Genomic DNA, 144,179 nt, shown 5'->3' on the forward strand with positions numbered 1-144,179 from the left:
CCAACAACATCTGTATCAGTAGATATAATAAATAACATGCGCTGTGGACTCGGCTAAACGGGTGTAATGCTAAATTGCTGACAATTAACCAAGAATCCAGAATGACTTCACACTAAAGTAAATAAACAATACAAATGGTAGAGAAATACCGCAGCAATTGGTTTGAAGAATCTTAAATAATTAATTCACGCATAATTTATTTACACAAACAACATAGGAGTTAAAACGTAATCGAGTTACATAAAATCAAATACATGAATAAAGACAATGGGGCAACTGGCACCATCATATACGAGCGTTAGGGCTTGTGCACATGGGCATCAGTTAATTCTGTCTCTCCTACGTTCTATTTTAGACCGGTGAATGAAGGAGAGACAGAGGCCTACAGGAGAGGTGCCATGCAGTTCATGCGGCTGCTTTAACAAGGTGGATGAGGGGAAACTAGAGCATGTTTAAGTACATTTTTGTTGTCTCATTTCACGACCAGTTGATCGATTCACGATGAACTTAAATGTTTACCTTTCCTGCACCCTTTGTAGATAGATGGTGTCTTTCTTCTGTGACCTTCCATGTACAGCTATAGGGGCAAACGCAGGATTTGTAGAGGGGGGTTTCCACACCACACCTCCAGTGGGCGTGGTCAGCATGCATGTGGGCGTTGCTATAATATTAGACAGTTCTTGGCTGCTCTCCAACTCTTCCTATTCCTATCATATACATGGGGAATGCTGCGTGCACTACTGTTAGGGGGCAGGGTCCAGCCACCTCAATTATACAGTGCCCCAGGCTTGGAGGGGGGTTTCCAGGCACTAGGATCCACCCCCCTTGGTTTGCCTATGAAATGATTAAAACAGCTTATACGTGTAGCTACCTACTCTTGTGGAATGTCTAGGAGACCCGAATTAGGGCAATACCATACTTGCCAACTCCCGAGGGGGTGTGACTGGAGGGCGGGAGGGGGCGGGACGAGGCCAATTGCGTCATTTTGGTCCCCCCCCGCGAAATTGTAATTTACGTTGCGGGGGTGGGGCCAAAATGACGCAATTGGCCTCACCCCGCCCTCCAAAATGGCGTGATTCACCGAGAATCGCGCCATGAAGCGGGAGACTGACCCGAATTTCAGGATTCTTCTGGAATTTCCGGGAGAGTTGGCAAGTATGGGCAATACCCAGGGACGCCAAGAGAAATATCAGGCCTCAGTACATCAACTTATTGAGACCAAAGGTATACATCATACTTGCCAACTTTTAATTATTAAAGTTCGGGAGATCCCAGTCAGGGGGCGTAGAGGGAGGACGGGACATTGGACAATTACGTCATTTTCGCCCCTTCCCCGGCGACAAAAACCGAATTTTTTTTAGCAGGGATGGGGCCAAAATGACGCGATTGAGGCTCCCATCCTTCCCACTTCACTAAGAAGTGGGCAGGATGCGGGATAATTGCCTCCTCTCCCGGGAGTCTGGGGAGACCTACCCGGATTTCGGGAGTCTCCCTGAATGTATGGTATACATAGGTAAAAAAAACAACTAAAAAAGTATCAATTTATAGACAGAGGCGAATGGATGTGGGCCACGAATCAACGGCTTTTTGATACATTTGCACCCAGCAGAGGATTCCTTCAAAGTTCAGAAAAGGGACTGTTTACCTGCAGCACCCAAGTACTGCATATTTTCAAAAGGACCCTGTAATTCTGCCAGTTTAAACCCATTTTAACTTTATGCATATAAGAATTATTTATTTTTTTAATCAAACAAAGCAAGGTGTTATAAATGAAAACTAAGTGGCACTAAAAAGCAATTGGACTGACAGGCATTACTTAAGCTGACACAGGACCATGCTGAAACACAATGATTAGTTCCTTATCTAGATTATTTTTGCTGCTGTCACTAAAATAAGCTCCCAGATAACTGATTCCGGGGTGTATAGCTCAGAGGCAGCCATGCTTGTGGCTCTCCAGCCACTCCTGCCTGCCTGGGCATGCTGGGACTTGTAGTACCCACTGCTGGAGAGCCAGCACAGGCTAGTAGTTAAAGGCTCACCCACGTGACAGCTCCCTGCCAGCAGCACGTGACTGCTCTGTGCCTGCAGCACGTGACAGCTCCGTGCATGAAGCACGTGACAGCAGCTCGCGGGCTGTAGTTTTCCCGCCCTCTGCGGAGCCCGGCGTCACGTGACGGGGAGAGCAGCACGGCCGCCATCTTTGCCGCCCTACGAAGTAGCTGGAAGACACCTTGTTCTGTCACCCGGCCGAGGTCTAATGAGACCAGTGAGGTAATGAAGGTGGTGCTCAGTTGATTTTATGTGTCTAACACATTATTCTCACCGTCTTATTTTATGTTGTACAGTAAGCTGTGGTGATCCATGGTTTGGTCCTGCTGGGTTATAAAGACGTGTTACGTTCAAGGCACCTTTATCCATGATTACCCTGACAGCAGTCTGGCAACATCTTATATGTAATGTAACAGCATCATGGTCAGGATTTATATAGTATAGGTGGTTATGTATACAATGAAATAATGTAATAGTAAATATTATTATTATTATTGGAAGTCTAGAGTTGCACTGTCATCTAATATTTATCCCAAATGTATCCTATGTCGTTTATACATCCTATATATTTATATTTATTATATTCTATTATATATATATATTACATATATATATATTTATATATATTATATGCTATTTATATTCCCTACTGTTTATGTGAAAAAAATAATGAAGATCCCTCTACTGCAATGCTCTCCCCATACGTAACATCATCGGGAACAAGTTGTTAAAACATGAAAAATAGCAGTTCCCATAGAAACCTATGGGGACTGCTATTGCTTACGATTACAGTGGGACCGCAGCAGATATCTCCGATATCTGTTGCGATTCCCTAGTTATAAATAGAGGGCATACTTAAATTTGCAGTGGTCCAGGATTAGGGGCTTGTTAAGTAAGCCCCTATATCATTTGTGCTAACCACAGTATGTGTCTATCTAATCTCTATATTTTATTTAGGGTTTTTTTCTGATATGGTTTGAATTTCAGGTTCAGAAGACAAATTGAGAATGGCAACAGCTCAGATGCACGGAAGCGCTGTGGTATGTTACTGAAACGTTCAAAACAGTACATAAATATTCATGATGGGATAGCTCATTTTAAAAGTAATTTTCTCATAACAAAATGTGTGGATCCCCATTGTATTTCATTTTAAGCAAACCCCTTCTTATTTCCACCCTGTACATACAAAGGAGCTTATGGAAGTTACCTCTGGCAAATGAGTATGTGTGGCCATTAGAGGAATTAAGCCCTGCCTAGTTTACCCTTTGGAGCCTCATGCATGTGTTAAATTATAGGAAAAACGGGATATCAAGTATACTTTAGTTTTATGTGTTTCAGCATAAAATGCCTATGGATGGGGCAAAAGGTGCCCTATTAAAGTTTATGCCCAATTTACAGCATCTCAGATGACATATAAAAAGTGGGTTGTTTTGCTTTGGAAATAGTCTCCTTAGTTACCTGTTAAACTGCAGGGCCCTATTCCCCTGACATAAAAACACATCAATGCCTTGATGTTTAATTAATTATGTTGTGATGGCAATATGAAGCAAATTCATGCACCTTGCCTGTATTCGCTAGATGCTCCCATTAGGAGGAGAAAACTACGAATGCCCTTACAATCACCGACATCCAAAATCTTTCCATAAATACAGGTGCAGTCGTACAACAAATATCTGCATGACATCATAAAAAGCCATTTGGGCCTTGGGACGGCATTTTTGCAACTGCTTTATAAACGTTGTGTTAGTTTCCATTCTGCTAATCCTATTTATACATAATAATTTGTTCTTATTTTGTTTATGCTGAGATCCCCAAACATTAATTGCAAATTTAGTTTTAAAGCCTTCTGCAAAAATTTGCACTGCCCAAATTTTGTACCTTCTTCATTGTAGTTATTTTAATAAACATTTGTTGTCACAGTGATGGATATTAACATGCATAGTGAGAAGCTGGAGAAATAACTAATTGTGAAGCCATTCAATGTGATTTAAAGGACATCTGGGGGTAAATGTATCAATGTCCGGATTCTTCAACTCCAGCGAGATCGGCGTCTTCAGCGCTTAAATTTAAAGCGGCGCTGCCTTGTAAAGGGAAAAGCGCCGCTGATGTGAAAAATCATTAAAACACAAAAAGCTACCAAAGTATATACGTTCATATATAATGCATTTTCTACACATTGAAACACAAGCACCCTTGTGATATACTCTCCTATTTGCAGTTTACAATGTCAGCTCAAGAGATTTCTCGTGTATTGGAATTGCCTTGTCTGCATTATTACATGTGTCCATTCCTCCTCCCATCGTTGTAAGGATACCTCAAGAGGAATTCTTTCCAATGTGAACTGGGCTGAGATGACGTTTACTGATGAATTATTATTAGGGATATTAATATATTTCAAAACAATTATTTTTTTTTATTTTTTTTTTCATTTGTTTTCTGAAGTTGTCAGGTCTGTGGGGATACAATCCCTGGAGTACAGGAAATACACTTTTCTCATTCATCAGATTAGTACTGTGCACTGGAGTGGGCACTTTATCCAACTGCAAACTTGTTTGTACTGTAGCTCCTCCCCTCTGTATGCCTTTATCCATCTTTCCACAGGTTTTTAATAAGTGCCCTTGAAGTAGGGTCATTATTGACTGACCTACCAATGTATATTTATTTCATTTACTTTACTTTATTATTTTAATTGTGAATATCAGCAATGCTGCAGGCAATGCCGCACACCAGAGGGGAGTGATCCGTCCTGGGATTGGTGCCTCAGATGCCACTTCCCTTGTTCTGTTCACTGGTTGCTCCCAGAGCAGAAGACTGGATACTGGTTATTCCAGTGACTCGAAAGACTGAGCTACATGATAAGCACCAAAATCGGTGCCACTCCCCTTAAACTATCTACTTTATTCTACAGTATATATATGTATGGTACTTGCACTTCGTCCACTTAAGATTGTACTGTACGCTATCTACACTTTTCTACGGTATTGTATATGTTAAGCAATAGAATGAACTTAAAGGAACTACTGTGCAGGGCCATTCCTGGCCTCACTGGGTACGTTGCACCCTCCCCCCCATTCCTAGTTAAGAACAACATCTAACTTCAGCACCAAGGACATTACCAAAATTATTAGACTCACTCAGGGCACATAAGGGTTATTGCTATCCCATACATGTCCATCCATTTTTTGTTTAAGGCGAGGTCTGCTTCCTGCTCCTAACCCATTGCATTAACAGAAGGAACGCTGGTATTACATGCTGGGGCCAAGCTCATTCCAGCCCAGCATGTATATGTGTCTGTATAAATGTACATTTCTAGGTATATTTATGTATTTTCCCACTTGGTGATCCTTTTCTTCACCAGTTGTTGAAGAGTTCCTTTTACAGGTGGAGAAGATTCGTACCATTCAGTAACAGGTAAAATCTCTGTTTCCACTGAGATGGGTCCCCATTCTCCATTGCAGGTTGCTAATGGGGATAGGGATGTCTTGTTTCATAGCAATCTTGTTGCTCGTTTGCGCTCTTGGACCTCTAGACTGGTTTTCTAGTCGAGTGAGCAAGGACTAGCCCTCATTGACAACACAGCGTCATGGCATGTCTGAACCGCCTAAGGGTTCCAGGATCCCTTGGTGAAGTAGGAGTCCGCCAGGATTGACGCAGAGCTTAAGGCTATGTCCAGCAATCTCAGAGGTATTGTACAAGCAGTGAACGATTGGGAATGGTCCCTCCTTTTTTTACGCAAAAAGGTTTTTTCTGGTACTTAAAGAAGGCCTGGAGGTTGTTCCCAATACCATCTAGATTTAACCAATGTTTGTATTGTCACCAAGACTTAGATAGTCTGGTTGACAGCTGGACGGTTGAGTCCAAGATTCTTAGAGCTATCACAAAGGGTATCCTGTCTATAATCGGGGCTGGAAAACTGCCTTCCTCTAAAGATTTCCATGGTAGGGGAATAAGAGAGAGTTATCAGCAGAAGGTTTCCATTTCATCCGTTACCTCGGCAGGTCCCTTATCCTTCTTACGTCATAGCCTAGATTGGAAGCCTGTATTTGTCTCTCTTAAGACTTGGTTCAGCCCTATGTCTCCTTTGCAGAGAAGCTTGGCTTCTTTTCAAAGAGCTCCATTTCTCATGGAGTTCGTCACACCCAACCACCCTATGTTGCACGGGTAGACTGTGGAAGCAAAGTTGGTTCTTCCGTGCCACAGAAGCCACCATCCTAATCTCTAGCCTTGTAGGTATCCTTTCCTCACTATTGCTTCAGGATATATGGTTTGCAGCTCTGACCTGCTTGTCTCTGTTATTGTCTTTCCACCTACATGTTAGTACTCGGTCTGCAGTATCGGCTACCATCATTACCAAGTGCTCTGTTCCTGTCTGCAGTATCTGCTATCAGCATTACCAAGTGATCTGTTCCTGTCTGCAGTTTCTGCTACCAGCATTACCAGGTGCTCTGTTCCTGTCTGCAGTTTCTGCTATCAGCATTACCAGGTGCTCTGTTCCTGTTTGCAGTATCTGCTATCAGCATTACCAGGTGCTCTGTTCCTGTCTGCAGTTTCTGTTATCAGCATTACCAGGTGCTCTGTTTCTGTTTGCAGTATCTGCTACCAGCATTAACAAGTGCTTTTTTCCTGTCTGCAGTATCTGCTATCAGCATTACCAAGTACTCTGTTCCTATCTGCAGTATCTGCTACCAGCATTACTAAGTACTCTGTTCCTGTCTGCAGTATCTGCTAACAGCATTACCAAGTGCTCTGCTCCTAACTGCTCTATCTCCTGTCAGCAGTGTCAAGTGCTTACGGTCCTGTCCATGGCATCCTCCTTACACTTCAATGTGGGTTCAATACCCTGTCGATTGCTACACCGGGTGCCAGTTCTGAGTCTCCTGTGGTTTGTTCCAGCTCTGAGTTCCCAGTAACGTGTTCCAGGTCTGTGCACCTGGTTGCAGGTCTAAGTCCTGAGTGTCCCGTGACTCGTTCCAGTCCTGAGTTTGCTGCTGCAGATTCCAGTCTTGAGATCTCTGGTTCAGACTCCAGTTCTGAGTGTTGTTCCTCAAGGCCCAAGCTTCAACTACTCGTTTTTCTTTGATTATTTGCTGGACAGCAGTACTGGTAATTTACACAGCAGCAGTGAAATCGCTCCAATAAGAGGTGCTTATATGGCTATCCAAGCTTCGCTTTGGAAGATATATGTTCCTTCATAAGCTACTTATACCATTGTACCTAGCATCCAGACGTGACAAATTCCCACTCACTAGATGTGGTAAGACCTTGACGCAGAACAGATCACCTCTTTGTATCAGGCGCACAAAAGTGAATAGTCGGCAACGAAGCAGTGGCAAGATGGCTCAAAACTATATCCGACAGTCTTATATCTCATAGGGAACTTGGTGCCGGGGTTACAATACAGCCCACTGTACTTAATGGGTCAGCTCCTCCTGGATATAGGGGCATGCAGTTTTAGTTAACCAGTTGTGTTGGACAACAAACTGGTTCTCCGTCCATACCTAACCAGATTCTACAGGTTCAGAGTCCCAAGGACCCCAGTTTTAGACAATGTGTCTTACATGCAGCTGTGCCTGAGTGTACTCTCCACTAGGGAACGTCCCCATAATTGAGCAGTGTCTCCCAAATGTGATGAATGAGAAAATAGAATTTTTGTACTTGTTGTATCATCCATTTCTCTGAATCCATTTGGGGGACACTGTGATCCCTCCCTTTTCATTACTCAGTTAATATTGAGTGTTGTAGTTGTTTCTTTGGTTATTTCGGTCCTATCCTAAGGACTTTGTTAGCAAAACAAAACAAAAAACCTGAGAAAAGATATATGGATATAAAGAGGAAGAGCTACAGCACAAACAAGTTTACAGTTCAATAAAGTGCCTACTCCAGAGCACAGTGCCCTCTACCCCATGCGTGAGTAGAGTCACCAAAATGGATTCAGAGAAATGGATTTTATAGCAAAAAAAAAAAAAAATCCTCTTTTTTAATGGAATCATTAGGTTAAGGGTAGATGGACATGGAAAAGAGACACACAAATGTAAAAAATCTGGGGGTAAATGTATCAAGCTGAGAGTTTTCCGGCGGGTTTGAAAAGTGGAGATGTTGCCTATAGCAACCAATCAGATTATAGTTATCATTCTGTAGAATGTACTAAATAAATGATAGCTAGAATCTGATTGGTTTTCAAACACGCTGGAAAACTCTCAGCTTGATACATTTACCCCCTGGAGTCAGATATAAATACAAATGTGTTGGAAAGTGAATCCATTGAAGAGATAACCAGGTATCTTTGACTAGTTTATTATCCAGTAGTAATAAAATGCAACTAAATACCAGAAACCTGTGTGCTTGAATCTGTTACACACTACAGTATGTCTTGTCTTCAACAATGTTTTGCATGTACTGAGCACAGCAATAATGTTATTTCTCTCTTACACATCAGAGTACAGTGGTGATACCGAACAGCGTAGCTACAGAGCAGCAGTCCTTGGTTCTTGTGAAGCGACTGCTAGCTGTCTCTGTGTCCTGTATCACTTACCTTAGGGGCTTGTTTCCTGAGTATGCATATGGGACAAGATATCTGGAAGGTAACGTCTTACTATTTTTCAACAGTGCATGTTCAGACCTCCCATTCACAGCATTATACAACGCCGGTTATCATCTTTGGGGTGGGTGGGGTGGAAGGTAGTCTGTGCATTTTGGTAATAGGTGGTAGCACAGCTATAAGATGCATATTTTTTGAAATATGCATATTTACATATGCTAATTTAATAAAGTGGAACTATCAACCTGAATTGTGTCTTGTGGTAAAGATAAATAAAAAGTTTACAAAGACCTCATCTTAATTCAGTATTTATAAAAATACAAATGTAGATTTATTGAGAGATAACGGGTCCAATTCAGATGGGGCATATACCTGTATAATTTGTAGCTGCAATTAATAAGAGCTGCGTGGCCAATTCAGTGGCAGTATGTAGATGCACACCTGTATATGGCGAAACAAGGTTACAGTTTTTATATAATTGGACAGTGCACCTAATACAGACCAGTAATTCAGAACACATTGCAGTGCTTTTCTGCCAGTGCTAGGTTCCTTTGATAAAGCACCACCACCCAAAGCACTCAGTATATGAGAAGGAATGAAAGGACACCCGGGAGACGGGGGGAGTGGCCTTATATAACTTACGGTGGTGTTTTCTTTTCTACTCTTGACTTAGCTGGAAGGGAAGATCAACCCTTTCGTACAGGCCTGACCAACCTGTGGCTCTCCAGGTGTTGTGAAACTACCAGCCCCAGCATGCTTTGCCAGTAGATAGCAGCTGATAGCTGGCAGGTCATGCTGGGACTTGTAGTTTCACAAAACTTGGAGACTCACAGGTTGGCCAGGCCTGCTTTACTGTCTGTTGCCATGGAGGAAATCAAGGAAATATTATTAGTGGTAATACTTTGTTAGTTTTCCCTGTGTGAGATAATGTATGTATGTTTTTGGAGTGTGAGAGGAAACCGCAATACCCGGAGGAAACCCATGCAAACACAGGGAGAACATACACACTCCACACAGATAAGGCCATGGTCGGGAATTGAACTTATGACCCCAGCACTGTGAGGTAGAGGTGCTAACCACTGAGCCACCAAACTGCCTATACCTCAATGCACACATCTTAAGATACATACAACTCTGCAGCAGCAGATTTGCGTCAGGTGTACTTATATCCAACCAGGTCATAAGCATAAGAAAACGTTGTTGACATTTGTTTTGATGGGGAAAAATACATTTCTCTCCGTGCAAGTCTGCATCTGTTCACAAATACGCCCTTACTGTACAGCTTATGTTAGACTGCCCTTCTGTCCCCAGTCCTGCCTCGCTGGTCTCAAGCAGGTACAAGTGTCAGATGCAAGCAAATCTACATACACACAGTTATTTGTGGGCATGTACAGTACAAATTTGTGTTTTTTACACTATTCACAAGGGCATTCTTCCAAATCCGCATCAGGTCCATTGACTGCTTAGAGATACATTGTGATAATTTACTGTCAGAAATATCATTCTAAAAATACTTGTCTAAATATGTTATCTTAAGGGTAATTTTTCTTTAAAGAGCAGCGTGCATTCCTATTAAAACAAATATCACCGTGGTATTTTGTCAGCTCTAAGGATCTGTTTTTGCTTGTGTCACTAGATATATGTGTGAAAATTCTCAGGGAAGATAAGAGCTGCCCTGGCTCCACCCAGCTGGTGAAATGGTGAGATATGTCTACAAGGTTTTGTTCTGGGTTTCTTTCGACGGTAATACGTTTCAACCTTAAGAAATATTGGGCTGCTCTCATCTGTTGATTGTTTTAACAACTGTATGGCCTGACAAAAGGGTGGTTGTGGGTTAATTTAGGTAAACGATTATAAAAAAAGAGTAAATATAGTTAAATTTATCAACTGGGAGCAGAGGTTGGGACATATTATAAAGAGCCAAATAAAAGCTCCAACATATGTTGGCTAATGTGTCAGGGTTGTATATGAGGGAGCGGTGTTGAGATGTTATGGACTATTATATTTTGCCATGTTTTGTGTATTAGCTAATAGGAAGTCATCTTACTCCTAAACAGCTCCAACAGCATTTTTATGATGTTAGCAGCCTTATCTCAAAGTATTGTGTTAAGCTGGCCTTTTAGAATTCTTATTTTTGAATGTGGAGGCAAAATTCCACTTATGTTGTGAGAGAATTGGTGGATCAAGCTGCTGTAACAAACGGCAATGCAGTGGACCATCTACAACTTATTAAGTATTTTATTTGTGAACAAAGTAATCCAAAAGATATGTCACCTAACATGCACCAAGGGGCAAAATGGACAAGTTTGAAATATACAAACAAGTGCTACAGACTAATACATTTTTAAAACATAACATAATTTGCTTATTGGTTTGTGGTGTAAAGTAACCATCAATCTGTTCCTGACTGACTGATGAATGTACATTCGGTACAATAGTAGCCGATACTGATAGGGATTTTCTTTCATTTTTATTCAACTTGAGCTAGCAGCAAGGTTATTCCACATCTCTAGAATATCAACAAATTTGCTGACAGGCGCCAATCAAAAACATTCAATTCTATCAAATGTAGCTAAAACAATAAAATAATATCTGCTCAAGATATCAGATGAATGTACAGCAAATGGATACACAGTCACGACAAGAACAAAATAAAATGGTATAGTAAGTTCATATACCAATTCTTCAAAATCATGCGTTTCAACGGGATGTAGATAAATCCTCTGTGAACTGTACAATTACTTCATGCCATGTCCGTGGATACATATATAAAGCAAGAAGAGAAATACCAAGACATAGTGCAACCTGCCACTCAAATAGGATGATGTAAAGAGAGTCCCTTAGAAATCTGTGTGTTTATTAATAAGATATGAACCACCACGTGACCGGGGGAATGATTTTAACCCCTCAAGGGTTTAAACTCACCAAATGATGTATAAAACCAGAGCCTGTCATATAAATTACACTTATCCCATAAATAGATGTTCCAGAATGGGATCCCACTCGATCACGATTAGGATAAAAAAAAGAAGGAAAATATCCATAGTGTAACAACATATACACTTTATTCAAGATAATATAAAACTTCAACCCATAAAAAATGCATATAGTAAAGACCGCCAGAGCAAGCCAAAAAAACAGGGGATAGATGGACTCTTACCGTCCCTAAGTTTGAAAGCGAGCGTGACAAATGATGTTGTATAGCGAGCTGTGTCCTGACAAACAATCCCACAATACGCGCTCAATGAACAAGACCAGGTCCGTACAAGAAGGAATCCCCGCTGGATGCGTCTGACGTCACAAATCTCCAGACATCCCGTCAGCCGTCTCCCATCAACCAACGCATTTCGGCTCTTCCGGAGCCTTTGTCAAGGTGTAACACATCTCTAACCAGTCCTCCCCATCATGTGACTGTGAAATTCAATGTACTTCAAGGGGATCTTTAGCAGGGCATTGTGGATTACAAGATTATCATACATGGTCCAGATTAAGACATAATGCTACAAAAATAGTCAGGGTTCTGCCTCTCTGACATCGAGGCTTGAATTCTGGAGGTGGCAGTGAGAAAACATTTGATTTCAGTAAGAGCATATTACTATAAAAGGTTATTTAGCAGCACACATATAATACCAGCCTTGAGAAAGACCAGTGGTACAAGGGTTGAAACGCGTCGGTCGTTGTGAGTGGCAGAATCATAATACCGGAGAACCAGCACAAGTTACCAGCAGTGTGAGATATAGACGGCGTGGATTTGCATGCTGTTTTATCATGGGACTGGTAGGCGGCCTTGCCACTCCTATATATGTGCTGCAATTATGGATTGTGAATTTATTTTATTGCCGTTTTTAATTTAATTTTTAATTAAAGGATAAAGCACTATGCTGTTCCCCTTGTCTCCTCTATCCCTTCGTTCTCCACATAAATGGAGTATATATACATCCAGGAGTAATGGAGGAGAGGGTTTCAGAAGGAATTCTGTGAGGAATATTGGTGCTAAGTTTATCTTGAAGCCTGTCAAATATTCATTGTCTAAGTGTACTCACGTGAGGGGTTCTGAATTACAGGTGAAGGAGATCCCCTCATATTATATATATATATATATATATATATATATATATATATATATATATATATATATATATATATATATATATATATATATATATATATATCCACAAGTTAACCCGTGCATGATACTCATGCATTCTAGTCAAATCAAGCTACTTAAGGTGTTAAAAAGGTTCTTGTCGTGCATTTGGGCCATAGCCCAGGCCTCAACCACCAACCACTCCCCACTGTCACCCCCGGCAACCACCAACCACTCCCCACTGTCACCCCCGGCAACCACCAACCACTCCCCACTGTCACTTCTCCTTCAAGAAATATATATATATATTTTTTAAATCTTTATAAACACTTTTAACAATTAACAAATTAAATTAACAAATTAAAAACATCTTAGTATACCAAATTTCAGCCCTTTCTGAATTTTTTTTTTCCACACACACACTAAGAATTTAGTAGGTCAGTGTATAACTCCGCCCAGCAGGTGGCGCTGCAGCTTGGTTTTATTTTTTCCACACACACAGACAGACTAACACACGCCACTAGGCATTTATATTATAGATATGTACATTCTTTATCCTGTTGTGTTACACTTTTTGCTTTCATTGGTTTGAGGAGCTGGCTAGTATACACCGTTTCCCACACTAGCAGTGAGGAGGTGTTGACATAGGGTGTATGTACATCATTTTTTGATCACACTACACTATGATTGTTTCCTTTTTATTTTTTGAGGACATTTACATTCATTCCTGAACATCGCTTTAAGTGATCATTAAGTGACATCCTATACATCAGTGGACTTTTGAAGATTGGAAATTGTGTCCTATACTAAGAGACTGGTATACACTACCATACAGATATCAACGTTTATTGGGAGTATTTATGCTAATAGCCTTTTTGAAGAAGTGTCCAGTAGTTTTGTTCATCTCTATGTACAAGAGATTAGCACCGCATTGCTATATCTGTTTTATCTTCTAGAATGAATCTTCAGTCCTTTTACCCCCGCACTGTCATGGGAATCCCCCTTATACTGTAATTGGAGCTTGCAGCAGTGTAATTCTCATTCACGTCGGGGTGCTTGTGTAGTACACAAGCACTGTTACGTCAGCTGTTAAGTGGGGTTGTTATTTTATTCAAGCATGTTCCGGATGGATTTACAAAAAGGGGATCATTTTGACCAGAAGAAAAGAAGACATTTTCCCTGGACTATTTGGAATTACAAATTATTTGGGACTATTGTGGAATATAATTTATTTGGTCATGGTTGAAAAGGCTATTTGCATAGCACACTTCTATGAACAAAAGAAGACATCAGATTGGAGAGTATTTGGGGCGTTTTTATTATTAATAAATACATGTGGTGTGACGAGGGTGTTTGTAATTGTTGGGGTTTCATTATTTTTAATGAAGCAATGTGGTATTAATGAGGATGTTGTGGTTTATTTAACATTTTTTTTTGTGATATTACAGGTCGCAGCAATCCAGGGATGTCAGGGCTTGTTGGTACTTGTGGTTCTCCAAGTGCCAGGATGCCCTGGCTGCCATGGGTATGCTGGTGCTTGTACAAGCATCAGCATGCCCAGACTGTTAATGACAATCCCGGCTGGCTTGTTACTTGTACTTTCCACAAGCAAAATTGGTGTTTTCTTTATTTATGTTTATAGATCCTTGCGCCATTATTACCCTACATCCACCACCCCAGGGGTGTAGACAGAGCCCTCGTGCGTTCAGTACTGAGCTGGGTATTCCAAGGGGGAGGGCGGCACGATTATTGCAGGGGGATCCCCTGCCGTGTGTGTCCCTGCTATAGTGCCATCCACCCCAACTGGTTTGCCTAGTGCTGGTTGCGTGGAAATTGGGGGCACCCCATGCATTTTTCCCCCCGATTTTCCCGCAACCAACAGTATGCTGCCAACGCTAGGAGTAACAGTCTTTAGACGGGGACAGCACACATTTTTATTTATTTTATTTTTTAATTTAAAAAAATAAATAAAAATCATTTGATTTTTACATTCTACACCCGCCGGCTGGTGTGGCTGTATAGCCCATCAGGATAACAGTGATATGTTTGCTAATTTCGCCTCTAGAAAGCAGCCTGTTGTATCTGACGATTTTGAATTCAAACTCGGGCGAGTTTGGAAAATCGCAGCTTCATACATTGACTTGTATAGCTACATTGGGATAAAGTCGGGACCGCAATTTGTAGCGTTTTTCATAATGGCAATTTTGAAAGAAACACATCTCTGGCGATTTTACATCAAATTGACGTTTAATACATCAGCGAGTTTAAACTCCCCCAAGAAAATCGCTGGGAATTCGAAAACGAAGCTTAATATATTTACCCCCAGGTTTGTTCTGAAACAGTCATGTTATGTATTGTTACTGTAACAATGCCAGGCATACGCTAAGAGCAAACATGGTGCCCACAGTGCCAGGTATTTACAAATAATAAGTGTGATTACAATTGAAATTATTAAGGGATATTATAAATTCAGTATACGCTCTTCCTGTCCAATTGTAAATGTATTTGGTGCCTGAAATGCCATCTTTGTGGGGAATATTCATATACAGTGACAAGTGAGAAAACAAGTGTCCTTAAGTTTGTTACCTAGGTTAAGAAAAGTAGGTTGTATCTTGAATATGTGATATGTAATGTTGATACAGTTGTTACTTAGTTGGTCATGTAAATCAGAAGGAAAATATAACTATTTACATAACAATAAATCACATCTCTGTTGCAGGATGTTAGGGAGTTATGATGCATTACAGAAAAAATATGTAAGTAAGCATATTGAAATGTGTGCTTTCATTAAGATAGAATAGGACTCATGTACGATTATTGCACTAAGATGCAATATTTGCAATCAACTGTTAGCCTTTATCTGTCTAGTGCATCATCATCATTTATTTATATAGCGCCACTAATTCCGCAGCTCTGTACAGAGAACTCACTGACATCAGTCCCTGCCCCATTGGAGCTTACAGTCTAAATTCCCTAACATGCACAGAGACCGAAACACAGACTAGGGTCAATTTGATAGCAGCCAATTAACCTACTAGTATGTTTTTGGAGTGTGGGAGGAAACCGGAGCACCTGGAGGAAACCCACACAATCACGGGGAGAACATACAAACTGCACACAGATAAGGCCATGGTCGGGAATTGAACTCAGGACCCCAGTGCTGTGAGGCAGAAGTGCTAACCACTAAGCCACCATGCTGTCCATAGTGCAAGTTTGACATTAAAAATAGAGGATTGATTGGGTGCTCTGCTTTAGCACAAATATTGTACCTAAATGGTATTAGTAGATGAGCTTTCATTTGTACTCCACAGATTGTCTATCAACACAATAGAATTTAGGGCACACACTGAGAATGCATTCACACTTATATTTGCATGGGCGACTTTTTTGGCAGTAATTTCCCATTTGTTTTGTCAGATAACTTTTTCTCACTGGGACATTTTTATTTTAATCTAGTTTGGGTCAACAACAAAGGTCTTGAGGGATCCAGCTCTTATTTTCATCCATTAAATTGTCATTGCATTTAACATGCTAGCAACTTCTTACTGACACATCCTATAAAAGGCTTGATCGCTAATAAACTCTTAATTGTTGTTACTTATATAAAAAATATAAACTTTGCTACCACATATAAATGTCTTTTTATCAATATCTGGATCAAATTGACTAGGTGCTACACTAACACTAAATCTGCTGCTATCTAATGACCTCATTGTCTTCAAGCCATACACGCTGCAATATTGTGTCTGTTGCCCGATCTGTGATATTGTAAATATTCATAAAGCAACTGCTTGTTTTTAATTTCTTTTTGTTTAAAATGTTTGTGTTAATTTCTTCTAACTTTTTTTGTTGGCGGTGTGTGTTGTTTTTTGTTTATAAACTTGTGTGGTGAGACTGAGATGTCAGTAACTGTCAGGAGTTTTCTGAATACCCCACTCCACTGGATGCTGAGGAGATATGTAATAGGTATTCTACTTATACTTGCCTCTCTTTCCTTTGATTAGGCTTCCAGATACGCTGCAGTCTCCAGGGCACAAAGGAGAAATCTGCCCAAACCAAATTTAGTATTGGGTAGACTTTAGTATTTTAAGCTTTTATGCATTATTAATATAATAAATCAATATAAGTAATTGTATTTCCAGTGATACAACGTTCCAGTGGTCCCCTGATGCCGCTTAGTTTTATATTTTGGGTGGAGTTCTTCTTTAAACCCAAGGAGTGAGGCACAGCCCCAGAACAATTGAAAGAAAGCTAGGAACTAATCTATGCTTACCAATCCAGGCTAGACTATACTAGGCTAGTCCAGTACAAAACATAGCAGACAGAGATAGTAATTAGTAAAGAGGCAGAGGTCTCTGGCAGGCAGAATTCAGATCAGGAAAGCGAACAAGGGGGTTGATACACAAACAGATACTAGGGACCCAGGTATTGAGAGGAAATCTATAATGGGCGATACAGAAGTCCAAGAAGGACTTGTGGACAATGTTGAAATTAACACAGAGTGAATGCTTGTTGGAAAGTGTGTGTGTCCGATCCAATCATTAATATTATGTGTTTCGACTAGCAGTATTACAGCACCTTTATCAGAGCTGTAGAACACATGTTGAATGTGTAATTAGCCCGTAGGCCTGTTCTTAGAAGCTGGTAAGTACAACATATTTTATTCTTCAGGTGTCAGTTATATATTAACACAACCTTTTCCTTGTGTCTTACACAGCTCAGAATGGTGGTGCTAGCAGTAAGTTCCTTCATTGCCTTCTACTTTTTTTTCAAGTTTTCAGTTTATTAGTATATATTTGTATTTTCTTTTTCATAAATGTCATTGTAGACTAGAAAATGTAACCTGTTTGTTGAATTTTATTAGTATGGTACCAAAAAGAAAAAAAGAGAATAATTTTGAAGGAAAGAGTTTGCGAGAAGCATCTGTTAGAGAGATGACATGATAGAGGAACGCAAGCTTCATTTTGTTATAATTGTAGTTGAGGAAAACTTAAAGGAAGCATTTCCCAAATCCTATCAGTGCATGTTTTCCAGGTCACAAGTGAAGTAATAAATATCGCCTGCGGCAAATCACCATAATGGCTTCATTTTGAAAAAACAACTATTTCATTTTTCCAGACTAATTCTACATCCAGATTAGAGGGACAGCTATGGGGACCACTTGTGCCCCCACATATGTGAAAATTACCTGGGATTGTGGGAAAATGAATGGGTCTTTAGTGACGTTAATGGAAAATTTACGAAATATATCCTGCTATCGAGTAGGTTCATAGTTGAAATTTTATTTTTATGGGATGAATTTATTTCCCTTCTAAAACGCCTTTAATCTCAGATTAACCTATGAATTCAGCAATAAACAAGTCAACCTTTTGGATCTGACAATAAAATTTTTAGCTGATAACAAGATCATTGCAGATTTATATTGTAAAGAAACCACCACAAACAGTTTACTGCGCAGTACCAGCTTTCACTTAACATCAACAATAAAGGTGTTACTAAGGGGGAATTTCCAAGAAATTATTCAAGTGGTGCAGTCTTTGCAATGAGAGCTGCATAACTATATGAATGTCTGAAAGAGAGGTTATAGTAATTGCAATATGAAGAAAGCTTATAAAACAGCAAAATTTAGGGACAGAACTACTTTTTTGTATATATCAAACAGAGAAGGGTGATAAACAAATTAGGCTTATAGGTACTTACTGTAGACAATGGGATGAAATTCCTACAACGCAATCTACAGATCTTACAAACTGAGATGGATTTAAAGGAAGTATTTGGCAAAAACATCTAATGAGTTGCCAGAGGTCAAGGAATTTTGAGACATTGCAAATGCAAACTGAAATCTTTGATAGATATGAGCGAAAAAAGGAAATAACTGATATCACGTGCGACACCAATGGCAGTATATATTGTCTCATATGCCCCTCCCACAAGGTATATAAAGGAATGACAACCAGACCTCTCAAAAAAAGAATTCTAGAACATGTAGGCAACATTAGAAATGCCAAAATAGACCGGGAGAAGCTTAAACGCTTCTCCTTTTCCAGTGATATTCTGTTATATGTTTTTGTGGAGATCGTACATTATTACTTAATATCAGAGTCCACTTCACACATCACATGAATAATTCAATTTGTTATTTATGGCATTGATTGTATTATTTCCTAATTATATACACAATAAACTTTGGCAAGATCACATATTAACATTTAGCGTTAAGGTTCACTTTGGGAAGATCATCTACTATCACAGTTCACCACAAGAAGCACATTAGCAATTCACTTTATTACATTTTAATTATTTTTTATTGTTAACACAGCTACATACTAAATAGGTTTACATAAATTACAGCCCAACAAGAAAAACATTTTTTTAGAGTTGCTTTAGATGTTTAAAAACAATTTAGTGTATTTTGTGGTTGCTGATTTCAAAAATAAAATATTATTTCAAAAATAAAAGATTTTTTCTCTCGTTTTGCCTGTAGTTCTTTAGATTATGGATACCATCAATTATTAGGGAACTAAATAATGCGTGCATATGGGAATCTACCAGAACATTCTAGAAGATGACCTGTGAATATTCTAAGTGTGCACTCCGCGATCATTCTAGAATGTTCCCCCTCCGTATATAGGTGATCACCCCCCCCAACCAGCAGCCAGTTGGCAGTTAAGCGGTTCGTGTTGTCTTTTGTTTTCTTGTTTCTTGTCCATGTATACATGTAGTTAGTGTAAATAAGTCAAGTTGTATACGGAATGGCCTTCAAGAGTTAACATGACTAGGTGCAGCAAACATCATTAACGAGCCATTGGTTAACCGGGAAAAAAAAATTCTCCCACCGCTCCATATCAAACTGGGTCTAATGAAATAGTTTGTTAAGGTCTTGGACAAAGATGGTGATTGTGTCAAATGCATTTGTAGATCGTTCCCTGGACTTTTGGAAAAAGCTAAAAGCTGGAGTCTGATGGTCCTCAGATTCTTAAACTTATCAAGGATTCTAATGTCACAAAATGTGTGAATGGTGTTGAATCTGCTGCCTGGTGTCTCAGTTGTCAAGAACTTCTAAGGTAACCACAAAGCAGATAATTATGAAGAACTGGTGCAAAACATGTTCACAGACTTAAAAGTGTGGGTGCTAATATGAGCCATAGTCACTTGCACAGATTTCCGGATAATCTTTGTGATTTAAGTGAACAAGGGGAGAGGTTTCATCTAGATATAAAGGAGGAAAGGTATCAAGGCTCATAGGATAGACACATGATAGCAGACTGTTGCTGGAGCCTCTAACGTGATTGTCTAGATAACCCACATAAAAGAAAATCATACAAGCAGTGTTTTACTGTGCATTATTTTTAATTATCCGAAATTATCCAGATATCCTATGTTTATCTGTTATGATACCAAATAAAATGTCGTCATGTATGTCATGTGTTTACTTTTGTATGATTTTAAATAATTTCAATGCGATTTGTAAGTAGCCTCTGCCAGACTATTAATTTGTCTGCATTTTTAATGGGGTACCAATTATCTCAAAAATTAGAGCCAGTCTAGCAAAACCGATGTCTTATTCAGAATCATCACTACATATTTACTCCAAAATCACTTTATTGTGATTGGCCAGTAAAATGAATGTTGACCAGTGTTATAGTCACAATTTACTTATAGATGTATTCACAATTAACACACTAAGTTTTAGGTTTTATTGTTTTGTTTCACCATGTTATTTTAAGTATAATTTATGTAATATTTATTAATAGATAAGCAAAAATAAACAAAAACTACAATAATAAAAAAAAATACAATACAAAATATAAAAAATAAGAATATAAATAACAAAAATAAAATAATATAAATGAGTAATAATTAAATATAAGTAGTAACTTAACTAGCTCTTACCTTCAGGTAGGGCCGTAACTAGGGCTGTGCGACAGGGGCGACCGCCCAGGGAGCAACGCTGAAAGTGGGCGCAATTTAGGAATATTTTAGGTTAATTTGGTAAAAATTGAGGGCTAGGGGGTGTCAAATGTCTTTCTCGCCCCAGGAGCTAGAATTCTAAATTACGGCTCAGTGGATCGGGGACAGACCCATACAAGTAAGGGACATTGTATGTAATATACATTATCAGTACAAATGTGGTCAGGGTGCTAGCGCTGACATGCCCTGAAGCAGGGGGAACGTATCTATCTATATATAGATTTCAGTAACTATTAGACAGAATACACTCCGGACCTATGCAGAACACAGCGATTGCCTCAAGCACTATTCTAATCACTATGGCTGTGCAAGGCATGTGAGAACACTGGAAATCTGTACCCCAATCATGGATCCAACAAGTATATTCTCTAAAACTTGATCCATTGTAATTTGGGGTATTTTGACATAAAAGTGGTATTATCTAGTGCGGATGGTTTCCTTATCAATTTTAATTTTTAAAACGTGTCAGTCGGTAGTGAATACACCTGTGCTCCAGCAAAGAGATATGGAAAACCTGCACTGTTGGGGCTTCCTGAGGACTGGATTTGCCTTAAGGACAGTCATACCAGCAGCACCTGGTGCTCTAAACATAAAGGTTTCATAGAGTTTTAGAAAATACACAATTTTCTATACAATTATAAAGCGTGGTATTTTTAACCATATTGTCCTCCAGTTATTTCAAGCAAAGACAATACTTAATATTAAGACGCAAAGCTGTTTAACAACCCTCTATTTTGATGTCACTAGGTAAGCTCTGGTGTAAGCATCGCGAATTAGGAAAATACAATCAAACATAATTTATATTCAGGAGAGTTTTAAAAAAGGCTCTTTGTATGATTTCTGCACTTTTTTTTTTTTTACCAGCTCCCGTTTCTCTAAATGTCCCCAATAATGGTAGTCATTGTTATTGTGTTAGCAGTATGTATTTTCATTTTCTATGATTTATTTTTTTTATTTTGCAAGTATCTAGTTTTAACACATAAATGCATTTTTTTAAATTTCATTGTAGATATATACAAACATGGAAGAGCCACAGGTATGTATTTAAACATATAAAGTGATGCTACATTGCCCTCTAGTGTATAGTCTGTCTTTCATTTTTTTGTTAGGTGAATTGCATTGACCAGTTACTATAGTGACATAAATTAGGTATCTCAACATACCATATTTCTAATTATTTGTTAATGTCATGTTCATTTTATGTATTAACTATTTATTTCTTTTTTTATGCTATTTTTTTATTGAAACAATTTGTGCCAAAATCAGTGAAATAAAAATTGAGGCATTGTACAATGGCTTTTGGTGTTATAACTATGTATTTCTATCTTTTTAGACTGTTACGGAATGCTATCAGTTTAAATTTAAGTATACTCCTAATGGACCCATTATGGATTTCACTAGGTGAGTATTTCCTTTATCTGCTGCTTTATCATTGAACAGCAACATTTAGTGGATTAGTCCACATTTAACAAATATTAGCATTAAATATATACACAGAAATCCAAAGGATTATATATGTAAATGACTTTTGCCTTCTTTGCCTATCTTTTACCATTGGTTATATAAACTCTGCTTGGGAGAGTATCTTACATTACCTGCACAGTAAAGGTGTTCTCTCTTACGGGGCAGGCTTTATACATGTTATCTGTTGGGCCTCAGCGGGTTTGAATTGCACAATGCTTTTCTTGTTGTAAATATCATCTCTTGGGTCTACATTTTATCAGCGACTCTACAGCACTACGGCCTCTTACACTACGGTGAGAACATATATGTGTTTACTAGCGTTCTTAATACTAGTACAACACAAGTAAATGAGTCTGTAAAATGGGATCAATTGTTTCTAGTGTCCGCATACCCACTTGCGCTTTTAGTGGCGTTCAGGTGAATCGCATTGTGGGTTTCTGACTGGTTCTTGCTCCATGACCTCCCAACGTGTGTCACTATAGGAGCTTCAAAATAATCTTCTTTTTTCTGACTTGGCCTAATCTCAAGAACAGCATGGTCCAGACATTGGGGCCCCGTGGTTCTGCTAGTCAGAGAGAGTTAGACATATATTGCAAGGTATCATTTTTTAATACATAATCATTTTTAAGTACCGGATTTCCCCAAGTATAAGGCGCTCCCATGTATAAGACGCACCTTAATTTTGACCCCGAAATTTGAAAAAAACAATATTACGGTAGCTGTCAAAAAAGACAGGGAGAGTGTAATGATCAGAGCAGCCGGGCAGCACAATCTCCCTGCAATCGCCCGCCCCCGCTGCCACTGTGCCTCTGTCCCCCTCCTCCTGGATCCCCGCTACCACTCTGCCTGTCCCCCGCCTGCTGGATCCCCGCTACCACTCTGCCTGTCCCCCGCCTGCTGGATCCCCGCTGCCACTCTCTGCATGTCCCCGCCTGCTGGATCCCGGCTGCCACTCTGCCTGTCCCCGCCTGCTGGATCCCCGCTGCCTCTCTGCCTGTCCCCAGCCTGCTGGATCCCCGCTGCCACTCTCTGCCTGTCCCCGCCTGCTGGATCCCCGCTGCCACTCTCTGCCTGTCCCCGCCTGCTGGATCCCCGCTGCCACTCTCTGCCTGTCCCCGCCTGCTAGATCCCCGCTGCCACTCTCTGCCTGTCCCCGCCTGCTGGATCCCCGCTGCCACTCTCTGCCTGTCCCCGCCTGCTGGATCCCCGCTGCCACTCTGCCTGTCCCCCGCCTGCTGGATCTCCGCTGCCACTCTCTAACTGTCCCCGCCTGCTGGATCCCCCCCGCTCTCCCTGTAACGCTGCCCCCCCACTGCATCCCCGCTACCCCTGTATAAGACGCACCCAGGTTTTAGATCCCAAATTTTGGGGAAAAAGGTGCGTCTTATACATGGGGAAATACGGTAAATTAAATAAATTATCTTAATTGATTTTCCTTTTTATTTTATGATAATTGGATTTATATTAAAATATCCGCTATCAATATTTAGGGGTGTATGATGTTTGACACCCACCTTTAAATATATTGGTACAAAGCAGAATAGCTTGGAGGTGGGGGTAATAGCTAAAGCAAACACAAATATTTACTTTTAAAACACATACTTTACTTTTAATTTAACCATACCTCAACAACCACATCGGACTCCAAATAAAATAACAGAGTACAAAATGACATGAGCAAGGTAAAAGGTACACTGTATAAAATGTCCTCCTGTGAGTAAAATCCAGTGTAAATTAAAATCAGACAGTACCTCCTCCTGCCACACACCTACTGCAACACATGCCTTTGGCACGGGTGAAGCGGGTGCCAGGGGCTGGGGTCAGATGGCTGTTGCTTGTCGTGGTACAGGATAGGGGTGCTGGGTCTGGTCAAGGTTTCATGTTGCTTGGAAAGGATCATGGAAATGGAAAACACTTCTACACCCCAGAACTGTCAGAGTCTGCCAGTCCTTCTGTCCTGGAATGGATGAGGCTCTGAAAATTCTACCCAGGAGGAAGGAGAGGTGGCTGAAGACTCTGGCTCTGTGGCCTACTTGTGCTTTGATAATGATTGCAACAGGAAACAGGGAGTAAAGGATTTAGAGCGAGTCATCTGGCAGGCACTAAATATTCAAGACAAAGATGAGTCAGAGGTTCCTGACATAGAAGAAACAGACTGTTTTCTTCCTCTCGTTGATTGGGGGGGGTAATTGAGGGTAGAATTTCAGCCTCAGCAGTCTCTACAATCCATGCTCTCTGGCTTCTGTCCTGGGAGTCGAGTGTAGAGTTAGGAGTCCCTGCCTTTCTCTGGAGATGTATTATTCGGTTGTGAACTGGATAAGACTATTGGTGCACACACTATGTGAGGAAATCAACATTTGTAACATGTCACTGAGGAAATTGTATGGTTGCAATGAAACGTATAAGTATGTCTGAAGTCTTTTCACTATTGTTCGAGTTCGGTTTTTACTGTTATTATACAACAATTTGAGTACTGCTCAGTGTGTCTGCAGTTGAATCAATTCTCATAGTGAATTTACAATTGCCGATCCCACTAACAATGGTGCAGAGCCTTACATATAGCTCCACAGGGAACACGAGGAGAAGGTGCCTCATACAGCTTCCAATACCTGCTAACCCCTGAGCGGATAGGACAGAGCTGAGCCTGCACACGTGACGATCGATCTGGTGGAAGATTGGGGGGTTTTTCATTTGAGGAGCTACATTTCTCCCTATACATTTCAGTCAGTTTTTGGAATCCGATTAATTTCTCCATCATACCGGACACGGAGATGTTATTGTTTAATTACAGTGTGGTTTGATGTGGGATTCACCAGACAGCAAAAACAACTGGATCACACCAGATATTACTTCCAATTACGATTAGACTATTAGTGAGTACACCGCATATTATTTCTAATGAAGATACCCTAATACATTTATTAATTGTAACCTGGCGATACCATATAACATTTATTTGGTAACTGAACAGTGCATACAAGAGATGTTTAGACATAAGACCGTAGGTGGGGTGATATTGACTACACTTATGACATTACACTTGTTTTGAAATTCACAATCATTTGGAAATCAGATATATCTTACTGATTTCCAGAGAAATTTATACATAGCACGAATTGATCTGTGAGAACAGTTTGAATTTGATATTGCTGTTTTTATGGTGATTTACATGCATATGGACATTTATATTTATCCTCAATGATTATATATTAGTGATTTATATTTGTTTGTTTAGAATTTTTAATAGTTCTGAACTCTAGTATGACAGTTATTTTAGTATTGTTTAGACTTTTGGGGGTAAATGTATCAAGCTGAGAGTTTGCCGGCGGTTTTGAAAAGTGGAAATGTTGCCTATAGCAACCAATCAGATTCTAGCTATCATTTTGTAGAATGTACTGAATTAATGATAGCTAGAATCTGATTGGTTTTTCAAACCCGCCAGAAAACTCTCAGCTTGATACATTTACCCCTTGGTATAATTGTATATTACATTATCCACGGATCTTTTTTTTGTTTTTGTACTACACTATTTGGAGTAACTCCTGAGCGTCGTTGCATATATTTTTCTCTGGGAATGTATTATTCGGTTGTGAACTGGACAAGATTATTTCCTGGGCCACAGGGAGAAAGAGTTCCGTCATAACTTTTAATGCCTTGGGACCTATGGACAAACCTCGGCTCCTCATGGAAGTCAGCAGAGAGGAAAACAGTTAAGCTTCCAACTCCCAAGACTTCCAGCGAACATAACGTGCAGGCTGCCCACCATTGGTTTGCAAGCTCGAGAGTTCCAGAACTAATTTCCAAATTGAGTAAGTCTCACCATCATCTGACCAGCAAATTCATCAGTGGCCAAGAGGAGACAGCCTCAACAGTGGTCACCACTTCACAGTTTGGGATCGGATACTGGTGACACCAGACGACAGGCTTCGCTGCTGGGGGCCTGTCATTCTTCAGTGCTGCCTTTTCTGGACTTCACAGGAGTGAAAGCCCCTAATAAATGTGCTTGAACTCAAAGCGGATTTCCACTCTCCAATCCGAGGCACCAAGAGCACCCATGCAATAAGAGAAACCAGCAGGATTATGCGATATGGGAGCAGAATGTTCCGCCATTGCTATGGCATTCATCCCTGGGGTGAAAAACAGATTTTCGCAATAGGCTTCCTTCTTAAGTCTTCAAGCAGATTGTGGACAGATGGGGTCAGCTAGATGTCAACATGATGGCACCTCGGTTGAACCACAGGATGGAGCACTACTGCTCCACAAAAAGGGAACTGAAGGCGTTGATAAACTCCTTGTCAGTACCTTGGAAATTTTGTCTGATTTACCTGTTCCCGCTGGTAACAATGATTCCATGGGTGTTCCAGCAGGTGAAAAGACAGTATTCAGGTGATTGTGAACTAACCAAGTAGGTTATGGTACAATGACATTCTCAACACGGCAGTGGGCCCATTGTGGAGTATGCCTCCAAAACAAGACCTGTTAAGTCAAGGACCTTTTCATCACAAAGTTTAGCTTGGTTGTCTTTAACTGCGTGGCTGTTGAAGGCATAATCCATAAAGCTAAGGGCTTCTTTTACAGTGCAATTCAGACCAGGCGTTAGTCTAGGAAGCTGGTTTCAGCCAGAAATTGCCACAGGGTGTGGAAGACTTATATCTCCTGGTGTGAAAGAAAGGCGTTTCATACCTTCTCTTTTCAATTACTTTTACTGCAGGAGGGTCTAATGGGGGACTGAGACTTGGCTCCTTTAAGGGTCAAGTTTCAGCTCTGTCTGTTTTTCCTTTGAGAGAAAACCTGCACTTTTACAGAAGTGCAGACTTGTTTACAGGAGGTGATGCAAGTGCAGCCTACATACATGTCCCTCTATTGCTCTTTATAACCTTAACCTGGAAATGACAGCTTTACACAAACCTCCCTTCGAACTCTTGAATTCAGTGAAATTTTAAATTACTTACCTGTAAGACTACCCTTTCTCAACAGTTACGATAGTTTGAAAGCTGGGGGTTCTGTCTTGTAGGACTCCATATCTCATCTTTCATGAAAACAGGTCTTCTTTTCCTTTCAGCCCAAAGTGGTCTGCAAGTTACACCTTAAGCAGGACATTTTGATTCCGACCTTAGACTGTGGTAGGTCTCCAGAAGGAGAGGGCTCCCTTCACTCTCTCTGGACATTGTCAGGGCCTTGGGGACCTATGTCCATAGGACACGTGAAGTCACACGACAAATGAGTTTTTGGTTCTCTATAACTCCCACAACAGAGGTTGGCCCACTGACCATTGTTAGATGGATTACTGCGGTAATTCATCAGACTTATATTAGTACAAGAAAATCTGTTTCTAAAAATGGGACAGCAAATTCTGTCAGATCATGAGTGCCTCCTGAACAGAGCAGCACAGGGCCTAGGCTGACCAGCTATGTCGGGCAGCCACCTGGTCTTCAACGGTTTTGTGTCCAAAGATATTAGTTTTGGACATAAGGTGCTACACAAGCATATCCTCCTGTAGGGACAGCTTTGAGATGATCCAAGTGTTGCCCATATGGATGAAAGTCAAAACAGGATTTTTTATAGTTCATCATCGTCATTTATTTATATAGCGCCACTTATTCCGCAGCGCTGTACAGAGAACTCATTCACATCAGTCCCTACCCCATTGGAGCTTACAGTCTAAATTCCCTAATAATAGTTGCCTTAAATCCCTTTCTCTGTCTGTTAGGGGCCCCTGGATGCCCACCCTTAATGATCTTTTGTCATTTGTTCTTTCCTGTTAACCTTGTTAAGGTTCTGTTTTGTTGTTGTTGGAGAACCTTGTTCTACCCTCTCATTCAATTCTCCTGGTTTTGTTCTTGGGGCATTTTTCAAAAATGACTTAAAGCATTGACAGGTAGAGGGGGAGGAACTTGAACCTTCGGACCAAAGCTCAAGCTCTAGTATAGGCTCTATACCCCAGTGTTTCCAGTGTCCCCCAATGGACTTGGAGAACAGTTTTTCAGTACACCAATTGAGGTTTAAATGTACCATATACAGCGTAGCAGAATTAAAATACATTGACTTTGCAGACAATATGTTAAGCGCATTTTACATAAAGGGAACCATTTTCCTAATGGGATTGTGCTGGGTGTGGCTGCAAGCCTGCAGTATACCTTACAATTTATTGTAATTTATAGTGCTTTTTATTTGCAGCAATAAAGACAACAATACCTCTGCCTGCTTAGATGTGAAGAAAGCCAGCGTCATGCTTGTCCGCAAGTTGTATGTTCTTATGCAAAACCTGGGCCCTCTCCCAAATGATGTCTGTTTAACCATGAAGCTGTTTTATTATGATGAAGGTACATGCTAATGATCCTAATAAAAGTAAATGAATCTGTTAGTAATATTTATTGTTATGCAAAAATAACAAAGAGACATATTATAGTAGAATGTTGACACCACAGGTCATGATGCCATTTCACTGGACATGGCTATAGGACGTTATTCGGTCTCCCATGCCAATCTGTCAATGACCTATTCCCATTTTTTTCATATGCGTTAAACTGCCTTGAACTCGGTTATGTTTTTAGAACTCACTATTTTATAGTTTTCCAATGCAGAAATGATCAGTCACACATTACAGGTATAGTGCAATGCAACCCATAGCCGATTTCCATCCTTGTATTGAAAGAACTGATTTTTTTTTTCCTCTGCATAAAGCTGTATTAAGGAGTTAGTAAATAAACAACTGTTCAGCTATAGCAGAAATGAATGAAAAACTCCAATAAAACAATCTCAAACTACCCAACAGCCACAGTATTAATGATAAAGCATAGTTCTACATAGTAGAGGTTACACTTATATGTTACTGGGAGGAAAAAAAAACATTTCCTATAATCATCTGCTCCAAATTCTAAGAACAAGGCATTCAGAAATAAGTGTCACTTTGTATCGTTTGGTTTACTACCTTTCTCCAATGTGTCAGTGTTGCAAGTTATGAAAAAATAATTTCAGTCAATATATAGCTCTAAATTGGCTTGTGCTCGTGGTCAGGAAATATTCAGGAAGCTGTGTAATCTCCAGCTTCTCCCACTAGCCCAGTACACTTACCAGAGTTCAGCGTCGGACTGGCCCACCGGGATACTGGAAAAATCACCGGTAGGCCCCGCTACCCTACAGCCACACCCCCTTCTAGAATTGGGCGGAGCCCATCCAGCTCACCTGGGGGTCGATGTCCTCTTCGGCGTCCCAGCTGTCCTCCTCGGCGTCCCCGCTGTCCTCTGCGTTCCTGCTGCTGCAGATGACTGGCTGTCAGTGACAGCCAGTCATCTTTCACATAAGATCGCAGTTGCGATCATGTGACCTGCCCCCTCTTCCTGTCAGCTGACTGTCTGCTCCCTGAAGAACTAAGCACCAGAGAGGCTGCAGCAATGGGTAAGTAGATTTTTTTTTACAGGACTTGCAGCATGAGACAAAATTCTCATATATATATTTATATATATATATATATATATATATATATATATATATATATACATACACATACATATATACACACATATATATATATATATATATATATATATATATATATATATATATAATAATGTGTGTGTGTATATATATATATGTATATATATATATATATATATATATATATATATATATATATATATATAAATATATATATATACATATATCTTTCATCTGTGCTCTAGTTACTGGGAGAGCAGAGGCTGACTGCAGAGAGTATGTGTGTGTGTGTGTGTGTGTGTGTATATATATATATATATATATATATATATATTATATTTATATATTAGTGTGTGTGTGAATTGAGAGCTCTATTCCATTGCATATGTAAATTGGACGGCACTATTGTGGGTATAATGTGAATTGGGGAAACTATTGTGGGCATAATATGAATTGGGGACACTATTGCGTAGTATATGTGAATTTCGGGTACTACTGTGGCATAACATTGGGGGCACTACTGTGTGGTTGTTTGAGGCACTACTGTGTGACATAATATTGTTTTGGGGCACTATTATGTGGTATAGGGGGGCTGCCTATCTATACTAAACTATAGTGAGGGGGGGGGGCTGCCTATGCTAAACTATAGGGAGGGGGGCTGTACAGAGAACACTATAGGGAGGGGGTGATGGGACCTTTAATTTAATGCTGGGGCTGTTTGGAGGGAGGGTAATAGGTTTATTTATTAAATGGGAATACTATTAATTTGATGTTGGGGCCGGTTGGAGGGAAATAGATCTATTTATCAAATGCGAGCACTATTACTTTAATGTTGAGGCTGGAGAGAGGCCTAATTATTAATTGTGGGTGCTGTTGATTTAATGGCAGGGAAGGTTGTCGTTTCTAAATGTACCCATTATTTTTTTCAAATAGGGCCCTCAACATTCCAGGATCCAGACAATCAGCAACTAAAGAAACCAGCAGCCACAGGTGATAAAAGTGACAACAACAGGTAGGACAGTTTGTAAAATATTCTGAATCTAGTGCAGGCTTGGCTAACCTGTGGTACTCCAGGTGTTGTGAAACTACAAGTCCCAGCATACCCTTCCAGCAATAAGCTGCTATATATTGGCAAAGCATGCTGGGGCTTGTAGTTTCACAACACCTGGAGTGTCACAGGTTAGCCAAGCCTAATTTTTGGTGACTGTTCTGCCCAATCTAAGGGGCAGGTCAAGACTTTATATTCTTTTTACACACACTGCATTCTTTATATACTACAGTAAGGTGCTAGCTGTCTTTAGTGGACTGACCACTCCCCCTCTAGTGTCTGGTCCCGCCTATATGATGTCTGACCACACCCCCTCTGGTGGGCCCCTAGTGTTGCAGTCCCCCGGTGGGCCCTTCATGCCCCAGTCCGACACTGCCAGAGTTATATTTGGTAACCCACAAATATCAGTTTTCAATATTCCCCAATATCCTTTTAATTTAACACTTCCCCAGACATAAGCAGCATTTCATCCGTTTCTATAGACCAGTTCACACATGGCTGAGTTATAAGTTGCATTGAATCCTTTTTCTTTTCAGTGATTGGAAATGGTAGCAGACCACTGTCGTGTTGAGATGGGTCATTTTGGAAGTAACATTTGTCCTGTTTAAAGCTGCACTTCCAGATAGCCGTGGGAGTTATTTCTGCTTACTGCTGGTAACTGGCTGCAGGGGGTTATGTGAGCAGGGAGGTACAATCAGAAGCCGATAAGCCAGAGATTGCGGCTTCTGATTGGTTCCCCATCTCACACCTTCCTCTGCAGTCAGTTGATCCAATAATTGTTTTATTTCCATTTTTTATGGAATATTTTTTAACTACTACTTGAATGCACATTAGCTTGTTGGCAGAGGTCTCATTTGGGCCGTTTTCTATGAAACTGGTTATGGAAGAGAGGAGGAAGTTTCTGGACCATTCACTATACAAGTGCACAAATCACAAAAATTAAAAACACACTTCCAAATATTGTGTATTCTTTTTTTCCAAAATATGTTTATTGGGGCATTGAAAGCTTCAAAAGAAGGTAACAGCATGCAGTTAAATGAAGTGCAGAAACAGAAACGGATGCAGCAATAAACTAAAGGATGTTCGAGTATCGGGGGTTCACTAAGCATGGCGTATGTTAAGATAAGTACATGGACAATGATAAAAAAATGCAAGGTCTAAGCATATAACTTGGGCAGCACGGTGGCTTAATGGTTAGCACTTCTGCCTCACAGCACTGAGTTCAATTCCCGATCGTGGCCTTAACTGTGGAGTTTGTATAACCTCCCCGTGTTTGTGTAGGTTTTTTCTGAGTTTTCCGGTTTCCTCCCACACTCCAAAAACATTCTAGTAGGTTAATTGGCTGCTGTTAAATTGACCCGTCTCTCTCGGTCTGTGTATTAGGGAATTTAGACTGTAAGCTCCAATGGGACAGGGACTGATGTGAGTGAGTTCTCTGTACAGCGCTGCGGAAGTAGTGGTGCTATATAAATAGATGATGATGATGAAGCATAGATATATTGGGCCTGAGTCATTAAGGGACGCATACTGAGTGCATCGTGCAGTTGTTCGCAACGGCTCGTAAATCATCTCTGCATTCTCCCGGAGTCAGCAAGGTGCGGATCTCAAGATACGTGTGGTGATGACTATGGGCGTAGGGTCACTCTGCTGTACTAGACCAGACACTGCAGGATGCGTACAATACATATGTGGAATATGAAATCTCAAAAGAACGCACAGAAAAAAAAATATTAATCAATTAATGTTACCTGTCAATAATATAGTCATTTATGATTAGAAATGGAAACGATAAAAAAAAAATCACATTTTCTTTTTCTGTTGAAAAACATTTATTAGGCTGTCCTTAATGTCTACTGTACATAAAATACATTTTTACAGTTGCTGCTGATTGCAGACACATGTTATAGCTGCACACGCTACTGACCCAGGACTTAGACTAGACCCTTAGCTGGTGCAAGAGATACGGCAGAAAAACAAGACACTTTCACACACACAGAGCTTCGTTTTGACGTGGCTGCATTAGCTTCAGTTTGGCACACCCACATTGTGCATGCTCATTTCCAGCCCCGTTCACTCCCCGAAATCGTAAGCCGTCGTAACTGTCATTTGCATTGGCATATGCAACAGACTTGCTTTCGTTGACGGCCGAGTGTCCTCGTTCTGGGCAGGCGCAGAAGGGAATTGCGTACGATACGCACAAAAAAGGACATCCGTCCCTTAATTACTTAGGCCCATTGTGTATTCTTCAGATATCTAAAATGTGCACAGATTGTGGATGGTGCGTTACACAATAATTGAATATGATACAAAAAAAGAAAATACATTCTGTTTATGGGCACTCTGGGGTTATGTAAATTAAATAAAAACCAACATTTTACTATAGATTAAAATGTGTGTGTGTGTGCATGTATATAGATAGATATAAAAGAACCAATTAAATTATATGTATATCATGAAACAATGGGTGAAAAATAAATGGATACGTATAGGTAGATCAGGTAAACCTAATTGGTGACCTTTAATTTAGTCACACTGTAAGTATGACTGTTTGTTTCAGGAAATTAGATACTATGCTGGACTCTGTGGGTCATTTGTTATAATTTAAACGACGAGTTGGTGTGGTGTATCTCCAGTGCTGTCTACCAGGTTTTGTTAGAGTTTCTTCAACCTGTCTTAACTTAACCAAAAATGATGTTCTCGACTCCTGGGTGATTTTTGCCTTATGTGTTCCTTGCAGTTACTCCAGTGGACTATCAGCCTCCTGGCTTCAAAGAAGGGAGCTGTGACCAAATGATGTTTGAGGGGGACCCAATCTACCTGAATGTGGGGGAAGTGACTACTCCTTTTCATGTCTTGAAAGTGAGGGTCACTACAGAGAAAGAACGAATGGAGAACATTGGAAAGACCGTACTGAAGAGTGCAGAAAAAAAAAGTCCCACAAAAGCTATCTGTCTGAATGTGGAAGAAGCCCAATATCCCGACAGTTCTGTAAGTGCAAAATTAGGCAAGCCCTGCAAACCAAATGGTCACTAATTTTAAGAATATTTTTTATATCAGTCACCTTGCCATTTCTTCATTGGCAGACAGGAACCTACACTAAGGTTAAGAATTCTCTACACGGGAAAGGGCTTTTTACATCAAGTAACCTATTTTAACAACTTAAAGTGAACCTGTTACCTGGGGAACATACTTTATTGTTTTATTTATAATAAATGAAGTATTCTTGGAAGCATCCACCAGTTCGCCCAGTACAGTAAATAGTTTAGCTATCTCCCCATCACTGGCCCCTATTTGTCAGTGCTCCACATCAGTAAGGAGGCTAGCACTACAGAAACATAGCTATCGCTTATGGTGACATCCTGCCATGATCCATCTGTCTGATTACAGATGAAGTTGAAGTACAAGTAGGGTAAAAAAAAATTCCCAATTCTTCTAAAGTTTGGACACCTTGGTCATAGTGGTTCATTTTTTGAAGCCAGCATACTTATAGACCTATTTTTACAGGAAATTGCATGCATGTCCCATTGAGAGATTGGCTCGGAAAGGAAAATGTGATCATTATCACAGAAGGTTATGACCGGCAGACCCAGTGTTGTGACCGTCATCGGGCACATCACACGGCCACCTAGTTCACTGAGAACTTCCCAGTCAGTCACTTTCTGCAGGGAGAGGGGAGGCTTTCATTAGGTCACAAAGGAGCAGGGCAGGACCTCCAGTGATCAAGGCAGGTCCGATGTAGGCAGCTGCAACAGCAGTCACACACTAAGGACAGATTGATGCAGGGAGATCTTTCTTCAAAGAGAGCGGCCATGGGGAGAGACTGCTTATCCTCAGTAGCCGACAGCACCTACTTGGCTGGCTTTACCTCACAGATGAAAGCCCAACAGACAACCCTTCAGCTCACTCTGTGTCAGGCTCCTCTTCTGTATCACCTGTCGGGAAGTTCTCTGTGAAGATTTTATCATATAGCTAAAATTTTAGGGCTACAAGCTTGTGTTACTGGGGCTACATTTTGTTCCATATTATATTGTGCACTACAGTTGTTTTTACAAGTTGTCACTCCTGCATTTTCTTTCTTCAGATTGTGCATTACAGTAATCTTTTATAAGACCTCTCAGCCTCTCAGATACTCTCTCTATTTGATTGCGGTCTACATCTGTACACCTGTCCCTATGTCTTGTCACCTTTCTGTCATGTCAAATAAGAGTAGCAGTTCCAAAGCCAAGTCTGGTGGCTAAAAATCAGTAATGTATTTTACTTGTTCCAAGCAGAATGAGGTTGGGTTCCTACTCTAAGATTTTTCTTGGTACAAAAACCAGATTAGATCTTTCATCACATTTTGAACCTGAATTCCTAAACACCTAACTTCGGGGGCACAGGGTCAAAATGGAGTCTTTGAAATCAGTTGTAAATAGCACAGAGCTGGTAAAGACATCAATGTCTTCCCAGATTTGCAGTGGAATATTTCCATTTTTCAGTTTTGGGCTATAAAGTTCGCCTAGCAATATCCCCAATGGGAGTTTACGAAGGCTAAGATCCAGGGGAGCGACAGTGGATAATATACTACCAGAAGTTGATCCTGAAATATATTCTTGGGGCTACTATTTGATGCCAGAATGCAGAGAGTATATTTGCCGGAGGACAAGAACATCGCTGGTCAGGGATAAGTAAAGTTCCTCTTGGCTCTCAAGGGAGCGCCAAATCTGTTATGCATGAACCTCCTGGGGATAGTGGTGTCCACCTTTGAGGTGGTACAAATTGCATGCTTTCACTCGAGGGTATTCCAGATAGAGATGGATAGCCAGTTCCTCAGGCTGTCCCCACAGGCAAGTAAGTTTTTTTTTGTGGATAAAGATCAACAATCTCAACAAGGGTTGTCTTTGTGTTTTGGTACTGGACCATAGTTACCACAGATGGAGAATAGGGATGGGGAGCTGTAACTGTGCAGCTTCATCTGCAGGAATCTTTTGTCCCGGGAGTATTCCCATCAACATGTTAGAACTAAGAGCGGTAATAATAATAATAATAAAAAGACTCCGGCTCATCTGCAGGGGAAGGCCAAAAGAATTCAATCAAACAATGCCACAGCTATTGTGTACATAAATCATCAGGGAGGCATGAAGAGCTCCCTGACAATGAAAGAGACCTCCAAGATAATGCACTGAACAGAACAATATGTTTCATAAATACCAACAGAATTCATTCCAGGGGTGGAATATTGTGAAGTAGACTTCCTTAGCAGGCATGCCATACATCCAGGGGAATGGTCTCTTCACCCAGGGGCCTCCATAGGTTGTGGAAAAGGTGAAAAGAAGGGGTGCTCTAGTAATTTCTCATTCATCCACTCTGGGGGACACTGCTACAATGAGGCCTCAGGAGTTGGCACTTACAACGTTAAATAAACTTGCTGCTGACTCCTCCCCTCTGCAACCCCTACCAGCCTCAATGTATTTTAAGTGCCCAAGGAGGTTAGGCTAGTTCAGGATCTCTATAGATGTATTCCTGAAAGGTTGACCCAGCTCTTGTCATTTTTCCAAGAAGATCTTGGCAGTGGTGTAAGACTTACAATGTCAGATCTCTACTCCATTAGTCTACTTTCGAAGGAGGTTACCTCTCATGCCTGAGGGGGGAGGAGCTTAAGTGTCTTACAACTGGAACAGCCTCAATATCCCAAGTTAGCAGTGTCCTCCAATGGAATCAGAGAAATGGATGTAACACAAGTTTAGAAATCCTGTTTTTCATCTACCTATTACCCCTAGTCCAACAGGTAAACTGATATAGTAAATCAGATCGTGGAACAATATCTTAGAAATTTCATTTTTTTTTTTACCTAAACAGCAAATCTTTTCCGTAAACAGAATTTGCTTTTAATATTTATTTTTCGCTGTTCATGGATTTTATCATAAAAATGCCTCCGCTATCTTGTCTTCCTTAAGTCTCCCAGAATCTAAAGTTGGAGATTTTGTAGATCTATTGTGAAAGACCCAAACCTCCCTTTCCAAACCTGTGTTTTTTTTTATTGTTTTGGTTCCAAAAGTATTTAATTGACTGGGTATAGCTATCTTTAAAACATATGGAGATTTACTAATTGTTTCATTGGACCTTGAAAGTTTTCAGACAAACTCTGCAGTATTCCAGCCAGGAACTTAACTCATTTTCTTGGAGGGGGACACCCTTCCTTTAATACCCCCTTCCCGTCTCTGCACTCCTAGCAGGGGCAGGTTGCTTGTGTAGTACATGCGCCTACCGGCCGTGAGGCCTGGCCGCTCTGATGGTATTTAAAACGCAATTGGAGCAACTAGTCATGATATTGCTAACAGGATCGCTTCTTGGGGTAAATGTATCAAGCTGAGAGTTTTCTGGCGAGTTTGAAAAACCAATCAGATTCTAGCTATCATTTATTTAGTACATTCTACAAAACGGATAGCTAGACTCTGATTGGTTGCTATAGGCAACATCTCCAGTTTTCAAACCCACGTGAAAACTCTCAGCTTGATACATTTACAATCACTTTTAGCAGCCCGCAGGAGCTAGTTTGAGCCACTGTTTCTCTAAACAGTGGCCATACTCCCACCATATCTTCTGTAACTACAATATAAGTCTGTGCCCCCCCCTGCCTAAGAGAAAAATGGATTCATTTGCTTGAAATTAAATCATTTTCTCTAAAGTCTAGGACTTTCTAAGTGAGAATTGATAATGTTGCATTAGAGTAGGTGACATCTGCCACCTTATGTATTGCAATGAAATGTCATAACCCCCTGCCCCCTACATTTCATCATGCACATATATACTCTGCACACTGACTTAAATCACAGTGTTTATATAATAAAATACTAAGTTTGACAGCAAACAATGCAATTAATAGTATTCTCACCCTGTAACAACATGAAGAGCACTATTATTTTGCTGTCTATTATGCCTTCTTTGTAGTTTATAGTGTGCAGAAATCCGTTGGATGTTTAACAATGGACTACATTTACCAATTGTATTTTAATTGAGCTACACATTTATTGAAAGCCGCATTTCTGTGATTTAAATACTGAAACCTAGTTATTCTCTTCCTGGTGCTGTTTTGAAATTAGATTTGTAAAGCTCATTTTGTTCTACTAAGCAAAGAAAAATCAATAAACAGGAATGAAATCTGTTAAGGAAGACTAAAGTGCTGTATCTTTTTACATTCATGAAGGTTGAGTCACTCTGTGGCGAAGCTGATGTGGAGAAAAATGATGTTGAGTCTTTGAATGTTGATGGTAAGAAACTCGGTTGATTTTCATTAAATTACTCACACGGGTGCAATGCTATAAGCAAATAAAGTTGTATTTAGTCTGTTCCTTCACATAAGCATGAACTGTTTTTGTGATCAAAAACTTCAGACCTGTCGCCAGTTTAGGACACAGTGGGGGGAATTCACTTGGCCGCGTTACTGTAAAAAGTAATGCGGCCTGCACACTATTACTGTTATTACAGTAATAGTGCGCTTAAATATTATTATTATTATTAATTTTTATTTATAAGGCACCACAAGGTGTCCGTAGCGCCGTACAGGGACAAACAAATTACAATACAATGGGAGACAGCACAGTAAACAGTAAGCACAGTAACTTAATAAGCTCAATGCACAGCTAGAGAGGGCGGGAAAGGGGGAGGGAGGATCCGCAAACGACGGGGCCCAAGAAGGAGGGCGTGGAAGACAGGGAGACCCCCAGGGGGGAGGAGGGAGCGAGAGTGGACGTGGGGTGGAGAACCCTCGAGGAGGAGGGCTAAGTAGCTGGAGAGCAAAGTTAGAAGTGGTGGAAACGGGAGGAGAGATGGCCCTGCTCAGAGGAGCGTACAATTTAAGGGGAGGGGTGGACAGACAGAGAGACGCAGGGGAGAGAGGGAGAGTAGGGGGACGGAGGCAGAAGATAAGGTAGTAAGTTAAGTGGGAGACAGAAAGGCTTTAAGAAAAAGGTGAGTTTTTAGGGCCCGTTTGAAACTGGACAGATTAGGGGAAGTTCTGATGGAGGGAGGGAGCTTGTTTCAGTGGAGGGGGGCAGCGCAGGCGAAGTCTTGGATACGCGCATGGGAGGAGGTTATAAGGGGGGAAGAGAGGCGACGGTTAGAAATACCGTTATTACGGTAGTTTCAACACCAGCTTTTTGCTCGCAGCTCCCTAAGCTGCGAGCAAATAAAATACTAGAAGCTTCCTTTTGACTAGGCAATCTCATGTACCCTTACCCCCAATTGTATCAGTATTATGAATGCATGTTTCTTTAAATAAATTATTTAGTTCAAAGCCAATTTCAAATGTATCTTCCCTGTTGGGGTTTCATCCTCGGTTAACATTGCCAATATCATTTTCAGAGCTCAGTCTGAATTGTCAGGAGAATGAGAGTATGACGTCTGATGACCCTAATAAGGAGCAGTCACAGGTACAATCAAGTCTGATTTAGGACCCTGCAAATCTAGGCACAGATCGCTGTATGAGGTGGTTTCCAATGACCCATGAAATGCGCTAGCTTAACAAGTAGGCGCACATAAAGATACATTGCGGGTCTGCACAATTTGTAGTTCACAAACAATCCTTTTTGTGTGCCGTGTCTTTTACAAATGGTAGTAAATTGAAAACAGGTGCAATTATTAGAGCATCTAATGATTGAATTGTAACAAGCGCACTCACATTAATCTACTAGCATGTTTTTGAAAACCAGAGCACCTAAAGGAAATCCACACAAACATGGTGAGAACATAAAAACTTCACCCAGACAGTGCCCTGGTCAGAATAGGACTGATGAGCCCAGCACTTTAAGACAACAATACTGTGCTATTATGATACCTGTAGGCAGATATGCCAAATTATGGGTTAAATATGTGCTACCTACTTTGTCTTAGTACTTGCTAAATATTTCGAATTTATTATAAATGTGACTCATAATGTAAAATAAAAATGAATATTTGGTTAGGTTGATCATTTTGTGTTATGAATCAGTTCAGTTTCACTGTTTAATTTACAATAAACCTTTGTATTCTTGTTTTTCACTAACTAGACACTGCTGGCAAATACCAGCTCAGCTACCGCTGTACGTAAAACCAGGAGTGGACAGATCATTAAAGACAAGGTTTGTGCAGCCACCTGATTAATGTGACATGATAAAATATTAAAGGAGAAAGTCACTTAGGAAGCGCACCTTGGTATTTCTTGTGGGTGTGGATGGTCCCCTGTACTTTAAGGCCCATGTCTACTCTTCCCTCTCAGGAGAGGCTTCCACTAACTAGAAGAACAGATGTGTGCAGAGAGGCTAAAAATTATCTACACGTTCACTCTGCCAAAATATATAGATATATCAAAGTCTAACCTCCTACCACTATAGTATAGACCCTTTCATTAAAATACGTTTCTCTTTCATCCAGTCTGGGGGACACTGCTTACCATGGGTTGTGGAGGGAGCTGGTGGAGTTGGCACCTAACTAGTTAAGTTTTAGTACTGCCGACAGACCCCTCCCCTCTACAATCCCCCTGCCCTCTCTTGTTCAGTTTTTTTTAGGTGCCCTGGAGTTGGGCAGTGTTTTTTAGTACTTAGAGTAATTTTAATACATTTTATTTCTTTTATTTGACTTTTATTTTTTATACAGGTGGCAGCGCTGGAGTGTGTTCTACTATAGAGAACACGCTCACAGCTTGGCAGCGCAGGCATTTCTCTGTCAGATGAGAGCCAACGGCTCTCACTGACAGGGACAGGAGAAGATAGGTGCCTGATTGAGGAGTGGCAAGCGGTCTCAGGGACCGCTGCACTCCTTCAGCCTCCCCGATAACCGGCGCTGCCATTACAGGCATAGAGTGCCGGTTATCGGACACTGAAGACGCCGGCAGCCATTTTGATTTTTGCCACTCTGCGCTGAGGAGAGAGGAGGAAGGGGGCTATGCCACGATTCCCCCCTCATACATAGGAGGGGGGCGTTGGGTATCTTCCGCTGCGGAGACATCTGTCCTAGAGGTCTCCACTACTCTGCCACGTATCAGAATTTTTTTTTTTTGGAACCTGAATAGCTGCAGAGACAGCAATTACTGAAGGGGGGGGAGCTAAAGCATAGAGCTCCCCCCTCCTTCCAGAGAGAGATGGTCTGTCCCAGTCTTCTGGCGCCAAGAGAAGCCCGGGAAGAGAGAGCAGAGCTGAGGGAGCAGGCACAGGACAACTGCTGTGGACTTCTCCCCTTTGTGGCCCCTGGGCTAAGTATCAGTTTCTTTAAACACATATATCTTTTTTCTGTGTAAAAAAAGTGGGTGTCACTCACCGGACTGTGAGTGCTTCTTCCCGGACATTTAGGAACCGTGGCCGTCCTCCACCCTGAGGGACTGCGCATGCGCAGCCCTTTCTAAACCTTCAGTGTATGTTCCTTTAACTTAATTGGCAGATCAGGCAACACTCCCTATATTAAGCACCTGTGGTCAACACCACGTTGCCTGATCTTGGAGTCTCATTCCCCATGAGTCTCTGAAGGTGTTCCTGTGTTTCCTCGTTTATTCAGCCCAGCTGATTCCTGTGGTTTCCAAACCACTTCTACCTCTGTGGTTTCCAAACCACTTCTACTACTGTGGTTCCCATACCACAGCTACCCCTCCGTGTATCATCGTGACTGTGAGCTGATTCCTATCCGCTGCCTCCGTGCACTACAGTCTTCTAACCACTTCAACTCTACCATGTATTATTGGGACTGTTAGCTGATGCCTATCCGCTGCCTCCGTGCACTACAGTCTTCCATCCACCTCCACTCACCCGTTCATCATCGTGACTGTTAGCTGATTCCTATCCGCTGCCTCCGTGCACTGCAGTCTTCAACCTGCAACTCGTCTGTGTTTCATCATCGTGACTGTTAGCTGATTCCTATCCGCTGCCTCCGTGCACTACAGTCTTCAACCTGCAACTCGTCTGTGTTTCATCATCGTGACTGTTAGCTGATTCCTATCCGCTGCCACCGTGCACTACAGTCTTCAACTTGCAACTCGTCTGTGTTTCATCATCGTGACTGTTAGCTGATTCCTATCCGCTGCCTCCGTGCACTACAGTCTTCAACCTGCAACCCGTCTGTGTTTCATCGTGACTGTTTGGCTGATTCCTATCCGCTGCCTCTGTGCGCTTCAGTCTTCAGTTCTTGTCAACTCTCCCGTGTTTCCTTGAGACTGCTGCCACTATTGCTACCCGCTACTCTCCGTGATCAACAGTTCCAGTTCAACTCTGCTCTCCCGTGTCCCATCGTTACTGCACCTGCTGGTTGCTATTGGCTACCTCCGTGTTTCCGCAGAGACCCGCTGCTGCTACTCCTCAGCGCTACTCATCCATCTACTGCTGATCCACTCTCCACGCTTTACTGTGTTCCCTGCTGGTCTACCTACCTGTGCGCTGCACCTACTAGACCACCGCTTCACCCATCCAGGGACTTTGCATCCTGCCGGCCTCCTGCCGTTCAGGTATCTCTGCACTCCTGTCTGACTGCCTGCTTCTGAACCACGGTATGCATACTTCTCATTGACTGTGCTGTGTATTGCATACCTTGCTGGACTGTGTTGGTTCTCCTCTGGAGTTTGCTATCCGCTGAGTCTATTGCCATCATTGACTGTGTTATCTCGTGCTGGATTACTTCAAGAGACTTTCTATATTGGCAGTGCTGTTCAGTCATATATACATATATATTGTGCATATTACTGTGGATCAAAGTTAAGGTGCCCGTGTATATCTTGTGTTGCAGTCTCTCCCCGTGCACCTCCTCACATATATATTCAGTGGTACAACTTGCTAGTGGCAGACCACTGACCCCTGTTTCCAGTTTCACCTGTTCCAGTATCCTCTCACATAGCAGTGGTACAACTTGCTAATGCAGACCACTGACTCCCCGGATACCTCCACTTGGATTCCATTCCTTCACTCTGACAGCGGTACAACTTGCTATCCGCAGACCGCTGACTCTCATCACCTCCTCGTTTCTGTTGGACATTCCTCCTCACTATAGCAGTGGTACAACTTGCTACCGCAGACCACTGACTACCTTCACGTGTCCTTTGTCCATACAGTTCCTCGTGTATTATTACCATCATATTGCCAGTGCTGCTAGTCATAGACTTTCCTGAGCATCTCATCATCTGCTATTTCCTGTTCCGTGATCACCCTGCTACCAGAGTACCATATTACCACCTATACTGCTCTGGTAGGCCTATCACCTGGTGATCCCTGGGTAAAGACTCCTAGTGCCCGTGACAGTGGGCTAGTAAGGTTTACATTATAGTCTCCTACTTGCCTACAAAAATATTGTGTTTAACCATTACAAGTTCAACTTTTATTATATAGATTAGTTGATTACTTGTTATTTAACTCTGTTTTCTCTGCATACATTACTCTCTCTCTCTCTCTCTCTCTCTCTCTCTCTCTCTCTCTCTCTCTGTTTACCCAGCTAGATTAACAATTTAGTCTGTGTGTTTGGTGTGCCTTACTTTATAAGAATGACAGATAAGGTAAAGGGCCCTATAGCAAAATATTTCACTTGTTCAAGATGTCAAGTAAAATTACCTTGTGGGCAAAAGGACCCTTTGGCGCTCTGTTCTGCGCAAACCCAGCAGTCCTCAGCCCCACTGACGGAGGAGCCGGGCAGGGTGGCCTCCCGGACACAGTCGGTTTCCTCGCTAGCTCAGATGGTTTTACAATTTAACCAATTGCTATCTAATATGGCTACTTCGGTGGCTAATAATACTAATGTAGCACTCAGCTGGGCCTCCCTGTTACCACAGGGTCCATTGGAACGTCTTTACCAGGACCTTCCTCTTCTCTTTCAGACCTAACCCCTATTCCCACAGAAGCGGCATGGTCTACAGCTTTCCTTAAGGGATTGAATAAGCTTAACTTGTTGCTTGAGTCCCCAAACATCCCGTCTACTAAAAGAAAGATACCTAGATCTGATAATCCCATTAGGGTCCTTTCAGATTCTGAGGAATCTTCTGAGGATGAGGGGGCAGATTATTCAGATTCTGCCCACGTTCAATCTTCGGAACAGGAGGATAATTCAAAAAGCCAATTTATTAATGACTTGGTCTTGGCGGTTAGACAGGCGTTGGACCTCCCAGAACCGGAGGATCCTTCCCCTAGAGACAGAAGTCTCTTTAAGAAGGCCAAAAGGAAGGCTAACCGTTTCCCCCCTTCTGTAGAACTTAAAGACATTGCAGAAGGAGCTTGGAAACAACCTGAAAAAAAGGTTCTCTGCTCCCAGAAGGTTCTCCTCCCTGTATCCCTTACAGGAGGAAGATGTTGTTCGCTGGGAGAGTATTCCCAAAGTGGATGTTCCCATAGCCCGATTGGCAAAACACACCTTACTTCCAGCTCCTGGTTCGGCGTCCCTTCCGGGTGCCAATGACCGAAAGGTTGAATCCCAGATGAAGTCTATCTTTGCGGCTGCGGGTTCTTCTTTTAGACCCACTTTTGCTTCAGCTTGGGTTGCTAGAGCCATGGAAGTATGGGCAGACCAGCTAGCAGAGGCCTTACAGGACTCTGATTTACGCCACCTGGCTTTGCACTTGAAGGAAGCATCGGGGTACATTTATGAGGCGGCCCAAAATTCAGCGGCCGTCTCCTCTTCTATTCAGGCGACTTCTATTTCAGCTAGAAGGACGCTATGGCTGAAATCCTGGGAAGGTGATGCGGAATCAAATAAGTCCGTCAAAACTATTCCTTTTTCAGCAGCAGGCTTGTTCGGTCCGGAATTAGATACTTTGATCTCCCAGGCAACAGGGGGCAAAAGTACTTCCTTGCCGGTTTTCCCTGGTAGGAGCCGGAACCCCCGGGTCAGCTCCTTTCGTCAGCCCTTTCGGGGGTCCTCCTTGTCCAGAGGACAGTCATTTAGGGGTAAACAGCCTAATGCTCGAGGCTCCTCTTCTAGAGGGAGATCCTCGTTTACGGCCAGGCGCCAGGCCTCCAAGACCCAGGAGAAGCCTGCGTCCTGACGACCACTCGATTCTCCTGGAGGGGACGCCAGTGGGAGGTCGTCTGTCTTTGTTTCTAAAACAGTGGGCAGCGTCCTCCCAGGACTCTTGGATTCGGGGCATTATATCAAGGGGGTACAGGATAGACCTGCTGGGCCCCATGCCTCATTGTTTCTTCGTAACCCCTCTACCCCGAGATCCAACAAGAAGACAGGCAATACAGGATTGTGTTGCCTCTCTTCTTTCTCAGAAAGTTATCTGCAGGGTCCCAGACCACCAAAAGGGACAAGGGTTTTATTCAAACCTGTTCCTTGTCAAGAAGCCGGACTGCTCCTTCCGACCCATCTTAAACCTAAAGGGCCTCAATGTACACTTAAAAGTCGACAGATTTCGGATGGAATCTCTGAGGTCGGTAATAAACGGTTTGGAGAAAGATCAATTTATGGCTTCCATAGACATAAAAGATGCATACCTCCACGTTCCCATTTGAAGGGACCATCAGTCCCTCCTCAGATTCACTGTGGGACCCTCCCATTATCAGTTTCGCGCCCTCCCCTTCGGCCTCTCCACGGCGCAGAGGGTTTTCACGAAAATCATTTCGGTGATGGCAGCACGTCTTCACCTTCTGGGAATTCAAGTCGCGCCTTATCTGGACGACCTGCTCTTCAAATCCTCCTCAGAGAATTGTTTGCGTTATCACTTGTTCCTTGCCTTGGCGGTTCTCAAGGGCCACGGATGGCTGATCAACTTGAAGAAATCTCAGATGGTTCCGTGTCAACGCATGGTTTTCCTAGGCCTTATCATGGACACCAGCCAGCAGAAGGTGTTCCTGCCTGTCGAAAAGGCCGCTTCAATTCAGAGCATAACATCCCAGGTCTTGTCTTCTCCCAGCCCCTCAATCCACTTGTGCATGCGGCTGCTGGGAAAGATGGTGGCCTCCTTCGAGACCATTCCCTTTGGTCGAGCTCACTCTCGTTGTTTTCAGTGGGATCTTCGCCTGGACCTCCAGAAAATCTCTCTATCCCCGAGGTCGAGAGAATCACTCCAGTGGTGGCTGATTCAGGATCACATGACAGTGGGCAGATCCTTCTCTCCATGGTCATGGGTCATAACCACGACAGACGCCAGCCTGAAAGGTTGGGGGGCGGTAATCCTACACCTCCGTCTTCAGGGCCTTTGGTCGGTTCAGGAATCGACCCTATCCATAAATGTGTTGGAACTGAAGGCTATTCTTTTGGCCCTCGGAGGACAATCCCTCCTACAGGGCCACCCTGTCAGGGTTCAGTCCGACAATGCCACGGCTGTGGCATATATCAACAGACAGGGAGGAACCAAGAGTACAGCGGCAATGAAAATTGCAGCCCAGATTTTGTCTTGGGCAGAATTCATTCCAGGAATACACAATTGGGAAGCCGATTATCTAAGTCGCAACCAGATGATGCCGGGGGAATGGTCGCTCCATCCGGAAGTCTTGAAGTCCCTAGTACAGAGGTGGGGTCTTCCGAACATAGATCTCATGGCCTCCAGACACAACAGGAAGGTCCTCAGGTTTTGTGCAAGGACAAGAGACCCCTTAGCGGTGGCAGTGGACGTCATGACTATGCCATGGGAGTTCAGGATGGGATACCTGTTTCCTCCAATCCCCATGCTTCCTCGCGTTCTCAGACGAGTAAGGCAGGGAGGTCTGCCAGTAATTTTAGTAGCTCCCTCATGGCCGCGCCGAGTCTGGTACGCAGACATAATCTCCATGGCGGAAGGACCCGGGGTCAGTCTCCCATCTCGAGACGACCTTCTTCTGCAGGGTCCCTTCCGTCACCTGAATTTACCTCAGCTCAGTTTAACGGCATGGCTGTTGAAGCCAGCCTCTGGAGGGCTAGAGGTTTTTCCCCCAGCGTGGTGAATACCATGATGCGAGCTAGGAAGCCAGTTTCAGCTCGCATCTATCACCGGATTTGGAGAGCTTACATTAGATGGTGCGAAGGTAGGACTTGCCACTCGTCCTCCTTTCGCCTCACTCGCTTGTTAGCTTTCCTTCAGGATGGCCTGGAGGCAGTTCTCAGGTTAGGTTCCCTAAAGGTCCAGGTATCGGCACTTTCAGTATTTTTTCATATGAAATTAGCCGATTTGCCAGATATCAGGACTTTTCTCCAGGGAGTATTGCATATTCAGGCTCCCTATGTTCCGCCTACAGCACCATGGGATCTCAACCTGGTACTGGAAATGCTTAAAGGGCCCCCCTTTGAGCCCTTGCGTGTGGCAGAATTAAAGTGGTTGACCTGTAAGGTCCTTTTTCTTTTGGCTATCGCATCTGCTCGAAGAGTTTTGCAATTAGGAGCCTTGTCCTGTCGGGAACCATATTTGGTTTTCCGCGAGGACAGAGCGGTGTTAAGAACCCTTCCTTCTTTCGTTCCTAAGGTAGTTTCGGCTTTCCACCTTAACCAGGAAATTGTAGTTCCGTTTTTTTCACCTACCTCCCAGTCGGATCACCAGTCTATGGAAAAGTTAGATGTGGTTAGGGCTCTCCGCATCTATGTCAAAAGAACTTCTCAAATTAAACGGACGGATTCCTTGTTTGTTCTTTATGACGCTAATAAGAGAGGCTGGCCAGCCTCAAAACAGTCCATCGCAAGATGGATTACGGCAACCATTAGGCAAGCTTATATAAAGGCTAACTGTCCTGTGCCGGAGAGACTTACGGCCCATTCCACCAGATCGGTAGGGGCGTCGTGGGCAGTGAGAAATGGGGCTTCTGCGGACCAGCTTTGCAGAGCAGCCACCTGGTCCTCTGTCCACACATTTACAAAGTTCTACCAATTTAATGTATTTGCATCTGCGGATGCAAATTTCGCTCGTAATGCTTTGCGAGCGGGATTTTCAGAGTAGTCCCACCCTTAGGGGGCTGCTTTAGAACGTCCCCATGGTAAGCAGTGTCCCCCAGACTGGATGAAAGAGAAAAGAGGATTTATGTACTTACGTTAAATCCGTTTCTCTGATTCCATCTGGGGGACACTGCGATCCCTCCCTTCTGCTGTTCTTCTGTGTGCTCTTGTTTGACTGGCCTTTCTCCTAGGGCTTTTTTAATAAACTGAACAAGAGAGGGCAGGGGGATTGTAGAGGGGAGGGGCCTGTCGGCAGTACTAAAACTTAACTAGTTGGGTGCCAACTCCACCAGCTCCCTCCACAACCCCCCATGGTAAGCAGTGTCCCCCAGACGGAATCAGAGAAACAGATTTAACGTAAGTACATAAATCCTCTTTTTTCCTTTTTTCTCCTAAAATACTGCACATTTTAGCCTCGTCTATGTTATTATTTCATATTGAGAGTGAGGGTACATTGGTATTGTTTTTATTGTATGTGTCATGTTTTCCCCCCTACACTTGGACTAAGCCTAGAAATCAAAGACCACCGAGCTTGAGATGGTGTTTGATTAAAGTCCATTTTTGGCGTTAAAATGGCCACATGCAGCACCCACATCTGTGTCCAGATCTACCTCGTTCTCAGTTGTCCAAACACATTTTGCCTAAACCTTCCCTTCTCCATTTCACCTTTCCAGTCATAAGGAGTCATGTGTGTAAAATGTGCGGACTTATGCATATGCATTTTTTGCGTGCATGCATAGTAAGGAAATAGATATTTCTCTTTCTTACAGTTAGGGGACTGTGCAATCATGCTGGTCAAGGAGTTAGGCACTTAGTTTGATTTGTGCACAAATTCTAAAGGCTCCTCCCCTCTAAATCCCCTCCAATCAAGTAAACTCAGCATGGGCGCTCTTCTGCTCATTGCTGCCTCTGACAGTATTATTTTATTTTGGTGCAATGTTTTTTTTTTTAGCTATTTTATTTTAAATAGCCTTTTGACTGCTGCGGCAGTAGCACATATCACCATTATCTTTATCATTTATTAATATAGCACCGCCAATTCTGCAGTACTATACAAAGAATATTGGTTACTCACATTAGACCCTACCCCATTGGAGCTTACAGTCTAAATTCCCTAACACACACAGACTAGGGTTAATTTCTTTGTCAGCAGTCAGTTAACCTAGTTTTTTGGAGTGTGGGCGGAAACTGGAGGAAACCCATATAAACACGGGGATAACCTAAAAATTCTACACAGACAAGGCCAGGTACATAGTGGAGAGATCAGCGCACCACGCTCAGTAACTTTATTAGGAAGTGCCGATTTGGAACTTATCATGACCGCATCCTCGACACTATCAGGGGATATCCTCTAAGAAGAATCCCAGTCATTTCTGTCGTAGGTCATGACTGGGAGTTATTGCTGTACCATATCAGCGAACACCTAGCTGTGGCAGGATCTCTTACACCCTTATTGTGGTACTCAGGCTTTCTAAGGATGTCAATAGTTTCATCGTGAAGACTTCAGCTTAGACAAGACTTTTAACTCAAGAACAGTTCCTCCATCAAGATTTAGCTCATTTGGCTTTAAAAGCATGGCTATTGAGGCAATGATTCTTAAAGCTAATGGGATCTCGGATAGTATTTTTGAAACCATTCTTAAGGCTAGGAAGTTGGTTTCAACCAAGAATTCATACTTCTACCGTCAATTTGGTCCTTGTCTTTGTTTTTGCAGGACAGCCTAGACCAGGGTTTCCCAAACCCAGTCCTCAGGGCTCCCTAACAGTGCAGATTTTCCATATCTCCTTGCTGGAGCACAGGTGTATTCATTACTGACTGACACACTGTAACAGATCCACAGGTGGTCCTAATTATGTCACATGTGATCCAGAAAACCTGCACTGTTAGGGAGCCCTGAGGACTGGGTTTGGGAAACCCTGGCCTAGACAGTGGTTTGTGCCTCTATTTGAAGCTCAGTTCCTTAAATGTACAGACCTTGGCTCTGTTCCTTTATTTTTAAAGGAAGCTAGCTTCCTTACTGGAGGTGCAGATTTTTTGACAGAGTGTATTGCATGTTCATCCAACATTCGTCCCTTCAATAGCACCATGGAACCTTAACTTGGTCCGTACAACCTTACAGCATCCTCTATTAGATGACCTCTACTAGAAAAGTTTTGGAATTGGGAGCTCTTTTGTGTAAGTCTCCATATATAATTTTCCATGAAGACAGGGCTGTATTGTGAACTAAGCCTTGCTTTAAGCCAAAGGTATTTCACTTTAATCAAGGCCTTGTCGTATCAGCATTAATAAACATGTTTTTACTTGTGTTAAATCCATTTCTCTGATTCTATTGAAGGACACTGCGCTCCCACCTTTTTATGTTCTCCTCTTGTTATTAATACTAATTCTAAGTTTTTTCTTGATCCTTATTCCCTATTCTTAGGAGCTGTTAGTTATACTGAGTTTCCTGATAGGAGGGTATATATTAAAGAGAAGCCTTTACAATTTGTTTATTAATAAGAGAGTACTTAAACATGTGAAAAAAAGATTTTTATTTCCGCACTGTACATCTGTAGCACTGGAGCATGCTAACAATCCCAGCATTGGTAACTTGGGCTAATGACATTGAATCATGCGTTATGAAAGTCCGCTGCATTTAACATTTTGTCATTACAAAAACGTCTGTATTTGTCCTACAGCCTTAATGTCATTGCATTGGGTTAATATTCTCTGCTACTGGGGGGTGGGACATACTTGAGATCTTCTCCTCCTTTTTTTAAGAATTGTATTTATATTTTTGAATATAATACAAAAGCATACAAAATTACCGAAGACCAGAATAGTACTTGTTGGAACAGAGTAGACAAGCAGAATGATAAAACCATTACCAGGGGTATCAATTTTTAACTTTGTTGTTTTTCTGGTTTGTTTGTTTTTTCCAATAACTGGGAGGCATATAACAGAGTGTAAAATATATAGAAATGTACTATTAGAATGTAAACTTTAGATGTCCGGTTAATGGCCTCTACAGTGCACATTGTATACTTAGAGTACTACTGCCATCTACTACCCAAAGTTAGTATTGAATCACATAATTATTATTTCTACGAGACTTGAAAAGACTATAAAAGAGCTGTAAAGTGAGACTCTCATTGGTGGATGAACAACAATTTGCGAATGATGTGCGATTCAACTTTAGGATTGCACAGTTGATTGGGGTACCCATGCTGATTCAGGAAATAACATTGTATGCTAACATTTATCGAAGCTAAGTAAATAATTTATCACGTTTTTCATTTTACCTTTTATGTTGGATGTCTTTCTTTGTTCTAATATTTATAGACTGTAATCTCTGTAACCTGTTGCAGTTTTTTTTAGTAGTTATAGCAACAGCCAATTCCTTGGAAAATCATATTGACTTTCTCATTCTTTTTGATTTATTAATATATCTGGCACAGAGCTGTATTGCATTATATAATATTTTTAATAATTATTTTAGTTTATTTCACTGTCTCTGCATTACACTTAACAATTCATATCCTGACTGAGAGTCACATAATTGATTTATTTTTTTTATTAAAATCAGCTTTTCTAAAATCTAAAAACTTTGTTTTAGAGCAGTTTGCTCTACTGCTGCTCATATATATCAAACCACACTGACCGGTGGTCACTAGACCCCAGGTTCTCTCCTACAGACACATTTGACAATATGTCTCCATTTGTGGTAACTAAATGTAGGATTGCTTCCTTGTGTGTTGGTTCCCTAAATTATAGCTTGAGAGTTGCCCCACACAAGTCATACAGAATATGAGGTTATGTAAGTTGATGTGTACTGAGCCTGTTCACATGCCTTTCTGAATGCATCCAAAATACAGGCAGTATGGATTTTTTTCCATTTGTTTCAATAGCCCGTTCATTTCAATGGAGTATCCCACATGTGTGCATGTAGAAACCACATTGAGATAAATGGAAAATCTCCAGTAATAACTGATAAACAAAACACTCAGCCTGCCCTCCACAAATTAAATAAAGCTGCCTTCCATTCCTAAATAAAATGCAAACGTCTTAGTTACACACATTTGCAAATATTTTATAAGCTACTTCACGGCGCTTCTGCTATTGGGTAATCCTAACTCTGAACTCTTATCGTCTCTATATTGAGTCATTATATTTATATTATGGTTATATTTCTGCATGTTTTTAAATTGATTAGAAACCTGCACCAGAATAGTCAGAGCAAGGCTGGACATAACATAATAGATCATCGCCAGACCCCTGATACAACTTCAGCATCTTTCCTACGGCAGCCCCCTTTCTAAAGGGATTATTTTAACCCAGCTGGCAAATTCAAAACAGTCCTCCTCCCAAAAACACAAAACCAACTGGCAAAAAGATATGGGCAGGCCTCCAAATGAGGACACGTGGCCAAAGATTAGGGAAAGGGTATCAAAGTCTTCCATTTCGACTCATTAAAGAAAACTCTTATAAAATGTAATATAGGTGGTACCTAGTACTAACTTTATTCAAGAGAATGTTTAGCCAACGTAGCCATTCTTATTTACAAAATCTCTTAGGACCCCTGGTCCTTTCTCTTGGGCCTACCAATTGTGGGCCTACATACATTGTCTGACAAACTTTAGATTCATAAAGCAGCCAGATGCCTAATAGTAAGCCATTGATAGATCCTGGAACCCCATACTTAATAAAATATAGCACCTTGCAACAATAGAGAAAATTCTGCATACTTGAACAATAAAACCCGTAGATTTGACCAGATCTGGTCCCTACAACAAATCCCCCCCCTCCCTTTAAATGTATTATTTACCATCACTCACCTGATGACACTTCACATTCTCCCTTAATGATATGTTCATCCACCCAGGCCCCTCCACCCCATCCTCCATCTCCCTCCCCTTTTTCTTCTTTTCACCCACTCTACTTCTCCAGGTACCTTTTGAACACAACTGCATTATAAAATTATTTGGTGTATCCAATATGTCTTCTTCCCTGTGGTGAATTGTTTCCTTTATTGTTTTTGTCATGTTCCAATCCTTGCCTGTTTTTTTTATTGCATTGTTGTATGGAAAAATCAAAATAAAGTCCTTAAAAGTGGTTGCTCATTCGCCATTTGGGATTGGATAATAGCGTCAACGGATTCCAGCCTTCACAGGTGGGGTACTGTTTCTCTACATAGACTTCTGCAGGGCCTTTGTTCCCCATCAGTATACTAGAACTGAGTGCAGTGTTAAACACTTAAGTCAAAGGGAAGACTTTTCTACGAGGCAAGGCCATGAAAATTACACCCTGGAGAATTTTCTTTTCACCCGGAGGTGTTGCTGTAAATTTTGGGTAAATGTTGTCAGCCGGATGTTGATATGATGGCATCTCGGCTGAACCACAAAGTGGAGAGTTACTGCTCAGTTACAAAGGATCCGAAAGTGTTTTTGGTAGATGTCATGTCGGTCCCATAGAACTATACCTGTTCCGTCCAATAGCAATGCTTCCACAGCTTCTAAAGGAGAGAGGATGTTCAGGTCATTCTGGTGCATTTAACCAGGAAGGCAGACTCTATTTGTAGGGAGTAATGCATATGCATTCTCCATATATTGCTCCAATCACACCATGGGATTTGGAGTCAGTCCTGACAGAAACATTCTCTCTTCTAGCCCTTGGACTTTTTGTTTCTTATGTAGAAAAACATTTTTCTTTTGGTGATTTCTACAGCTCGAAAGGGTTTCCGAGCTGGTGGCTATATCTTGTAGATACCTATTTTTCATTTTCCATGTATATAGGGCTGTTCTTACGACAAATCCTTCCTTTCAGCTAAAGGTTTCAAGTAAATCAAAGCATTGTGATGCCAGCATGGAGCTAAACCCAATCTTCCGACGCAGATGATTCCCTTCACTCATTAGACTTTGTCAGGGGCATTAAGACCTATTTTTTAATAAAGTATTTTTATTGAATTTTGGGTTACAATACACAAATACAAAATCGAACATCCTATCTATCCCCTTTTTCTAGCCTATGTCGCTATAAACACTGTGCAGTGATATCATCCGAACTGTTAGGATGAAGAGATCATCAAGACATTTTCAGTCAGTAATGCATATACAAGGTACATAACATAACTCCCATGAGTTGTCTCTAACCTTATAGAATGAGTAAAATTACACTTCAGATCAGACCTAATTGAAGCTAATGAGGCTACGCAGGGCAGATGTCTAGCTACTGCCCCGGTAACTCCCCAAGCCAACCACATCATCTTGATGAGGGTGAATAACAAATCCTGATTCATACCAATGGTGCCATAACTTATGGTATTTATGCATGGCCTTACTGCTTTCATACATGAACCGCTCATGCCTTCAAACCTCCATAACCACAGTGGTCCAATGCAGCACATTAGGTAGCTCAGTCGCCGTAGAACCCTTCGCGAGAATGACCTTAGTCAGGAAGGCCAGGGCAAATATGTATTTGATAAGTGAGTTGTCCAGGTCCTCTTCTAGTGTAATACCAAACAGACAAATCTTGGGACACAACGGCGGGGCCACAGGGATCATGGAGGAGATGCGGTCCCATATACCACCCCAAAAGGACTGAACAACTGGGCATGTCCACACTGGATGTCAAAAGTGTCCTCAGGGTCACCGCACTTGGGGCACTCCAAAGAAGTGTGCTGTTCACCCTGTACAGCCTGGATGGGGTTAAGTACACTATGTAGCATGTAAAAGTGGACCTGCTGGAACCTAAGACAAGAGGTGGCATGTCTAGTACCTCCCACCGCCAGACTCAAAACCTCATCGGAAAGAACACCCAGATCGGCTTCCCATTTTATTCTAAGTGAATCCAATGCTCCTGTAGACACCTGAGGCAGCAATAAGGCATATAACACAGATATAGACTTCTAAGGCCCCACAGACTTAATACATCATTAAGACCTTTTTTAATAGGACTGTCTGTTTTTCAAAACTCAATAATCTGTTGGTACTTTATGATGCCTACAAGAGGGGCTTGCTAGAGTCAAAGCAAACTAAAATAATAAATAGTATAGTATATAAAAATATATGAAATGTTTTAACTTTCTATAATAATCTCTGGTCCTAAGTGTTAAAAAGGGCACTATTCATTGTAGGCTTTATTATTTTAACATGTTTTCAGGAGTATTATCTATGAAATTTATTTATAAATGTCACACTCTAATGTTACACCAAAGACTAACAAAAGTCATTAGATGAATATTACATTAACCTTCAACTTCTGTTTATGTATCTCACCAGACGTGAGTACAATCAGAATCTCCTCTCCTTGAACTTTTGTATTATAAGTAATATGTGGGAAATATTTCTTTTACTTCCTCCTTTTCATAACAATGTCTTCACACAGCCACATACAGTGAAAAAAATGACCTATTCTCATACGTAATAAGTGCTTGTTGTGTAACTTGACTCCTTCTGATTGACCTTGGAACTGTAAAATAAAACCGTGAAGCTCTTGCAGAGTGTTGAAAAGAACAGCAACACTTGTCAGGCATTTACCTTGTGCTGCAGGTCTGTTTTTTTGCCTACCTTTTAATGGAGTTTAATGCATGCAAATCACCTTATAAGAATTTACTATTGTCCCGAACACCCAGCCTGTCCCAGATACAGCAATCTGAACAGCTGGCCGTGACTGGTGTTGTCCTTACGTTCACTAGAATCACTTATTAATGTTTCACACTTAAATCACATTCACATGTGGCATGAGCCTCCCTGGACGTCGTAAGTTCACAAAGCATCATGGAGACATACGCTAGATTAAATATGTTTAATCTGAAAAATATTTCCAAGGCTTATTTAGAAAAAGATAATAAACAGACATACGATAGGTTTCATATAAGTTTCAGAAAATAAAATCAGAGTTCTACTTACGAGGTATTCTTGCTGTGTGTGAGGGAACACAAAAGGATGGGACATTTCAGTCTTGATAGACCCCTCATGAAATAGACAAAATTATTGTCTAAGGCAGAAGATTTTAAACTTTTCTTACAGGCTCTTCACCTCCACCTTAGGAAGTTCAATTTTCACCTAAGTTAGATCGATGCCCAAAATGACACCGGAGGTAGTCAGTTTCACAATACCCCGACACAGAACAGGACAACATGAGGATTCCGGTAAGTAGGTTTTTTCACAGGTCGGTGTAGTCTTCATTCGGAATCCTCATGTTGTTCTGTTCTGTGTCGGGGTAGTCAGTACCGATAATTGGTTCTACACCCAATGACACAGGGCTTTGAAATAAATCATGGATGTCCTGAGACCTAGCATTTTCACAGGACCTTGAATTCTCACCTCTGCTCTTCTGCTTAAGTAGTTTACAACTTTGGGCTTCAAACTCCCCCAAGATCCTATTTCTCCCTGGTCTGGTTATTTCCACAAGACCATTGACACTTCCTTAGGTCAGATTCAGGTCAGTTAACAAAATAAACTTGGAGAGGTTATATAAAAAAATACAGTCACAACGTTTGCCTTCCCATTTTGGGGAAACACACGTTGCAATATCAGACCAATTGGCTGATCTAGCCAGCGATGTTGCAACCTCAAGTGCTAGGTTAATGCAATTGTGACGCCATGGATGTGATATTGCTGTACAGATAAGATTCATGGGGGTCCTTTGTGAAATCTGGTGTAAAGGAAGAATCTGATTGATCAATAGCTTTTTCCTTTGCACCATTTATCATTAACACACTCTGGATGCTAGTTTGGGAAGGTGCCTACAGAGATGCGAATTTAAAATATTTTAATGTTGGGATAGATAAATACCACAGGAATAATGTTTGGATCAAGCTTCTTGCAATCATTTATATGGAAACCATAGAATTTGACAGCAAGAAAAGAATCTACAAATCCGTGTAATCTGCCCTGTTTGTGTTTTTTATTTCTTGTTTTTATGTGGGTGGGGGTTGTTTATTTTTTTGATCCTCAAGTCTTAATAATAATCACATATGTCCCATGCACTCTTGATTATTTTACTGTATGAGTCTACACCACAACTGCTGAGTGCTCTTTCCTTGGCTCTATCGTACTTTGTTATGTTAGATATTCTAGAAATCTTACTTTTAAAAATACTGTTTTCTGAACTCTATTAATATCTTTGATATATTTGAATGTTTATATCCTATCACCTCTGTTCCTTCTCTAATCTGAACATGTTCATCTCATGAAGTCTTGATACATTTTGTAATGCACCCCATGCACCATTTTGGTAGTCCTTCTGTGATTTTCTATTACATTAATTTCTTTTTGGACACAGGGCCTCCAGGACTGTACTTGGTACTGAAGGTGAGGTCCCACCAATGACCTATAAAGTATTTAATCTCTCTTGCACTGCAACTTCTTTGATACAAGCAGATAGAGCAGGTAGTGGGCAGGAAAATGTTTTGTTTTGTGTTTTTTTAAACTTCCGATAGTGATTTTACAATGTTTCTCCACTCCAGTCCTTGAGTGCCACCAACAGCTCATGTTTTCTATCTGTGATACCAGGTGGGATGATAACTCACCCAGCCAAATAGAACTCACCTGTGTATGATGAAGGGAATGCTCAGAACTGCTAGGGGGACTTGGGGACAGGCTTTGAGGAACTATATTCTAGAGGCTAACCCACACTAGCGAACTCCAATGATATATATTCTCCAACTGATATTGGTCACTTTGTTAATTGTGCTCATGGAAAACTACGTGGTACTTGTTGTAAATAGAGAGGTTTATGTTTGTAGCAAATATTTACTTTTTAAAACTGTATACATGTAGTGGAAGACGTTGGTTCGTTATATTAGTTTATATAAAGCATAAACTTCACCCAGGTACAAACCATCTCGTCCTCCGGCATGTGTGTGTTTTGAAATGATGGCAGTTTTGCAGAGTTTTCAAGACATTGCTGATAATCATAAGGATGTAGTTACGTTGTACACATTGTTCAGCTGCAGTGCAGTTCAGATTCGTGTATCATGTCTGGATTTGTTACTATATGGAAATGCAGGGACTGAACCATTAAGGAAAGTAAGGCAAAAAAAATAGTAAAACTTCTCTGGGACAAACCATGTTACAATGCAAGGGGTGCAAATAAGTTTATTACTTTGCACATAAGATAAATACTGGCTGTTTTTTTCATATAACACACAAATACTTGATACTTTTATGTTTACATTGAAATGTAAAGTTGATCTAGGACACGCCCTACCCCAACTATAAATCTGTCCCAACATTTTATATATACCTCCCCCTCCAATGCAACATGGTTTTGCCAAGGTGCAAAGTTACTCCTTTTTTATAATCTGCTCTTCTTAATGACTCAGGTCCGCAGTGTATATCTCAACTAATTGCATGTATAGTTCATATGTGCACAGCTTCAAATGGAAAGCCTAGTAGTTATATACTTTTTATTTTCAGGCCTTGGGAAAACCGTTTTCTCTTGTGAGACACCATCTTGTGTCACACAAAGTTGATTTTAGGTTTATGAATTTAACGTTTACCTGTCACTGTTCATTTTTCTTCCTCAAGAATCTACCTGTGACAGCTGACATCTTGCTGCACCATTGTAAAATTGACCAGTGTAACTGTTACATCAGAAACTTTTGCAAATCAAGTAATATTTTTCTATTGCAGATTATATCGGTTGCCTTAGTTTCCCTACACTTGGTACACTGAGGTTTTTGTTATTGGATCCAATCAGAAAGTTACTTGGTTTTAGCTAAATAAATAATGAAAAGATTACCACACATGCAAAGATTTTTATGTTTACATTGGCAGAACCTGTGTACTGCAGTGAGGACGTACAGTTGTAGCACACACAGCAATTCACACACACATTACAATACGATCTTTCAATCCCATTGTTTTTTTAAAAATTGTTAAAGAACCAATGCGTGTAAAGGACAATATATCCAATCAAATGTAGCTGGCCAAATCGATTGTTGATCTGATTGTACTAAGTGGAACATTTTGATCCACAAAGATTGGATTCATACTGCTTGAATAGTGTGTATTGTAATCGTACCTTTAGAGGCTAACAATCTGTAGCAACTGTCCTACTTTGCATACACACAAATAGATTAAAATGGTATATATTTGACTTGGACTTGATTGTGTATCTTCTGTCACGTTGAGACTTCTCTAACACTCAACAAACATCAAATTGTATGACAAAATTCAAATGTGCGTGTACCGTAACCTCTCATAGAGCACGTCAGCAGTGCTGATTTCCACACGCCAGCAATAAGTCACTGCAGAACAGATACACTTTAAGCAACCGCTAAGTTGCAGTTAGAGTAAAATGATTTAAATTATGTTGACAAATTGTCAGAGGAAAAGGAATAAGCTTTAGTTGTGCATTTAATGTCTGATTACCATGTCATTGTTAAAATGTGATTTGTTATTTTGTTAGCTTTAAATGTAAAGTGGAAGATTAAATGGGGAACAGTGTTTACATCAATGGCTATGATCAAAAATAAAATTAACTCTTCAGTCAGGTATTCATTAGGCATTTTCAATATTATTTTCTTTTAGAATCCTGCACCATTCCCTGACAAAATTCAGACCAGGACATCCAAAAGACGCAAGAAACCAAACACTGACACACAGGTAAATGTAGACGGTATATTAATCTGAGATGCTTTATCAAATGCTCAGAACAGATCTCAGTTGTTGAATGTAGAGTACATGTTTGTACTGTATGTAACAAATTACCTTGGCTCTTACTTTCCCCTTCCCTGACTCTCATCCTTTAGCTGTAATTAAGTGAATAGTTATGCTGAAATTCAACCTGATAAGTGTAGGGCAGCTCTGTCCTTTACTGATAAATATTTGTCTCCATGTAACTCTGCTTCATGTTGCACTTTTTTCTTCCTTCAACTTGAAGTTATTATTTGGCCCCGGAACTCACTTCTACTTTAGCTGTGTTACAAACATATTTTATGGTTATCAGAATGAATTTATCAATTCACAGAACAATGTTTTGTCACAGTCAAAGAGGAGTTGTCTTGCTGGTATTTCTTTAAAGTGCTATAGGAATTAATGTGGCCTAAAGGGAATGTCCTCCCAAGTCATTTTAATTGGTAACTTACCGTTTCACATATTGCCTTCTTTTGACAATACTGGATTTCACATGTCATCTCTGTTTTCCTCCAATGTTTTGATTTTTCTATCTGCCCACAATCCGCTCAACCATTCCACCTAACGTGGATTTTTTTACATTAACTAAGAGTAACACAGTACCTATATGTTCTTTTACATACATGCTTCCTCAATTATAGTGCAGATCCATTTTTAGTAAACATTTAGCTACAAAAAGTTAACATATAGCAATAACCTATGTCAGCGGTTCCCAAAATGTGCGCCGTGGCTCCGAGGGGTGCCGTGGCAGTGTCACAGGGGTGCCACAGCCAGGAAGAAAACAAAATCTTACCAATCTGGCGGCGTCCGGGACCCAGCATCCTCTCTCCTAGCTTCTCACTGAATGTCGGGCATGACGTCATCACGCTCGACATTCAGTGACAAGCGGCAGGAGAGAGGAGGATGCTGGGTTCCGGGTGCTGCCGGATTGGTAAGGTTTTTTTTTTGTCTTTTTTTTCTCTTCCTGGCCCCCGGGATACAGAGGGGGCAGAGTGAGGAAATGCAGAGGGGGCAGAGTGAAGAGAGGCAGAGGGGCAGAGTGTGTGGATGCAGGGGCACATCGTGTGTGGATGCAGAGGCACAGCGTGTGTGGATGCAGGGGCACAGCGTGTGTGGATGCAGGGGCACAGAGTGTGTGGAGATGAAGGAGGGCACAGAGTGTGTGGAGATGAAGGAGGGCACAGAGTGTGTGGAGATGAAGGAGGGCACAGAGTGTGTGGAGATGAAGGAGGGCACAGAGTGTGTGGAGATGAAGGAGGGCACAGAGTGTGTGGAGATGAAGGAGGGCACAGAGTGTGTGGAGATGAAGGAGGGCACAGAGTGTGTGGAGATGAAGGAGGGCACAGAGTGTGTGGAGATTAAGGAGGGCACAGAGTGTGTGGAGATGGAGGGAGCACAGTGTGTGGAGATGGAGGGAGCACAGTGTGTGGAGATGAACGAGGGCACAGTGAGTTAGCTGTAAATTATTCTTGGACAGAAATATAATTGAAAAAAATATATAAAAATATTCTTTTCCCTTGGATTTATGTGTAATATTTTTGCATACAACTAAATAAGTATTTCTGTCCTGACCTGAATACTCATTATGTTTTTTTGACCCAACTACTTATAAAACGGGACTGCTCGGCAATTATTTTAAAGGGGTGCCTTGAAAAAAATTATGGAGACTCTAAGGGTGCCGCGAACTGCAAAAGTTTGGGAACCACTGACCTATGTGCTCACAGTTGTCAAGTGAGTAATGGGATAACAATGTAAATACACGGTGATTAGAGCCCCACTACAGTTCAGTAATGAAATCTTGACCAATTCTAATAAAACAAATACACAGTGTGATAAGTAATAAAAGGCTCTTTCTTATTTAATAATCATGATAGGCTTTTCAAATGAAGTTATGTAAAAGTTGGATATTATGTGTAATGTAACCACAAATAAACACAAATATTGTAATAATGTAACAATAAATAAACAGCCATATTCATTAATGTCATAGAAATCTGATGATAAATAGATAAGCATTTACTATGGGACAGATTACCTAGGAAGTCTAAAGCTGGGTACACACTACAGAAATTTCGACCAACTTTTTATGCCGAGCGATTTTACATGCGACCGATGGTCCGATCGCTCGGTCCATGGACTGCATACACACTAGCCTTGTTTAGGACGATAAAGGGAAGAGCGGACGTCCCTTTAGCGACTTTTTACTACAGCCATGTTGTCGTGAGCAATGACTGTAATTTCGTACTCACTGTTGTGGATCGGTCAGAAGTTTATACACACTACACAGCGGAAACGAGATTGGAACGAAAATATTAAACGGTACGACCAACCAAATGAGGCGACAATAGTCCATTTGGGCAGACTTTCAACCATCGTGTCACTGCACACACTGACCCGACTTTTGAACGAGCGGTCGTATGTCGGCTGTTTGAGCCGATTATTGGACGAAAACAGTGTAGTGTGTACCCAGCTTTACTGTGATCGGAAGTATGGGTTGTTAAGATGTATATATTGTGTCAATACCAGTTTAATCTGCTTCTAGCGTTGGCAGTAGGGTGATTATCAGTAGATCACAGCTGCACAAGGAATGCCTTGCTATCTTGGATCTCAAATGACTACTGACTTAAATCTGTTTTCAGAGTATGTGTTCCCTTGCTCAAGTTTTACTAGTAACATTGTAATGTTTTTTTTATTGTCATTGTTGAATTGTTGGGAAGTACTAAGTGTGGTGTATGTGTGTTTTTCAAACTTAATATGACTAACAAATATGTCTCAAAACTGCCATTGGTCATGCAGATAGGAAATACAGCAGTGATGAAGCAGATTGGTTGTCCCCCACTGTACATTTGTTGGCATATGTCCAGTCTTCATCCACTGTCTGATAATACCATTAAAAATCAGCTGGGGGGGGTTAATTCTTTTTAGAAACCTTAAAATACCCTAAAGTGATGGGGTGGCCAGGGGCACTGCCCAAGGCTTTATGTAGGCAAGTGATACAATACGGGACTCTTGGTACGTCATCTAATATATAATCATATTGAGAATTATTAATTTTAACTTGATGTAAAAGATTTTCAATTCCCCTTTGGGCTTTTATTTAATTGTCATTCAAACATATTGTCAGACAGTAGTCTCAGTGTTTCCTGGCATGATTTGTTTCTGTCTTATATCAAGACAGAAAGAAATATGCTCTTGTCTGCCTCCTTTATCACTATGTTGTTGACTCTTAATTATTTGAGTGCAGATAATTCTTCTCTAGTAAGATTAATATAGAGTTTATTTGTAGCGAACATTGGGGCACACTTTCACTGGTGCTGGCTGCCAGGTACAGTGCAGTTTGAGGTTGAACAGAGTGTGCTGGACGGGCACCAGTATTTGCTGAATGGCAGTATTGACTAATTATGTTCAATTTCAGCATCTTTAGATAAAGGATTATATAAAAATGGTTACCCTTAACTATTTATATTGCATCTTGTTGCAGTGTCCTGGGCTGCATAAGGCAATGTGAATAAGTCTACAGTTTAAAATAATTCTCCTATTGCTGGCATTACTGTAGGGATTAATAAATAAATAAGAATTACAGACCAATACATAGCATGAATTAAAATTCCACCCCCCCCCCCCCCCACTCTGTATACATTAGCATTGGAGCATGGTCTCTCCCATATGTAACACTTTACACATCTGTTTCACAGAGCCAGCTTTTGGATCTGTCTGGTAGTCAAGATGAACCCACTGCATCAAAGAGAAGGAAGTTCAGTGAGCCCAAAGATCCATTATAAGCAACTCATTATCACCTCATATCTTCATTGTTCTGAAACGTTCTTACCAGGCTATTTTTATCCATCATATACTTGTTAAATGAATTCTCCAAAAGGTTAATTACAACTTGTATTCATTTGTTGCATAAAATGGTTTTATGTCCCAATAAACAAACTGACTATTATATTGTTGGCTGGTTGTCATGAACATACATGGAAAATGTTACAAGAGCATGTTTATGTGAAATAACAGGGTTAGCTATGGCATATACATTAAATTCTGGTTTAGTGGTTTAATTACTACCCTGCTTCAGAACCAGTTATAAACTCTGTGTAAGCAAGTAGCCCAAAAGGAACCATTAAGATGCTGGAAATGGTTTAGATGATCTGTTTTAAAGAGTAAAAAACAAAGTTCCCATCTCCAAGTGATGAGTTTGTCTTCCTGCCAGACAAAGTTATTCCTGGTACTATGGCGCGGTCCTTGTCCAACAGTCCAGACATATCGTCTACTGCTTGCTTAGTAAATACTTCACATACCGCATGTATCTAGGGCCATTATTTTTCATTGCATTATTCTTACTCAAACTATTTAAGAAAACATGTCACTCGTCTATATTACAATATGTCTCATCTCTCTGATTAATACTCATTTACTAACATTGCATCAACAAATCGGCAATCCGCTTTTATCTGTCTACTGTAAGTTAGTCTATGAAAACATGTGTCCGATTGTTGAGGTTCAATACAAATTTTGCACCTAGATGCAACGTTAGAAAATTAACCGTTCTGTCTGTTTCTATCATGTGGGTTTAACTTGCTTCATGTACTCAGCTTCTCCATTATTCCCCTCCCCCATCACCATCTCTGTGCATTATTTCCACATCCTCCTACACCCCAGTTCCCCTGTGTCACATGATAAGACTGAAGGAGCAAGCAGCACTTCATATATCCTACAGCGGTATCTCTGCTCCTTCTTCTTCATATAGTCTGCCTACCCCTGCTTAGTTATTCTACACGTGGTAAGGAAACCAATGGAGAGAGAGCGGGATGTGGCTATTGTAAAGGATGGAAGCAGCGTAGCTTCTATAATAACTGGTGCCCAATTTTGGATCTTAAATGGGAATCTTGTGGTGTCGGGTTTTAAGCATTTATAAGAATAGGAACAATAGCGTAAACTGAGAACAGTAATCAGATACAATCCAAACGAAAGGAGGATAACACGATCATAGGAGTCACACACCAGGGCTTGGCGAGCAGCAGACAAGGATAAACGGTAAAAAGCAGAAGTCAGTACAGATAGACAAGATAACCGGTAGAAAGCAGAGTCAATAACAAGCAGATAACAATATAATATAGAGCATGAACACCTAAGCAAGCTAATGGTACCACAGAGGAGGGACTGGTACCGATAGCCTAATAAACCAACCAATCCCAACAGCAGATCAAGTCAGCCCTCACAGCGTTGATAAGCAATGTCTAACATGTGAGTCTGAGAATGTCAAAGCAACTGGTTTACGCAGACTACATTCCACTGCAGAAATGGGGCAAATATTAGAGAAAACAAGTACTAGGAAATGGACGAGGCAGTCGGTGGGGAAGGATGCCCATTGAGAGAGGCCAAAGAGGTTTGGAGGCCGCTACAACAGTGAGGTTGTCAATGGGGATGCTGAAGCCGTCTAGGATGAGAAAGGGAAGTTCAGAGAACAGGAAGTGGGGGAGCCAGGCCGCATTGTTGTTGAGGAAGCGACAAGTGGGGGACAAAGGGTGTTGGATACATGTGTGTCAAAGGTGTATAGGGAAAAAGAAATGAATGGCGTGGACCTCAGATAAAGAGAATGAGGGCAGGGGGAGAAAAGATATCAGAAGGTGGGGAGGGAGCCATGTTTCAGTGATGCCAAGAAGCTTAATGGAAAAAGTAATGGATGGAGAACAGCTTGTTACTGAAGGCACAGGAGAAAGGGAGGGGAGAGAGGAGATGTGGATAAGGTTGGAAGACTAAATATGGGATGGGTGAGGGCAAAGAGTGGGGCCAAGGGTTAGGGGAGATGTCATCAGCAGACAGGAGGAGGAGAGAGGTGGGGAGGGGTGGTGATTGTGAGCAGCTGGATGAGGAGGGGTGCAGGGTTGAGGTGAGGTAGGGAGCATGATGCATCGTGAGAGAAGTAGTGAGGAGGTGGAAGGCCATGAGGAAAGGGTTGGTGGTAATGGGTGAGGAGATAGATGAAGAGAAATGGCAGGTCAGGGTAAGGGAGAGGAAGAGCAAGGAAGAGGAGAAGCGATGAAGTGAGAGTGATAAATTAAGTAAACACTAATTGATGGTAAATTGAGAGTGAAGGCTATACCTGACCCTTGGCTTGTTTATTTGGCCGTGATTTATTGCTGGTGACCCTGACCTCTGCCTGTGACTCGGATATCCTATCTTTCTGCCGGACCTGACCCTTTGCCTGGACCTCACCTCGCTGCCTGCTTGTGTCCTATGACCTCGACCTGTCTCTGACTTCGCGTATCTCCTGCCGTCATCCCATTGGCTGTGCTATGGTTGTATCCATAAGCTTGTACTACGCAGAGCACAAGTATCTGGGAGCGCAACAAGCTCTAAGGGAAACGCAGCTGCTAAAGATGAAGACCTCTACCACCTGTTCTACAAGCTTATGTCAATAGCCGTTAGCCGTGACACTAGCCAGACTGGTTTTGCAACTACTGCTCCTTTATTAACTTTTAGAAGACTCCAGCCTACAGCTAGAAAATGCTGGTTATCACAGACTCGTGTTGCCTGAATGGATATTGACCTCTTATCATATTCCGGCATCTTGTTTCTGACTGATCAAGCAGCTGACACAGACTGTTTGCTCAAATTTGTCCATATCACCTATTTTTGAGACCCATAGTGCCAAACTTACCTCTCTGATGCCCCTGTTCACCAGTTCGTTCGCTGGCTTACAGCAGATAACACAGAAAGGGGCGTATTCAATTGTTGCTCCGGCCGCCGGGAAAACGAGCGCGTTAAAACTTACCGTTTTATACGGTAATATTGCGCATAAAAACCGTTAATACGGTAGTTTACTCGCTGAATTTCATTTCGCAGCTCAGGGCCCTAGATCTCGTAAGAACCCTTGTTACCCCAAGAAATATAGAATACTAAACCTACCCAAGACATTAGTACAATTTTTAATTGAAAAAGTATCTTTATTTTGTACAAAAAACATACAATACGTTGCATTCAAGTGTACTGCGTCTCAGGTCAGTTGTAAGCACAATACACTGTAAATAATAATCAGACGTACTTTTTAGTACAATACAAGATATAAGGTACAAGATACTATATCCTACACTATACCTCAGATACTGCACTAACCATACATCACTTAAACAACATAACAGTTTCAAATAAACAATACGTGTGTTTAATACTAAATGTGGGTTACGCTCAGAATGACTGCATGATGAATGAGGCCCCAAATGTATAACTCTTAACCTCTGCACACAAGTGTCCATAACTGTCAACTAAACAAAGCCGGCCTATCGCAGCCAAGCGGGAAGGGGTAAGGGTGATCCAGATGTAATTAAAAATCTTCCTTGGGTCAATTTGCCAATAATTTAGTAAATTCCTTTATGCCCCCACAATCAACGGAGGCAGGCAATTTGCACCCTGGAAGCACAACATTTTTTAATAATTTTTAATGCAACTCATAAAACTACTGGAAAGATTCCTCCACCAATCCCTCCATGCCAACCTGATAATCTGCCAGACATGAGATGGACATTTTAACCAACTGCAGACATCTCATGTGCCACTTCCTTGAATGCCTTCCAACAACTACAATTCCCTACTAGATGCTGGTGGAGTGGGCTAAAAACTTTCACAAAATGACTATCTCTATGTCCTCGTTCATCTCCTTACACAATCTTATATAATGTATAACACTTTCTAATTTTCTACAAAAAAAATTTGTCCACTGGGATCACTCTACAAGAATATTCAACAGTCCTAGCAATGATTGCAACTGTTTCAGATTTACCTTGTCTGCCTCGCCCCACCTATTGAGCTCCTCTTCAAGCCTCTTCACTCTTTCCTTTGGTAACCTACACAGCTCCTCCTCAGTATCTGTTTTAATCTCTAGATATGACAATTTCGTAGTTGGCCCCTCTGTTTTTTCCTTGGCCACCGGTACGCCAAAATCCTGAAATGCCTGCACTGAAAAACAGTAACCCCTGACTCTTCAAAGTCCCTGCAGGTCCCACCACCAAGAAATTGTCCACATAGTGTGCTAATGACCTACCAACCTGCCCCATCTTAATACACTGATGTAGAAATGTACTGTATTTTTCAAAGAGAGCACCTGAAACAGCCCGTAGGCAAACACCTATCCACGATATGACGATTGTCCAACTTAAAACCGATAAACCTAAATCTCTCTGGGTGCATTGACAGAAACCTGAATGCTGATTCAATATCTATCTTGCCCATCAATGCTAACATATATCTTGTTGTTACATACCCATCCAACCAAAATTGTATCCTTTGCCAGAGTAGCCTGCTTCGGCTACCATTGCTTCATACCTTGAAGCCCAGATCTTGGTATGAGTGTGTCAGTGTTTCAGAGATGAGGTTCTAGCTGTATGATGCAGACTTGTGTACGTTCTTGCCTGTAGAAGTGTAGAACCGGTATCAGACATTTATAACAACCAAGTCAAAATAAATTAATTAGTGCATGACTTTTGGTGGCTAAAATAATGGGATATGGCAGCACGGTGGCTAGCACTTCTGTCTTACAGCACTGGGGTCATGAGTTCAATACCCGACCATGGCCTTATCTGTGTGGAGTTTGTTTGTTCTCCCCATGTTTGCGTGGGTTTCCTCCGGGTGCTCCAAAAACATACTGGTAGGTTAATTGGCTGCTACCAAATTGACCCTAGCCTCTCTGTGTGTAGGTTAGGGAATTTCAATTGTAAGCTCCAATGGGGCAGGGACTGATGTGGTTGAGTTCTCTGTACAGCGCTGCGGAATTAGTGGTGCTATATAAATAAATGATGATGATGATATGTACATCATGTTAAGCTTAAGATAAGGCATTTAATAATCACACAAGGGCATAGATGTGCAAAGCTCTGACTATTGTAGGTGTAAATCTCCTTAATCTTATCATGTTTCCTATGTCAAAATTAGTCCAGTTTATAAGGCTAGGTACACACTACTGCGTATTCAGTTGATAATCGGGCCAATCAGATGATAAACGTTGATATCACAGTAGTGTGTACCCAATGAATGATCATTGTTCCAAAGCACATAAAATCGTTGATCAAGATTTCCAAACTGACTTGAAAATCTCATTCAACGATGTAACAGTGTCGTTTGAATTCTGCAGTGTGTATGCACTCTGCAGAACTGGATCGACCGATCTGGAGGGGAGGGCAGACACACATACCTTGGAATGCAGGCTGAAAGCACGGGGTCGGATCCCTGCTGAGTGACGGTCTGGCAGCCATGCAATGGTTATGACAGATGAAGAGCACAGATCTGAAGGCATTCATGTACAGTGTGTACACATGAATCAGCATGTTGATGGGGATTTTTTTTTTCTCCCGTTTGTAAATCGCTAAATGCTTATTTTTCCTATAGTGTGTACCTAACCTAAGTGATGACATATTGCTGCTAGTGGTATGTGTATAAAACTTTTGTAAACAATAAAAAAGTAACCGATGTAACATTAATATATCACACTGAATCTCAAAATAAGGATACTTGTTTGAGGAAGTTTGTGCTGACACTTTACAGTTGTGCTGTGTAATACCAACCCATTTTAATCTAAGTATTGTGTACACTTCTGTCAATATTATATGTAACAATGGTGGCTTCCGAAGTGATTGCCTATAATATCTATAGCAAACACAGTTGGGCATTAGAACAAAAAAACGCTTTCTATTGAAAACTGGGTATAGAAAATCAGCTCCCCTAAGAAACTATAAAAAGGGTATTGCTAAAATATGATTAGAATATAATAAGGAGCACTAGATCTTTAGCACAGTATAACAAAATGTATTAAAACGTATAAAATAAAACATTCCCATATCACCCTAATCCCTATATTTGGTCAGCTGAAATATATTTGTTATAACATGCTATTTAAAGTATAATATTCTTATTCAATCAGAAATGTGGTTCATATAACTTAAGCTGGGTACACACTACAGAAATTTCAACCAACTTTTTATGCCGAGCGATTTTACATGCGATCGATGTTCCGATCGCTCGGTCCATGGACTGCATACACACTAGCCTTGTTTAGGACGATAAAGGGAAGAGCGGACGTCCCTTTAGCGACTTTTTACAGCCATGTTGTCGTGAGCAATGACTGTAATTTCGTACTCACTGTTGTGGATCGGTCAGAAGTTTATACACACTACACAGCGGAAACGAGATTGGAACGAAAATATTAAACGGTACGAACAACCAAATGAGGCGACAATCGTCCATTTGGGCAGACTTTCCACCATCGTGTCACTGCACACACTGACCCGACTTTTGAACCAGCGGTCGTATGTCGCCTAATTTAGCTGATTATTAGATGAAAACTGTGTAGTGTGTACCCAGCTTAACAATGAAAGTTAATAAAAGTTAATAAGTCTGTAGGAAAAGAAGGATAAACACAATAGGCAATAGCTATAATACTTTGGAACAATATATCCGTTCTGTTTACTTTTAGCTGTGATAAACTCTACAATCAGCCAGACTTCTAAAAAAGATATATATTTTGCAGTTATCAGATAACTTTAATCTGATAACAGGGTCCTGGTATAATAATATCTTATTAGAGATATGCAGTCTTTTAGAAGAGAATGTGTATAATCAGGAATAATAGCACTTGTAATTATGTAGGATGTAATGAAACCCCATCCCAGTACTATGGCCTTGTCCCTATGTGCTTGTATGGCCGTAGAGCTCCCATCATCAGCAGCAGCTATTTATATAGCTCCATTAATTCCGCAGCGCTGTACAGAGAACTCATCGTCATCATCACCATTTATTTATATAGCACCACTAATTCCGCAGCGCTGTACAGAGAACTCACTCACATCAGTCCCTTATGTGGCGCTATATAAATAAATGGTAATAATTATATATATACAGGGGCGCACGCAGGATTGTCTGGATTGCCTGACCCGAAAAAAAAACACGCTAGAGAGCTGCGCGGGCGCATGCGCAGCAGCTCAGTTTCGGCAGCGCTGTCCTATACAGCAGCCACATAAGGGGCAGTGCTGTATACAATACAGCACCGCCGCGGCTGCTGTATAGGACAGTGCCACTATGGTAGGCACTTAGTTAGCGTGCGCCACTGATATATATATATATCCTCAGACCAGCATCAGCAAGCCAGCGTACAGAGATGCAAAACAATGTTATTAGACAAATGCAAAAAGTCCCAAAAAAAATCAAAGAAAAAAAATATATTACAAAACATTTCCTGCCCAACGATCGCTTCAGTTCCTTCACTTTCATCTCACAGACAAGTAGTAATTTAAGGTAGTGTATCTATAATATGACATCAGCACAGGACAGACATGTGACCAGGAAGGGGTAGGGATAGATAGAGAAAAAGCAGGAAACAGCATGGATATATTTCTGCTAAGAAATAAATATGTATAATCAACATACATGATGATTCCTTATTGTAGTTGTAACCACAGCCTGGATATAACACCTTGTCCCCTCTGATAATCAGCCCCATCAACCTGTGACTTCACTCCGTCTCCTAAAATAATCATGTCCAACAAAAGAATGTCTGGGAAAGGAGGAGACTAATTGTTTGTGCCATCCCAGCATGTAGTATATTCATGAAGTATATCTCAATGATAACATTGTCTCATATAAAACAAAGTGCAAATTACATGATTGAATTAAACCAATTGTGCCTCTGCATTGTCCTACCTTAGACTGTATTATTTTGTGCTAAATACATTAACTTACAAGTGTCCTTTTTGCTTAAGGATTGCTATCTAGACACGTCTGAGTGCAGTACCAATCCACTGATATTTATACATTGGGTCACACTTTATAGTTTTCTCATTTTGCTTATTTTAATGCATTTACTTTGTAGATTTAAAAAGACACACATGGCCTGATTCATTAAGGATCTTAACTTAAGAAACTTCTTATTTAAGTCTCCTGGACAAAACCATGTTACAATGCAAGGGGTGCAAATTAGTATTCTGTTTTGCACATAAGTTAAATACTGACTGTTTTTTCATGTAGCACACAAATACTTGATAGCTTATTTATACACTGACATTTATAGGTGATATTTGTGTGCTACAGTCAGTATTTAACTTATGTGCAAAACAGAATACTAATTTGCACCTCTTGCATTGTAACATGGTTTTCTCCAGGAGACTTAAAAAAGATACTTCTCAATATAAGATCCTTAATGAATCAGGCCCACAATGTTTAATAAATCTGATAAAATTTGTGCTTTTAGTCTAAGATCATATATTATTTTTCCTTTGAATTACTAAATTCATACTTACCAGCCCCAGGGCTAATGCCCTAGAGCATCCTGGTCTTCCTCTGTTAATTTAATATTTTCATGGTGGTCCAGTGGTTTGTTCAGAGGCCTTACGATAAGGCTAAGTACACACTGTAGAATTTTCCGACTGACCTGTTATCTCAAACGATTGTACCTACGACTGTCAGTCTGACGATTCATACATACATGCTGACACGATTTACCTTCAGATCTGTGCTCTTCATCTGGTCCTCTAGTCTTCAAAGAATGACAGCACAATATTCATTCGTTTATTATTGTCACACTGATTAAACCGCCTTGTTATAGCTATACACAAGTACTAATGAATTTCATTAGCTATTGTTGCTCTGAAATGAAACATTCTGTATCAGAATGAACAAATGAATTATTCTTTCTACAGCGTTCTCTACATTTATTCACTGGGACACTCATCGCCAGCATTGGCTGAAAAGAACACAACTCTTTAAACTCTATGGAGATTGTGAGCATGAGGGCATACACACTACATGATCAGTGATTGGCTGGAAAATATTAAACACTACAACCAACCAAATGAAACGATGATCGGAACTTTGGGACGACTTTAGATCATCTTGTCGCTATACACACTCAAACGATATCTGACCAAACGGTCAGATGTTAGCTGATTGGCGATTTTTCGTGCAATCATCAGGCCAGTGTGTACCTAGCATTACAGTATTAACACAAAAACAGAGGCAGCACTTTTGCAATTTATACAATATACAGAGCGGTTATTGAGATCTTTCCACACCTTTTTGACATTTTGAGCTCCAAAAAACTGCAAGGTGAGCAAACGTCAGTCATCTCTACTGGCTTGTGTCCTCGTGTGTCAATGGACTGCCAAGGTCAAGAAGGACAATTTTTTAAAGTGTTTGTAAGTGAAGTAGTGCAGGCCTTCATTTCACAGATATTCACAATGCCCAGGGCATTGCTATGACTGCAACACCTCAGAACCTTTATTATGACCACAGCTCAGAACCTTTATTACAATTGGATAAGTGCAGCCAGCAGAGAGAGAGTATACATTTACTGAAATGTCATGACACTATGGGGGTATTCAATTGTTCGTCCGGACTGCCGAAAAACTCGTGCTCTAAAACTATTACCGTTAATTCGGTAATATTGCGCGTAAAAACCGTTCATACGGTAATTTACTCACTGAATTTCAGCTCGCAGCTCAGGGAGTAATTACCGTATTAACGGTAATAGTTTTAGAGCGCGAGTTTTTCGGCGGTCCGGACGAACAATTGAATACCCCCCTATGTGACTTACCTTTCACTGGGCTGAATCTGCATATCACTGTCCTTATGGCTTGCATATATAAGGCACGTAATGGGCCATTTTGTCGACTGCAGATTATAAGTGTACAGTAATAAAAATATTATAGGAAATGTTAGCACTTGTATCCAATATTATTTATTGCAGTGTTATAATATTATATGTAATATTATTTATTCATTAGTGTGTATTGTAATTATAACATCAGTGTTGCCAAAGAATAGAGGAATACAAGGGGTGTAACTATAAATATGTGTGGTATCCCTACCAAATTTACGATGGGGCCCCTACATGTCCCACCATAACCTGTCAATCTCCTAATAGGTCAGACTTTTAAGTTATATTAAGTTTGTACTATACTGTAAGACATGTTGTTAATAATTGTGAACATACAGTAGAGCTTCTATTCAAGTACAGTACAGCAGATTGAATTTGGATTTTCTGTGACCTACCTACCAGTAATGTACACTTACAGTATTGTCCATACTTCCATAATGTAGTTGTTGTTCTTTCACACAGACACCTCCATAGGCCATCATAAAGTACTATCCGTGAGCCAGTAAGTACCAGAGTACTATATAGTATACTGTATATAATAATTTCTATACATTATACAAATTGTTACTATATGTATGAAAATTAAAATAAAGTTTCTAATATTTACCATTGTTTGGGTGATGCTTTGGAGAATATTGTTGGGTGTAGGTCAGGACAACATGAGGTAAATTTATCAAGCTGTGGGTTTGAGAAAAGTGGAGATGTTGCCTATAGCAACTAATCAGATTCTAGCATTTTTGTAGAATGTACTAAATAAATGATAACTACAATCTGATTGGTTGCTATAGGCAAAACCAGTGACCTGTATATCAGGACTATGCCTCATTGGGTGTGCCCATGCCACAAAACACCACCAATTTAAGGGTTAGGTGTGGAGGTTTATAGGGGTTTAGCGTGGAATAAATCAAGTTTGTTTTTTTTAAAACAGACTCCTGCTTATTTTTTATTTAAATTTTGCACATGCAAGACATATTTTATACAGTACAGGTGACACAGTATTACAAAATAGTATTATAAAACCATCAATTATAATGACAGAATGCTCTGCAAAGTACAATTACAGCAGTGGTGTACATACATTGATTTTGTTGAAGGTACTGATAAATATAAGCTTCATTTTATTGATAATTTATATTTTTATTCCCGTGAGTGGTTGTGTAGGTAGGGCCCCAGTGCACTGCTTTGCCCGGGGGCCTATAATTCTGATAAGACAGCCCCATGCTGTAGGAATGTTGCAACGCTATTTAATAAAGATGACTATTAGCAGCACTATTTAGACACTTCTGATTGGTTGATTGTGTATTGACCCCTCCAGCTGATTGGTGCATGGCGACTACATTATATCAAGTCATGGCTCTCTATTTGCAAGAAGATTTTGAAGGAAAAGCAATGATTAGCCCATCCAGATCAGGATCAGCCTATTGGGGAAAGAATGGCCGCTGCTACCTCTGTGTCTTAGTTTAAAATTAAGGAGTACTCTCTGTCATTGTAACCAATTGATGTACACCTCTCGTGTACTGAAAGTTATATATTCACTTTCCATCCTAACTAGCTTATTTTCTATTTTTTAGCCTTTTGTACTGTGAAATGAAGTACACGTGCACGATGAACGTGTCTCATTGAATTTCTTGTGAGGTTTCCACTGTATTTAATGTGAATCAATAACGTTACCTCGTCGCCCATATTTCCTTAATGTCTGTGTTGTCTATCCAACATGTACTTCATAAGGAAAGAGGCTAAAATGAAATGATCTGAGATACCTTTTGGCAAACACTCTCCTATCACCAGTCCTGGTAGCATTTTCCGGGATAAAAAATAATTTCTGGAAAGAGCCCATACTTGCCAACTTTTCCTTGTTGGCTTCAGGGAGATCCCGGGGGAGGTGGGCGTGCGGGGGCGGGGCTTGATGAATCACATCATTTTGGGGGGCTATGATGACGTATATTTGCGTCATTAAGCCCTGCCCCCGCCATTTATCTATTCCGGGAGCGAGAGCCAGGAGGTTGCCCTGCTCTCCCGGTAGCCCGGGAGGTTTCCTAGAAATGCGGGAGTCTCCCGGACATAGGCAACTATGCATTAAAGAAAAGCAGCTAATAATTCTCTACAGACTGAAGTGTCTTTTACATTTCTGTCTCCATTACTGAAGTCATGTTGTCTTACCTGTCAGTCTTTTATTAAATCTTGGTCTCCATGAAAATGGCCACCTCATAGACATCAATACATGGACATAGGACACAATTTCTGAACTGTGTCATCATGCCACAGATGGCGAAGCCAACAACGTCTTGTACTGGCTCAGCATCAGGGAGAATGCCAGACACTTCAGGGAGTGAGGGAGATCACCCCTATTTCAGGGAGTCTCCCTGACATTCAGGGAGAGTTGGCAAGTATGAAAGAGCCTTATGTGGCAGAAAAAAACCCAATCTGTTTTATGTGTCAGCATACATCTACAGCAAGGGAGGAACGATGTGTTGTATCCTGTTAGTATTCTCTGCATCTAACAAGCTTAGGTTCTAAAATGGAATTAAAAACTCTCTGCATAAAATTAGGTCCGGCCATTAGACTATAATTGATATTATCTGATGAAGCAGATTAAAGGTAAGAGATGGGGGCGCATTTAAATTACAAACATTATATAATTCACATTTATCCTTATAAGAATCTTATCTCCCTGGTGAGTTATATGCATACCCCTCCCATGGCTTTCACATTTGTGTTTCTTGAGGCACCAGAATACTTGGGGCATATTTCTAATATAAACAAACACTAGAAACCATTTGAATGTGTGGTTAGGATCTCGTGCAGTCAAGAACATCAAACACCGTATAAATAATATGCAAAATGATTAAGGCAAAAGAGCAAATCTTTAAAATAAGATATGTGCTGATCCATATTATAATAATACATGGTATGGAGTGTGGAGTATATTGCATTAGTGGATACAATTGTAAAAAACAATTACATATATTAAAAGAAAAAAAACAACATTCTGCATAACCTGACACTTTCTCAACCCCTCTACTTTATCTAAACTATAACCAGCCTGCAACCCAAACACTGAACAGGACCAAAGAAACGGCCTTGGTGGAACAGGTAAGCTTTGAGTGTGTTAGTCCACTCTGGTTGAGACTATAATGATTACAAAGTAATCTGTGCTGAAGATCAATGAAGCTTGAACAGTAACTTGTTCATCAGGAACCTCCTTCTTGGTTGGCCTGAATTTCCAGCCGTTCAGTGACACATCCTGGTATCATAAAAAACACTGTGTATTGTTGGTCGATCATTAGGTTTCATTGGGCAGCACGGTGGCTCAGTGGTTAGCACTTCTGCCTCACAGTACTGGGGTCATGAGTTTGATTCCTAACCATGACGTTATCTGTGTGGAGTTTGTATGTTCTCACCGTTTGCGTGGCTTTCTTCTGGGTGCTCCGGTTTCCTCCCACAATCCAAAAACATACTAGTAGGTTAATCGGCTGCTAATTGACCTTAGTGTCTGTCTGTCTATGTTAGGGAATTTAGACTGTAAGCTCTTTTGGGGCAGGGACTGATGGGAGTGCATTCTCTGTACAGTGTCGTGGAATTAGTGGTGCTATATATATATAAATGATGTTGCTTCAGCTGTAGCCCAGTGGATGCTTCTTAGGGTGATCCAAAGCAGGCCCTGGCACAAGCCAGGAAGCTCTTAAATGTACAGTTTTTCAAGCATACTGTGCTAGGCTATGCAGGATGTCCTGACCATGCATTGATGGAGCTATAAGTGTTTTGCAATGCATCCCCAGATATTCAAATGTATTTTTGATGAGTAGTAACCACTCGCAATTTGCCACACCAAACCAAGTGTTGACACAGGGGTATGTAGCTTTTGGGTTCTTCGGAGCATGATATAGTTTGATCTTTGGGTGAATTTGCTGGGACACACTCCTGGGGAAGATTGGTAACTGTCTCTGATGTTAACCATTTGTAAATAAACTACATATAATGATTTTCAAAATAGCCTTAGAACTCTTTCCAGGCTGATGAGCAGAAACAATTGCTTTTCTGAGATGATCACAAGTGTATTTTCTCCTTGGCATAATTTTAACACAAACCTGAATGCTTCAGTTTGCACTGCCAAAGGTTTTTAGCTTTCACATAGATGTGCAATTGATCAGCAGAGCCTGACCCAGATTACCTCTGTGAATATATAAGCAGTTAGGGTGTGAATGACTGCACTTCTCTGTAATTACTGGAATTTGTCTGAATTATAAAAATGACTTTATAATAATAACTAATTAGTTATATTTGTGCCAATAGTCTTTATAAATTAAGCAAAGCAGTTTAAGAGACAGTAATGTTACAGCAGATAACAAGCACTTTTATGTATTGTGACTCTCTGGTTATTGTAGAACTGCAAATCTCTGGTAGAAAGGGGAATGCTGGGACTTGTAGTTGCACAGATGAACCATAGATTATGTACATCTGGTGTGGCAAAATATCCCTATGGAGACACAAATACGTTTCCTCTCTGCAGCATTAAACCCAGGGAAACAATAAAAAAAATCTTAATGCATCACTCCCGCCCTAAAAAACAAAAACTCAAGAAAAGATTCCGGTTCCCTAAACCAAGATGGCCGCTATAAAGCGAAGACGTCACGTCTCCGAGCAGTCCCCGCCTCCTCTCGCGTTCCCATTGGCCAAGACATTCTGTCGCCGTTCAGGTCACCTTTAAGCAAGCTTGTCAGACGCGTAGCGGAGGCGGGCCCGTGATTACGGACTGGACGTTGCACGCCCAGAGGCGTCTGTGATTGGTGGGTTCCCCCTGTCCGTCAGCGCGGACGGTGAGGGAGGTTAAGGTGCGCTGGCGTCTGAGAGCTGATGTGTCCGAGACCAGGAAGTGAAGTTTTTAAGCAGCTCAACTGAGAGCCGAGCAGGTGAGATGGAGGTGGGGGGGACTGGGCGCTATGTCCCTGTAACGGGGGCTGCTCATATGTAACAGGTCATGTAGGGTTATGAGGAATTGTGCATGTAAATAATAATCACATCCGGGACTCTTCCTGGAAATATCCCGCTGACAGATTGCACACTGTAGTTCTGTGTGCTGGGTGTAAGCCTAGTGGTGATCTGTGCAAGCCAAGGGGGTTGCTTAGAATGCAATAGAAATATATATATATATATATATATATATATATATATATATATATTTTGCACTATGTCTTATATGTTGTGTTCCTGTAGCTTTGCACATACACATAAACACCTCATGCCAACATGCCATAATCCTACTATATTTAGCTATCTATACAGTATATGTGTATATATATATATATATACACACACACACACACACATACTACCATATACACCCTCGATTTGACTGCAAGGCCTCTCTATCACAATGTATCCTGTATTGGTAGTTCTATTTAGTATTATTATTGCCATTTATTTATAAAACTCACATCAGTCCCTGCCCCATTGGGCTTAGTCTTAATTCCCTAACATACACACAGACTAGGGTCAATTTTGATAGCAGCCAATTAACCTACCAGTATGTTTTTGGCGTGTGGGAGGAAACCGGAGCACCAGGAGGAAGCCCATGCAAGCACGGGGAGAACATACAAACTCCACACAGGCCGTGGTCGGGAAATTAACTTATGACCCCAGTGCTGTGAGGCAGAAGTGTGAACCACTGAGCCACCGTGCTGTGGTGGAACCACTTCTCTAGGTGTTCCTGCTGGAGTTTTGTATCCAGGCCACTTACACCTTCCAGCATCATAGCCCAATCCTCTGCTGATATGCGTGTGCTTATAAAATGTATCCACACTACCCTCCAGTCTGTTTCCTTCCTGTTTTGTCGCCCTAGCTACTATGTCAGCAATAGGTGTTTGTTTTATTGTAGTGGTAATGTTTGTTTTCCTATTTTTAAATTGGGTCAATGGGGATAGGGCAGTGTAAAGTTAGTACCAAATCTCCTGCTTCCACGTTTCTAAAGAAGTATTCATGCAATTATACCATATGCAGCTCTGTGATGTAGGTGGCCAGCCTAAATGTCACTACAATGAGATCGGTTAGTTTGACACCGCTGCCTGAGTGTCCGCGGCCATTTGTACATCTGCAATTGATCCTATTTAGTGGCACAATATTTCCCCATTGGTCAATTTCCACCCATACAGGCCCTGGTGCTCATTGGATACCAATGTTACTCTTATTTATAAAGCCCTAACATAATCACAGCAGATATTTGGATTTACTGTCTGGCCTGTGTGTATCTCCTATACTAGTATTTAAAATATATATGGATTAGCCTCAAGCTGCTATTGGGTTTAAGAGGAAGTTCTTGCAATAACAGGCGTTTTGGGTTAAATTATTAAATCTACATCAGTTCTGATGTCCATGTACTTAGCCATAAATGGTTCTTCAGCCTTTGTGTACTAATTTAATCTTCCCACCCTCCCGCTCCCTTGCAAGGATGACCACTTTAATACGGCGCGGGCGGCGCGCAGATGACGGCCAGGACAAGAGAGTAGATTCGGAGGACTCCAGCAAAGACCAAGACGATGAGAGCTCAGGGGATTGCAAAGACATGAGATTAACCTTGATGGAGGAAGTGCTTCTTTTGGGACTAAAAGATAAAGAGGTACTGCATTTAAAAATATATATTTACATACATAGAAGCTAATGCAGGAGAGATCTAAAAATCTGTTGTTGGGGAATTTCCTATGCCTGATCATTTTGCTTTGTTGGTCACGAGTGTTGCTAGGCAGCAGAAAATGATTTATTTATTATTGTGTTTCCCATGCACTTGTACTACATCTGCCCTGTCAGTTTGACCTGATCTGGCAGCAGGGGCGGATCCAGAACTTAATTGTACCGGGGGCGATTTAGCCCCGCCCCCTTTTTGACACTGAAGGCTGCCGATGGCTGCACGCTATGTGCAGGTCGGTTCGGCAGAGAGAGTTAGGGAGAGAGTCCTGCCGGCTGCTCTGATTGTGTCAATCAGAGCAGTTGGGCAATCGCCCCCCCTACCCCCTGGATCCGCCACTGTCTGGCAGGGTGACATGATCTACGACCAACACAAATGTTTGAAATTCAGACTGGAGCAGGATTGTCCAATGGGCGGAATACATTGTTACAGGTTATTCATGTTCCTTTTATTTAGTTCAAGTGACAAATGTTCTGGTACGCAACAGTAATAGTTTTGGCTTTTAACCGTTTCTGGGCTACAGTGGCCAATTTTACAGTCTCTCGATATTATGTGATTAATCACATAACTAGTCAATCCAAAACTGCATTTAACCATATGGTTTTCTTTAATTATTAAATGCATGAGATGTCATCACTACAAATCTCTCTGTAGCTCCTGCCTTAATCACCTAGCTTGTGCTTCCAGTTATTAATCGCATCCATAGAGCTTAGTGGGATAAGTGACTAATTGCCGATCTCCAGAGATTTTGGGCACTTCTGGGCTGTCCATGCTGATTTAAAATAGAGATTATAGCAAGATTTTGCTGTTTAAGCAAAAGGCAAGCTGTGTGTTCCTAAAAGGCCACCAAACTCAAAACATAACTTTCCTTCCATAAAGTAACTATTAATAAATGTTATTTGTAGTCGTGCCCCTTGACGGAACTTGTGATAGTTCACACTGTGGTGCAAGGCAGTTAATATTTCATAAGTGTACAACGAAGGCACGTTCCTACAATGATTAAAACTTGCAAAAAATATTTATATATAAACACACAATTATAAAGAGAATTCATTGAATGTTCATTACGTTTTGGCTACAGGATTGACTTCCCTTTAACACATGATATTGGTGATGACAAAAAAGTGTCTTGTCCAGTTTGTGTCAATTAAGAAAGTAATTGAGCAAGAAATCTTTGTGCTCTAGTCCATCCTTATGGCACTCGCAGATTTTAGTATTTACATTAACCAGTGTCTGGTACGTGTCTCCATGCTATGATGTCATGAAGAAGAGCCGGATCAAGCTACTTTTATTGACTCTGCTTTGCTCCACCTGTACCAGCGGTTGGGTGTACAGCCGATGGTCTGCCCTAGTTTGTATCTTCCCATAGATCAGTGCTGGCAAACCTGTGACTCCAGGGGGTAAATGTATCAAGCTGAGAGTTTTTTGGCGGGTTTGAAAAGAGGAGATGTTGCCTATAGTAACCAATCAGATTCTAGCTATTATTTTGTAGAATGTACTAAATAAATGATAGCTAGAATCTGATTGGTTTTTCAAACCCGCCGGAAAACTCTCAGCTTGATACATTTACCCCCAGGTGTTGTGAAACTACAAGTCCCAGCATGCTTTGCCAATATATAGCAGCTTTATTGCTGGAATGGTATGCTGGGACTTGTAGTTTCACAACACCTGGAGTGTCACAGGTAAGCCAACACTGCCATAGATCTATCATTTCTTTGCATTAGCGATCACCTGTCATGTCCTAATTTAGCATCATCATTCTAAGAACTCCATAGCATTTATACCCATTTGTGAACGTATTTAACTGTGTTTATTGACAAATATAAATTGGAGGTTGCTTTCATAAATGTGTTTGCACCAGCATTTTCTCATGCGATTTAACATCCAGGCTCATTATACATAGGTAGAGCCCCGATTGATTGATATCTTCTTGCATTTCATCAATAGGATCATCGGTTGATGTATGTACTAAGATCTGAGTGGTGTTAGGATGGACAATATGGCAATTACATGCAAGTAAAAATAAGTAGGCGTAGCGCCAAATAGCATTTACATTTTGGCATTGCAGAACTCCTGTTAAATTAAATAATTGTTACTGCAAACATAATAAGTTTATCACTTCTGTTTCTGATGTACGCAATCAATTATTTTTATTTTTGGGCATTTGGGAGCATTTTGTGGATGTTCTCGGCTATTTCAGACTGACTAGCTGGAGGGCGGCAGGAAGGTCCTCCTCTTGGTATGTCGCGTGACCTCCCTGCTCTGTGCAGAGTGACGCGGAAGCCGGCTGCTCCAGTTCTAATATTGGGTGCAGGTGTTTGGTGGGCCGCCAGAGAACAACCTGCAACCTGCTCTCTGCATGTTTCCCACCGTTGGACTAGAGGGCACCCTTGGTCTTCTCTTGTGAACGTTATGGTGGATTAACGGTAGTAGTTGCTAGAACCTAACACTGGTTACCTGCCGGCAATGTGTGTGTGGTTGTAGCAGAGGTCTTGGTAATAGGCTTTGTTTCACTGCAAGAAGTTGTTGGTCTTGCAAGGCTGCAGGTCTATAAACAGTTGACATTAGACTTAAGTGCTGAAAATTGGTATAGTTTAGAAACGAATATATTCAAGATAATATTAAAGTGGACCTGTCTGCGGATACAGACTTCTGCAAAACTAGTCTCTGCCTAACCTCCTGCGTTGTCACATGGGCGTACTTTCACTTTGCTGGTGTAAATTGTCCCTAAAAATAAAATGCATTAAAGTGCAGCTACAATGATTGGCGGCTCACCCCAGTTCCATGTAAGAGTCGCTGCAATATGGAGGTTTAGGGAAACTTCCTAATAACATCCTATTCCTGGCTATAGCACCAGGACAAAGGGCACACCACTATTTTCCTTGTTAGACAGGCATTTTGTCGCCACAGTTCTAAAACACCGCTACAAACTTTGGAGAAGCCAACAATTAACTGATTGCATTGTAGGTATCCTGGGGCCAGCTACATAAGTTCATGGAGCAAGAGATAGCTTATGTGCCCATGTATCTAGCCCCTGAATTTAGTCATTAACATTTTCTTTAATAATGTAGTAATGGAGCAGAGATTTCCCTTGCGTGCCTCTCAGATTATAGAGCAGGTGGCTCTTTTGACCAGCTCCTTATAATAAAAGCGGTCATTAGATGCAGCCATCCTGTGTTCCCCTGTCTGGTAACTAATCCTCTCCCTATGCTATATCCTGATGGCCATGTGCCAACCTACCTGATCGTAAAATGTGTTGTGTTTTGCTAGGACTTTTTAGAAGTCTATAAGTTATTGCTAGTTTGTATGGAGTATGCTTTTGTTCATATATCCTCAACATATTCTGCAATAGGAGAACCTTATTTCGACACATCGTTCGCTGCCCCCAATACCTAGACAAACTATGGATGACGTTTTGCAGGTGATGTTACGGTTTGTTGGTGCTGCAGTGAATTTATACAGTTGATTCTCTCCCTCAGTCCAAATAGCTTGTTGCTTATTACTATGCTGCACACTGATGGTAATATCTATTGCAGGCCTAGCAATCGGCTAGCCATCTACTGTCAAAGCACGCTGGGTCTTGTAGTTGTATAACCCCTGCAAGAGCCACAAGTTGGTGGCCTAAGCCCAGCTACAGGAGTGAGATTATATCCTAAAGGGAGACTGAATTGCTGTTGTAGGCACGCAGTGAGGGGGAGATATGAAAATGTATCATAGCAGTTAAAACTATACTATCATCATCATTTATATAGCGCCACTAATTCCTCAGTGCTGTACAGAGAACTCGCTCACATCAGTCCTTGCACCAATAGAGCTTAGTCTAAATTCCCTAACACACACACACACACACACACACACACACAAACTAGGGTCAATTTAATAGCAGCCAATTAACCTACCAGTATGTTCTTGGATTGTGGGAGGAAACCAGAGCACCCGGAGGAAACCCACGCAAACACAGGGAGATCATACAAACTCAACACAGATAAAGCCATGGTCGGGAATTGAGCTCATGACCCCAGTGCTGTGAGGCAGAAGAGCTAACCACTGAGCCACCGTGCTACTATATTTGTGGAAGCCTAAAATGATTGTGAGAGTGTACGTTTTAAATGTCAGTGTTTTCGTACCTTGTTCAGGAATCCTTTGTAAACCCCAGGCTGTTTAGGTATACTGCTAGGCCTACAATATGAATGAGGAAGTGTTTGCATAATTGGTGTGTTAACGAACAGGATCTGTGGAAAAGGACAATATCAGAGTGTCTGGCTGCACTTCAGCTTTGCTAGTTAATATTTAACCAGATGATCGCAACTGTGTGGTTTTATATCCTCGGACACCAGGAACTGGAGACTTGTGGAGATCTTTATTTCCTGATTTTATTTCGTGTGCAGTGTGTGTTTCTTAAAGATAGATATAACCTAAGAACAGATGTGAGGGTTTGATTGCACACTTTTGGCTGACGATTAAAGTTTGCCCCTCGTCCAGTTTTGGCATCTGAAAACCTAATCTGCTCCGAACTTATTTGACTTAGCAGGGTCGAGGGTGACGTTGGCAGATGATCACATTTAAAATGTCGTTCAGCCCTGGCACTGTGCGTTTTGCTGAGTCTGCCACTTGTATGGCTAAATAGCTCTCAAATTAGGATTATTAGGCCCAGCTACCATATCGTCATGACTGTAGCCAAGTTTGTGCTGTGGGAACACACAGGCATCCTCAGGAGGGCATATGACCTGCCTTCTCAGTCCAAGTGTTGGTCAAAGAGCTTACAGTCAAAAGGGCTAGAGAGAAGACGAGGGAAGATGGTTAATTGACATTATATTGTGGATCCGAAGTACCAATTGTGTGAGTGGAGCAAGCTATGGGTTAATTGGAGGCCTCTGGTTAATTACTTGTAATGTTGGCAGACTGGATTCTGTTAACGATGTTTCAATGATCTAGAATTAGATTGTTATGGCTTTATGATTATTATTATTATTTATTATTATTATTATTGTGGGTTTTTTCTGTATCTCTTTATTTTGTCATTGCCCAATCTCCAGACACTTTTCCCATTAAAACAGATCACTGCAAAATATGTGCATAGTCTTTATTTTTAACATTTATTTCCCTTTTGCTGAAACTTAATGATGATCACGCGCTCGGAATCTAATTATCGTCCAGTGACGAGTAAGGTTTATATTTTTAGATGAGACCTGTGGAAAATGTTCCTATTACAACTGATGAATTAAATGGGCACTGTGCTAAAAAATAATTCCCTTTATCCAACCTTCTTACATTAGACTATTCTTGCAAAGCAACTGTCGTTCTCCCAGTTATTGGATCATTTAATCTAGTGCGCTCGTCATTTTATCTTTCTGACGTGCGTCCTTAATCTTTTGGCCAGTCGATGAGAGCGGTTTGCTATCTCTCCTCGCTGTGATTGAGAGATTGGCGATAGTTAGTGTTTATGTACTATGTTCATATATTGTACAACTCTGCCATCTTATGCTATTCATGTAGCGCAGTGATTAGTAATCTATGACTGGTGCGCACCTCTGGTGTAAACTAGATGGAGAGTCGGAGGTCATAGCGCGATGAATGTCAAGTAGACAGGTCATAAAATACAAGGATATTATTGCTTTTATGGCAGTTGGACAAAAGCCTGTCTTGTTTGCTTTTCTTTTTCCTTTAAACGGTTAATAGAGCGTGTACTTTTCAAGTTTCCTTTTATGTGTTCGATTTCAACTAAACACAATTGAATCATTATTTAAAAGTAACTTGTGTTGGAGCCCTCCCCCCCATCTTTATTTTGCCAAGAGCATTAGACCCTTGTCATAGATGCTACCACTGAGATCTGACGTTTACACTGCAAAATAATAGACTAGTAAGTGGGGGGGGAGGAAATAATAATTTTCTGTCCCTTTTGTGAGTATAGATAAAATGTGTGGTCACTGATCCTTCGGGCTGAAAGGAGAGCTGCATTTTTCAGCTACAAAACAGGAAAGTAACCCTCACGCTGCTCCGTCCTCTGTTGCGACTTCCTCCCTACGTCCTGTAGCTTGATAGAGGTATGTGTGTAATGGGCTGAGTCCTTATCACACGGAATCCTCCCAAGTTTCCAACCTGCAGCACCAGTACAACCGGTAGAGCGGGCTCCAGCTGCATCCACAAGTGTATGCGGACCGTGGTCGGATGCCTGTACCGCTGGCTGCTGCATGCAGCCTGTTTCAGGAGCCCACAAAAGGTTTATCTGTAACAGTGATAAAGCTTCATGTGCGTGCAAATCTGCATAGTCCTGTTTATCCCCTGTAATGTCTGCGGAGCAATATATATGTTTGTCTTTTGTTTGGAGGGGGGGTTGTATAATTCTATAAATAGTGAAGTTTTTTTTAAGAGAATGCTGCTGATTATTTTCAAGCAGTTTGTCTGCCCCTATAAGCATCCTGTCGGCTACACTTAGGGGTGAAACAAGCAGTTTATTTTTCTTTTTACACTGAGAGCTAATCCGAGTGTTCTCCAACCCATGCAGAGGAGGATCACCAGGGAGATGCAGGACACGGAAGTTCTACATCCTGTATGCACTGCACAGGATTATATGGAATGATCAAGCAGTTGCTGGAGTAAAACCCTGGCTAGGCTAGAACCCGGGAAGTATTCAGGCGTGGGGTAACCACTGTCATAATGTCAGCCAGCCCTGGCCTGCTCAGCATGGGGCTGGATCCCCTAGAGGAGTTGGACTCGCCCTTAGTTGGACTCGAAGATAACAGTGCTGAAAGCATTGGGACTCTTCCCGAACACCCCTGGGATGGTGGTTGTGGGTTAATTAACTGCAAATAGTTTAAATCACAGTTTTTTTGTTGTTTTTTTTTTTTGTTGTTTTGTTGGTGCACTACAGGTACCAGTAGGTTCTAGCGTGCCTAAAATGCTTGAGTATGCTGCAGCTTGTAGAACTAAAAGTGCCAGCATGCCCTGGACTGCTGAGACCTGTAGTGCACAAATATTTTAAAAAAATAAATAAACATACAGCATCCCATGTAAAAAGTCCCCCCCCCCACATCTTTTATACCCACTTTATTTCTCACATAAATCCATGGGGGTGGGGAAGAGGATTTTATTGCAACTTACTGTCTGGTAATCACTTTGGGGAAAGAAATTGTAAACCTCATGGAATGTCGGTGACCGGCTCCGTGGAGCTGTAATGTAATGACAGGTCTGTGTGTTTTTCTTGAACTGATCTTTCTCTCGAGAGCCTTTAGTCACTGGCTGAAACGACCACTGCAGGTTCTAAAAACATTATAATAAATTGCTACCTGTATTTTTGCTTAGAAAATGTATTGTGCAATTGTTTAACTTTTTTTTTTTTAATACATATTTAAAAAAATAAATAAAAATGTTTCCCTAACACTGTGTTGCACTGTGGCAGACACACCTGCTTGCACTGAACCTTTTTTATTTTTATTGTCGGAGCTCAGAGTTCATGATGTCAGTGCTGTCTACAGATTGAGCCGCACCCAAGAGAAATGTTCTGGGCAGTCATTGTGTATGTACAACATGACGGAGGCTGGGAAGACCTGTTGTTCCATAAGGCGGGTTGTGCTCCATGTAACGGCTGATCCCTGCTTGCTGTGTCACCGTTCAGGCATCCCAGACATATAGACGGACTTTTATAATAAGTGATGTTTCTCCAACAAAGGGAAATTGAAATACGTCAACAATAGCACTTCTAGATTTTAAAGAATATCGTCTGATCAGAAAAATGTAATAGATATGGATCAGAATCGATTGGATAAACCGGGTTGTGGGATCATTGGCTGTGTGGACTGATTGCCATGCAACCATGTCCAATCTTGTTGGCACCAGAGTTAGGTCGAGTTCAACATTTGTGAGTTAGATGTCTGGTAGAGGATGGGTCAAAGTGCTGCTTTTCACAGCTGCTCATATATCCGGCTGTTCTGAGGTTGGCACCCAGCATCTAGTAACACTCTGCCCGCTACCCAGCAGCTCTGGCCAGTGTGATAGGCCAAGGGGAACCATCCACAGCAACCCTGAGCTAAAGGAAGAGGTCAGGGGTACCAGCCCAGGTGCCCAGCAAAGGGGTACACTAGCAGCGAGGGTTGCCCAGAAGGAAGTGGCTCTAGGTGCCGGTGAAGGAACCCAGTGGTGGCAGCAGGCCCCTCCTACTGCGGTTAGAGCTGCTCAATTGGGCTAAAGAAAGCGGACGGTGGCAAGGCAAGCCCAGCCAGTCCCCAGCAGCACCACAGGGTGGCATAGGAGGTCCATCCTGTTGCTTGGGATTGGCAATCTTTTTGGTCCCGTACACATTGAAATTTGTGGACATTTAGCTGTAAAACCACCTATCAAAAATGTAGCATGTGTAGATATGTCATGTCAGTGACTGGCCGCAGAGCACAGCAAAACTTATAACCGATGTACTTATCTCCACCACATGAGAACAGGTGTCCTATATCTCTTGCATGATTTTATTGAGCGAGCAGTGTTTTCCACCTACAGAGCATGCAGTGTTAAAACTTTAATCCAGGCAGCGTGGGACTCCTCACTATAGTCCTTCTCCATCTATTTTTTTTCCAAATTGGCAAAGCTTTGAGTTCGCTTATATTTGGAACTAATAGCATATATAAAAGTTTTAATTTTTGCAAGATGTCTGTCTGTTCATTATAAAGTTGCTCACTACTACCCCCGAGCACAGTCCTGCATTTAATTCCCTAGGATAAACTCTGTTGCTCTCTTGGCCTATGTAAAGCAGGTGCAGGAGTACTAGGTCACGCAGTCCCTAGGATGACGCAAGCAAGTGTTCTGTTTGCAGAGTGTGGGTGACTGACACATCCGGGACAAGCTGGGAGAAGTCTGGTTGGCTTTGTACATATGAATATCAGAGTTACACAATTAGCACTTGAATATTTGCTTAGTAAAAAAAAAGTGTGATTACTGTTGAATGTTCATTTAACTCTTCTTAGCTACGTAGGTAAGTTATGGTCCATAGTTTACTACTGCCTTCAGGGGTTCAGTCTCGTGAAGAATAGTTTGGCTCATAAAATGGACAATACCTGCACCTTGTGGTCAAAAGTCTGAGTGAAACAAGACAAAAGCGACACTAAATTCGCTCTTCTATCTTTTTTTTTCTTTATATCTAGCGCCTTGCTATAAATATGTATCAAGTGCATTCTTTATTGTATCTAGAACAAGAGTGGTGGCCAAACGCCCTTGGCGTGACCTCTGGTTAGGTGACTTGTACGATAACCAGAGTACGGTCTTAATATGGGCATATCTCCGGAGTCCATGACTTGCTCATCGCAAGCCACGTTCATCCGTGCAATATGTTTTTAATGCTTTATTGTATTACTGTTACACTTTATCCATTTACTAGACCTACATTAAAACCTCTAAGACCATGTTACTGTCACTTTTTTGCATTTTAATACTTTGTCTTCACGCAGGGCTATACATCCTTCTGGAACGACTGCATATCGTCTGGGTTACGCGGAGGCATCTTAATCGAGCTAGCCCTCAGGGGCCGCGTCAGTCTGGAACCAGCCACCTTGCGGAAGAAACGCCTCTTGGATAGGAGGGTAAGAGGCTCTAACTATGTTTTTCCAATTCAAGGATGAACAAAAGGATGGAGAGTCTTGTTGACCATGTGGCATGTACCACCTGATCCTCATCATAAGACTTTCTTCCCGTTGCTTTGAATGAGTGTACCCCCAGCCCCCCCACCTGTACCCTACTGGCTCTTGCGTCTGGCATACACTGATCTTGGTGACTCCTCGCAGCACTGGTGCTCTTTAATCACAGCCCGTGTCCTTTATGCGGCGTGCAGGGAAATCCTTATTGGATCCAACTAACAGGAAGCGACAGACTTTGGTTTTCCTCGTACCGACAAACTCTGTTAATCTGAACTTTCACTAGATAATAACTCTTTCACAATACATGACGAAAGTTTGGATTAAATGCAGTGTTGGATTATATAAATAGATTTATCCCACGTGCTATTATATGGTACTTTAATGCCAACTGGTATTGTAATCTGGATTGAAACCATATATAGGATGGCAACTGGGTCAGTAAAACTTTGGCTAAGTAAGAATCCGGAAAGTTTTCTTTTTGGTTCCTCTGTATTGAAGCAGCGATTCAAGTAGCACTTGCACCGCAGCGTAGTCCAGGTGCAAATTTGCAGCCTTCAGCTTGATTTTTTCCAATGGTTCCACTTGGAACTCTATCCCAGTGAAGTGTGAAGATATTTTGAGCCAAGAGAACATTGGGTGATTTCCATCCATGGGAGATATGTAGAGGCCAGTCTTAGAAAAAAGGGTGTTATTTGCTTTAGAAGATCTCATTGTGTTTCAGAAGTCTTTCAGCATAGTGAAGCAATCCACATTGCTGACTGGTGCAATAATCTATAAAAATAAAATAAAACTGGTTTGGTAAACAGTCTTATCCGGATTGTAAATACAAGGGAAGGTTCCACATCTTTGATCGTATTGTTCGCGTGTGTTCACTTCCGGTTGCCTTTGTTTAACCAAACCTTGATATTGTTCCAAAAAGGATCAATATTGAATTATAGATTAAAACAAAACGTGTTTATATTTGCAAGTGGCTGTTTCTGGGTTTTGCATCGTAGCACTATTTTAACCGTCCTCCCTCGCTGAGACTTGGCGACACGATTGACCCCAGACACATCAGACTGAAGAGTATTGTTTTACAGGAACGCTAACCTCAGTCTGTGCTGTGTTTGTACCTAATACAAGGTGGGTACAGGCATATGTTCACATGCAGAATTGCGCGATTGTGCCACTTATGCCACCCTGTGCCCGGAGAGGCGGGATGGGAGAGAGAAGCGGAGATCTAACCTAGGCAGAGTACACTAAAGACATGTTGGAGCAATTGTGAACAGATGTAGACCAGGAAAAAGACTAAAACATATTATTTGTAGATGGGGAGGTGCAAATAGCGGAGGATGGTGATTGACAGTCTTTGGTACTAGCAGATCACTTGTGATTGGTTGGTTATGATTGCACCGCTAACACTAATTGGTGCTTTCTTCATCGCTCACCATACATTATGGTGTGTGTTTTTGTTGTTTCGGTTGATGCCCAACAGCAATGCGTTGTTGGTAAATTCTTCATCAGGCCCATTATTTATGTATGCGGGCTAGGAGAAGTCTTTAGTGTGCATCTGTCTCCCCTTTGCCTGGTCCGACAATTCTCCAATGAGATCAGCCGCCTGCTCCATACTAGTCCACACCCCAGTCATTTAGATGAATAGAGAGAGAGGATTTTCACACAGTGGAACATTGACATGGGGAGGATTATGGGACATGGACAAGAATATTGGCACTTTAGAACACCGTAAAATCGATAACCTCTTTATATGGGCTAGGAAAAATACTTTATTACTACATCTCTGATGGTTTTAAAATACACAAGTGCAAAGAAACAAAAGTGGTTAATATAGATTTCATCCATCTGTACCAAGGGGGTAGATGTATCAAGCTGAGCGTTTTCCAATCAGATTCTAGTTATCATTTATTTAGTACATTCTACAAAATGACAGCTAGAATCTGATTGGTTGCTAAAGGCAACATCTCCACTTTTCAAACTCGCCGGAAAACTCGTCTTAATACATTTACCTCAAGGTGGTGTTGCCCCTTTCCGAACAGGACACTGTACACCCAGGTGGTGTTGCCCCCATTCCGAACAGGACACTGTGCACCCAGGTGGTGTTGCCCCCATTCCGAACAGGACACTGTGCACCCAGGTGGTGTTGCCCCCATTCCGAACAGGACACTGTGCACCCAGGTGGTGTTGCCCCCATTCCGAACAGGACACTGTGCACCCTGGTGGTGTTGCTCCATTCCGAACAGGACACTGTGCACCCTGGTGGTGTTGCCCCATTCCGAACAGGACACTGTGCACCCAGGTGGTGTTGCCCCATTCCGAACAGGACACTGTGCACCCAGGTGGTGTTGCCCCATTCCGAACAGGACACTGTGCACCCAGGTGGTGTTGCCCCATTCCGAACAGGACACTGTGCACCCAGGTGGTGTTGCCCCATTCCGAACAGGACACTGTGCACCCAGGTGGTGTTGCCCCTTTCCGAACAGGACACTGTGCGCCCAGGTGGTGTTGCCCCATTCCGAACAGGACACTGTGCACCCTGGTGGTGTTGCCCCCATTCCGAACAGGACACTGTGCACCCTGGTGGTGTTGCCCCATTCCGAACAGGACACTGTGCACCCTGGTGGTGTTGCCCCATTCCGAACAGGACACTGTGCACCCAGGTGGTGTTGCCCCATTCCGAACAGGACACTGTGCACCCAAGTGGTGTTGCCCCATTCCGAACAGGACACTGTGCACCCAGGTGGTGTTGCCCCATTCCGAACAGGACACTGTGCACCCAGGTGGTGTTGCCCCATTCCGAACAGGACACTGTGCGCCCAGGTGGTGTTGCCCCATTCCGAACAGGACACTGTGCGCCCAGGTGGTGTTGCCCCATTCCGAACAGGACACTGTGCGCCCAGGTGGTGTTGCCCCATTCCGAACAGGACACTGTGCGCCCAGGTGGTGTTGCCCCATTCCGAACAGGACACTGTGCGCCCAGGTGGTGTTGCCCCATTCCGAACAGGACACTGTGCACCCAGGTGGTGTTGCCCCATTCCGAACAGGACACTGTGCACCCAGGTGGTGTTGCCCCATTCCGAACGGGCCACTGTGCACCCAGGTGGTGTTCCCCCGTGTCCTTCCTAGAAACACAAAGCTTAATGCAAAACACTTTGTCTATGTTGCCGGCTCACATAACAAAACTCTAAAACCTTGACAGAAAATAAATAAATAACAATCCTCTATTCTATTCCCCCATCAGACTCAGACGGGTTGAAGGGGAAAATTGAAATCTTGCCTGGAGGGTGCATCACCCAATTCTTGACAGCTCTGTAAATGCACAAGACCAACTAACTACTGTATTTTCTTCTCGTCACCAGTAACAACTATAGACAAAGGGGGGCTTTAAAAACTCTCCTGTGACTTTGCTTCCCTTACATCATCATAACACTGATCATCATGACTGTTCCTTTACATCATTCTAACATCTGCTATTGCAATTGTCCAACCATCATCGCCATTTATTTATATATCGCCACTGATTCCGCAGGGCTGTACAGAGAACTCACTCACATCAGTCCCTGCCCCATTGGAGCTTGCAGTCTAAATTCCCTAACACACACACAGACAGAGAGAGAGACTAGGGTAAATTTTGATATCGGCCAATTAACCTACTAGTATGTTTTTGGAGTATGGGAGGAAACCGGAGCACCCAGAGGTAACCCACACAAACTCCTCACAGATAAGGCCATGGTCGGGAATTGAACTCATGACCCCAGTGCTGTGAGGCAGTTGTGCTAACCACTGAGCCACCGTGCTGCCCTAAATGAGCACCATCACTCTGCAAGGGGAGTGTGACTCTAAATACAAGCTGCCCACTGTTCCCTTTACATGGGAAGAGGAGGCATTGGTGAGGGGGACTCGTCGCCTAAAGATCGGCACAGATTTGTGCTTAATAATTTGGGCTTTTCATATTTAAAAACGTAATATTTCAGCTAAGTCTCAGAGAGGTATGTATCGTTGTTAAACGAAGCAGATGGCCACAAAGACACTAAAGTTAATTATTTAAATATGTTTTTTTGCCATTTTAAGAGTGGAAGCCAATTAACTTCCCAATCGCTATTTACAGTCACTACCCAGTTTTCAGGTCTTTAGCCGACAGCAGTGTGCCCCTCTATTTACATACCAGGGAGAGGTGTGTGTTGCGCTTTAATATTTTTCATACCATACGCTTTAAAGAACTCTTCTCTTTTCCCTTCATTATTTTATTGGTAGACTACTTGAGCCACACAGTACTTGCCATGACATTCTTGTAGAGCACCTAATTCTTCCATTTAAAGCAGCAATCCTATGAAAAAAACGAGCTGTGTTTTATTAACCTAAATCACTGTGCCAGGCTTTAAGAAGAATGTAGGTGTTTATAATTCTTCAAACCAGGAACAAACTGTAAATTAATAGCAGCAGGGGGAAAAATGTCATACATTTCCATGGCAACCACAGTCACATGGCACATGATGTAGTGTTGGTGGAATGCCACTCTGAGATTATAAAATATACCCCTCTCTGCCTTCACATGACATTCTGTGAGCCTGTTCCAGTGTAGCAGCGCCATATTTTACCACATTTAGAAGGCTTTTGAAAAGTAAATGATGATTTGTAGAAGGACTAGTAAGAAAAATCAGATTCATGCCCAAAAGGGGCCCATCTCATCTAATCTGATTATTGCTTAAAATCCTCCTGCCACCAGTCTACTGTGAAACACTGTGACTAAATTGGATTTCTGCGCGTTTGGTCGGTGGTAGGAATTGAGACCCTTCACCATGAGATCTAGGGTATGTAAATGTTTTCTAGGCCCATACAAGAATCCCTGTTAGGCGCTGAATTTGTCTGTTCAGATCCGATCAAAACTGAGAAAATGTGCTGTTTGCACTCTCTATAGAGCCCACAACTTCCAATTGTCTTAAATGAAATGTCACTATCACTTCATTGTCTTTTGAGAATGTCAACAACTTTATTTTTAGCACTTATAATCTATTTACTGGCATGACATGAATGTGGTACAACTCATCACGCCAGAGTTTATGCTATCGACCGCTGACTTAATCTTGTTTTATGTGCGGTGGCGTGTGCCATTATTTTTTTATATAAGGGATCAATTTTCAGAATTTTTGTAAACTGCAAATAGAATCTTGTATTTTTGTTAATACATAGGTTGGAATTTTGGTGTCGTATGTAACTGTTATTGAAGTCTCTATATTGTATGCAGATGCCGAGAACACATACGATGTCTTTCAAAGTCATGGCTGGTGGCAAATGGTGAACAGCCATATAATGGTGTCTCTGTTCTGGCCTTCACTACCGTATCATAATGTAATATACAAGGCTGTGTTATGATGCAAGTCCTGATATCTACCTACATGTACATTGCTACGTAAAGGCCATTGATACTTGACATTGCTGTACAACGGTAGCCTCCCCGGCTGCCTATCGTAATAACTACAACAGGAACATTAGTCGTTCCCACCCTCCGTTACGGGAACCACCTCTGCACCATCTACACATTATCCCAATGTAACCTTAAAGTGTACATCATAAACTAATTTTAATTTGTGTTTATGTAATATATACTAAACAAAAATGGAGGGTGGGAGTCTATTTAAAAGGATACATTTTAATAAAGGTCAGAAAAAAATACATTGAAATAGATGTACTGATATTCTGTAAGACTCATGGATCTAATCCGTACGTACTATGCCCCTACGGTGTAATGGTAGATTCCTGATTTTAATGTTTTTGTTGTTACATTTCTTCACAGGTGCTGCTGAAGTCCGAGGCTCCAACAGGAGACGTTCTATTGGATGAGACCCTGAAACACATGAAAGCAACCGAACCTGCGGAGACTGTACAGAGCTGGATAGAATTACTAACCGGTAAGACTTGGCCGCCGTGGGTTTCACAGCTAGACTTCATCATAGGTGACCGGTAGAGCACCGTTTCCCGTTCAAGCATCATTGACCATGATAAGACTTCGACTTGTTGCACAGAATCATTTGAAAGGACAGATGGAGCTCACAATTTTTATCTAATTTTCTTTCTTTCTTTGTTTTACCAGGTGAAACTTGGAACCCGTTCAAGCTCCAATACCAGCTGCGCAACGTCCGAGAGCGCATTGCAAAGAGCTTGGTGGAGAAAGGCATCCTGACCACGGAGAAGCAGAACTTCCTGCTCTTTGACATGACCACCCACCCTGTCACCAACACCACAGAGAAGCAACGGCTGGTGAAGAAGCTGCAGGAAGCTGTACTAGAAAAATGGGTTAATGACCCGCACCGCATGGACAAACGGACACTGGCACTGCTGGTACTGGCCCACTCCTCTGACGTATTGGAGAATGCCTTCTCCTCCCTGCCGGACGACAAGTACGACATGGGCATGAACAGATCCAAAGACCTCCTAGATTTGGATCCCGACGTAGAAGCATGCAAGCCCAACGCCACAGAAATGATCTGGGCTGTACTCTCTGCTTTCAACAAATCTTAAGATTTTACCCATTTGGGTTTTCCAGGACTTTCTGTGGGGTTGGAGGAGGAACAGAGGTGGAGAACTGTGTTTAAACATAGACTCTGAACGTCCAACCTCCAACTTTCCGATACCCCACCATCTGCTCCCCCACATCTTCAGCTCCCACACTGCTCAGAAAGACCCAGTGTGTTTGCAAAGCACATTTTATGGCAGACAGTCAGTGGACTTTGAGGCACCGGTGTTAATAATACAACTGTTTTTTTGTTTTTTTTTAGTTTCCCCCCTATCCACCCCTTATACTCCAGTCTCTACATCGACAAGGATGGTCTTGATTCTTATTGGATTTTTCCAAGTAGCTCACTTCAGTGTGTTCCTAAATCTAGTAGTGATCAGCTTACAGTAGGTTGTTCAAACATTTACCCAATAAACAATGGAGCTCCCTGAGTAATTTTGGAATTGTCACGAATAAAATACAGACAGTGCTCTTGGGATTATCGGGACTGCTGGGAATGTGGATATAATAGAAGTTTGTGTTATTAGACTGTGTTCCTATAATACCCTTGTTCTGTCCGTTTCTAATGTGCATCATTAGTGTCCTAGGCTCTCTGTCTTTAATGGTCTTTCAAAACAATATTCCTTTTTTTTTTTTTGTTATTTAATCTTTGTTATTAGGCTTAAAGGCCATCTCTGTTTTGATACAGTCTAGTAGCCATCTACTACTTGCTGGTCCTGAACGCTGGCCATCTCGGCCGTATCCTCTTGCCAACATTATTGGATATAAACAGAGTAGTGCGAAAATCTATTTGGGTTGTGATGTGTTGAAGGGGCAGGCTGTAGCCAGGGGGCTTATTGTAGCGGGCTGTCTGAAAGTGGCAGGTGCTTGAGGACAGGTAAGTTCTATAGAAAAAGAAAGGATAGGACCCTGGAGGCCTATTTAAAATAGAGAGACATCCCAAAAAGGGGTTGGCTATAAGAAGGGAGAGTGTCTCTTTTTCAAGGGTCAGTTGGGAGGTCTCATTTATTTACGATCTTCATAAAATCAGTTTGGTTAAAGGAGTCGTAATCCATTTTTCTTTTTTGTGTTTTTTTAAGATTGACATTTTGTATGTACATTGATATTACGTAATAGGAGAGCACATTCTGCACACAAGCACCGGTGCTGATGCCCTTTCAGCTGTTTACGGTGTGTCGCAAGCATGGCTTACAATCAGAATTGTTGTCATTGCTATCAGTAGTCACTTTATTAGCATTTCTTTGTTTTGCCAGCTTCCGTTTATCTGTTTTGTAACCTTACATTATCAACTTTGGCCTTTTAGAAGTTATTATTTACAAGGAGGGTGCAAGGCAAGAATGCTCCCTTGTTGCTCGCTTTGACCTTTCCCTTATGAACCCTGCATGTGTCTGAGATCTGTGCACATATAATACATTCCTGCGTTACATTGTGTAGCTGCAAGCGCATGTGGGTGCCTGTGCGATCAAAACCCACCTACTATACTCGTTAAAGACCATTTCAAAGCCATATCCGTTGTTTAGATCCTCGGCAGGGACCATTCCTAATCTACTGCTGCTAACGTTAGCTGCATGTGCACAGAAGTCAGCCCGCATTGTGTCCCTCTGTCTCTGGTGCTTCCTGTTCAATTAGCATTAAGTTATGTAAAATGAAGGCCGGGATTCTGTAACCGGAACATTGATGATCGTAAAGGCCACATGGGCATTCATGGCAAGATTGGGAGGTTGGAGCACAGATTTGAGGGGGGTGGAGAATAGTACAAAATGTATCTGTGATCAATCCTACATTGCCCGGAATGTAGGGTAATGCATATATTGCACCGATCAGCCGCAACATGAAAACTACCTGCCTGATGATGTGTAGGTGCCCCCAAAACAGCGCTGACCCTTCCAGTCATGGACTCCACAAGATCTCAGAAAGTGCCCTGTGGTAGCTGGCGCCAAGACGTTGGCAGCAGATGCTTTAAGCTCTGGAAGTTGTGAGATGGGGTCTCCGTGGCTCATACTTTTATTTCCACCACATCCCACAGATGCTCGATCAGATTCAGGTCTTGGGATTTTTGGAGGCCAAGTCAACAACTTGAACTCTTTGTCATGGTCCACAAACCATTCCTGAACAAGTTTTGCAGCGCGGCATGGCCTATTATACTGCAGGGAATACTGTTGACATGAAGGGGGTGTATTTGGTCTGTAACAATGTTTATGTAGGTTGTATGTGTCGGTCACATCCACAAGAACGCCAGGACTCAAGGTATCCCAGCAGAACGTTACCCAGAGCATCTCACTGTCGGCTCATAGTGCATCCTGGTGCCATCGCACCCGCTCCCGGTTGTCCATATGTTGTAAAACAAAACGTGATTTATCAGACCAGGCCTCCTCCTTCCATTGCTCCAGGGTCCAGTTCTGGGGCTCACGTGCCCATTGTAGGAGCTTTAGGTAGTGGTCAGGGGTCAGCATGGGCACTCTGTCCTGTGTACGGCTACGCAGCCCCATACACAGCAAACTGCGATGCACTGTGTGTTCTGACGTCTTTCTATCATAGCCAGCATCAACTTGTTCAGCAATTTGTGCCACGGTAGCTCGTCTGTGGGTTTGGCCCAGACGGGTTAGCCTTTGCTCCCCACGCACGGCATTGAGCCTTGGGTGGCCATGACCCTGTTGCCAGTTTACTGGTTGCCCTTCCGTGGACCAATTTGGCACTCTTGGTAGCCCCACAAGACCTGCCATTTTGGAGATGCTCTGACCCAGTTGTTTAGACATCACAATTATGCTTGTTTGTTTTTTCTTGCTTCCGACACATCACCTTGAAGAACGGACTGTTCACTTTATGCTTAATACACCCCATCCCTGGACAGCTGCCATTGTAAAATGATAACCAATGTTACTCACTTGTCGGGGGTTTTAATGTTGTGGCTGATCGGTATATGTGTGTGGAAAGCACAGCCTGGTGTTCATTATGTTTAACTCCGCAGTTCAGTTCAGTGGTAATGTGGACTGTGTCTACCCTCGTGCGTGAGAAATACTGTTCCTCCACAGGGGTGAGAGATTCCCTGTGCCTCAAATACTACCTATTGCTACACAAGTCGATACTGTGATCTCTGACTGAAAAAAGGGGATCATGTTCTTGTTATTAAATAAGAAGGCTGGTTTTTGGTAATTGTAAGCCCTGTTTTCACACTATTATATCATTTGTAATTCTTTTTTTCATTCACTATTCTATATTTTCCATGTATTTTTTAAAAAAATATTGCTGTATGATTTAAACACTTTGCGAAATATATCGTTTTGCTTTTTTTTTTTTTTATATTATTATTTTAAATCTTCATTGCAGTGGATCTAGCGATCAATATATAGGGGTTATTTATAGAGTACCTGTCTATCCGCTGGTGGTGGCCATTTTGTGGGTTTACCTCAGCGATGTCGGTAGTTCCTGGTGAATTGACAGGCTGCATTTCCACGAAGATTGGTTCGGCCCATAAAATGGCTGCCTCGGCTGTGAGTAGGCGACGGGTACACTTTAAAAAAATAAAATAAAAAATATATATATATAAATAAAATGTGTCCTTTTTAAAGGACTATGGTCCTGCATATACGATATATCTTTCTACTTCGTCATCCAAGGTGATGAGATGTACTTGTTGAGGCTGAATGAAGTTTCTTTCAAATAAAACTCTGTATAGTATTTTAAATTTCAGTTTTTGTTTTCTGAGTTCTTTAGAACTTTATCAGTAGATCAGACAAAATGCGGGTTGTTGGTGTGTGTTTAATAGTTCTTAGGCCAGTGACCCTTCCCTGGCTTACCACACATATTAAGGTGTGTGTGTGTGTGTAGCCCAGTGTTGGCTAACCTGTGACACTCCAGGTGTTGTGAAACTACAAGTCCCAGCATGCTTTGCCAAAATATAACAGCTTATTGCTGGAAGGGTATGCTGGGACTTGTAGTTTCACAACACCTGGAGTGCCACAGGTTAGCCAACACTGGTGTAGCCTATCCTTGTGATGTAGATCTCTTCTGTGTGGTCCAATAACATTTATAATAGCTGGCACTACAGGCTAAGGTTAGGTACACACTGAAGAAGTTTCCGACCGACTTGTTATCTACAACGATTGTACCTACGACTGAAGGTCCATTTGGCTGGGCGATTCTTGCGTACACACTGATACGATTTACCTTCAGATCTGTGCTCTTCATCTGGTCCTCTAGTCGTTTAGAGAACAACAGTACAATATTCATTCCTGTCACATTGATTAACTGCCTTGTTATAACTATCCACATATGGGCAGCAGAGTGGCTCAGTGGTTAGCACTTCTGCCTCACAGCATGAGTTCAATTCCCGACCATGTCCTTATCTGTGTGGAGTTTGTATGTTCTCCTCGTGTTTGTGTGGGTTTCCTCCGGGTGCTCCGGTTTCCTCCCACACTCCAAAAACATACTGGTAGGTTAATTGGCTGCTATCAAATTGACCCTAGTCTGTGTCTGTCTGTGTGTGTGTGTTAGGGAATTTAGACTGTAAGCTCTATTGGGGGCAGGGACTGATGTGAGTGAGTTCTCTGTAGAGCGCTGCGGAATTAGTGGTGTTCTATAAATAGACGATGATGATATCCTTACGAATTTCGTTAGCTTCTGTGACTCAGAAATAAAATTTTCACTCTTAGATCGCAAGTGCATACACACTACATGATCGGAAGTGATTGTAACGGGATTGATAAACAGTACGACCAACCAAATGAAACGACAATCGGCACTTTGGAACGACTGTCGTTTAGCGCGTGAGTATACACGCTAACGCGATATGTGGCTGAGCTGTCGTTTATCAGCTGATTGGTTTGATTATCGGCTGAGAAACCTCCTAGCCTTACCCTTTATACTGATACGTGTTATCGGAGAGCTAGATTGCCTTGCATGGTTTTTCCTTGTTTGTAGCACATATTCAGTGCTCCATTATTACATTCATAAAGTGCTAACCAGCTCTTTTAATACCAGTTTAATTAAAATTGGCACGTAGTCATGAATTAATGCAGAATGGAAGTTAACCGATTAATTGTAGGCAAAACAAAAAAAAAAAAATCCTGCAGTGGTTGGGTTTGTGAAGTTTTTCATCCCTTGACAGGACTTGAGATAGTAGGCACCACCTATTTGAAATACGTGTTAATCTGGTCTGGGCTTGCCCTGTAGTGTGCCTCTGTAATCACCTCAGCTATGTGCAGAATGTGGTATTACAGATTTAACTGGTTGCCAAATGAGTCTCCCAAATAGCCCGCTGAATGTTAATGATCCACAGTCCTGTGTTTTATAATTAGAGACTATTAGATCTTCATAAATGGGCTACATCCCCTGGACTTGGTTTTATAAATGCATTAGTGATATCAACGGGGCATTTTAGAATAAATCTCTAGCTGTATATTTGTTCAGAAGGATGAACAGCTACCAGTACTGAAGTGTCTTACATAGATTGTCTATCAATCTACCAATGTAAAATGTGTGTGAAAAATGAGTCCTAAGTGAAGACATTGTAGTCCAAAACATCATAAGAATGCATGTAGTGCACAACCAATTGTCTCAGCAAATATGGTGGAGGTTAATGTTGGTGCTCTAGTGACTAAAACCATGCTTGTGTGGTTTAAGTATTTGAAAATGAGTATTATGTATCCACCAATCATGGTTGCATTAAACCTATTTTGAAACCATATCAAAAGTACAAAAATACATCCAAAACTAGTGGGAAGAACCACTAGCGTTTACAAAATGCAAAGTGATTACTGGTTCAAAGAAATCCAGTTCACACGAGGGCAATGTGTAATGGAGGGCGTCATGCCGGAGGAAATGACACGATAGCCAAATAGCACTATAAAAGAAATACAATGCCATGAGTTCCGGTTATAAAATGACCGGGTGACACATGCACCATGTACTTCCAAGCGAAGACAGCGAGTCTACGGGACAAACGCTAAGGAGTAGATTTACTAAACCGTCTAAAAAATGAAAAGAGGCGTCGTTGCCCATAGCAACCAATCAGATTATCACTATAATTTTCTGCTGTATGCTAGAATCTGATTGGTTGCTATAGGCAACACCTCCTCATTTCCTTATTAGAAGGTTTAGTAAATCTACCCCTAAGGGTCTGCTAGGCCCATATGCTGAGTCACCAGCCAGTCTTGTGCCAAGTTTATGGGGGCATACTTGCACCCACATAGGCATACAGGGAACCAGCTCGTAAGCCCAATTAAGACATCATCATCCGCGTGTATTTTCACCAGCCAAGAGATTGGTACCAATAATATGTCTTTAAAAAACATGTCTGTGTTGGCTTGTAATGCTGCATACGCGCTGTGTTCGGCCTACGCTAAAACGCCTCTTCCCTCTTCCGTCACAACCATGCGTGCAACTCTGCATGGGTGTAGGTACACTCTAATACAGTGTTGGCTAACCTGTGACACTCCAGGTGTTGTGAAACTACAAGTCCCAGCATACCCTTCCAGCAATAAGCTGCCATATATTGGCAAAGCATGCTGGGACTTGTAGTTTCACAAACACCTGGAGTGTCACAGGTTAGCCAACATTTCTCTAATATGTCCCTTATGTTTTTGAGGTTAACTATGTTAACCTATGTGAGACCTTTCTCCTTTTGGGGAATGAAAAATTATGGAAGCTCTCCAGTATTTCTTGGTGGCAACAGTGGGTTATATCGGCAGACGTACTCAGCGAAGTCTCTTCCTCATTGTGCTGTTTGGCAAATGATTATCAGGTGCCTTACGTGGTATGTGGTTTGGCTGTTTTTCATTATAATTCACCATAGTGCTTCGCCTGTCTCTTTCCTTCATCACCACTATGTACCAATACCTGTGTATTGTCATGCTACATAATATACTTTAAGTGTGACTAACAAAGAAAATGCTACTGAACAATGTTAATCAGAAAATGCGCACACTATATCACAAACTATTTGTTGCTTTTTTTTACAGTTAATTTGATTTATCATTTTATACATGAGGATTGTGGTAAGAATCTGTTCCTCAATTTACCTGCTCACTCCAGTGATCAACATTCTAATCCAAAAACGTAATGACCAATAGGAGGCATCACTACATGATCGAAAGGTGATTGTAACGAAATTATTAAACAGTACGATCAACCAAATGAAACAACAATCGGCACTTTGGAACGATTGTCGTTCGTTGCGTGATTATGTTTGCCCAAATTCACCATATAATGCACCTCAAATAAAATATATCTTTCCCAACATACCTCCCAATTCTAGAGTCTTAACAGAACATTTGTCTGGACTGCTAAGACTCCTGGCAGGTACGTCCTGTTCACCTCCACTTTGTGGATTGCTATGTTTCTCCCCATTCTGAAGAGACAAAGTTTGGGCGGTATGGTTGGAATATGCAACCAAAAGAAAGTACCATCTGTTGCAAACATTCCGTCTGTGGTTTCCCACTTGATTCCGTTCCATTCCTCCTATCATGAGATTGTCACATGCAGCCCTGTCCTCAATAAACGCAGTCTCACAAGTGGACAGGCCACTGCCTCCCACAATATCCGCACACTTAACGCCTGCTACTGTGACCATTCAGATGATCTGATTGGCGAAATGTTGTTTTATCCCCGTCCACTTCAAATCTTCTGACACGTAGGTGAGCAGGAGTAAGAACAAGACGCTCAGACCCTAATCAAACACACCATAGAAAATAGGTGACCGGTCCTCTTTAAATTTCTCATCCGTCATTAAATTATGGATTTGTACACAGTTCCGGTAAGAACCACAGAGCTTCACGAAGCTTTTGAAGGCCAAATGGTCAGAAATTGCCTCAGGTGCATCTCAATCAATACAGAGCGTGAATCATCATGCCAGGCATCTGACAGGTGGACTCTCCGCATAACACTTCCATTGTCTGCTCCGCAGGAGGCCAACATTGCTGTGCAAGAGGAAAACCTTCGAAATATTGGATGCTTGTGTAGGAAAATCTGCAAACAGAGATAAAAATCTTAGCACTGAAGCAAGATATCGTTTGAAAGATCTACACATTTTATAAATATAATTGCATTGTAGTTGGTGCAGAGTACTTTTTATATTTATGTTTTTCATGATTCATTTTGGAAGTTATCCGTAATTGTACTTTTTTTTAAGGGGTGTCACAAAGAGAAGAGACTGTTTTGTGCAGTTTGAGTTGGTGTTCACTTGTGGTTATTGTGTGGTAGTTGCAAAGGGAAGGACCTGCTCAAAGAGATCATTGATCTCTATGGTAAAAACACTGCCTGTACCTGCTGACATTTTTCAGGTGGACCTCAATGCTGCTTGTAATATTTGTTTGTTGAGACTGAACCTGCGGCAAAAGGTCATTGGGTGCAGACAGTTTGTTTCTCATAGAGATACATGTCAACTGTAGATGCACAAACCAGTAATCTATGCATTGGAATTGTCGGTCCTATATATGACCTCTTCATTACGGAATCTACGTATCAATGTCCTGACTCTGCAGATTCAAAGGTTGTAGTCATTATTTGGATCAAAGTTGATAGACATTTAGGGCTAGATTTACTAAGCTGCGGGTTTGAAAAAGTGGGGATGTTGCCTATAGCAACCAATCAGATTCTAGCTGTCATTTATTTAGTTCTTTCTACAAAATGACAGCTAGAATCTGATTGGCTGCTATAGGCAACATCCCCACTTTTTCAAACCTGCAGTTTAGTAAATCTAGCCCTTAGAGTGCTTGGTGGTCAGCTTATCTAATGTCTGAAACATTGAATTCCTTCTAGTCTGACTAAGATCAAGGTATAGAGAGAGAGAGAGAGAGAGAGAGCTATCCAGCTGTAATGTAATGTAGTAAATCTGCGGGATTAGGACTCTAACAAGTAATGCTTAGAACTGTGGACTCAACCAAACATCTTACTTTCTAAAACCCCAAATTATTTTTATGACTGAAAAACAGGAAGTTTGCCGTTTATAATTTAGTTTTTCAGTCCCTGCCTGGGGCTTAAAGTCTAAATTCCCCCAAAAACACACACTAGCAGCCAATTAACCTACCAGTATGTTTTTGCAGTGTGGGAGGAAACCCACGCAAACACGGGGAGAACATACAAACTCCACATAGATAAGGTCATGGTCGGGATTTGAACTCATTACCCCACTGCTGTGAGGGAGAAGTGCTAACCACTAGGCCACCGTGCTATATGCATACACAGTGTATATATACACTATATGGACAAAAGTATTTGGCCACACCTGTTAATTATTGAGTTGAAGTGTTTCAATCAGACCCGTTGCCAGAGGTGTATACAATCAAGCACCTAGCCATGCAGTCTCCATTTACAAACATTTGTGATACAAAATGGATCATTCTGAAGAGCTCAGTGACTAGAAGTGTGATAAGATGCCACCTTTGCAATAAGACGGTTCGTGCAATTTCATCCCTGCTGGATATTCCACGGTCAACTGTAAGTGATATTATTAGAAAGTGGAAGCGTTTAGGAACAGCAGTAACTCAGCATGAAGCAGAAGACCACAGAAAATAACAGAGCGGGGTCAACGACTGCTAAGGCGCATGGTCGCCAACACTCTGCTGATTCCATAGCTGAAGAACTTCCTCTGACAATATTGTAAGCACAAAACTGTGTAGCGGGAGCTTAATGGACTGGGTTTCCATGGCCCAGCAACTGCATACAAGCCTCTCATCACCTAGATCGATGCCAAGCGTCAGATGGAGTGGTGTAAAGCACACTGACACTGGACTGTGGAGCAGTGGAAATCACGCTTCTCTGACATGGTTTGATGAGTTCAGTGTGGAAAAACTTGACTGGCCCCCACAGAGCCCTGACCTCAATCCCATCAAACACCTTTGGGATGAACTGGAATGTAGATGGCGAGCCAGGTCTTCTCGTCTAACATCAGTGTCTGACCTCATAAATGCTCTACAGAATGAATGGGCACAGATTCCCACAGAAACACTCCAACATCTTGTGGAAAGCCTTCTAAGATGGGTGAAAGCTGTTATTGCTGGAAAACTCCATACTAAAGTATATGTATTAGAATACAATGTCAATACAGTGCCTGATGGTGTAATGGTTAAGTGTCCGAATACTTTTGTCCATATAGTGTGTATGTTTGTATATATATATATATATATATATATATATATATGTTGTGAGTAGTGCTTGAGCCTATAATTTAATTTTCGTAGTAATTTTTTTTGCTAGGGGTCTGATGCTGAGTGCATGTTGGGCATAATTTACTGTGGAAAAATCCATCTGTAAAAATAATGTATTTATGCCCATATGCAGCGATGTGTCCGCTCTGCAGATGTAGCATATGCTCTAGGTTTCCACCCACATACGCGTACACACAACCAGCTCATAAACACAAGAAACGTTTATTAACAGTGTGTGCTCTCCTAGTGGACACGTGCAGTGCAATTTTTTGTAATTTACACTATGCAAACTGGAGTCAGTTCAACTCAGTATCAGGCACTATGTATTTCCAAACACTGCATCGGTACACGTTACCAAGATCCATGTGTTACAAGACTTAAGGGTGGTTATATAGCAAATGTCAGCCAGTGGAACCAGCTCCTGGAAAGCTGTGTGCTGTGAGTGTTATTTGTTCTACTCTTATGGTATTGTATACCTTACTCTACATCTCCTACCAGGGGGATAATAGATGATTCTAAAGCAGGTGAATGTCACATCATCACCATTTATTTATATAGCACCACTAATTCCGCAGCGCTGTACAGAGAACTCACTCACATCAGTCCCTGCCCCATTGGAGCTTATAATCTAAATTACCTAACATACACACAGACCGAGAGAGACTAGGGTCAATTTTGTCAGCAGCGAATTAACCTACCAGTATGTTTTTGGAGTGTGGGAGGAAACCAGAGCACCCGGAGGAAACCCATGCAAACACGGGGAGAACATCACTTCCCAGGAGCAGTGGATAATATTTAGGGTACAATAGTGGTTGTATGGTAACTCTCGAACAGGATTTTGTAGCCAGGTTCCAGAGTTGTTATTAGAAATTGAAGCATTCTGGGTAGGAAAAATAAAATTCCACTGTTTTTGATAGTCCCTTTCCAATCCAGTTGTATACGTAGGTAGTTTTGCAAAAGTCTCAACTATTAACATGTAGAATATTTACATACAGTTTACTTGCACCGAGCCATTACAAAGTGTATCGAATGGTGTGAGCTGGATTTAGATTTGTTGCTTATCTGCCGAGGAGCCAGAATATGTCTGATTTGACCCAAGTTATTGAGGCTAGTTCTCATTTCCTCCAGAGAGACCCATCTACCCTCCCTCATCAAATGCAATGTCTGTAATTGGCTCTGGACTGCACAGCCCCTAAGAAGGAGCCTGGAAAGGAAAGGGAGAAGGGGAAGTTGCGACACGTCTGGGTGAGTGGGGAGGGAATTGAAGAGAGGCAGTGATTTTGGCATAACTTGTAGAAATTGCGTCTCTAAGAGCCTGTGTAATAAACTGCAGCATCGATAGTGCTGAGATAGAGATATAGACCCCAGTGACTGGTGGCCTCTGCTACAGTATATAGGGCTTATAAAAGGATGCATCTACTGGCGGTAGTGATACAATATCACTAAAGCAAATAGTTAAAGCAGACCTGTAATCAAGGAGTAATTCTACAGTCAGCAGCAACAGAGATCTTGCAGTGGTGCCACCTGTTGAGCAATATTAGACTGTAGACTGAGCCTAATATACATAGTCAATGGTCAAAATCCTGGCAAACATCTGATCCCCAAATGCATCCAGCCAAGGTTCAAAGTCTGTTATTTCAGGAAACAAATAAGTAATCAAGTTCACAGTTTTAGCAAAAAGCAGTCAGTGGTTATAATCACAGCTAAGGTTCGAATTACAGATAATGGCAAGCAGTGGTCAAGGCTACAAAACAGAGTCTGGCATACAAGAGGCAAAATAGCAACACTCGATTTCACAGCCGAGGACTACACATGGTACAGAAATGAAGAATAACTGGAAATACTAGACTCTGTTCCAAGGGACGCAATGATCTGACAACTTGTGATTGCAGTTGCCAGATACTTACAGACACAGGTGACCGTCCAGCACTTTAGTTGACATCACTCCTTGTTAGAAAACATAGGCAAACCGAGGGGGAAGGGGGGGGGTTTCTACTGCCTGGAAATCCCCCTCCAAGCCTGGGGCACTGTGTAATTGAGGTGGCTGGACCCTGCCCCCGCTTCACACGGCTCTGCTTGAAAAGGGAGAGCTGTGTGCACCTAACAGTAGTGTACGCAGCATTGCCCATGTATATTATGGGGATAGGAAGAGTTGGAGAGCAGCCAAGCACTGTCTAATATTATAGCTACGCCCCCCCATGCATACTGGTCATGCCCACTGGTGGCGTGGTGTGGAAACCCCCCTCTACAAATCCTGCGTTTGCCTCTGGGAAACTCTCTGTTAACCTGTCACAACCTGGAAACTAGTGTGTAAAGGTAAATGACACGCCTCCTGGACATCATACAAACAATCAAATACATCAAAAATAATAATACAGTTCAAGAAAGCACAAATTTTTAAAAGCAGATGGTTTGTAGAATAACGGGGCACAGTGTGAAGTTGGAGGGAGGAATAAAGGTGACATAAGAACTGTTTTACACAAAGGGAAATAGATCAACTAAATATTGTCCCAGCAGTTGTGTTGGGGATTCATACAGGATATATTGTATTCACAAATGGGGCCAGGTTTAGTCTCAGTGGCACCCCTACACTTACAGAAATATGCAAAGGTATCAAAAGCTGAAATATGTTTTTATTTTGAATTCTCAAACGTGCCGTATATTACCTTGGTATGGCTATAGTGCACTTTATTCTTCTGTTGGAACATTGTAAATATGCATGAGAGAAGTTTGAGTCACTGAGATAAAATTACAGTCAGTGCTTTATTGCAAACCTCAGTATAGATAAACTCTGTTGTATCTACATGGATACGGTTACCAGGACATCATTCCTCTTGTATCTACGTGGAGATGGTTACCAGGACATCATTCCTCTTGTATCTACATGGAGATGGTTACCAGGACATCATTCCTCTTGTATCTACATGGAGATGGTTACCAGGACATCATTCCTCTTATATCTACGTGGAGATGGTTACCAGGACATCATTCCTCTTGTATCTACATGGAGATGGTTACCAGGATATCATTCCTCTTGTATCTACATGGATATGGTTACCAGGACATCATTCCTCTTGTATCTACGTGGAGATGGTTACCAGGACATCATTCCTCTTGTATCTACATGTAAACGGTTACCAGGACATCTTTCCTCTTGTATCTACGTGGATATGGTTACCAGGACATCATTCCTCTTATATCTACATGGAGATGGTTACCAGGACATCATTCCTCTTATATCTACATGGAGATGGTTACCAGGACATCATTCCTCTTGTATCTACGTGGAGATGGTTACCAGGACATCATTCCTCTTGTATCTACATGGAGATGGTTACCAGGATATCATTCCTCTTGTATCTACATGGATACGGTTACCAGGACATCATTCCTCTTGTATCTACATGGATATGGTAACCAGAACATCATTCCTCTTGTATCTACATGGATATGGTTACCAGGACATCATTCCTCTTGTATCTACATGGAGATAGTTACCAGAACATCATTCCTCTTGTATCTACATGGAAACGGTTACCAGGACATCATTCCTCCTTGTATCTACATGGAGATAGTTACCAGAACATCATTCCTCTTGTATCTACATGGAAACGGTTACTAGGACATCATTTCTCTTATATCTACATGGATATGGTTACCAGGATATCATTCCTCTTGTATCTACATGGATATGGTTACCAGGACATCATTCCTCTTGTATCTACATGGAGATGGTTACCAGGACATCATTCCTCTTGTATCTACATGTAAACGGTTACCAGGACATCATTCCTCTTATATCTACATGGATATGGTAACCAGAACATCATTCATCTTGTATCTACATGGATACGGTTACCAGGACATTATTCCTCTTGTAACTACGTGGATATGGTTACCAGGACATCATTCCTCTTGTATCTACATGGAGATGGTTACCAGGACATCATTCCTCTTGTATCTACATGGAGATGGTTACCAGGACATCATTCCTCTTGTATCTATATGGAGATGGTTACCAGGACATCATTCCTCTTGTATCTACATGGATACGGTTACCAGGACATCATTCCTCTTGTATCTATATGGAGATGGTTACCAGGACATCATTCCTCTTGTATCTACATGGATATGGTTACCAGGACATCATTCCTCTTGTATCTACATGGAGATGGTTACCAGGACATCATTCCTCTTGTATCTATATGGAGATGGTTACCAGGACATCATTCCTCTTGTATCTATATGGAGATGGTTACCAGGACATCATTCCTCTTGTATCTACATGGATACGGTTACCAGGACATCATTCCTCTTATATCTACATGGAAACGGTTACCAGGACATCATTCCTCTTATATCTACATGGAGATGGTTACCAGGACATCATTCCTCTTGTATCTACATGGAGATGGTTACCAGGACATCATTCCTCTTGTATCTACATGGATATGGTTACCAGGACATCATTCCTCTTATATCTACATGGAGATAGTTACCAGGACATCATTCCTCTTGTATCTACATGGATATGGTTACCAGGACATCATTCCTCTTATATCTACATGGAGATGGTTACCAGGACATCATTCCTCTTATATCTACATGGAGATGGTTACCAGGACATCATTCCTCTTATATCTACATGGAGATGGTTACCAGGACATCATTCCTCTTGTATCTACGTGGAGATGGTTACCAGGACATCATTCCTCTTGTATCTACATGGAGATGGTTACCAGGATATCATTCCTCTTGTATCTACATGGATACGGTTACCAGGACATCATTCCTCTTGTATCTACATGGATATGGTAACCAGAACATCATTCCTCTTGTATCTACATGGAAACGGTTACTAGGACATCATTTCTCTTATATCTACATGGATATGGTTACCAGGATATCATTCCTCTTGTATCTACATGGATATGGTTACCAGGACATCATTCCTCTTGTATCTACATGGAGATGGTTACCAGGACATCATTCCTCTTGTATCTACATGTAAACGGTTACCAGGACATCATTCCTCTTATATCTACATGGATATGGTAACCAGAACATCATTCCTCTTGTATCTACATGGATACGGTTACCAGGACATTATTCCTCTTGTAACTACGTGGATATGGTTACCAGGACATCATTCCTCTTGTATCTACATGGAGATGGTTACCAGGACATCATTCCTCTTGTATCTACATGGAGATGGTTACCAGGACATCATTCCTCTTGTATCTACATGGAGATGGTTACCAGGACATCATTCCTCTTGTATCTACATGGAGATGGTTACCAGGACATCATTCCTCTTGTATCTACATGGATATGGTTACCAGGACATCATTCCTCTTATATCTACATGGAGATAGTTACCAGGACATCATTCCTCTTGTATCTACATGGATATGGTTACCAGGACATCATTCCTCTTATATCTACATGGAGATGGTTACCAGGACATCATTCCTTTTATAGTGGGGACTATTGATTTAAGATGGGGTGGTTTGGCGGCTATTAATTGAATGTGGGGCTGAGTTTGAGGAGCATGAGGTATATTTATTAAATGTGAATATGAATTAATTTAATGGCAATGATGATTGTGGGAAATAGGTATATTTATTATACGTAAATGCAATTAATTTATTGCTGGGGCTGTCTGGAGGGAGGAAAATAGGTTTATTAAATAGGAATACTACTAAATAGGAATACTAATACTATGGGTCCTATTGATTTAATGCTGGGGCTGGTTGGAATTTTCTAAATGTACCCATTTTTTTTTCTAATAGGGCCCCCAACATTCCAGGATCCAGACAAGCCACAACTAAAGAAACCAGCCGCCACAGGTGGTAAAAGTGACAAGAACAGGTAGGACAGTCTGTCAAATGTTCTGAGTCTAGTGCAGGCTTGGCTATCCTGTAGCACTCCAGGTGTTGTGAAACTACAAGTCCCAGCATACCCTTCCAGCAATAAGCTGCTATATATTGGCAAAGCATGCTGGGGCTTGTAGTTTCACAACACCTGGAGTGCCACAGGTCTCCTGTTTCTCATTTTCCTTTGTCTCCTCTCTGCTCCTTCCCTGCCCACCACTCTGATACTCCCTTTGCCTTTCATATACACCTCCCCTTCCCTTTGGTCCCTCCCCTTCCCACCTCTCTGCTCACAATGCTGCTCGATGATGTGGAAAGTCTGTACAGAGTGGCAGTGATGCTATCAACTGGACATCTAATCAGCAATTAGCTTAGTACAACTTAGACAATGAAAGAAAATATCTGATTGGTGGATATGTTTTGTATGCAGATTTTTGCCTCTAAGCAATGTTATTAGATATCTTCAACAGGCTCCTGTCGTCCTGTGTGAATAGACTACTAATGTCCATGTATGTAGACATTAGCGATAGCCATGTGGTTACAAGTGGAATACTGTTAAAAAGAATGCTGTGCTCTATTCCGTGGTAGAACTACCATTGGTGCAGCAGGAACAGTGCATCGGGGCCCATGGAGATTGTAGGGCCCAGTGCATGGGGAACTAGCAATCTGTGGGCCCCGTTCACTCCTCCCCACTTTCCTGAACCGAGGCCCACAGATCCTTAGCTCCGCCTCTGGCTCTATTGAAGTGTTACGGTAAAATGGGACCACCATATTGCCTTGGAGAGGACCTCTTCATAGGTAAACCAAGAGGGGGTTTGCTAGTGCCTGGAAAACCCCCCTCCAAGCCTGGGGCACTGTATAATTGAGGTGGCTGGACCCTGCTCCCGCTTCACACTGCTCTGCTTGAAAAGGGAGAGCTGCGTGCACCTAACAGTAGTCCACGCAGCATTGTCCATGTATATTATGGGGATAGGAAGAGTTGGAGAGCAGCCAAGCACTGTCTAAAATTATAGCCACGCCCCCATGCATGCTGGTCACGCCCACTGGCGGCGTGGTGTGGAAACCCCCCTCTACAAATCCTGCGTTTGCCCCTGCTCTTAGATCATAAAATTATCTTCAATAGCTTTAATACTAGCAAATTTCTTAGACGTCTGTAATTATAGTTGCCAACGTTAGCAGTAGCTATTTCAGTATCTTGTATTCTACACCTTTTCATTAAATTATATTCTTTTTAATAGAATATTCTGAAGTGGATGCTAATTGCTACCGTAAGACAAAGTCTGATCTATTGTATTATTCTTGTACATCGCTGTTTCTCACCCTTTTACATATCACAAACCAATGTTAAATTATGGTAGTAAATAAAATGGGAGCCATGATTAAGTAGGAGTGCATTTAAAAATCAATGTAAACTTTAACAAAAACCCTTTTAGTTTCAGATAAAATAATAGTTTTCAATATAATTCCTCAACTTTTTAAAAGACATTTCCCAAATCGCCTTTTAGGTTCTTGTGACACAGTATTGACACACGCATATGTCCTAACACACTGGTTGGGAATTCAAAGGGTAATTAAATGGTAACCACCCAGAAATGATTTTTTTTCTAATCAAAATCATTATCTTGGGTGCTACAACTTACTGGAAAAACCTCCTGGTACTTGATATAAGACTGCTGCCTGAAATTGTCTGTTGAAAAAGTACCATTTTCCTGCCATTTAACGTGAATAACCTTCCCTAGCAACCTCTGTAACCATGGAAACAAACTATGGACTGCGCTGTTTGTTAGCATTACATAAAGTTGAACTTGATGGACCTTTTTTCAGCTCAGATCACGGGCAACAACGCCAATAGAGCCAATAAGCAAAATATGCAATAAAAAGTACAACTAATTATCAAGTACAACCTAATGCCTACATCAAAGAATTGATCAAAGAAAAGAGATATAATTAAACAGAGGAATATAGATAAGTATTATTTAAAAACTGATTAACAGAGTTCATCAGCCGGTCATGTTTTCCCTGTGGTTGTGAATTAAGCTAAATGTTTGCTTTAACTGGTAATAATTGCCAAGATCTGACTACAATGCTATATCATACACATGCTCCTGTATATAAGGCTTGGTACACACTGGAGAATTTTCCGACCAATCTGTTATCTACACCGATTGTACCTACGACTGATGGTCCTATTGGTTGGGCGATTCATGCGTACACACTGCACACGATTTACCTTCAAATCTGTGCTCTTCATCATTTAGAGAATGACAGCACAATATTCATTCATTCCTGTGACACTGATTATTAACCGCCTTGTTATAACGATCCACATGTCATAAGGAATTTCTGTGACTCTGAAACAAAATATTCAGTCTCAGAACGAACAAACGAATTATTCCATCTACAGCACTCTCTACATTTTGTCACTAGGACATGATCATTGCCGGAATTGGCTGAAAAGACCATGACCCTGTAAACTCTATGGAGATCGTGATCGTGAGTTTATACACACTGCAGGATCCTAAGGTGATTGGAACGAGATTATTAAACAGTACGACCAACCAAAATGAAACGACTATCGGCACTTTGGTATGACAGTCGTTCATTGTGAGTATACACACTAATGTGATAGGGCGGCATGGTGGCTCAGTGGTTAGCACTTCTGCCTCACAGCACTGGGGTCATGAGTTCAATTCCCGACCATGGCCTTATCTGTGTGGAGTTTGTATGTTCTCCCCGTGTTTGCGTGGGTTTCTTCCGGGTGCTCCGATTTCCTCCCACACTCCAAAAACATACTGGTAGGCTAATTGGCTGCTATCAAAATTGACCCTAGTCTGTCTGTCTCCCTCTCTCTCTCTCTCTGTGTGTGTGTGTGTTAGTGAATTTAGACTGTAAGCCCCAATGGGGCAGGGACTGATGTGAGTTCTCTGTACAGCGCTGTGGAATTAGTGGCGCTATATAAATAAATGATGATGATGAGATAATGAGAAACACAATCAACACACAAAACAACAAGTTGGTTCTGTGTAGTTGTCCCTAAATAAAACAAGACTAAAAGGAGATACTGATGTTTACATTACTAAACAAGAGATCACTTGCTGCATATTTTTTGCATATATACATAATAACAGGCATTATAAAGGCATTAAAAACAACTTCAGCGTGCAAAAAAAAAAATGCCACTGTTAAGTTTGTAGGGATTAAAGAACAAGGTCAATGATAAAACATGCCAGAGACACAACTTTAAAAACGGGGATGTTACCTGGAAAATTGGGACTCATTGCTAATTTCAAAGCAGACATTTAAGCCCAGATTTCCCCTAACAGTCCGTTTCTGTCCCTGCATAGGCAAACCAAGGGGGGGGGGTTCCTAGTGCCTGGAAACCCCTCTACAAGCCTGGGGCACTATATAATTGAGGTGGCTGGACCCAGCCCCTGCTTCACACGGCTCTGCTCGAAAATAGAGAGCTGTGTGCACCTAACAGTAGTGCAGGCAGCATTGCCCATGTATGTTATGGGGATATGGAGAGTTGGAGAGCAGCTAAGCACTGTCTCATATTATAGCCACGCCCCCATGCAAGCTGGTCACGCCCACTGGTGATGTGGTGTGGAAACCCCTCTCTGCAAATCCTGCGTTTGCCCCTGCTCTGGATATCTTTTTATAATTTACAACACTTGTTCATCTACAACTACTATTAGGTTAATGACATTTCATATATTGTTAAAATAGTATCATTTCAAGAACAAGAGAAAATCTTGTCTGGCACTCTAAAGCAAACAATATAAAAATCACTATGGGGAATATTTATTAAACTGCGGGTTTGAAAAAGTGGAGATGTTGCCAATAGCAACCAATCATTATGTAGACTGCACTATATAAATGACAGCTAGAATCTGATTGGTTGCTATAGGCAACATCTCCACTTTTTCAAACCCGCAGTTTAGTAACTATGGGCCTGATTCATTAATGATCTTAACTTAAGAAACTTCTTATTTCAGTCTCCTGGACAAAACCATGTTACAATGCAAGGGGTGCAAATTAGTTTTCTGTTTTGCACATAAGTTAAATACTGACTGTTTTTTCATGTAGCACACAAATACTTGATAGCTTATTTGTACACTGAAATTTAAAGTTGATAATTGTGTGCTACATGAAAAAACAGTCAGTATTTAACTTATGTGCAAAACAGAATACTAATTTGCACTCCTTGCATTGTAACATGGTTTTGTCCAGGAGACTGAAATAAGAAGTTTCTTAGGTTAGGATCCTTAATGAATCAGGCCCTATAGTCCTATGTGTCAGCATATAAATAAATAGGAGAATTTTGTGCACCATATAGCTATATTGGGATACGTCTACCTGTCAACGTGAAGGCATCGCCTACAGGTGAGAAATTATTTATTAGAGTAATAATTCAATTAGCATCCAGAGGAACCCATAATCAAGCACAGGTTAAATTCAAGACCTATAATACCAGCAAAATCCAAAACATACCACAGTGTACCATGCTGATTCTACCACAAGATGGCAGCAACACCATCTGCTGGAACTGTCCATGCCTCTATTCACCCCTAACTACACCATCAAACATATTATTAATAAAGATTAGGACAAATCACTGCTACCAGCCTCCTCCAGCTTATTACGCTATTCATTATTTAGGACTGTGCAGTCTTCCTTTAATTTTTTTTTTTATAAAACACAATTAGAACTGCGGATTTACTTTGTAATGTAACTGCAGTGTTTTTATTTATTTATAGTACTTAAGGGACTCACGGGTGACTTATTGGTTTTGATGCTGGAACGCACTGTAGGAAAAATGGCAGCAGAATATTTCTTACAGATCTATAGTGAGCTTCTCTGTCGCTTGTGGACGGTTCTCGTTTTTGAAAAATTCATCATTCATCCTTCAACAGCACATAGTGAAGACAGGCATTTGTTAATATATGAGTCAATAGTCAGCCTAATGGTCCACTAGCAAATAGTTCTCAGAGTTGGCGATGGTTATTGAATATACTGAGGGCTAAAATATCCCATGCACACTCATAGGCAGTAGCGGCGTACAAAAAAAAACCCCTTCTAGTGAGTAAATTCCCATGATACATTGCACCCACCCATACCACGCCCGTTTCCCACTATACCACCCCTCTTTTGACATCTGAAAAATGGTGCTGCCTCATAAAAGTCAGGACTGAGGTATGGCCAGGGAGTATCTCAAAGTCACTTTAATTAAGTGATTTCCAAAATCTTCACCGTTCTCAAAATCCACTTTATTCATGATGTTCACCAAGGCGACCAGGCACCTTCATGTGTACAATGTCACCCCATCTTTATATTACTAGAATTTAGAGATGTTCACTGACTCTCGTATTTTGGCTTCTTTGGATCTGCATTAACTTTGTGTTTTGGTTTTGGCACAATCGCCCTTGTGTGTTTTGGTTATGGTTTTGGATCCCTATTTTTTTTTCTAAAACCCCAATTTTTTTTGCTAAAATCAAATAATTTGTCTCTTTGTCGTTCCTACATTATTATTCACCTCAATAACATTAATTTCCAGTCATTTTCAGTCAAGTGATAAGAACACTGCTACCCCTCCTGTTTCTGTGTGAGCAATGGCACTGAGCAATGTCACTGGAGAGTGACAAGAACACTGCTACCCCTGTTTCTGTGTGAGCAATGGTACTGAGCAATGTCACTGGAGACTGGAGAGTGACAAGAACACTGCTACCCATGTTTCTGTGTGAGCAATGGCACTGAGCAATGTCACTGGAGAATGGAGAGTGACAAGAACACCGCTACCCCTGTTTCTGTGTGACCAATGGCACACTGAGCAATGTCACTGGAGACTGGAGAGTGACAAGAACACTGCTACCCCTGTTTCTGTATGAGCAATGGCACTGAGCAATGTCACTGGAGACTGGAGAGTGACAAGAACACTGCTACCCCTGTTTCTGTGTGAGCAATGGCACTGAGCAATGTCACTGGAGACTGGAGAGTGACAAGGACACTGCTACCCCTGTTTCTGTGTGAGCAATGGCACTGAGCAATGTCACTGGAGAATGGAGAGTGACAAGAACACCGCTACCCCTGTTTCTGTGTGACCAATGGTACTGAGCAATGTCACTGGAGACTGGAGAGTGACAAGAACACCGCTACCCCTGTTTCTGTGTGAGTAATGGCGCTGGATCTCCTGGGGAGGGAGGTACTTATGGAATCCAAAACCCGCAAGATCCGACTACGCAAAAATGACGTTTTGCCTGGATTCAGATCTGAGGACACACGAAAGTACCGAGCCGGCTCGTGAGCCTACTCGGATCCCCTAAGTTCGGGTGGGCTCGGTTTTCAGAAAACCGAGCCTGAGCATCTCTACTAGAATTATTAATCCTTATATGTTATCAATATATAACGCAACACTGTACAGAGGATGTTTATTCATTTACATCAGTCCCTGGCCTGGGCCAGCAAGCTGGCAATCCAGCGGGGCCTGAGAGTGTTGGTGGGCTGACCTGTGTTGTTTCTAAACATTTGTTAAAATACTCAACCTTAATCAACTTTGAGCATCTGACAAAGGATGCAGTGTAGCTCCTGAAACGTTACTCTATGGGGTACTTATCACTGTGTATCGCAGTCCCTTTAATAAATAGATCCCTATGTATTTTTCTAAGCTCACTGGATATAATTATATTCATCTGAATTACAATAGTGGGCACTGTCCCCTCTAAGATGAATGATCTAGAGATTATCGTGTTAGAGACTGAACTCGTTAATGTATTACAGCGATAGATAAAATGTTAGTCTTCAGTGGTGGTATGGTGCGGCCCGCCAACCCTCAAAAGGGCCGTACACTACCCTTAATCTCTGTAATAAGTTGATAATTGCATTTAATCAAAGAAAGAGACACCAATCTATAATAACATCAGCATTTTAAATAAGTGTTACAAGCTATAACAAACACATCTGACAATAAAGCAGGAAGCATCTGGGGGAGGCTCGGCCATCCGCATGCGGCTCTAGGACCATCTGTTGCCCATCACTGGTCTAACGAGATCCTTGTCTCCTGGTGTAGATGGGCACACAGCAGCAAACAACAGTTTTGTTCTCAGATTTACTCACAAGTTGCAGTTTTACACAAGAAATGAAACTTAAACACAAGGAAACACACTCATCAATTACCGATCCAGCATTACAGCTCTTAAAACAAACTAAAGCAAAAAAAACGAACCCCAATTACCGTCACACAATAACAATTCCAGGTGGCTTTTAGTATAGGAAAAAAAAAAGTAAGACAAAAATTGGGGTGCATTATACACAGCATTGCTGTCAACTTATGCAACCTCCATTGTGCAGTGTCAATGCAGACCTTATGCTGTACATCTAATAGGATGCAACGTTCAATTCTGTAGTCTCTAAAGAGCGCGGCTTAGAGTAAACAGTAACAGCAGCTACTAAATGGTTCAGATGAAATAGTCCACATGCTTTATTTACTCTCAGGTCGAAATTGCTATATACGAAAACCTTCTTTGTGATTACTGCACAGTTTAATTTTGGCAACAGGCGGAGAAAAACAATTTCCCAACACTTTAAAAGACATGTACTTATCATCTTTAATGCAGATGCCTGTGTTTATTAGCTGGGGAATTACCTGCATGAATACTTACAAATTGAAATGAATTAGCTATGCGGTTTTATCTTAAAGAGCTGCAATGTTGCTGAACTAATTAATCTTTGTGAAGTCTAAACCACTTATTAATATGTAATACTGTCAGCTTCAGAATCCTGCCGCAAAGGCCTTTGCACAGAATTGTCTTGTTATTCAAAATGGCCGAACCATCGCTCAAAATGTTTCTGGTGTTTAACCTCTTCTTCAAACATAAGGTAAATAATCTTTTTTTTTTTTTTTTATCCAGATAGAACATGAATTTGATGTATGGTTTACATCTTGTAGAAACTCTTAACCCACATAGTCTTTGTGATGCAAATTAGATGGAGCTTCAAATGGCTATCAAAGGTTTTCAAATGCTATTTACAAGGAACTAGGCCTGTCTTTGGAATTTGGTCAATAAAAATCAAACCAACTGATTGTACAATTTGTGGACTTGCCGTACTCGGTCCAATTGGATTAGGCGTGACAGAAAACTGGCTTTTACGATTAACAAAGAAACAATCGCCAATGCTGGCCCATTGGCTTCAATGAATGAAGGATTTTCACAATGCAAGTTTAGTGAAAATCAGAGACGACGATCACACAATTTCTCTACACTAATAATGGAGCTTAGGGAGTATATAGACTGTGCGTTGCTCCCTCAGCCAGGTTGGGAGAAAGTGGGTGAGGATTGTAGACAGGGTTGCAAGTGTTCCATAAAAAATATCTAAAAATGTAAAAAGCAACAGTAATATACTAGAATATACTAGTAGCAACTCTTTATTTTCTAGTGTTTCCAATAGTCAACACTAAGTAACCTACATTTTTTACCCATGACGGTTTTTATATTGCTTTACATATAAAAATAGCCTTGTTTCAGCAATTTATCTACTTTCTAGAATGGTGCTAGAAAGTGAGCTTGTAGAGCTTAACATTCAGTATAGGTGCCATTGTTTCCCTTCTGTTTCACACAATCCCTCTATCAATTCACAGAGTTCTCCTGTCTATCTTATTTAGATGTGAGCATTCTCTCACAATACAATAACTTTTTGTGGGCGTGAGGAGGGATATGTGTGATATCTCTGGGAGTGGGGGGGTATGATGTCATAGGGGGGAGTGGCCATGTCCAGAAAGGACCGACACGTGGCATATCAGGCAATGAGGTGCCAGACACCACCCCTTGAGTTTGTTTCTAGCCTGCACAGAGAGATAATATAGAACTATGTCTAGCATATACCTTCCCCACTATGAAATAAGGAACATTTTTGAGCACACAAAGCCTCTTTAACGCTGGCATTGAGCAACACGTTATGTAACAGAAAAAGAAACACACCACAAATAGACAATTGGACACGGTGGAGAACTTTCTCTACGCTGCTAAATTCTCTCCTCTGGACCCTGCTCCGAGTCTCCAGACATCAATGTATATTACAACAAAATGGGCCTTTTCTGTCAATAAAGCCACCCAGTCTAAAAACAAAGAATCCAATCATTTTCCGCCCAAAAAAAAAAATAGGAACAATCGCAGAGAGGGAGACATATCTAGAATTACACAGGCAGGAGAGAAAGGAAGAGAGAACAGGGACTGGGAGGCCAGGGAGTTATTGATTGGTGTCTGTCAGGTATTGTGGAACAATGGAGCAGATTCATGTCTGGGCACTGCACCAAAGCACAGATCAATGGGGACATCGATGCTGGAAGGAGGATAGGCTCTGCCTCCATAGCAACGGTATAAGGAGAGGCGATGGCACAGAGAGACCTTGTCCAAACTTAGCTGTATATATCCAGTGACCCAAATTTCTGTCAACTGGGTGCCCCCTCGTGACAGATTTAAAGCGCCCCTGTCTCCTAGGTAGCTGTTGTGTCGGCAGAACCGAACGAGAGGTCGCAGCCTGTCATTATCGGCAGCGCTGGGAACTTGTGTTATCGGTGGAGCGGTATTAAGAGATTCGGATGATTTTATGCAGTCTCAGGCCTCGGCGCCACCTCCCTAATCACGTCACTTCTTGCAAAGCATGAGAGAAAATGTCAGTGGTCATTTTAACGTTACCAAGACAGAGTCATTGCCAAAATTAGGGATGAGCGCGCTCGGATTTCTGAAATCCGAGCCCACCCGAACGTTGCGGATCCGAGTCGGATCCGAGACAGATCCGGGTATTGGCGCCAAATTCAAAAGTGAAACTGAGGCTCTGACTCATAATCCCGTTGTCGGATCTCGCGATACTCGGATCCTATAAATTCCCCGCTAGTCGCCGCCATCTTCACTCGGGCATTGATCAGGGTAGAGGGAGGGTGTGTTAGGTGGTCCTCTGTGCTGTTTAGTTCTGTGCTGTTTAGTTCTGTGCTGTTTAGTTCTGTGCTGTTTAGTGCTGTGCTGTTTAGTGCTGTGCTGTGCTGTGCTGTGCTGTGTTCTGCAGTATCAGTCCAGTGGTGCTGTGTGCTGTGCTCTGTCCTTCTGAGGTCAGTGGTGCTGCTGGGTCCTGTGCTGTGTCCTGTTCAGTCCAGTGGTGCTGTGTCCTGTGCTCTGTGCTTCTAAGGGCATAGTTATTTCCCCAATATTCCCCTGTGTTTAAAAAAATAAAAAAAAGTTTTTTTTATAAAATACCAAAAACTACTTTAATATTTTTTAATTACCACAAAATTTTCACAACCAATCCTGCAGTATAAGCCCATTGGTACTGCAATATTACCAAGTTCACACATTCAGCAGTAAAAGTCCAGTGGTACTGCAATATTACAAAGTTTACACATTCTGCAGTATCAGTCCAGTGGTGCTGTGTCCTGTGCTCTGTCCTGCTGAGTTCCGTAGTGCTGCTGGGTCCTGTGCCGTGTCCTGTTCAGTCCAGTGGTGCTGTGTCCTGTGCTCTGTGCTTCTAAGGGCATAGTTATTTCCCCATTATTCCCAAGTTTGTAAAAAATAAAAAAAAAGTAAAAAAAAATAAAAAAATTAAAAAAAAAAAAAAATATATAATAATTATAACCAAATTTGCAAAACCAATCCAGCATTATAAGTCCATTGGTACTGCAATATTACCAAGTTCACACATTCAGCAGTAAAAGTCCAGTGGTACTGCAATATTACAAAGTTTACACATTCTGCAGTATCAGTCCAGTGGTGCTGTGTCCTGTGCTCTGTCCTGCTGAGTTCCGTAGTGCTGCTGGGTCCTGTGCCGTGTCCTGTTCAGTCCAGTGGTGCTGTGTCCTGTGCTCTGTGCTTCTAAGGGCATAGTTATTTCCCCATTATTCCCAAGTTTGTAAAAAATAAAAAAAAAGTAAAAAAAAATAAAAAATTAAAAAAAAAAAAATATATATAATAATTATAACCAAATTTGCAAAACCAATCCAGCATTATAAGTCCATTGGTACTGCAATATTACCAAGTTCACACATTCAGCAGTAAAAGTCCAGTGGTACTGCAATATTACAAAGTTTACACATTCTGCAGTATCAGTCCAGTGGTGCTGTGTCCTGTGCTCTGTCCTGCTGAGTTCCGTAGTGCTGCTGGGTCCTGTGCCGTGTCCTGTTCAGTCCAGTGGTGCTGTGTCCTGTGCTCTGTGCTTCTAAGGGCATAGTTATTTCCCCATTATTCCCAAGTTTGTAAAAAATAAAAAAAAAGTAAAAAAAAATAAAAAATTTAAAAAAAAAAAAATATATATAATAATTATAACCAAATTTGCAAAACCAATCCAGCATTATAAGTCCATTGGTACTGCAATATTACCAAGTTCACACATTCTGCAGTATCTTGTGCTACATATAATGGAGACCAAAAATTTGGAGGATAAAGTAGGGAAAGATCAAGACCCACTTCCTCCTAATGCTGAAGCTGCTGCCACTAGTCATGACATAGACGATGAAATGCCATCAACGTCGTCTTCCAAGCCCGATGCCCAATCTCGTAGTACCGGGCATGTAAAATCCAAAAAGCCCAAGTTAAGAAAAAGTAGCAAAAAGAGAAACTTAAAATCATCTGAGGAGAAACGTAAAGTTGCCAATATGCCATTTACGACACGGAGTGGCAAGGAACGGCTTAGGCCCTGGCCCGTGTTCATGACTAGTGGTTCAGCTTCACCCACGGATCTTAGCCCTCCTCCTCCTCCCCCCCCTACAAAAAATTGAAGAGAGTTATGCTGTCAGCAACAAAACAGCAAACAACTCTGCCTTCTAAAGAGAAATTATCACAAATCCCCAAGGCGAGTCCAAGGGTGTTGGTGGTTGTCAAGCCTGACCTTCCCATCACTGTACGGGAAGAGGTGGCTCGGGAGGAGGCTATTGATGATGTAGCTGGCGCTGTGGAGGAACTTGATGATGAGGATGGTGATGTGGTTATTGTAAATGAGGCACCAGGGGGGGAAACAGCTGATGTCCATGGGATGAAAAAGCCCATCGTCATGCCTGGTCAGAAGACCAAAAAATGCACCTCTTCGGTCTGGAGTTATTTTTATCCAAATCCAGACAACCAATGTATGGCAATATGTAGCTTATGTAAAGCTCAAATAAGCAGGGGTAAGGATCTTGCCCACCTAGGAACATCCTCCCTTATACGTCACCTGAATAACCTTCATAGTTCAGTGGTTAGTTCAGGAACTGGGGCTAGGACCCTCATCGGTACAGGGACACCTAAATCCCGTGGTCCAGTTGGATACACACCAGCAACACCCTCCTCGTCAACTTCCTCCACAATCTCCATCAGATTCAGTCCTGCAGCCCAAGTCAGCAGCCAGACTGAGTCCTCCTCAATACGGGATTCATCCGAGGAATCCTGCAGCGGTACGCCTACTACTGCCACTGCTGCTGTTGCTGCTGTTAGTCGGTCATCTTCCCAGAGGGGAAGTCGTAAGACCGCTAAGTCTTTCACCAAACAATTGACCGTCCAACAGTCGTTTGCCATGACCACCAAATACGATAGTAGTCACCCTATTGCAAAGCGTATAACTGCGGCTGTAACTGCAATGTTGGTGTTAGACGTGCGCCCGGTGTCCGCCATCAGTGGAGTGGGATTTAGAGGGTTGATGGAGGTATTGTGTCCCCGGTACCAAATTGGGTACCGGGGCCACCCCACTATGCAGTCCAGATACTTGTTTGGTGGAATTCCGACACGTGGAGGGTTTTTAAATTATATTGTGGCCTCGGTACCAAATTGTGTACCGGGGCCACCACACTACGCAGTCAAGATACTTGTTTGGTGGAATTCAGACCAGTTGAGGGTTTTATTATTATATTGTGTGGACCACTCTATCTATACCACACTACAACTCTATACCACTCTATTTCCTACTTTAATTCTATTTAATTCTATTTCCTACTTTAATTCTATTACTAATTAATTACCATAAAGAGGAACAAAAAAAACCAATTTTACCAAAAGTATAATATGACTTAGACTTACAAACACTACACTTTAAAGATCGTGCCTTTAAATGAAAAAGTCAGTCTTCATTGCACGACTATGTGCAACAGGGACATTTTTTTGGGTTTACAAAGTCAAACAATAACACTACGACCCTGTCTGTCTGGGGTCTGTCAATGACGAATTGTCTGGAGCATGTTTGGAGGAGGTATTGTGGCCCCGGTATCAAATTGGGTACCGGGGCCACCCCACTATGCAGTCCAGATACTTGTTTGGTGCAATTCCGACACGTGGAGGGTTTTTAAATTATATTGTGGCCTCGGTACCAAATTGTGTACCGGGGCCACCACACTACGCAGTCAAGATAGATAGATGCGTATTGCGTATCATAGATAAAGTACATTCAGTGGTGTGGGGCAAATTGAAAAATATTCCAAATGCACTGACATTATCAAAAACAAGAGGTTGTCACACGCTAAAACTCCAACATGTATATGATGGAGAGGATGGAGGAGCAGCCGTATGTGTAGTGTAATGCAGATCTGTTGAAGGTTTTTTATATATTTTATTGTGGTGCCCAGTGCCCACTCCTCTACGCAGTCCAGATACATTTATTGGTGCGAATCATAAAAGTTCAGGGTTTTTAATATATATTGTGGTGACCCACTCCTCTACGCAGTCCAGGTACATTTATTGGTGCGAATCATAAAAGTTCAGGGTTTTTAATATATATTGTGGTGACCCACTCCTCTACGCAGTCCAGGTACATTTATTGGTGCGAATCATAAAAGTTCAGGGTTTTTAATATATATTGTGGTGACCCACTCCTCTACGCAGTCCAGGTACATTTATTGGTGCGAATCATAAAAGTTCAGGGTTTTTAATAGATATTGTGGTGACCCACTCCTCTACGCAGTCCAGGTACATTTATTGGTGCGAATCATAAAAGTTCAGGGTTTTTAATATATATTGTGGTGACCCACTCCTCTACGCAGTCCAGGTACATTTATTGGTGCGAATCATAAAAGTTCAGGGTTTTTAATATATATTGTGGTGACCCACTCCTCTACGCAGTCCAGGTACATTTATTGGTGCGAATCATAAAAGTTCAGGGTTTTTAATAGATATTGTGGTGACCCACTCCTCTACGCAGTCCAGGTACATTTATTGGTGCGAATCATAAAAGTTCAGGGTTTTTAATATATATTGTGGTGACCCACTCCTCTACGCAGTCCAGGTACATTTATTGGTGCGAATCATAAAAGTTCAGGGTTTTTAAGATATTGTGGTGACCCACTCCTCTACGCAGTCCAGGTACAATTATTGGTGCGAATCATAAAAGTTCAGGGTTTTTAATATATATTGTGGTGACCCACTCCTCTACGCAGTCCAGAAAGATACCTTGTTGCAACGTTTTGGACTAATAACTATATTGTGAGGTGTTCAGAATACACTGTAAATTAGTGGAAATGCTTGTTATTGAATGTTATTGAGGTTAATAATAGCCTAGGAGTGAAAATAAGCCCAAAAACTTGATTTTTAAACTTTTTATGTTTTTTTCAAAAAAAATCCGAATCCAATACCTTAAATCCGAACCGAGACCTTTCGTCAAGTGTTTTGCGAGACAAATCCGAACCTCAAAAATAACGAAAATCCGGATCCAAAACACAAAACACGAGACCTCAAAAGTCGCCGGTGCACATCCCTAGCCAAAATTAGCACCTCACTTGCCAAAACTCGATGGTATAAACACTATAATAAAACTATTCAGTGGGTGACATCAGAATTTACCATTCAAAATCAATCAGATCAAAATTTACCTTTTTTGCACATATTACGTATTATTTAGAGAAGACTTTACACGTTTTTTCATACCATCACTTGTATATTATATAATTCATACTGTATATTATACAGTTTTGCAGTGTATATTATCATAGGCAAACCGAGGGGGGGGGGGGGGTTCCTAGTGCCTGGAAATCCCCCTCCACGCCTGTAGCACTGTGTAATTGAGGCGTCTGGACCCTGCCCCCGCTTCACACGGCTCTGCTTAAAAAGGGAGAGCTGCGTGCACCTAACAGTAGTGCACGCAGCATTGCCCATGTATATTATTGGAATAGGAAGAGTTGGAGAGCAGCCAAGCACTGTCTAATATTATAGCCACGCCCCCATGCATGCTGGTCACGCCCACTGGCGGCGTGGTGTGGAAACCCCACTCTACAAATCCTGAATTTGCCCCTGATTATATAGTTTTACTTATAGCGCAAAACCTGCCTGATACTTTCAATGATAAAACGTATAGCAGTGCAGGTTTTATTTTGTAAGACGGATCTTCTTTTCCTGTCAGATAATTGCGGTTTGATCATTTCAGGCCATTTGACTGCTGAGGAGAGATCACATGATCACGATATTCCAGACAGACCTAGGCCGCAAAATAACATTGCAGCACTCGAGAGGTTAACAGGCGCAGGTCATCCGGAGTGAACTAAATAAGTGGGACCTGTGGTTTTTAGGGTAGAAATAAAGTAAAATATTAATGGCAATGTACAGATATTAGTGCGTCCAGGCTGATGATAAGGGGGGGTCTCAGGGCCTATATTGAGATGATTAATAGGGTCAGCATTTCCCTTCCTCTTGTGTGGTTATCGGGCTGCACACTTATGGGATTCCTGGCAGACGCAGCGGTTAAGTTTCTCCTCACTCTACTCGTTTCCAGGAATCCCACGTTTTTGACCCTCTCGTCCCAGGAGAGGTAAGTTCCACCAGTCCTTCTAAGAGTCTTACAATAATTCTCCTGCTTCCTATAAGTGAGCAACATCTGATATCTGACCAAGTGCAAATGCTTTTTAAACGGCTGACAATGCGCTTACTTCACTATAATATCACATTCCCTTATAAAGTAGAGAATTCATCACCAATGTCTCACGATGTTCAGTCCAGATAGATTTTTTTTTTTAGACTTTTGACAACCGGCTTGTTTTAAAGCTATACAAATTGCATCTAAACATCATGACAGCACGGTGGCTTAGTGGTTAGCACATCTGCCTCACAGCGCTGGGGTCATGAGTTCAATTCCCGACCATGGCCTTATCTGTGTGGAGTTTGTATGTTCTCCCCGTGTTTGCGTGGGTTTCCTCCGGGTGCTCTGGTTTCCTCCCACACTTCAAAAACATACTAGTAGGTTAATTGGCTGCTATCAAAATTGACCCTAGTCTGTCTGTGTCTGTGTGTGTGTGTGTGTGTGTTAGGGAATTTAGACTGTAAGCCCCAATGGGGCAGGGACTAATGTGAATGAGTTTTCTGTACAGCGCTGCGGAATCAGTGGCGCTATATAAATAGATGATGATGATCATAGTTTGTTTTCATTTTATTGGGGATGATGTTGTTGCTGTTTCTGACTAAAAACAAAAGTACTGAGTTAAAGAGTAATAAAGCCAGTATTGCATTTCATTATATTTGAAAAAAGGTTGTGTATTACTAAGAGGAATAATAAACATGGAATAAGTGGAGTGTTTATGCTTACCCAGAGTCCACCATGCTCTCCTTCGCTCGTCTGCCTCGCTAGGAGGGAGGTGCTTCTCTAGCACAGCAGACACAGAGTGACTGACTACTTGCCACACTTGCTTTGCAGAAATGGGTTAGTTGATTCCTACAATAGGATTAATAATGTCACAGGAACTGGAGTGACTGCATCGTCAGCTTTTTGTTATCTGTATCAGATACCACCAAGGTATCGGATGGGCCAGAAGCGGAGCTAGCGATGCTGTGAGCCCCGGTGCAGGGAAGCGGGGAGGAGGCCGCTAGTTCCTCGTGCAGCTGGCCCCATTATCTCTAAATATCTTAATAAACTGCATCAATGGACCTCATTGTATCAGTAAAGTTAATTGCGATGACACTAACCAATCAAAGCGGCTGTCTCATGTTCTGACCAATCACGTTAAATGTGTGGAAAAAAAATAATCACTTACTACCTACGCAATAAGCAGGTAAAGTTTATGTTCACTTTTATAGAAAAGAAAATAAACGGCTTTGTGACCATTATTTTTCTATGTTCAATATTCTATTTTGTACTTTTAGAACTACAATTTTCTGTTGAAAATAAAAAGTAAAACAAACAAACACACGTGGAATGTACCCAGAAAAAACACGTTTGTCTATAATCGCTAAAAACTAAAATCTCTAAAATATAGATAAACGTGATTGCTTGCGTTACCAGTAGAGGCTAGCGGTCATTCTAGTGAAATGGCAAATTATTATTCTTTATTAGTTCTGCTTTAAACGTGATGTGCGGGTCTAGAGAAGCATTCAGTAAGTGTCACCGTAGTATTCTAGAATCTAAGTCGGAACCTTAGAATGATTAATTGCCGTCGCTAAAGGCTCTTGTTAATGTCAGTTAGAGGTTAATCGCGTCATTGTAGTGAGAGCTGGCCCAGTAATTAGGCTGTGATCTTAAGACATGGTCCAATTTTGTTTCATTGGTTTGTTAGTTCACCAAATTGACTAACCGTTGTCATGTGTGTGGACACTTCACAGTCAGTCAAAATCTGGTCAGACTATATTAGTTGTGTCAAGAAATAGCCAAAAGACAACGATCAACGTTCACTGCCCGCTTTGTGAGGTAACTGTAAGTACCAGGATGAAGGAGAGCATTGCAAAATGTATTTTCTGTTGCTACTCTGGACCAACCAGATCAGTGCAAATTGGCAGTTAACATGTGTGGCCAAATTGCAAACAAATCTGGTTCTTTGGCATTCATGCATAGGCCACAAGGGTTGTGATAAGCAACAAGATTCAGGGGGTCGGATATTACCCATGTCAACTGCTGTGGCAGCTTATAATAGGGACATTTTGCACTTTTTACCTCAGGGCCCCCGTCAGTAAAGGGCATACTTGCCAAATCTCCCAGAATGTCTGGGAGACTTCCGAAATTCGGGTCGGTCTCACGGAGTCCTGGGAGAGCTGGCATGTCTCCCGCATCCCGCAATTGCGAGGCTAAAATGATGCCATTCTTGGTGAATCATGTCATTTTGACCCCCCCCCCCACCACGGCAAAATGGCATATTTGTCGCGGGGGGCGGGGCCAAAATGTTGCATTCTAGACACGCCCCTTTCCCGGATACAACTTGCCAAAAGTAGGAAAGTATGGCTTGGGGTGAGGGACTTGCTGTATATTACAATTATTATTATTATTATTATATTTTGATGAGGCGCCACAGATTCCGTAGCGCCAGATACAGAAGCAAGTAACTAATAGATGAGGTAATACATGTCAGTAGCGCAGATGAGTGCGAGTAATGCTATGGGGGCTAACACAGAGCGCAGCAAAAGACGTGACATTTCTCCCTGTGTGATAGGTCCACTAATGATCACATTATTCGTGGCGCTCAGGTTAGTTTGCGTAATGGATAAGAAGGGCACTCAGTCACCTCATGCTGCAGAAATATTAGGCCCCGTTCCTGAATGTTGACATCCGAGACAGGTTAACCCTCTAGCTGAGGCGGACGGGATTTGCAAAGAATGTGTGTCTGTCGGCCATCTTGAAGGAAAAGGGTTAAGTAAAGAGACACAGCAGAACAAAATTCCTGTGGTATTGATTGGTGTTGCGCCTGTCTCCAGCGGTTCCCCGTAGTTTCAGTCGATGAAGGTAACTGGTGAAACTGACCGGGGGGTCCCAGCACCTAGGGTCATAAAGTATTGTGTCTCACACAGCTCTTGTGCAGAGTCTGCAAGCTAGCCGTGACCCATTCCTGAGCACAGGTGGTAGATAGCCATGTATGTTCCATATCTGGGCTCTGGAGTTCCCAGAATGCCCCTCAGCCTGGTAAATGCAGTGACTGGGATGAGCCTGGGTTTAGAGTTCAGTTTAGTACAGTGTTGGCTAACCTGGGACACTCCAGGTGTTGTGAAACTACAAGTCCCAGCATACCCTTCCAGCAATAAGCTGCTATACATTGGCAAAGCATGCTGGGACTTGTAGTTTCACAAGGTTAGCCAACACTGGTTTAGTAAATGGCAGTCAAACCACCGGGCTGATTCTCATTGATTTTCCTCGAAAATGATGCAAAACCCCAAAGACCAATGTAATGTAGAGCTATGGCCACAAGCTGATATTATAGACATAGTCCAGGACTTGTGTTCGTCTGACACTGCCTGAGAGAGAGAGAGAGAGATGTGTGGACCAGCTATACCTTGCAGATATTTTTATGAAGTTACCAGCATGTCTAGGGTGGGCACGGCCTATCTATTGAATACAGACAGCCAGACAGACTGTGCAGCTATGTGTTTTGAACATGGATGCCAGCACTGTATACCGACCGCAGAGTTCAAAGAGCACTAACGGCAATACTAGTTATAAGAATTTTCCTGTTTAAAGTGTCCACACCACTGCGGGGCAATATCCTGGCAAATGCCTGAATATTAATAATGTCCTATACAGGGGCAAACTCAGGATTTCTATAGAAGGATGCCCATTGGTGGCCATGCCACCAGTGGGCATGACCAGTATACATGGGGGTGTGTCTATAATTTTAGACAGTGCTGGACTGATCTTCAACTCTTCCTATCCCCATCATATACACAGGGCAAGCCACCGCAAGCATAGAGTGCCCCAGGCTGGGAAAGGGGGTTTCCACGCACCAGAACCCCCCCCCGGGTGCTCCCCTGCTATACATAGTAGACTGACAATGTACTTGTCTCAGAATTCCACACCAAAAAAAGATTTCCTCTATGCAGGGGTTCTGCTAATGAATTGTCTGCCCCTGTCACAAAATCAAAAGCCTCTTTACGGCGAGAGAAAAACTGGTCAACAAATGTCACAGCAGAGGGCAGGACCAGTATAACAGGTCAAAGGACATAACTAAAATGAGAGACAAAATAGATATACAGGGAAAAGATCTCTGATCTGGAAACCCATTATTCAGAGAGTTATGAACAAACAGATTGGAAAATAGGTAAATAATAATGTCTTATGTACAGACACGATCAATGAGCTTTTACTCCTGCAGTGACTGTGAAGAACTCTACTCAAAAATGTAATAAGGAGGGGTAGAAGGGGCAGCGGAGAGGGGGGGGAGGGGAGATGCAATTTGTGAATGTAATATAATTTATATATATTTGCATGGAGCTCCAAATTCCGAATTATAGATCCAATGCAATTATATGTAAATAAACAGGTCTGCATCGTGCTCAGTATTCATATTTATAAATGAGGTGGTAGGTAAAAAAAGACCCAAATAAACAATAACAAAAAGATGAATTCCAGCAATGATTTCAATTATATTTTTTATAAAAAAAACGTTTTCTGTGTTGTTTCCAATGTATTCCATGTTATGGCAACTTTAGTCTCTCTGACATGTGATTGCTATGGTGTGTTCACATATATGTACTGTATACATGTATGTTTATATAGTGCAACTGGATAATCACATAGTTGCCTACTCTCCCAGAATGTCCGGGAGGCTCACAAAGTTTTGGGAGTTCTCTCTGACTCCCGGGAGAACAGGGAAACCTCCTGAATTGTGCCCGCTTCGGTGGTGGGTGGGTGGGGGTGGGGCTTAAGTGTTGTCCCTGCATAGTCCCCTGTTGTGTTAGGCCGATATTGATAAAGTTTGACAGGGGCGGGTCTTAACGAGGCAACCCGCGTGGCCACACACCCTCTCTGATCAACACTTTACAAATTGACACTTTTTCAGCACAAGAACAAGAAGTCGTATACAGTATATAAAATACATTCAAATAAATACAGTGCACTAACATGCAATAAATATACATATACATGTAAAAATAAGAAATAGGTCCCTGCCCACAAAGATCTTATAGTGTAATTAGATTAATGGAAGAAAAAAACAAATATAGTAGGTCATAATTTGGTGCATATATTGACCTGGATCACAAAGGTCAAAGTGCAATGTAGGGGTTATTCACTCAACAAGTGTGCTTGAGAAAAGTCTTATAGTATGAAGGTATGACCTAGGTTAATGGAAAGTATAGTGTTTCAAAGAGCATTCTTGTGAAACATATACTATACACAGAGCATTCTAGTGAAACCTATACTATACACAGAGCATTCTAGTGAAACCTATACTATACAAAGAGCATTCTAGTGAAACCTATACTATACACAGAGCATTTTAGTGATACTTATACTATACACAGTGCATTCTAATGATATCTATACTATACACAGAGCATTCTAGTGATATCTATACTATACACAGAGCATTCTAGTGAAACCTATACTATACACAGAGTATTCTAGTGAAACCTATACTATACACAGAGCATTCTAGTGATCTATATACAAGACAAAGATTATTTTAGCGACTTCTAGAAAATACAGAGAGCATTATAGAGACTGATATAAAATACAAACAGCATTCTTGTGATCTCTTTATAATGCAGAAAGCATTCTAGAAGCCAATATACAATAAAGACAGCATTTTCATGAACATTATACAATACAAAGAGTTTTCTTCTGAACCACATATAATCAAAGAGCATTCTAGGCTTCATACACAATACAGACAGCATTCTAATGACTAATATACAATACAGGGAGTATTATAGTGACCAGTATACAATAAACACAGCATTCTAGTGCACAATATATAATACAGAGAGCTTTCTAGTGAACAATATACAACACAGCGAGCATTCTAGGGACCATACACAATACAGAAAGTATTCTAGGGATCTCTATACAATACAGAGAGCATTCTAGTGATCAATATACGATAAACATGGCATTCTAGTGAACAATATATAATACAGAGAGAATTCTAGTGATCTTTATATAATAGAGAAAGCATTCTAGAGACTTCTATACAATACAGAGAGCATCTTAAATAATATAGAATTGAGATAACATGTAGTTATACAATGCAGAGAGCATCCTAATGACCGATATATAATGCAAAGAACATTTTATAAACATTATATAGAACAGTTTAATAAACAATATGCATACCTAAAACATTCTAGTGACCACTGTACAATACAGACAGCATTTTAATGATATACAATATACAATGATATTCAATGCAGAGAGCATCTTTGCAAACAATATACAATACAGGGAACGTGTTAGTGATCCCTATACAATACAGATAGCATTATATTGACCGCTATACAATACAGATAGCATTCTATTGACCGCTATACAATACAGAGAGCATTCTAGTGACCTCTATACATTACAGATAGCATTCTAGTGACCTCTATACATTACAGATAGCATTCTAGTGACCTCTATACATTACAGATAGCATTCTAGTGACCGCTATACAATGCAGAGAGCATTCTAGTGACCTCTATACAATACAGAGAGCATTCTAGTGACCTCTATACAATACAGAGAGCATTCTAGTGACCTCTATACATTACAGATAGCATTCTAGTGACCGCTATACAATGCAGAGAGCATTCTAGTAACCTCTATAAAATACAGAGAGGATTCTTGTGACCACTATCCAAAACGCAATGCATTCTAGTGGCTAGTATTTAATGCCAACCCTGTACTGGAGGCCACTATAAATGCAGCCCCCCAAATCTCTTGTGATTTTACAGTGCAGACCCCTAAAGCCCCTGGTGGTTTTACTGTTTACGCCCCAGACCTTAGCCATATTTATAAGGTAGACCCCAGACCACTTGTGGTGTCACTGACAAATTACTTACTCCTCCTGCGCTCCCGCACTTTACCCATGCGCACTGGAGGATAAGTTTGGCTGTCCTGGACCACCGTCATACCCAATAGAAATCACCCAGCACTCTGATTGGTGGATATTTGCATTCACTTAACAATCGGTGAATAGGGACAAAAAAAATTACAAAAATGATCTATCTTCCAAAACTGACACCTTTAGCAAATCACACCTGGTGCAAGGGAGCCAGAATTAGGGGGGGAGACATCCTGGACTCCAGAGAGAAGGAGATTCTCCCACAGCGTTTACCTGCCGCCAGACGGGCAGCGTCACGACGCGGATTGTGCTGTCAAGCTCCACCAACCTCAGTAAACGCTGAGTGGCAGGGACGTGATGATGTCATTCAGTGTTTAAAGAAGTGGGTGGGGCTTGATGATACTATTACCCCATCCACTTCTGCTTTTCCTACCTCACCATCCGAATATCCAGGAGGTGAGTTAGGAAAAGATACAAGTATGTTTGCGGCCGAATTACACCTTGCAACAGTCCCGGTAGGAAAATCAGGACAAATCAGGTTGAGCGATCTCTTTACCCACTAATACGTATTTGTTCCCATCCATGTTTTTCCCAATATAAGAATACCCTCCACAAATTTAGAATTTTTATACATTTCCATGAGACAGAACGGTGGCTCAGTAGTTAGCACTTCTGCCTCACAGCACTGGGGTCATGAGTTTGATTCCTGACCATGGCCTTATCTGTGTGGAGTTTGTATGTTTTCCCCGTGTTTGTGTGGGTTTCCTCCGGGTGCTCCGGTTTCCTCCCACACTCCAAAAAAAACATACTGGTAGGTTAATTGGCTGCTATTAAATTGACGTTAGTCTCACTTGGTCTGTGTGTGTGTTAGGGGATTTAGATTGTAAGCTTCAATGGGGCAGAGACAGATGTGAGTGAGTTCTCTGTACAGCGCTGCGGAATTAGTGGCGCTATATAAATAGATGATGATAATGAGGGCCACTACATTTGTGTACATATTAAATTAAACATAAGCTGCCGGCAGGAATGTAATAGTTTGCTGATATCCATGAAGGGGTTAAGGGCCTGGGTGAATTCTCTCGTAGTTTCCATGGCAACATCTGATGTATCGGCCTATTGATCAGCAAATAGATATATTGAGGCCCGAGATCTCGGCCAGCCCCAGTTATGCTGCACGCTGCACATTTTTCTTCTAACCGTAGGCCGAAATCAATAGCCGACACACGCTTTCCCACCACAGCACCTCTCCCCTCCTCCGTCTTCGTCTTTGCCTTGTAAAACAAAAGCGCCAAACGTACACAATGACTCACACAATATTTATATCGCAAGCTGTACATTATCTTAAATGGAATGGCATCATTTTTTCCACCTTTTCGCCTTAACAGAACCAACCCCCCCCCCCCCCCCCCCCAAACTCAAGAAAGGAAAGGGGGGGATTTTCAGGAAAATAAAACGTCCTCTATCCTTCCTCTAAATAGGGACCGGTGTCACGTTAGTGAAAGGAAAATCATTTTAAAAAGCGCATCCCCGTCATTTGCTGCGTTTGCAAAAGCCAAATGCCCACGGTATTGTATAGTTATTTATTCACAATAAATACATTCAAGATAGGGGTTATACTATATAAGACACTGAGAGAACTATCGCATTGGTTTTTATTTCAATTATTTCAGTCACAAATCTGCTCTGCTAATTAAAAATGAAACGTGAACAGTGTTACATTTGCTTTCGATATCTTCTGTTAGTAGCTTTCCCCTGGCAATTTATCATGCCAGAAATTTCTTATATATTTTTTTATTTCCTCAATTGTGGCGATAATTGTTTTCTTTCAGTAATTATTTATCCCCTGCAATATAATTTAAAACTTTAGACGTCATTCAAACTTTCTAGTAGATTCGGTTTGTTTTCGTCACTCCATTTTGTTATTTTCCTGTCAGTTTTGCCCTACGAGAAGTGACTTTTATATTTCTTACGGATATTTAAGCAGGGCTCTTTAGAAGCGTTCTGTTTTCCCAAGTATCTATTCCCATTTGCAGAGAGAAGGGGGGGGGGGCACACGGCACGCTTTAACCCGAAAAGGTCACACTTAGAGGTCACTGTATTTTTGTAAAACAAAAAGAGAAGGACATTTGTGGAGAAGGCAGCTGCAAGGTACATGAATGGGCCGAACGCCACGGCGGCAGTGCTAATCCACAGCACGCGCCTGTCCGGTCGTCAGAATCACACGGCTCTATTCTGATGCATTGACCTAATGCCCCAACTTGGCATTCCGTTCTGTTGGGGTTGCTGAGCAGCCCACATTGTAGGATTCTTTATTTGGTCAAACTTGGTGTAAGCATTCATCCACCCAATCGCTTTTTTGACGAAATGTGAACACACACACATTACAAATCATATTTCCATAGTTAATCTATCTTATCTTCGTTATAATAACTAAGTTCTCACTTTTAATTAAAGATAAACTTGCCCCTTCCAGCTCGCTGTGATCCATTTAAGCCGAAGGGCGGAAAGCCTCAAAAATATTGTTTTACTGACAAGTTTCATAAAATTTGACAACCACCAATTTTAAATGGCATTTTATTTACACGTTACTGTATAGATGTGGATGAAAATTTCAATGATTAAAAATTTATAGGAGGACGGACGCAGAAATTATACAAAACTTCTTAGGTCCAGTATTGCTGTAGACCATATTATGCACAGTTCAGTAGTGTCAGAATTATATTCAGTAATGTTTTTTATTATTTAGTGTTTTGTTTTTGTTTTTGTTTTTTTACATGTTTTTACTTATTTTTTTATTGATTTACGTTATATCTGCTTACGGTAAATATTTATAATGTGACTGTAAGGCAAATGTACCTAAATATCTAACTTTAACACGATGATCACATAAAAATACAAGCAATATTAAAAAGAACCAGTTTACAGAAAGAAAAGTACACAAGAGAAATAAAATTGCACTAGATGTAAATGCTTTAACAAAATAAAAGAGACACGGGGTAAAATATAGAGTTATTCTAAAAATGATTTGTGAACCATTATATAATGGAAGAGAAATCATATTGACGCCGTTAAGTTCATCTATTCGTCTATTTAAATAAATGCAGTATTGTATCCTTAAATTAAAATGATCCTAAATACTCTCAATTGAATTAGGGAAGACACATTATCAAAGAAATGACTGAAATTCTATGTCATTTCTGGCCACACAGCATTTGTCATAAATTAATTGAGCGCATAAAAGTTACCCAATAGCAGCGTAAAATTGTTCTTTTTTTAAATTGCCTGCAAAATGCACGATAAACCTCCATCAGGCCTTAAACACAAATTAATCTCTATGAAGTGATGTTTTTGCTGTGTTTTTACCTCAGAAAGACATAACGAGTAATGCTAATCACAATTTAATGCATTTGATAGAATTATTTTTATTTTGATTGTATTATTATAATTATTATTATTATTATAAATATTAGGGAAAGTAAGATTATGCCACACACATTAAAATTTGTATTTTTATGTCTACGGGCTACTGAAGAATTGTGTAAAATGAAGCCTCTACAGCACACACACTATAATAATAAGATCATTTTTCCAACTGCTCTAATTTTAAATTTGCATGCAATCAATTTTATATTTCTAATTGAATTGTAATGCGCAAGTAACCCCCACACCTTACAATTTCTACGTGATTCCAGATCTAACCAATTGTACAGTTGCACTGTAAGCTGTACGGGAGACCTCAAGACGTATCCTGAAATGACGGAATCATATGTTTGAGAATTTGGTGCAAAACTGTTAAGTTGTTCCTCTTGTAAAATTTATAAAGTTGTTTTTGGGCCCAGCGGTGTTGACAATTATTTACTGTTTCATGTCTGTGTTTTGAGGGGACGCAGATATGGGATCACGGTCATAGAGTAAGGTGTATACTGTGGGGCAGATGGTGTTTTTTATAAGACCCCGAGGGGAGGGGGGGGGGGTGGGCAAGATGTCCACTTATTGACACCTGACATGGATAGGTAGCGAAGCTGTGGGCAGTTTGGACCTCGCCTGTATACAGAGGTCACTATACGTGTCATGGTGAATCTGCCCCCATTCAAACAAGCTGGCTCCTCTTCTGTCATTATCCCAGCGGCAGAAGGGACTGTTGACCTCTCACCTCTGTGGCTTTACTCGGGGTCATCTGTCACTTCCCAATCAATGCCCTCCGCAAAGAACAATCTATTTAACCCTGCGTTGTCTGCCGTGCATTTAGCAGCCAGCGTCTTTTGCTGAGTTCCATCGGCCTAGTCGTGGCTCAATGTCTGACTCCAGACTCACAGAAGTTGATGAAAGTGCACCCCCCCCCCCCCCCACTACATTCCCTTTTTTGAACCTCTGTATTATTCAATGTACACATTTGCTGGATTCTTCTAAAGATTGTCATTGCTTATATTTTACAGCCAAATGGAATCTGTCTGGAAAACACAAACAAAAAATGTAAAATGCTGAAAAATAAATAAAAATTAAGTCAATTATTTATTTTTTATCGGCCACCATTTCTGTGTACAGGGCTGAGATCACCCAGCATCTTCAACAAGTGCTGGAAATATCTACTTAAAGCCGTATAGATAGGCACTGAATTAAGGAGAAGGGCGTAAGGCACACGAGAGTTGTTTTGCGTTACGTTATGTTGGTTTTGACGCCTTACTTTTGGTTAAACGCAACATGCGGAACTTAAGGTAACTGACCCTTCATTTTCACCTCATTATGTCAAGTGTTTAGCTATTATAAGCTTGAGAGCAGGGTCCTCTTGCCTCTTTGTCTTTTAATTACCTGTTTTACTTCATTAGTGTGCAGTTTCCCAATTGTAAAGTTGTGTATAATATTCTTGCTCCAAACGCTAGGAAGAGATTCAATCAGCCACAGTGCTTCTGAGAACATGGTGGCTGCGCGTTTTTACCGGTAGTACGGTAAAAATATACGCCCATTTTTTTCTCACACCTCTATGTCAAGGCAGCACGGTGACTAAGTGTTTAGTACTTTTGCCTTATAACACTGGGGTCATGAGTTCATTTCCTGACCATGGCCTTATCTGTGAGGAGTTTGTATGTTCTCCCTGTGTTTGCGTGGGTTTCCTCCGGGTGCTCCGGTTTCCTCCCACACACAAACATACTGGTAGGTTAATTGGCTGCTAACAAATTGACCCTAGTGTGTGTCTGTGTGTATGTTAGGGAATTTAGACTGTAAGCTTCAATGGGGCAGGGACTGGTGTGAGTGAGTTCTCTGTACAGCGCTGCGGAATTAGTGGCGCTATATAAATATATGGTAATAATAATAATAATATGGGGTGCGAGCAGAAATCTGCGGATATTTCACTAAAAAATTAATATACGGAACACTTTGCTTGTATTTTTGCTAATTGAATCTCCCCCCTCGTTTGAAGTTCTGGGATGTATTGGGAAAAAACTCGTCACAAATTTAAGGGGCAGATTCAATTGCCCGCGTTGTTCTGAAAAACAATGCGGGTGAGCCTACTTATCGTCACTCTGCGGATTTGATCTCGCAGCTCTACCGACTTGAAAAGTCCAGCGCCCGCTTTGTTCTTCGGAACAAGGCGGGGATTTGAATCTGCCCCTAAGAGTGAACAGAAAAGTTAGAAGAATAATAAAAAAAATGTTGACTTTATTTCATATAAAACACATCTGTCGTTTCATTTAATATTTAAACCAGACTAAAAATCTCGGTCAACGATGGAACGATGTCGCTCCAATCCTGCAGTGTGTACACACTCAGGACCGGCAGTGTCCATAGATCTCTATGGAGTGTGCAGAGTCACCATCTTTTCAGCTGATGGTTATGACAGATGAAGAGCACAGATCTGACGGTAAATCATGTATAGTCTGTACACATGAATCAGCATGCTGGTATATATATATATATATATATATATATATATATATATATATATATATATATATATATATATATTGAAAACGATGGCCTTCATGAACTCTATTAAGTATTATAAACATTTAAACATCAGTTGACTCTTTTGTTTTCATTTATTTGATAAAGAAGGGGGCACCGTGAGGGTCTGTGTAGCGGAGAACTGCTGTGGGGTTTGGAAGAGGGGCAGCTTGAAAAATTTGTTAAAGGAAGGGAGAATATGACAATGCCCCCCCCCCTCCACCCCCGTCACATACAGCCCTATACACAGTAACGTAATCAGTCATGTGGACAGATCGCTGCCTCCCACACGATCAGTACATTCATCTTCCGAAAGAGTTTGTGAAGCAGCGACTAGTCTGGTGATCTGATTGGCTGCACGTTGTTCTATCTCCGCCCACTTCAAAACCGTGGACATCCCAGACAAGAAGGAGATAATGAGTGAATACTGAGAAATGAATTATGGTTTGTTTTTTGCTTTTTTTTTTATAAACTAATTTTTGCTGTTTTATTTAATCCCACAGTATTAAATGAATTATAATGTGTGGCCACAAAGCTTTGCAACATGATACTGTCACTGATAATTTAGGAATAAAGTGGTAGCTTTTTTGGCTAATTGACTAGGTTTTAGTTGCAGACTTTTAATTCTATTTAGATATCTGTTTGTCACGAAGGGAGCAATACAGAAACTGAAATGTAACAAGCTTAAATATACATATATATATATATATATATATATATATATATATATATGCAAAATATATCCCTAAAATATATTTCAACGGTCTTATACGTGATCGATATGGTCGCCCTGCAAACCTCAGAGTCTGTTGAGGCAATGATTTGCTTTACGGACTGTAGGGCGGATCAGCTAATTACACAATTATGCTGACTGATCACATAACGACTGACCTATAAAGGACCTATGTGGATTAACCTGTTTGTGGGTAAACAAGGAAACCAGACGTATATTAGGATATTTTACTGCAAATTTGCTGGAAAGCAAAAATTTCACAACAGTTCGGCATGGAATCTTTGCCGAAGTTTTTCTCCCATAATGCATTTTTAGGTGGCTAGTTCCATCTGTCAAACAGAGCAGCACGGTGGCTCAGTGGTTAGCACTTCTGCCTCACAGCACTGGGGCCATGAGTTCAATTCCTGCCCATGGCCTTATCTGTGTGGAGTTTGTATGTTCTCCCCGTGTTTGCGTGGGTTTCCTCTACCCTATCCAAAGAGCATAGCCAATTAACCTATCAGGTATATAACCTGATACGTTAATTGGCTGCTGTCTAATGTACCCTAGTGTGTGTATGTTAGGGAGTTTAGACTGTAAGCTCCAATGGGGCAGGGACTGATGTGAGAGAGTTCTCTGTACAGCGCTGCGGAATTAGTGGCGCTATATAAATAACTGATGATGATGACCTATACTAGTTCTTTTGTAATTATCGTATCTGCTGCCAGGTAACTCCAATTCTTTAATAATAATTTCAATAGTACTAGTCCACGGTTTATTTACATGGCTGCAAATGTTGCAATGAAAGGTTAGATATTCACCATCTGTAGCAGACAACAGTGGACCTCATTCATGAAAAGCGCCGGTAGCACTTAGGTGGTCCGCCCAACGCACTTCATGGGGAACGTCCACTTTCCGGTCTTTGGAGCAACCTGTACCAACTAGAAGCTTTTCATATCTATCAATGTGCAACTGGAATGTTCAGTCCCATTAAAATTATAGTATGATATCTGTGCAGAGCAAAGGACACATCTATATTTAATAATCTTGCTTCATCATTATCATCATCATTTATTTATATAGCACCACTAATTCCGCAGCGCTGTACAGAGAACTCACTCACATCAGTCCCTGTCCCCCATTGGGGCTTACAGTCTAAGGCCCTGATTCATTAAGGATCTTAACTTGAGAAACTTCTTATTTCAGTCTCCTGGACAAAACCATGTTACAATGCAAGGGGTGCAAATTAGTATTCTGTTTTGCACATAAGTTAAATACTTACTATTTTTTCATGTAGCACACAAATATCAACTTTAAATTTCAGTGTACAAATAAGCTATCAAGTATTTCTGTGCTACATGAAAAACAGTCAGTATTTAACTCATGTGCAAAACAGAAAACTAATTTGCACCCCTTGCATTGTAACATGGTTTTGTCCAGGAGACTGAAATAAGAAGTTTCTCAAGTTAAGATCCTCAATGAATCAGGCCCTAAATTCCTAACATACACAGAGAGAGAGAGGAACTAGGGCCAATTTTTTTATTTTATAGCGGCCAATTTACCTACTAGTATGTTTTTGGAGTATGGGAGGAAACCCGGAGCACACCCATACAAACACGTGGAGAACATACAAACTCCACACAGATAAGGCCATGGTCAGGAATTGAACTCATGACCCCAGTGCTGTGAGGCAGAAGTGCTAACCACTGTGCCACCGTGCTGCTTCATGAAATAAGATTCTAATTTCAGCAAACTCTGCCACTTTGTTTTGCAAACAAATGGCCTTGGACGGAAATCTAGGGGCACCGGTGCTATTCAAGGTAGGTAACATTGCCAAAAATTATTTTGTACAGTGCCTTGGCCATCTTGTGCTTCATAAATGTGGCCCAGTATGTTTCTCAGTTCTCAACAGGTGATTTCAGGCAAATTTTCAATTCAGTCATTAATTCAGTAAATTATATTACTTTCTAAAGTTACAAATATCCTGGCTAAACTTCAGCGATTTCTCTCCTGCCAGAGATGCTGGATTTTTATATAATTTGCATTATATGAGGTTCAGGGTAATAGAAAAACACTCAGAATGACAAGCAGTGAATGACAAGCAGTAAAACAAACTTCAGATTTACACAGGAATAATTTATATCTTAGGTTTCTTAGCAGAGGAGTGGATTTATTGAGACAATTTAAAAAAGTATAACAACTTAATGGGTTTCAAATTAAATTTAGTAGAAATGGTATCCTTGTTTAAAAGAACTCTAATTCCGTATTTTTTTTTATTTCTCTTTTGTACTTGTGTGAATATTGCGAGTTGACTGCATAAAATTATATCCTCTTATAGGTCTTTACCTTGTTTCTGTGACAGTATTAGTTAATCTGTTTATAGAGCTCATTATTTAGTACAATTCAATTATTGCTTTTTCTCCCCTATAATCCTTTCATCTCTTCCCAGAGGTCTCCTGTCAATCTTATTGACGTGATAATCCTTTCACAATACAATAGCTTGGGGTGTGGCCTAATGCAATAGTTATGTGTGACATCTTTTGGTGGGGAGTTTGACATCATTAAGGGGTGTGGCCGTGCCCAGATCTGTCCGGAAATATGACCGACAAAGAGGTGGCGGATGCAATTCTCGGAGTTTGCTCATAGCCTGTACAAAGGGTTAACATAAAACTGTGTCAAACACAGAAATCTGAGGTTGTATCATTTTACCGACCGTTATTTTGTCAACCGTTTGAGGTTTATAGATATTTATTTTTTAGAGACAGCAAAGGAAACAAAGATTAATCACTAAACACTATTATTATTATAACCATTTATTTATATAGCGCCACTAATTCCGCAGCGCTGTACAGAGAACTCACGCACATCAGTCCCTGCCCCATTGGGGCTTACAGTCTAAATTCCCTAACACACACACACACACAGACTAGGGTCAATTTGTTAGCAGCCAATTAAGCTACCAGTATGTTTTTGGAGTGTGGGAGGAAACTGGAGCACCCAGAGGAAACCCACACAAACACGGGGAGAACATACAAACTCCTCACAGATAAGGCCATGGTCAGGAATTGAACTCATGACCCCAGTGCTGTAAGGCAGAAGTGCTAACCACTGAGCCACCGTGCTGCCCGTAACACTAAGATAGTTATATTAAAAAAAAAAAAATTAGATGAGGTCTTAGGGATGAAACATTTACAAATCTATCATTGAGCCACATAGATTGTTGGCTGGGGATTTGTTGTCTGTTTATTCCTTTTAAAAAACATAGTGGGACACTTATGGAAACTGGCGGGAGACATCGAAACCAATTAGAACATGTTTTTCTTGTGCAGTTTAGAAAGTGAAGAAAACATCTGATTGGATGCGA

The 144,179-nt window shown here is 41.4% G+C and overlaps 2 protein-coding genes across 2 annotated transcripts; both read left to right on the top strand.

The window, feature by feature from the left end:
• Window positions 1-3,040: 3,040 nt before the first annotated feature.
• On the top strand, window positions 3,041-62,982 carry HORMAD1 (HORMA domain containing 1). The gene is made up of 14 exons (XM_075193334.1): window positions 3,041-3,089; window positions 8,486-8,630; window positions 10,224-10,287; window positions 15,394-15,430; window positions 17,392-17,412; window positions 21,655-21,681; window positions 21,979-22,046; window positions 28,287-28,432; window positions 33,332-33,582; window positions 37,781-37,844; window positions 38,938-39,005; window positions 39,621-39,692; window positions 58,932-59,006; window positions 62,732-62,982. Exons 1-14 carry the CDS (start codon window positions 3,057-3,059, stop codon window positions 62,816-62,818), a joined length of 1,158 nt encoding a protein of 385 aa, XP_075049435.1. The 5' UTR covers window positions 3,041-3,056; the 3' UTR covers window positions 62,819-62,982.
• A 14,475-nt stretch (window positions 62,983-77,457) lies between these two features.
• GOLPH3L (golgi phosphoprotein 3 like) lies at window positions 77,458-99,169 on the top strand. Its single transcript, XM_075192726.1, has 5 exons — window positions 77,458-77,585; window positions 79,120-79,288; window positions 88,786-88,917; window positions 94,760-94,874; window positions 95,057-99,169. Exons 2-5 carry the CDS (start codon window positions 79,121-79,123, stop codon window positions 95,482-95,484), a joined length of 843 nt encoding a protein of 280 aa, XP_075048827.1. The 5' UTR covers window positions 77,458-77,585; window position 79,120; the 3' UTR covers window positions 95,485-99,169.
• Window positions 99,170-144,179: the final 45,010 nt, after the last annotated feature.

Source organism: Mixophyes fleayi, chromosome 12 (assembly GCF_038048845.1).
Source record: "Mixophyes fleayi isolate aMixFle1 chromosome 12, aMixFle1.hap1, whole genome shotgun sequence".
NCBI classification, from domain to species: Eukaryota; Metazoa; Chordata; class Amphibia; order Anura; family Limnodynastidae; genus Mixophyes; species Mixophyes fleayi.

Excerpts from the sequence above, each read along its gene's own strand:
- GOLPH3L (XM_075192726.1), top strand. The coding sequence starts at position 79,121 with ATGACCACTTTAATACGGCGCGGGCGGCGCGCAGATGACGGCCAGGAC. Across the intron at positions 79,289-88,785 it reads TGGGACTAAAAGATAAAGAG|GGCTATACATCCTTCTGGAA; the intron begins GTACTGCATTTA and ends GTCTTCACGCAG. Across the intron at positions 94,875-95,056 it reads CTGGATAGAATTACTAACCG|GTGAAACTTGGAACCCGTTC; the intron begins GTAAGACTTGGC and ends TTGTTTTACCAG.
- HORMAD1 (XM_075193334.1), top strand. The coding sequence starts at position 3,057 with ATGGCAACAGCTCAGATGCACGGAAGCGCTGTG. Across the intron at positions 17,413-21,654 it reads TCAGAATGGTGGTGCTAGCA|ATATATACAAACATGGAAGA; the intron begins GTAAGTTCCTTC and ends ATTTCATTGTAG. Across the intron at positions 59,007-62,731 it reads AACCAAACACTGACACACAG|AGCCAGCTTTTGGATCTGTC; the intron begins GTAAATGTAGAC and ends TCTGTTTCACAG.